This window comes from Oncorhynchus gorbuscha, linkage group LG01 (genome assembly GCF_021184085.1).
Source record: "Oncorhynchus gorbuscha isolate QuinsamMale2020 ecotype Even-year linkage group LG01, OgorEven_v1.0, whole genome shotgun sequence".
Taxonomy (NCBI): domain Eukaryota; kingdom Metazoa; phylum Chordata; class Actinopteri; order Salmoniformes; family Salmonidae; genus Oncorhynchus; species Oncorhynchus gorbuscha.
In genome coordinates, this window is record NC_060173.1 from 63,110,967 (window position 1) to 63,255,145 (window position 144,179).

The 144,179-nt window shown below is 42.4% G+C and overlaps 2 protein-coding genes across 5 annotated transcripts; both read left to right on the top strand.

Annotated features, from left to right (window-relative positions):
• The first annotated feature begins 19,166 nt into the window (after positions 1–19,166).
• LOC124040994 (ankyrin repeat domain-containing protein 7-like) lies at positions 19,167–48,546 on the top strand. Of its 4 annotated transcripts, none has more exons than XM_046358145.1 (13): positions 19,167–19,225; positions 20,533–20,847; positions 22,525–22,639; positions 37,515–37,688; positions 38,435–38,541; positions 40,701–40,838; positions 43,640–43,791; positions 44,006–44,032; positions 44,535–44,571; positions 44,744–44,816; positions 44,905–44,965; positions 45,048–45,249; positions 48,410–48,546. In XM_046358145.1, exons 2-12 carry the CDS (start codon positions 20,645–20,647, stop codon positions 45,218–45,220), a joined length of 1,260 nt encoding a protein of 419 aa, XP_046214101.1. In that variant the 5' UTR covers positions 19,167–19,225; positions 20,533–20,644; the 3' UTR covers positions 45,221–45,249; positions 48,410–48,546. The 4 variants fall into 4 exon arrangements, with proteins under 4 accessions (XP_046214101.1, XP_046214124.1, XP_046214116.1 ...); XM_046358153.1 differs by lacking the exon at positions 19,167–19,225 and adding an exon at positions 19,240–20,096; XM_046358168.1 differs by lacking the exon at positions 44,006–44,032.
• LOC124045689 lies at positions 45,253–113,979 on the top strand. Its single transcript, XM_046365253.1, has 35 exons — positions 45,253–45,257; positions 45,424–46,315; positions 47,489–48,241; positions 48,410–48,602; positions 59,511–59,560; positions 59,650–59,728; positions 59,847–59,891; positions 67,404–67,689; positions 67,900–67,961; positions 68,070–68,146; positions 69,733–70,743; positions 72,788–73,032; positions 73,652–73,852; positions 74,166–74,196; positions 75,044–75,185; positions 75,561–75,774; positions 76,010–76,193; positions 79,405–79,551; positions 81,001–81,784; positions 83,917–84,101; positions 84,892–85,044; positions 85,661–85,836; positions 87,672–87,765; positions 88,183–88,209; positions 88,733–88,810; positions 89,293–89,427; positions 90,052–90,164; positions 92,302–92,455; positions 93,021–93,176; positions 93,360–93,494; positions 93,973–94,208; positions 94,646–94,657; positions 102,278–102,521; positions 105,523–105,568; positions 113,198–113,979. Exons 1-35 carry the CDS (start codon positions 45,253–45,255, stop codon positions 113,353–113,355), a joined length of 7,503 nt encoding a protein of 2,500 aa, XP_046221209.1. The 3' UTR covers positions 113,356–113,979.
• Positions 113,980–144,179: the final 30,200 nt, after the last annotated feature.

Genomic DNA, 144,179 nt, shown 5'->3' on the forward strand with positions numbered 1-144,179 from the left:
ACCTGGTTTCAAACACCCCCATGCAGACACACACCCTCGAAAAATACCATTGTTTTTGAAACACACACACACGCCCGCACACGCACACACGCAAGCACATGCACACACACCTGTCTTTCCTGAAAGCCTTTTTTTCTGAGAGGGAGCGTGATATTCCAGGAGTTAAAGGTGAGATGCAATTTTGAAACCATTTATTTAATTCTAAATAATTAGTACAGACTTTTTAAAACATGCTATAATTAGTACAAACAATTTTACTATTCCTTTCCTGACATCCATCCGTTTCCAATTCACCATCGTCAAGACAGGCTCTCTTGCTTGCTAGATATCCAACACCTTCCACGTTCCGTAAGTTTTAATTTCATGGATAGATCAAACATGGTGCACGTAGACCCTATGTATGTCTTAAGGATAGAAGTGCCCAGTGGCGTAATCGTTCACAATTTTGGTAATGATTTCCTGCTTTTTCATCATGGCCAGAAATATATGATAATCGGCCCACTTAAAGCTAAAGACAGGCATAAAATAGTTCACATCCTTGCAGGCTTTGGAAAATACATATGAACTAACTGATTTTGTAGCATTTGAACTATCATATTGTTCACAAGCTAAAAATGGTCACTTTGGAGTAGGGGCAATACGCCATTGAATAGATTCTTATGGCTTTCAAATCAACGTGCCCACACACCACCTCTTCCAACGTGTAGCCGGGCAGGGATCTACCACTCAGGGTGTCATGTTTTGTCATTGGTTATCATGTCTTGTCTCTGTGCTTCCCTTCTATTCGTTTCCCTCTGCTGGTCTTATTAGGTTCTTTCCCTCTTTCTATCCCTCTCTCCCCCTCCCTCTCTCCCTCTCTCTCTCTCTATCGTTCCGTTCCTGCTCCCAGCTGTTCCTCATTCTCCAAACTACCTCATTTACTCTTTTCACACCTGTCCCCTATTTTGCCCTCTGATTAGAGCCCCTATTTCTCCCTCTGTTTTCCGCTTCTGTCCTTGTCGGATCCTTGTATGATGTTCGCTGTTCTGTGTCCTTGTTTCGCCCTGTCGTGTTTTACCTTCTTCAGATGCTGCGTGTGAGCAGCTGTCGATGTCAGCTACGGCCGGTGCCTTTCCGAAACGACCTGCAGTCTGTGGTCGAGTCTCCAGTCATTCCTCTCTACTGACGAGTGGATTTCAGTTTTCTTGTTTTGCTTTCACCTAGATAATATCCAGGATTATCACTTTTGTCTAAAACTGGAATAAAGACTCTGTTTTCGTTAAGTCGCTTTTGGGTCCTCATTCACCTGCATAACAGAAGGATCCGACCAAGAATGGACCCAGCGACTACGTATTCTCGCAACACTGCAGTCGAGATCCAGGGAGCAATGCTCGGCAGACACGAGCAGGAATTGTCTGCTGCTCGTCATGCCGTTGAGACCCTGGCCGCTCAGGTTTCCGACCTCTCAGGACAGTTTCAGAGTCTTCGTCTCGTGCCACCAGCTACTTCCTGGTCTTCCGAGTCTCCGGAACCTAGGCTTAATAACCCACCATGTTACTCTGGGCAGCCCACTGAGTGCCGCTCCTTTCTCACCCAGTGTGATATTGTGTTCTCTCTCCAACCCAACACATACTCAAGAGAGAGAGCTCGGATTGCTTACGTCATTTCACTCCTTACTGGTCGGGCTCGGGAGTGGGGCATAGCTATCTGGGAGGCAAGGGCTGAGTGTTCTAACAATTATCTGAACTTTAAAGAGGAGATGATACGGGTTTTTGATCGTTCAGTTTTTGGTAAGGAGGCTTCTAGGGCCCTGGCTTCCCTATGTCAAGGGGATCGATCCATAACGGATTACTCTATAGAGTTTCGCACTCTTGCTGCCTCTAGTGACTGGAACGAGCCGGCGTTGCTCGCTCGTTTTCTGGAGGGACTCCACGCTGAGGTTAAAGATGAGATTCTCTCCCGGGAGGTTCCTTCCAGCGTGGACTCTTTGATTGCACTCGCCATCCGCATAGAACGACGGGTAGATCTTCGTCACCGAGCTCGTGGAAGAGAGCTCGCGTTAACGGTGTTCCCCCTCTCCGCATCTCAACCATCTCCTCCCTTCGGCTCAGAGACTGAGCCCATGCAGCTGGGAGGTATTCGCATCTCGACTAAGGAGAGGGAACGGAGGATCACCAACCGCCTTTGCCTCTATTGCGGTTCTGCTGGACATTTTGTCATTTCATGTCCAGTAAAAGCCAGAGCTCATCAGTAAGCGGAGGGCTACTGGTGAGCGCTACTACTCAGGTCTCTCCATCAAGATCCTGTACTACCTTGTCGGCCCATCTACGCTGGACCGGTTCGGCTGCTTCCTGCAGTGCCTTGATAGACTCTGGGGCTGAGGGTTGTTTTATGGACGAAGCATGGGCTCGGAAACATGACATTCCTCTCAGACAGTTAGGGAAGCCCACGCCCATGTTCGCCTTAGATGGTAGTCTTCTCCCCAGTATCAGATGTGAGACACTACCTTTAACCCTCACAGTATCTGGTAACCACAGTGAGACCATTTCCTTTTTGATTTTTCGTTCACCTTTTACACCTGTTGTTTTGGGGCACCCCTGGCTAGTATGTCATAATCCTTCTATTAATTGGTCTAGTAATTCTATCCTATCCTGGAACGTTTCTTGTCATGTGAAGTGTTTAATGTCTGCTATCCCTCCTGTTTCTTCTGTCCCCGCTTCTCAGGAGGAACCTGGTGATTTGACAGGAGTGCCGGAGGAATATCATGATCTGCGCACGGTCTTCAGTCGGTCCAGAGCCAACTCCCTTCCTCCTCACCGGTCGTATGATTGTTGTATTGATCTCCTTCCGCGGACCACTCCCCCTCGGGGTAGACTATACTCTCTGTCGGCTCCCGAACGTAAGGCTCTCGAGGATTATTTGTCTGTTTCTCTCGACGCCGGTACCGTGGTGCCTTCTTCCTCTCCCGCCGGAGCGGGGTTTTTTTTGTTAAGAAGAAGGACGGTACTCTGCGCCCCTGTGTGGATTATCGAGGGTTGAATGACATAACGGTTAAGAATCGTTATCCGCTTCCCCTTATGTCGTCAGCCTTCGAAATTCTGCAGGGAGCCAGGTTCTTTACTAAGTTGGACCTTCGTAACGCTTACCATCTCGTGCGCATCAGAGAGGGGGACGAGTGGAAAACGGCGTTTAACACTCCGTTAGGGCATTTTGAATACCGGGTTCTGCCGTTCGGTCTCGCTAATGCTCCAGCTGTCTTTCAGGCATTAGTTAATGATGTACTGAGAGACATGCTGAACATCTTTGTTTTCGTCTACCTTGACGACATCCTGATTTTTTCACTGTCACTCGAGATTCATGTTCAGCACGTTCGACGTGTACTCCAGCGCCTTTTAGAGAATTGTCTCTACGTGAAGGCTGAGAAGTGCGCCTTTCATGTCTCCTCTGTCACATTTCTCGGTCTGTTATTTCCGCTGAAGGCATTCAGATGGATCCCGCTAAGGTCCAGGCTGTCAGTGATTGGCCCGTTCCAAGGTCACGTGTCGAGTTGCAGCGCTTTCTAGGTTTCGCTAATTTCTATCGGCGTTTCATTCGTAATTTTGGTCAAGTTGCTGCCCCTCTCACAGCTCTTACTTCTGTCAAGACGTGCTTTAAGTGGTCCGGTTCCGCCCAGGGAGCTTTTGATCCCCTCAAGAAGCGTTTTACATCCGCTCCTATCCTTGTTACTCCTGACGTCACTAAACAATTCATTGTCGAGGTTGACGCTTCAGAGGTGGGCGTGGGAGCCATTCTATCCCAGCGCTTCCATTCTGACGATAAGGTCCATCCTTGCGCTTATTTTTCTCATCGCCTGTCGCCATCGAACGCAACTATGATGTGGGTAACCGCGAACTGCTCGCCATCCGCTTAGCCCTAGGCGAATGGCGACAGTGGTTGGAGGGGGCGACCGTTCCTTTTGTCGTTTGGACTGACCATAAGAACCTTGAGTACATCCGTTCTGCCAAACGACTCAATGCACGTCAAGCTCGTTGTGCGTTGTTTTTCGCTCGTTTCGAGTTCGTGATTTCTTATCGCCCGGGTAATAAGAACACCAAGCCTGATGCCTTATCCCGTCTCTTTAGTTCTTCTGTGGCTTCTACCGACCCCGAGGGGATTCTCCCTGAAGGGCGTGTTGTCGGGTTGACTGTCTGGGGAATTGAGAGACAGGTAAAGCAAGCACTCACTCACACTGCGTCGCCGCGCGCTTGTCCTAGTAACCTTCTTTTCGTTCCTGTCTCTACTCGTCTGGCTGTTCTTCAGTGGGCTCACTCTGCCAAGTTAGCTGGCCACCCCGGCGTTCGGGGTACGCTAGCTTCTATTCGCCAGCGGTTTTGGTGGCCTACTCAGGAGCGTGACACGCGCCGTTTCGTGGCTGCTTGTTCGGACTGCGCGCAGACTAAGTCAGGTAACTCTCCTCCTGCCGGTCGTCTCAGACCGCTTCCCATTCCTTCTCGACCTTGGTCTCACATCGCCTTAGACTTTATTACCGGTCTGCCTTCGTCTGCGGGGAAGACTGTGATTCTTACGGTTGTCGATAGGTTCTCTAAAGCGGCACATTTAATTCCCCTCGCTAAGCTTCCTTCCGCTAAGGAGACGGCACAAATCATCATTGAGAATGTGTTCAGAATTCATGGCCTTCCGTTAGACGCCGTTTCAGACAGAGGTCCGCAATTCACGTCACAGTTTTGGAGGGAGTTCTGTCGTTTGATTGGTGCTTCCGTCAGTCTCTCTTCCGGTTTTCATCCCCAGTCTAACGGTCAAGCAGAAAGGGCCAATCAGACGATTGGTCGCATATTACGCAGCCTTTCTTTTAGAAACCCTGCGTCTTGGGCAGAACAGCTCCCCTGGGCAGAATACGCTCACAACTCGCTTCCTTCGTCTGCTACCGGGCTATCTCCGTTTCAGAGTAGTCTTGGGTACCAGCCTCCTCTGTTCTCGTCCCAGCTCGCCGAGTCCAGCGTTCCCTCCGCTCAGGCTTTTGTCCAACGTTGTGAGCGCACCTGGAGGAGGGTCAGGTCTGCACTTTGCCGTTACAGGGCGCAGACTGTGAGAGCCGCCAATAAACGTAGGATTAAGAGTCCTAGGTACTGTCGCGGTCAGAGAGTGTGGCTTTCCACTCGTAACCTTCCCCTTACGACAGCTTCTCGCAAGTTGACTCCGCGGTTCATTGGTCCGTTCCGTGTCTCTCAGGTCGTCAATCCTGTCGCTGTGCGACTGCTTCTTCCGCGACATCTTCGTCGCGTCCACCCTGTCTTCCATGTCTCCTGTGTTAAGCCTTTTCTTCGCGCCCCCGTTCGTCCCCCCCCCCCGTCCTTGTCGAGGGCGCACCTATTTACAAGGTACGGAAGATCATGGACATGCGTTCTCGGGGACGTGGTCACCAGTACTTAGTGGATTGGGAGGGTTACGGTCCTGAGGAGAGGAGTTGGGTTCCATCTCGGGACGTGCTGGACCGTTCGTTGATTGATGATTTCCTCCGTTGCCGCCAGGGTTCCTCCTCGAGTGCGCCAGGAGGCGCTCGGTGAGTGGGGGGGGTACTGTCATGTTTTGTCATTGGTTATCATGTCTTGTCTCTGTGCTTCCCTTCTATTCGTTTCCCTCTGCTGGTCTTATTAGGTTCTTTCCCTCTTTCTATCCCTCTCTCCCCTCCCTCTCTCCCTCTCTCGCTCTCTCTCTCTATCGTTCCGTTCCTGCTCCCAGCTGTTCCTCATTCTCCTAACTACCTCATTTACTCTTTTCACACCTGTCCCCTATTTTGCCCTCTGATTAGAGCCCCTATTTCTCCCTCTGTTTTCCGCTTCTGTCCTTGTCGGATCCTTGTATGATGTTCGCTGTTCTGTGTCCTTGTTTCGCCCTGTCGTGTTTTACCTTCTTCAGATGCTGCGTGTGAGCAGCTGTCGATGTCAGCTACGGCCGGTGCCTTTCCGAAACGACCTGCAGTCTGTGGTCGAGTCTCCAGTCATTCCTCTCTACTGACGAGTGGATTTCAGTTTTCTTGTTTTGCTTTCACCTAGATAATATCCAGGATTATCACTTTTGTCTAAAACTGGAATAAAGACTGTTTTCGTTAAGTCGCTTTTGGGTCCTCATTCACCTGCATAACACAGGGCGTGTTCGATCAGACATATAGCGCTAGCCGTATCTTAAGCCATTCTCTCATACGCAGCGCAGGAGAAAAACTCCTGGATTTTGCTTGATAAAGGGGACTGGGGCCGCGGTCTGTGAAAATCTTCACAGTTGAATACTCGGGTTGGAATATGTTAGCCATATGTCCATCACTCATATCCAAAACTCCTTTAAAACATTCAGGGGCCTCACATAAACTGTCCTTGATGCTTTTGTCATTGGGTTCTTGACATGAGGCACAAAGTACACCCAGAATTGGCCTAGGAGACATGTTTAATTTTCGGTTTAATGTTCTGGGTTTATTTTTAATTTCTTTTTTTGTGTTCTGGGGCGCTTGTGGTGTTCTGGGGCTTATTTATGCCCCACCAATACCCCCGGACATTCCTGTTTCATAGACAACAGCCCTAATGTCACTAAAACAGGGTGTGGGCCATACTCTTTAAAATGTTCAAACACATCCCCCAGTTCAACGAGGTCCCTGCACATCAATCATCATGACAGCTTCAAAGGAACAGATGAAATATATGCATAAATCAACACTCCCTCGAAAGTGTGAGAACGGGAACGACAGGATGCCCATATATGGGAACTCCCTATGAACTCCCGTGATAACTTCCTGCCAGGATGCCCATATATGGGCATACACACGTGACCCATGACAAAGGGTCATAAATCATAAATCATTGACGTGTGCCCTCTACTGTATTCTCTCTCGTGTCAAACCCTTTGGATAAATCTAAAAGCATGCCAGGAGCATATGCATTGTTGTTCAGGGCTATAAAGATTTAATCCACAAGTTGCAAAAGATCCATATCTGTGGGATAGTTTTTACGAAAACCATATTGGTGCTCATATAGAATACAGTGTTGATTTAAACGTTTCGACATTCTCTTATACACCAATTATTCTAGGATTTTAGAAAAAATATGGTATTACAGATATTGGGTGATAATTTATAAAAGATCTGGGGATCCCAGATCTGCAGATGGGATAACTTTGGCAATTTTCACATTTTAGGAACAATACCAGTTGATATTGATTTGGTGAAGATATACGTTAGAGACTCAGTAATCAAGGAAGAAACACTGCTTTCACCAAAGAGGCACCAATCTCATCATAACCTGCTGGTGATATCTTTAACTTACCAAATACCTCCATCACCTCCATTACATCAGGAAGATCAAACTGAAACAGAAAAGGGAAATGTCCCTTAATGTAATTTCCACAAAATTTCTATAGGATTGAGGTCAGGGCGTTGTGATGGCCACTCCAAGACCTTAATTTTGTTGTCCTTAAGCCATTTTGACAAAACTTAGGGAATATGCTTGGGGTCATTATTAATTTGGAAGACCCATTTGCGACCATGCTTTAACTGATGTCTTGAGATGTTGCTTCAATATATCCACATAATTTTCCTTTCTCATGAAGGCATCTATTTTGTGAAGTGCACCAGTCCCTCCTGCAGCAAAGCACCCCCACAACATGATGCTGCCACCGCCGAGCTTCACGGTTGGGATGGTGTTCTTCGGCTTGCAAGCCTCCCCTTTTTTCCTCCAAACATAACAATGGTCATTATGGCCAAACAGTTCTATATTTGTTTCATCAAATCAGAGGACATTTCTCCAAAAAGTACGATCTTTGTCCACATGTGCAGTTGCAAACTGTAGTCTAGCTTATTTATGGCGGTTTGGAGCAGTGGCTTCTTCCTTGCTGAGCGGCTTTTCAGTTTATGCCGATATAGCTGGAGGCAGGACTTTCTCCTATAGAGCTCAATTTTTATGGAATGGTCTACCTACCCATGTCAGAGACGCAAACTCGGTCTCAACCTTTAAGTCTTTACTGAAGACTCATCTCTTCAGTGGGTCATATGATTGAGTGTAGTCTGGCCCAGGAGTGGGAAGGTGAACGGAAAGGCTCTGGAGCAACGAACCGCCCTTGCTGTCTCTGCCTGGCTGGTTCCCCTCTTTCCACTGGGATTCTCTGCCTCTAACCCTATTACAGAGGCTGAGTCACTGGCTTACTGGGGCTCTCTCATGCCATCCCTGGAAGCGGTGCGTCACCTGAGTGGGTTGATTCACTGATGTGGTCATCCTGTCTGGGTTGGCGCCCCCCCCTTGGGTTGTGCCATGGCGGAGATCTTTGTGGGCTATACTCAGCCTTGTCTCAGGATGGTAAGTTGGTGGTTGAAGATATCCCTCTAGTGGTGTGGGGGCTGTGCTTTGGCAAAGTGGGTGGGGTTATATCCTTCCTGTTTGGCCCTGTCCGGGGGTGTCCTCGGATGGGGCCACAGTGTCTCCTGACCCCTCCTGTCTCAGCCGCCAGTATTTATGCTGCAGTAGTTTATGTGTCGGGGGGCTAGCGTCAGTTTGTTATATCTGGAGTACTTCTGTCCTATTCGGTGTCCTGTGTGAATCTAAGTGTGCGTTCTCTAATTCTCTCCTTCTCTCTTTCTTTCTCTCTCTCGGAGGACCTGAGTCCTAGGACCATGCCCCAGGACTACCTGACATGATGACTCCTGTCCCCAATCCACCTGGCCGTGTTGCTGCTCCAGTTTCAACTGTTCTGCCTTATTATTATTCGACCATGCTGGTAATTTATGAACATTTTAACATCTTGGCCATGTTCTGTTATAATCTCCACCCGGCACAGCCAGAAGAGGACTGGCCACCCCACATAGCCTGGTTCCTCTCTAGGTTTCTTCCTAGGTTTTGGCCTTTCTAGGGAGTTTTTCCTAGCCACCGTGCTTCTACACCTGCATTGCTTGCTGTTTGGGGTTTTAGGCTGGGTTTCTGTACAGCACTTTGAGATATCAGCTGATGTACAAAGGGCTATATAAATACATTTGATTTGATATAGGACTCGTTTCACTGTGGATATAGATACTTTTTACCTGTTTCCTCCATCATCTTCACAGGGTTGTTTACTGTTGTTCTGGGATCAATTTGCACTTTTCGCACTAAAGTATGTTCATCTCTAGGAGACAGAACGTGTCTCCTTCCTGAGTGGTATGCCGGCTGCATGGTCCCATGGTGTTTATACTTGTGTACTACTGTTTGTACAGATGAACGTGGTACCTTCAGGCGTTTGGTAATTGCTCCCAAGGATGAACCATACTTGTGGAGGTCCACAATTTATTTTCTGAGGTCTTGGCTGATTTCTTTAGATTTTCCCATGATGTCAAGCAAATAGGCACTGAGTTTGAAGGTAGGTCTTGAAATACATCCACAGGTACACCTCCAATTGACTCAATTTATGTCAATTAGCCTATCAGAAGCTTCTAAAGCCATGACATCATTTTCTGTCATTTTCCAAGCAGTTTAAAGACACAGTCAACTTAGTGTATGTAAACTTCTGACCCCCTTGGGGCGGCAGGGTAGCCTAGTGGTTAGAGCATTGGACTAGTAACCGAAAGGTTCAAATCCCCGAGCTGACAAGGTACAAAATCTGTCGTTCTGCCCCTGAACAGGCAGTTAACCCATTGTTCCTAGGCTGTCATTGAAAATAAGAATTTGTTCTTAACTGACTTGCCTAGAAAAATAAAGGTAAAAAAATAAATAAAAAAGAATAATAATAATAAGTGAAATAATCTGTCTGTAAACAATTGTTGGAAAAATGACTTGTGTCATGCACAAAGTAGATGTCCTTACCAACTTGCCAAAACTATACCACTTGTGGTGGTTGAAAAACGAGTTTTAATGAATCCAACCTAAGTGTATGTGAACTTCCGACTTCTTTTTTTCAACAATAAATTGAGATGGGATGGTTGTAGAAGTATTTTTCATTATTCAACAGTTGATTTTACAAGTTTACTTTATATTATTTGAGGATTCATGGAATTTGTTATTAAAATATATTGTTGGGGATATCAAAAGTGAGTTTGTTCTTATACTTTTTTGTAATTTACAGAATTCAGAGGAGAGTGATTTGTGAGAATCTTTTTATACAACTAGTTTTTTTTACTGAGTTTTTTTATTTTTTTACAACCGATCTGCTGCTTATGGGGTTTAACGAAGGGAAAGTAGTGGTGAAATACAGAATTGAAAGATGTGAGAAAAGTCTGGTATCCAGACTCCACATCAGCCTGATTTTAAACATTTTCCCATGAAATAGCATCAATAAACATCTTAAAGCGCTCACAATTACTTTTGTTAAATATTCTACCCTTAATGCTACTAATCATTCCCATCTGTTAATTTCCAGCTGCCAAGGAAAGTTGGAAAATTGAAAACTGGTCAAATGTCAGTATAAAGTATAACTGTATTAGCCACATTATTCAAATCATTTGTACAAATATTATCAGTAAGGGTGGCAGATGAACTGGTCACTCTTGTTTGTCTCTTCAGTCAACCATGTTTCTGAAAGAGCAACAATGGAAAATTCATGATTGAGAGAAGACAGATAATGAACAAGGTTGTAATGGTTTTTTAGGAAGACTGAATGTTCAAATGAAAGGAAGAAAATAAGCTTGTCTTGGAATTAGATAAGCTGCTATACAGGTCGTTAAATTGCTTAACATTATAGTTATCTCTGGTAAATCTCAGGAAATTTGAATTTGGATCAACACAATCATTATATTTATAATTCGCTTCATTAATATCTAATGGGTTAAAGACCATGTTATCAGGGTTGATCCTGCTCAACGAAGAGAGATACACAGTGGAACGGAAACATAGAAGTAAAGGCCTCACGTGTCCAATGCAACCATATATTTGTGTTGGTTTTATCAATAGGGGTACACTTCCTATTGAATGCACATTGACACAGTCCACGTAATACCACTGAAGACTTCAGAGGGTTATGACATTTAGAGCAATGTTTTTGGTCATGAGGTTATGTGAAATGCATGAGCAGCATAGAATAAATCTGTGTTTCAAATCATTTGACTATAGCGGAGTCACTTGCCATAGGGCTATGAGAGGGGGGTGAACGACCAGCTGATCATACTTCAGGGATGCAATGTTCCCTTTTTTTCATTCTTCATTTTAGTCGTGGCAGCAGTTCTTTTATTTTGAGGCGTACCTTTTTGGAGAAATATTCATTGATTAAGATTTTGGTTACCTTCAGGCGTTTGGCTTTCCTGAGAATCTCCTCCTTGTCTTTGAACCTGAACAGTTTTACCGTGTCTTTCTTCAAAACCAGAAGGGCGTTCTACAATACTTTGAGCGCTCTCCAAGTCCGGAAGTGAATATCACGTAGCGCAAAATTTTTGTCACTGATTAATAACAGTTGCCCTTGTATTTCAAGATTGAAAAATATAATAACATAATGTCGTGGACCGAGCTAGCCATTATAACGTCCCTTAACGCTCAAGGACAGATTCAACGGCTGGAGCATAGAGTTTTCGACTGAATGATTAAATAAAAAATATTTGACAAATTATGAATAATAAGTAAATGCTTTTATCTGATAATAGACTACTAATGATAATATAACAACTTCAAATACGGTGCTAGTGATGTTAAGTAGCCTAGGTTAACTTACCTGACCTTCAATTGAGGGAATTCAGCAGGCAAATGTTACCAAACATGATAATAATAAGCCGGCATTAAGATAGGCAGCTAGTTGTTAAATTACACTTTCCATCCTTGCATCTTTCTTTTTTACCAACGCAGTTATGACAAAACATTTACATCCTTACCTTGGAAGGTCACTGTCTTTGCGCTGATCGCCTGTGAGTGAGACAACACTAGAAGGCCAATGGGAGAGTAGTAGAACGCCCCTCTGAATAACGGGGTGTAGTTTTGGCGTAACTGCGTTGGGAAAAAGAAAGATGCAGTTTTACCGCTATAGATCTGGGCCGTCCATCAGAAAGATGCAGTTTTACCGCTATAGATCTGGGCCGTCCATCAGAAAGATGCAGTTTTACCGCTATAGATCTGAGCCGTCCATCAGAAAGATGCAGTTTTTACCGCTATAGATCTGGGCCGTCCATCAGAAAGATGCAGTTTTACCGCTATAGATCTGGGCCGTCCATCACAAAGAAGCAGTTTTACCGCTATAGATCCGGGCCGTCCATCGAGGAAGAATGTGCCATTCCCATAAGCCATTACTATGAGCCTTCTCCATCTCGATGAGTTTAGGGTCCAGTTTGAATTGATCTGCCAGGAGTTTCTTGGCCTTGGCTTCTGTGACAAGTTTCAGTCTTTCATTCCCAATTCCATCTCCCCAATTCCATGCGAAATCCTCAGACATGGTTTTGAATGCGGTCTGGCTGGTGACTTTCGGGCATTTTTGCTCCTCCTCCTCAGACTGCTCAAATTCCATTACAGCCTTAAACAGATCATCAACCATTCTGTTGGTAGAATCTATAAAGAGTTTCAGGACTTAAAGTAATTTTCCTGCAGATCTAATAAATCTTTATGTAACTATTTGTTGAGTAGTTCATGGAGTGTAGTGCTTGATAAGTATTCTTCGTCCTCATTGAGCTTTGCAGTTTTTGTTGTTGTCTAGTAGCCATTCTACATGCTTATTGTGAGCTAAAATTAGTTCACACCCACCTCCAGAACACAAGCTCCGCCAGCGGCAAACATACACAAACAACACACACTTGATGACACATGCACCAGTACGATAAACAGAGAGAAAGTGGAGAACTTGCTCACTGTATGGGGATCCTGGCGGCACATTACTAAACTAGTGGGAGATTACCAACTCCCAAGTTAGTGCTGTGTATACAAGCAATATGCGGGGGCAGTAAGTCAAAACACCAGTCAAAGATGCTTGAGAGACAGTGGTAGGAGCATTCGCTTACCCATGGAACGAGCACTATGTGTGAGCGTGTTGTGATCACCACCACCTCATACATGTCAAGAAAATGTTTTTTAAATTTAAAATCCATTGGTGACCTATGGTGTGGTGCTACATAATGTGGACTTTACTCAGGGTAGATTCAGGGTTTTTGGAGTCAAACCCAAGGTCATGCTCCTATTCTACCGGACTGTTATAGAGAGCTTTCTATTATATGGCATTTTAGCCTGGTTTGTGAAATTATCAGTTAGTTTACAATTACTGTCCAGACATCAATGAATATGATGGGTGTGAACAATCATGGGACAGCCAAATAAAATCATCTCAGACCCTTCCTATGTACTCCACCCAAAGTTTCAACTTCTTTTCTCAGGCTGATGCAACAGTTTCTCAATGTAAGCTGGACAGATAGTTAGTAATACTCCTAAACAGCAATTAAGTAGGGAGAGACAATGTGCAATGCGATAAGGACATGTGCAGTATATACTTAAGCAATAAGGCATGAGGGGGTGTGGTGTATGGCCAAAGTCTTAGGTATGTTCTGATGGATACAGCCCTTAGCCGTGGTATATTGGCCATATACCACAAACCCCCGAGGTGCATAATTGCGATTATAAACTGGTTACCAATGCAATTAGAGCAGTAAAAATGAATGTTTTGTCATACGCGTGCTATGTCAGTCAATCAGCATTCAGGGCTTGAACCACCCAGTTTATAAACATGCATATATGATATAAATCATGATTTGGTGGGCTATATATATGTTAAGGACATATCTGGTGCAAAGCATCACTTCTCACATTCTACTTTTTTGAGATTGTCCTTGCCAACTAAACTTAATATCACCTATTCCGTTAAGCTAAAGAAAGGTAAACAATCCTGAAGCACAGGTATTACATAAAAAAAGTAAAAATAATAGTAGAGGGAGTCAAAAACACACAAATATTTATCCCGCTCCGATGGTGTGGTCATGTGATGTATAACCAGGACTCCCAAAACAGTGCTTGCAGTTGAAATAATCAGGTTTTATTCCCTATTCTTTGCTATTATAAACTTTGGTGAAAGGTGAATTGGAACAATAATCAAAATGAAAATACCATTTGCCTTTAGGGCTTGAATATCAGCTATATGAGACATCACCCTCTCATTGGGGAGGCCCGACAGCCTCCTCTACCAAATCCTACTTCTGCCTCTGAATCCTCACCATGTTGTCCTCTACTATATAAACTTAATGATGACAATGTCCCTCTTCTGTCCAAAGTGGTTACAGCTGTCCTCTGTTGTTAAGTTCCAGGCTGGGTCCATGAGGAAAGATGAGAGGCAAATGTGAGGTTGACTTTAGGCCCACCTCCCAAGTTATAAATGAAAGCTGCTTGTTCAATGGGCTGGTGGGTGTGTCTCTCTGAAACTCCTTTCTCTTCTTTCTTATACTGCCATCAAGACGTACAAACTTGAAATCATCTTCCCCGGAGACCAACCAGACACAGAGAGGGAGAGTTTACAGACAGTGGAAGGAAGTGAGAGAAAAAAAAGACGAGCTATGTCCATATACAATAATTTAAATGTGTTTTATGTGTATGTTACCGAAGTGGGACCTCCGGTAGAGTGAGGAAGGGAACTGAGAGACACGCAGACTTGAGGGTGCCGTCCTCATGGTGTAGTCTGAGTTTCATGTGGCTCAGTTGGTAGAGTGTTGCACTTGTAACACAAGGATTGCGGGTTTGATTCCCACGGGGTGATGCGGTAGCACAAAAAAGGACTCTGATGACACCTCCTTTGCTGGATCAGCACACACTGTCCCCACCAGCTCCGCCTCTTGAGTGGGAGCCGGATAGCTGGCTCTATGAGATGCCTTGCATTTGGGCACCGCCCCAAGAAGGGGGAGAGAGCGGGCCATCAACGGAAGGAAGAAAAGCTAAACTAGCAGTAGAATTTGAATGGGTTAAACTGATGCGAGAGTTGGGGATAGAGGATGCATCTGTCATTAGTAATGTTTCACAGTAACATGTCAAACTGACCCTTTACAGAAATAGCTCGCCACAAGGTTAGAATATGACTCAGTGCTAAAACTGACCTGGTCCCGAAAAGAGCATAAAAGGCGAATGCCTTCCTTAAGAGGGCATGATAGTGCTACTTGACTTGCAGACAGCTCGTGATACTTCAACTATCATCAACCTAAAAGGTAATATCTGACTTTCATACTCCAGAACAATTGTATCTCTTCTGAATTCTGAATGAGACATACTGAGACAACTACCCTCCACACTCCTTGTGCTGAGTACATCCACCTCCTAACCGGAGTGGATAAATAGCATCAGTGGTATTGGGTCTTGATCTCGAACCGTTCTCTTCACTAATCAGTAAATCATAGTACAACTTCTAGTAGGAGAAACAGATACACTTGTTCTAGAGTACGAAAGTCAGATATGTATCTCTTGACTTCTGATTTCTGAACGAGACATACTGAGACAACTACCCTCCACGCTCCTCGTGCTGAATACATCCACCTCCTAACCAGAGTGGATAAATAGCATCAGTGGTGTTATAATTTTTTTTTTGTCTCGAACCGTTCTCTTCACTAATCAGTAAATCATAGTTGTAATGGCATTCTTCCTCCTCTTCTGAGGAGGAGTAGTGAGAAGGATCGGAGGACCAATGCGCAGCGTGGTAAGTGTCCATAATGTTTATTTTAAGACATAAACTGAACACTATGAAATACAAAACAATAAACGTGAACATGAACGAAACCGAAACAGTACCGTGTGGCAACAAACACTCACACAGAAACAAACACCCACCAACCAAATGTGAAACCCAGGCTACCTAAGTATGATTCTCAATCAGAGACAACTAACGACACCTGCCTCTGATTGAAAACCATACCAGGCTGAACTCAAAACCCCAACATAGAAAAACACACATAGACTGCCCACCCCAACTCACGCCCTGACCATACTAAATAAAGACAAAACAAAGGAAATAAAGGTCAGAACGTGACAATAGTACAAACTTCTAGTAGGAGAAACAGATACTGAGTGATTGGATAAACCTCTAGAGCAATTGTAAGTGGAAGAACATACTCTTTGGGAACCAACCAGGTCAGCCTACGCTAAGTTAATTAACCGCTTGTTGTCATACGGAATTAATAGTAGTAAGTGTTTTGATGATTGTTGATGTTATATATTAAGGACTAAAAAGAAACTGTAATAACGTGTACAACTGTGTGAATTGCAAACATTAAATAAAAATGAGAAACTAGACCCAAAACCCTAGGGGAGAGAACACCTCTGACACTCCCAGTCTAGGGGAACAAGTATTTTTTCTACGCTAAAGACAATATGATGGTTTGGACAGAATAATCATGTTATTGTAACAGGTATCCTCTATATTAATACTCAAGTAGTATTAGTCGACGGACATAGACTGTAAATCATAACCAAGGTATAGCTTGCGTGAGTCTAGATATGAGCATACAAAGGGAAAGAGAAAGTAAAACAAGAGGTACTCTAAGTCTGATTGATATTATCTAAGATCCCGAAACACGCCTAACGGCATCACATAAGGCTAATCTCCAAATAAAAGGGCAGGATACATAACCAGGTCAGTCTGGCGGACCTGTGAGTAACCAGTTAGCCGGGTGTGATAAGAACTTGAGTGAGACGACGTGTATCCCTCTCGACGGGGGTACCTTAACGGTCCTATAGCAAAATGCCCTACCGCGACAGGGGGACCAGTATGAAAATGTATGCATTCCCTGCTATAAGTTGCTCTGAAAAGAGTGTTATATCGGCATTGTCTCCAGATGACTATTCATGAATGAGCCTAATAGCATAGCATCTTTTTTATCTTTTTTTTCTTATGTAATGTCAAATTAAAGTACAAATACAGTTCAATAACAAAAACATAGGACATCACTACAATTATATTTTCTCTCTAGAAATATAAAATAGCATTAATGTAAAGCAAATGAACAAAAACACTAACTAAAAATCATTACACACAGTATTACCAGTGACAAAGTACCTCAAATAAGTACCTCAAATAAAATAAAAAGAAAAATGTCAGGAGAGTAGCAGAGCATCTCTCTTGAATACAGGAGGTTGATGTCAACAACGATGATCAAATATTCAAAAAAAAGATAACAATAATGAGATTAATACAATGGTGGGTCTAATCCTGAATGTTGTTTGGTTAAAACCGCATTCCAGCCAGTGTCTATTCCACAAGTTACCGCCTGCTAAATTTAGGACGTTAAAATGTCTATTTACTTTATTCCATCTGATCCACTGTCTCATCAGCCCAGTCAGGCATTTAAAAAAAACTTGATCTCCACTATAAAAATCATCTAGAAATTATCTCACATTTCTTTTAGACTAACATTTAGTATTCAACAGTGGAGTTTTGTATTAAACTTGCTGTCCAGCTCTCCGACATTTGCAACATTGTTTCAATATTCAAATTCGATCTCCAGCTGTCCCATAGTAATGAACTTGTTGGAAGAGACAGGCAGGCAGCTTTCTCATCCAATTGAAATCACGAATCAGCTGGCATAGTTTTGATGGATATATACAAAGAAATGTCAATTGAAAAAAAGATAAAAATGAAACGAAATGCAGCTAGTTTGCAGTCTTTCCAGCTTCAGTATGAAATTATTGTGTTACAGTAGATGTGTTGTTGGCTAGCTGTTAGATTTGCGTCAATTCGAATCTGGTATCAGGATAAATATGACAATGAGTCACCGATTGTATACTATGTATTTTTTATTAGCCTAGCAATAAGTGGTAAATGCAATTTTCGTATATACGGGCACTCTGTCCCACCTCGCAGGGCAAACAGAGAACTGACTTGTTCTTGACAAAGATATTATAAATATACCCTGACAGAAATAGTTCCTGCTTCCGAGCCGGCCTGTCAGAGTAGAGACTGGGCGTGGTTTAAACTCACCCAGCCTATCGTTGATTGTTGGCGCAGAAGCTGGTCCCAGCCCCCTAAGCGCTTCAGTTGATAGATGTAACTGTTGCTGTGAAGAATATCTATGTGCTCATGCTCGATACCGTTATCTCGCACCTGGCTCCTGTTATCTAACAAAATACAGTTTGTTCTCGCAACACTACGTTCTGAATATGCCCCCCCAACTCATTGCACAGTTCCTGTCTTCATGGTATTCTGTATTTTTCCATCATGAGAAAGGCCCATGGCCCTGAAACTGTTAACAATGTTTCAAGTCAGCTATGTTGCAAAACACATACATACATACATCCACACAAGCCAACAGCAGATAATATTCAATCACATATATGGTAACGGGCTATAGTGCATAACTCAGAATCCTCATATAGCTCATCTGAACAAAGGTGTTCTGACAAGAGAGCACATTTTCTATGCCTAGCGAAATTGCGCCTCAATTAGCTCATTATTATAGATGTATCCAAATAAATGTCCCTAGAAAACAGTTTAAACAAATTCAGCTATTTTGTTGTTATTCTGGCTGCACTTGTTTGACGTGACAGTAAATTAGTCATAGTTGGCTCGTTATGGTAATGGTACGTTTTGATTGAACGACTGAGTCGCATCCATATTCTCAGAACGACTGGCAACTGGCAACTGAACCCATAAAACGATAGACCAGCCGAGTTCAGTAATAAAACCCCAGATTTTCATCGGGAATATACTGTAAGGAAACAGGCAGGGTGTAGGTCTCAAACCCTCGACCTTCTAGACCTAAATCCAGCGCGCTATCGAATGTGCCGCAATAGCATGCTCGAGCGGCAGAGTCGATATCCGCGTTTATAAACCCAGGGTCGATACAATATATTGTGGAAGGATTAAATAGTATGAATAAATGAATCAAAATAAAGTTTTTAATTAAAATATGTGAATCATTATTTCAATATGTTGGTAACCCGTTGTATAAAAGTGATAATGCCCTCGAAGCCGGTGTTTGGAGGATATATTGGCACGGTAAGGACACGGGCATTATCAACCGAACAGAAAGAAAGGCGGGATCTAGAAAGCCATCCGTGCCGCTTTGTGGACGAGGACTCTCATTGTTTAGGGCGGAGAGACACGTAAATGTTGTCAGTTTATCCATAATCTTTGGTGTTTCTGCTCATTTAGGCGGCACGATCTCGATAAACAGGCGCCTTGGTAGAGCTTCTATCTGACATCACACAATCACGAATGCTCAACCAATCACCTGACGAGAAACTATGTCAAGAAACATGGGTATTCATGATTTTGTACAGTAGGTGGCGTTGTATACAACTTTCAGTTGGCTGCGGTCCGCCAACCCGATCCCGAAGAAGAAGCAGCTGGCAGCAGGAGCGATCAACAGGTCATTTTGTTTCTATCAGCTAGCTAACTATCTAAATTAGACCTATTTTCTGCATGTACATTTTGTAGTCAAATTAATTATAGCTACCATGCGACAGCCAAGATAGTGCGCAGGGCAGTCTGCTAACTAAATACACATTAGCTAACCAGAAACTAGCTAGCTACTGTAGACATAACATTTACATTTTTACAATCGTTACATTGTTACAATCGCTTCTCTGTCGGAACTAGCTAACGTTAGCTTGTTAATTGTAGGTTGTTTATCTACCTTATTAGCGCAAAACAATAATGTAATTTAGTGATTTAGTTTGGGACCAACTACCGGATTAATCTAACATGTTTTGCTTTGCCTGTGCTGACTGTTACAAATTTAAAAGTCGCGGTTGCTTCACGTTTGGGAGGTGACGACGTTGGCTGCAATTACGGTTTACTAACACGTTAATGATAGTTTGCAAAGTTAACTAGTGTAACTAGCCAGCTGAATTGCTTCTTTAGACTCCAGGAAAAAAAATGTGAATCGGTTTTTACTTGATTGAATATGTTATTATGGGTTAACTGTATGAATCGACTTGAAATGGCTAGATATGTAATATTTGCTCATATGAAATGAACAATAATATTAGAATTTGAACGTAACGTTATTTGTTTTTCTGATACTTGTTACTGATATTTGTGGGTATCCGCCTTGGTAACAGACTGGATCAACGTTTCTTCCTGACTACTGACAGTGAGCGAGTGAGCCATCCAAAATAACATCAGTTCTAGTGAATTATCTTCCTGCAAGCCATGCTCTGTTAATATGGCTTAATGCCGGTTGAAACATGTTATATTAATATTGGTGTTTTGGCATTCTACTAAAGTTACTAGTCAAGGTAAGCACGGATCTATATGCTTGATCTGTCAACGTGTGTAACCACAATCTTATAGCCAGCTGTTAGCTAACGTTAGCTAGCTAGCCTTGGTTATAGAATATATCAACTGTGTTGTTGTGCATGATGCCATTATGGTATTATTTTAGCAGTACATTATTTGTCATGGCCAATGTGTACTACGATCTCCTGTCAATCGTATGCAGCATACGAATAAGCATAATCTGAAGACCAATATGGTGACCTATTAATGATAACCCATGCACCAAAAATCGCCATGGCTTTTTAGCTGCTAATTGATCCGAAATGTACTGTAGCTATATACACAGTACGTTTGATGCGAGTTGCTCGTCTCAGTCTTTGCAACCGCGATGGTGCAGCAGCAACCTTCTCTCGACTTTGACATGACTTAATCCGATTTGCTGTGCTTTATTTTTAGGGATGGGAAAGACGCATGCTGTGGTGATCCTCCGGCGGCACCTCAGTGTCAGGTAGTGAAGGCCAAAGGCAATGCAGTCTGCTAACTGTCATCTGGGCATCCACCATATACAATGAAGAAGATATTCAACTTCACCAAGAAAAAGAAAGGATTCTCACCTAACACCTCAGACACTGGGAGTGTGCTGTCTGTGGGCTATGACTTGAAGGAGAAGGACCTTGGAAAGGTACACAAGGCTGCTTATGGGGGTGACTTGGCCAAACTGAAGCATCTGGCCAAGAAGAATGACATCAATCAGCTTGATAAGGAGAACAGGTATGAAAGATGAGACTATTACCAGTTAGTAGCTGGTATTGCCACTGTTAGTTTCTGAGGTCTGTACTTAGACAGTCCTTGTGTAATGTACTGTATGTGTGACAAGTGTTGGAGTATGACTTCTCCAGTCTCTACCAACCTGTGATAGACTACCGTTCTTTCCAGGGCAGGGGGTGCACTTGTGGTTCAAGGTACTTTGCGCCACAGATACCGGATGAGGCTACTTAGACTACTTACTCATACTGCCACCCTATTTTAGTTGGCTAGCTTTAGAAAACCCTTTCTGTCACTGTCCTTAAACTTTAGGATACTTCTATCCATGTCCCTGTGCTTGCAGCACAGTTTATCCTTTATATGCTATTTTTGACCTTTTAAAGGCCATGAACAGTCAAAATCATGTTTTTCATGAAATTGGATGATATTTGAATAAAACCAAATCAAAGTATGATGGCCAAAATATGAAAATGTACTGTTGCTTCTACATTGAGTGTGCAAAGCTGTCATCAAGGCAAAGGGTGGCTACTTTAAAGAATCTCAAATATAAAAACATCAAAAGTGAATAGGCGACTCCGGGATGCTGGCCTTCTAGGCAGAGTTGCAAAGATAAAGCTGTATCTCAGACTGGCCAATAAAAATAACGTTGACAACGGGCAAAAGAACACACACTGGACAGAGGAACTCTGCCTACAAGCCCAGCATCCCGGAGTCGCCTCTTCACTGTTGACGTTGAGACTGGTGTTTTGCGGGTACTATTTAATGGCGCTGCCAGTTGAGGACTTGAGGCGTCTGTTTCTCAAACTAAACACTAACGTACTTGGGCTCCAGAATTTTCAGATTTCTTTGGTTAAATATATTTATTTTCCTTCATCTTTATGGGCACTAATAATATTTATAGGCCTAATTCAATTGGTGCTAATTCACCACTTTAGGAAGTGGAAACAACACATTAGCTAGATTGTTTACTCTAAATATAATACTTACTCTTACTACTCTCTTTATGTAGTGTTGTGGTGTCTCTTGTCGAGATGTGTGTTTTGTCCTATATTTTTATGACATTTTTATTTTTAATCCCAGTCCCCGTCCACGCAGGAGACCTTTTGCCTTCTGGTAGGCTGTCATTGTAAATAATAATTTGTTCTTACTTGCCTAGTTTAAATTAGAAAATTATAAACTGCTAGTAGCAATGTAATATCCTAAAAAAAACTTTGCAATAAGACCTAGTACACTCGCGATTGCCGATGTGCAATTTTGTATTTGAAAGTCATATCAAATATCTCGATTGTAAATCAGTGTGGTTTGAGCTCAATATATTTGTACCTACACAAAGCTGAGACCCTCCTTTTTAATATGGACTTTTAGTTGCTTCCAAAGTAGTTTTCCCCCTTGGAATTACATTTTGAAATGTTATGCAATCACGAGGGGGGGAGAGAGTGTGAGGGACAACGAAACAGGCATGCACAGTGGCAGGACAGACACTTTTATTACAGGAATCATAATGCACTTTACTGTTGAACAAATTCAAGGTTTTATCCTCTTAATAATACGTTGTTTTGATTTGATGGGGACCAGGTAGAATGTGCAGCTCGCATCAGTGCAACTGGAAATTGTGATGCAATGACTTGAAATGGAGGGCCAAAGGACTGTTTGCCACTTATGTCACCCTTGTTCACATTTCAGAACAGCACTTCACATTGCCTGTGCCAATGGACATACAGACGTGGTCCAGTTCCTGGTTGAGAGCAAAGCCAAGCTCAACCTATGCGACAATCAAAACAGATCCCCGTTGATGAAGGTACTGTGTCCTATTTTTGCTTTGTCAGTGGGTGGAATTATCCATCATTTTCAAAAAGATTTGAGGGTGGAATATGATAGTTGATTGGCCATCTCAATTTAGAAATGTTGCTGAGATGATAGGCTTATGTGTAGCCTAATTCTTATGTATTACCTGTGAGTCTTCCATATACATTTACACCTGGGTGGTATTCATTAGGTCAGACTGGGAAGTGAATCTTTCCTTTCAAGCACAATTTGATATGCATTTAGATACAGTGCGCTCAGAAAGTATTCACACCTGTTGACTTGTTCCACATTTTGTTTAATTTAAAATTGAGTCACTACAAATAATATATATAATATATGCCATTTAGCAGACGCTTTTATCCAAAGCGACTTACAGTCATGTGTGCATACATTCTACGTATGGGTGGTCCCGGGGATCGAAGATACAGGTGTCCTTCCTAACTCAGTTGCCGGAGAGTAAGGAAACCTCCCATGAATTTCACCATGAGGCCAATGGTGACTTTTTAAAACAGTTAGAGTTTAATGGCTGTGGTTGGAGAGAACTGAGGATGGATCAACAACATTATAGTTACTCCACAATGCTAACTAATTGACAGAGTGAAAAGGAAGCCTGTACAGAATACAAATATCCCAAAACATGCATCCTGTTTGCAGCAAGGCAAAAAAAATGTGGCAAAGCAATTCACTTTTTGTCCTAGATACAGTGTAATGTTTGGGGCAAATCCAATAAAGCACATTAATGAGTACCGCTCTCGATATTTTCAAAGTGGTGGCAACATCATTTTGTGCGTGTTCTTGTAATTGTTCAGGTCTATAGAGTTTTTCAGGACAAAAAAGAAACTGAATGGAACTATGCACAGGCAAAATCCTACAGGAAAACCTGAATGCCTGCTTTCCAACAGACTGGGAGATGAGTTCACCTTTCAGCAGGACAATAACCTAAAAAGCCAAGTCTACACTGGAGCTGCTTACCAAGAAGACATCAAATTTACATCAAATTTTATTTGTCACATACGCATATTTAGCAGATGTAATTGCAGGTGTAGTGAAATACTTGTGTTCCGAGCTCCAAAAGTGCAGTAGTATCTAACAAAACACAACAATACCGAAATTTAGATGTAAAATAATGGAATTTAGAAATATATAAATAAATATATAAATATTAGGGTGATCAATGTTGGAGTGGCATTGACTAAATACTGTAGAAAAGAATACGGTATATACAGTTGAAGTCGGAAGTTTAGCAAAATGCATTTAAACTCAGTTTTTCACAATTCCTGACTTTTAATCCTAGTAAAAATTCCCTTTCTTAGGTCAGTTCGGATCACCACTTTATTTTAAGAATATGAAATGTCAAAATAATAGTAGAGATTTATTTGAGCTTTTATTTCTTTCATCACATTCCCAGTGGGTCAGAAGTTTACTCAGTATTTGGTAGCGTTGCCTTTAAATTGTTTAACTTGGGTCAAAAGTTTCGGGTAATCTTCCACACGCTTCCCACAATAACTTTAGTGAATTTTGGCCCATTCCTCCTGATATAGCTGGTGTAACTGAGTTAGGTTGTAGGCCTCCTTGCTCGCACACAATTTTTCAGTTCTGCCCACAAATTTTCTATAGGATTCAGGTCAGGGCTTTGTGATGGCCACTCCAATACCTTGACTTTGATGTCCTTAAGCCATTTTGCCACAACTTTGGAAGAATTGTATTTATTTATTTTTATTTCACCTTTATTTAACCAGGTAGGCAAGTTGAGAACAAGTTCAAGAATGCTTGGGGTCATTGTCCATTTGGAAGACCCATTTGCGACCAAGCTTTAACTTCCTGACTGATGTTGCTTCATTATATCCACATAATTTTCCTTCCTCATGACGCCTTCTTTTTTTTGTGAAGTGCACCAGTGCCTCCTGCAGAAAAGCACCCCCACAATATGATGCTGCCACCCTCGTGCTTCACGGTTGGGATGGTGTTCTTCGGCTTGCAAGCCTCCCCCTTTTCGCTCCAAACATAACGATGGTCATTATGCCCAAACAGTTGTATTTTTGTTTCATCAGACCAGAGGATACTTCTCAAAAAGTACCACCTTTGTCCCCATGTGCAGTTGCAAACTTTAGACTGGATTTTTAATGGCGGTTTTGGAGCTGTGGCTTCTTCTTTGCTGAGCGGCTTTTCAGGTTATGTTGATCTAGGACTCGTTTTACTGTGGATATAGATAATTTTGTACCTGTTTCCTCCAGAATCTTCACAAGGTTGTTTGCTGTTGTTCTGGGATTGATTTGCACTTTTCACACTAAAGTACATTCATCTCTAGGAGACAGACCCACTTGAATTGTGATGCAGTGATATTTGTAACTTATTTTGTACGTAATGTTTCTGCAACCGTAACTTACGGCAAAAAATAGCTTCTGGATATCAGAATAGCGATCACTCACCTCGGATTAGACAAAGATTTTTTTCTTCAACAAGCAGGACGCACAGGGCATTCTCCGAACACCCAACAAGGCCAACATCCCAGTTATTTGCAAGAGGAAGAGACGCAGGTACAGAAGACACAGAGCGGGGTGCCTCGTTATAGGACCCGCAGAAAGTGAGTGGGAAAGCTGCCATTACTGTCAATATTACTCTCCAACGTGCAATCATTGGACAATAAATCAGACGAGATACGATCATGAATATTCTACCAAAGGCACATCAAAAACTGTAATATCTTATGTTTCATGGAATCGTGGCTGAATTATGACATGGATATTCAGCTAGTGGGATATTGTCTTACCGGAGTGTGCCGTTCTATCTTGCCGGTGCAGACCACACTACTTGCCTAGAGAGTTTTCAGCTTTACTTTTCGTGGCTGTTTAATTACCACCACAGACGGATGCTGGCACAAAGACCGCACTCAGTCAGTTGTTTAAGGAAATAAGAAAACAGGAAACCGCTCACCCAGAGGCTGCGCTCCTAGTGTCTGGAGACTTTTTAATGCAGGGAAACTTAAATCAGTTCTACCTCATTTCTTTCAACATGTTAATAAATGTGCAACCAGAGAGCGAGAAATTCTAGGTCTCATGTACTCCACACACAGAAGCGTACAAAGCTCTCCCTCGCCCTCCATTTGGTAAATCCGACCACAAATCTATCCTCCTGATTCCTGCTTACAAGCAACAATTAAAGTAGGACGCACCAGGTACTCGTGAGAAGCACCAGTGAGTCTATAAAAAAGTGGTCAGGTTAAGCAGATGCTAAACTGCAGGACTGTTTTGCTATCACAGACTGGAACATGTTCCGGGATTCTTCCGATGGCATTGAGGAGTACACCACATTAGTCACTGGCTTTATCAATAAGTGCATTGAGGATGTCGTCCCCACAGCGACTGTACGTACATACCAGAAGCCATGGACAACAGGCAACATTCGCACTGTGCTGAAGGGTAGAACTGCCGCTTTCAAGGTGCAGGACTCTAACCCGGAAGCTTATAAGAAATAGTGCTATGCCCTCTGACGAACCATCAAACAGGCAAAGCATCAATACAGGGCTCCGATTGAATCGTACTACACAAGCTCCGACGCTCGTCTTATGTGGCAGGGCTTGCTAACTATTACAGACTACAAAGTGAAGCACAGCCGTGAGCTGCCCAGTGACACGAGCCTACCAGATGAGCTAAATCACTTCTATGCTCTCTTCGAGGCAAGCAACATTGAGGCATGCATGAGAGCATCAGCTGTTCTGGAAGACTGTGTGATCATTCTCTTTGTAGCTGACGTGAGTAAGACTTTTAAACAGGTCAACATACTCAAGGCTGCGGGGCCAGTTGGATTACCATGACGTGCTCCGGGCATGTGCTGACCAACTGGCAGGTGTCTTCACTGACATTTGTGACCTGTCCCTGACAGAGACTAATACCAACATGTTTCAAGCAGACTACCATAGTCCCTGTGCCCACGAACACAACCTGCCTAAATGACTACAGACCCGTAGTACTCACGTCTATAGCCATGAAGTGTTTTGAAATGTGAGAGTGGTAATTCATTGACAACAGCTCAGCGTTCAATACCATAGTACCCTCATAGCTCATCACCTAGCTAAGGATCCTGGGACTTAACACCTCCCTCTGCAACTGGATCCTGGACTTCCTGACGGGCCGCCTCCAGGTGGTAAGGGTAGGCAACTACACATCTACAACACTGATCCTCAACACTGAAGCCCCCCAGGGGTGCGTTTTTCAGTCCCCTCCTGTACTCCCTGTTCACCCACGACTGCATGGCCAGGCACGACTCCAACACCATCATTATTTTTTCCGACAACACAATGGTGGTAGGCCTAATCACCAACAATAATGAAACAGCCTACATGGAGGTGGTCAGAGATTTTGCAGTGTGGTGTCAGGACTATGACCTCTCCAACAACGTGAGCAAGACTAAAGAGCTTATTGTGGACTACAGGAAAAGGGGGGCCAAGCACGCCACCATTCACATTGATGGGGCGGTAGTTGGAACGGGTCGAGAGCTTAACGTTCCTTGCCGTCCACATAACTAACAAACTATCATGGTCCAAACACACCAAGACAGTTGAAAAGGGCACGACAACTCCTATTCTACTTCAAGAGACTGATATGATCTGGCATGGGTCCCCAGATCCTCAAAAAGTTCTTCAGCTGTGCCATTGAGAGCATCCTGACTGGTTGCATTACCTCTTGGTATGGCAACTGTTCGGCTTCCGACCGCAAGGTTCTACAGAGGGTAGTGCGTACGGCCCAGTACATCACTAGGGCCAATCTTGCTGCATCCAGGACCTCTATACATGACAGTGTCAGAAGGCCAAATCGGAATGGCCTATTTCAAGATTTCATAACAATCGATAATCAGCATTTCTGGATGCCGATTATGGCCGATTATATTGCAATCCAAGAGGAGACTGCATGGCAGGCTTGACCACCTGTTACGTGAGTGCAGGCAGCAAGGAGCCATGGTAAGTTGCAAGCTAGCATTGAACTTATCTTATAAAAAAACTATCAATCTTAACATAATCACTAGTTAACTACACATTAGTTTAACTAGCTTCTCCTGCGTTGCATATAATCAATGCGGTGCCTGAAACTGTGTCCATTCTATTGCGTTCAGTGTAAGCAGAGTCAGGGTATTTGCAGCAGTTTGGGTCGCCTAGCTCATTGCGAACTGTGTGAAGACCATTTCTTCTTAACAAAGACCGTAATTAATTTGCAAGATTTTTTACATAATTATGATATAACATTGAAGGTTTAGTTTAGTTTATTTTATTTTTACAGGGACAGTGCACATTAATCAACGTTTCAGTAAAAGTGCCGGTTTTAGCCAGCCGGCTAATTTTCAACCGCAGTCCCTGGGCAGGTTATTAAAAACAATTACAATATAGACAATAGCACCATAGAACAAGCAAGACATAGCAACATAGGACAAGCAAGACATAGCATACAGACAGAGCAACATAGAACAAAAAGCAGCAAAACAAAATTCATAAAAGCAACAAAGTGTTTCCACACCTCACAAGCTACAGACAACAGACAACATGGAAAGCGGCAACACACAGCTAGGGACCATGTTCACAATTCTGATTGACCTTTAGCCAGGTCTTCAAGCATTTTGTGAAAGTGTGATATGTGGTGCAGTTATGTGTGTCTGATGGCAGTGTATTCCAGACATGGGAAGCTCTCACAGAGAATGCAGATTTACTAAAGGTGCTTTTCCTTAGGGGGAACTATACAGTCACCTCTCATGGCAGACCTTGTGGATCTGCTGCCATATGTCTGGGTTTTCTGTTTAACAAAAATATTGAGTGGAGGGGGAGCCAGGCCATTAAGGATCTTGAATACAAGACATGCGTCGGTGTATTGCACAAGATTTTCCCAACTCAAGAGCTCATGCTTTCTAGGGATGTGACTGATGATGGCTATTGGGCTTCCTATCAAGCACTTTGAGAGCCTGTTTGTAGACAGACTGAATAGGTTTTAATGTTGTACAGCAAGCTTGGGCCCAACTAGTCAAGCAGTATGTTAAGTGGGGGAGTATCATAGAATTGAAGTACAGTTTTACTACCTCTGTAGTCAAACAATTTCGTATAAATCGGAAATTAACTAGGTTGAATTTGGTTATTTGAATTACCTTTTTCACATGCTTTTTAAAAGAGAGGTTGGAATCAAGTATGATGCCAAGGTATTTAAAATCGGATACCACCTGGAGCTTCTCCCCTGACACATAGACATCTGGCGCAGTAGCATCTGTTGCCCTCTTTGTGAAGAACATGCAAACAGTTTTTTTCACATTGAGATGCAAACACGAGTCACTGAGCCACTTTGTAACCTGGACCATTACAGTAGTGAGTTCTTATGCAGCTTGTTGTTTGCTCTTTGCATGCACATATATCACTGTATCATCTGCATACATTTGAACTTCAGACCCAGTACAGACAGAAGGCAGATCATTAATGTACAGGCTGAACAGGAGGGGCCCCAGTATTGACCCTTGGGGCACGCCCACATCATAGCTATGAGTGGGCGACAGCTCATTGCTCACTCTGACACACTGAGTTCTGCCTTCAAGGTATGATTTCATCCATCTCAAGGCATCAGGGGAAAAGTTGAACTTGGACAATTTTGTGATGAGAATCTCATGGTTAACAGTATCAAAAGCCTTCCTTAGGTCCAGAAACACAGCCCCAACAGCACCCCCTTTGTCCATCTTGGACTTCACATTTTCAGAAGAAAGCAGTTGGCCGTTTCTGTGGAGTGTTTCGCTCTGAAGCCAAACTGCATGGAGTGTAATGTGAAGGGGCTGTTGTTGAGGTGGGCAATCAGTTGTTCTGCTACACACTTTTCAACAACCTTTGACACCACAGGTAGTATACTAATGGGCCTGTAGTTACTCACGTCAGCAGGGTCGCCTGATTTAAAGATGGCCGTTATTATGGCCGACTTCCATACCCTTGGAAACACACCGAGACCAATAGATGTGTTGGTGACCTTAGTAATGGGGCCAATGAGTGACTCTTTGTAGTTTTTAAGAAAGGTAGAGTCCATCCCAAACACATCTTTGGCTTTAGAGTTCTTTAGTGAGCTAATCACCTTGTTCACCTTTGACTCAGAAACCTCCCTTATGATGAAGACAGGTTGAGTGTCATTCACTAGCACTGAGCCCAAGAAATCAGTGGAGGGGTTCTGTGTCAGTAACCTGACAGAGTCAATAAAGTAGGAATTGAAGGCTGTTGTAATTTCAACTGCATCCTGTGTTAGATTGTTATTCACCATGATTTCTAGTCTTTTTGCAGTGTTACTATGGTCTTTCCCTGTTAACTTTTTTAGATTCTCCCATATCAATTTAGAATTTCCCTTTGCTTCACCAATTATGTTAATAAAAAAGTTTGCCTTGGCCTGTCTGATTCCTTTTATTTTAAGACGGAGCTGCTCTTCCTCCCGGGGAAGGACTGCCCGTTCCATGATCTCGCCATCACGGTTGACAACTCCATTGTGTCCTCCTCCCAGAGCGCTAAGAACCTTGGCGTGATCCTGGACAACACCCTGTCGTTCTCAACCAACATCAAGGCGGTGGCCCGTTCCTGTAGGTTCATGCTCTACAACATCCGCAGAGTACGACCCTGCCTCACACAGGAAGCGGCGCAGGTCCTAATCCAGGCACTTGTCATCTCCCGTCTGAATTACTGCAACTCGCTGTTGGCTGGGCTCCCTGCCTGTGCCATTAAACCCCTACAACTCATCCAGAACGCCGCAGCCCGTCTAGTGTTCAACCTTCCCAAGTTCTCTCACGTCACCCCGCTCCTCCGCTCTCTCCACTGGCTTCCAGTTGAAGCTCGCATCCGCTACAAGACCATGGTGCTTGCCTACGGAGCTGTGAGGGGAACGGCACCTCAGTACCTCCAGGCTCTGATCAGGCCCTACACCCAAATAAGGGCACTGCGTTCATCCACCTCTGGCCTGCTCGCCTCCCTACCACTGAGGAAGTACAGTTCCTGCTCAGCCCAGTCAAAACTGTTCGCTGCTCTGGCTCCCCAATGGTGGAACAAACTCCCTCACGACGCCAGGACAGCGGAGTCAATCACCACCTTCCGGAGACACCTGAAACCCCACCTCTTTAAGGAATACTTAGGATAGGATAAAGTAATCCTTCTCACTCACCCCCCCCCCTTAAAATATTTAGATGCACTATTGTAAAGTGGCTGTTCCACTGGATGTCATAAGGTGAATGCACCAATTTGTAAGTCGCTCTGGATAAGAGCGTCTGCTAAATGACTTAAATGTAAATGTAAAATTTTATCACCTTATTTCTCAACATGGTAAACCTACGTCTGTCATGCTCTAATTTAGATTTTAGGGCTATTTTTAGAGCATAATCTCGTTCTTTCATCAATTTCCAGATTTCTCCATTTAGCCAAGGAAGAGTGCTCTTTTGGCCAGGTTTGGATTTGATTTTCTTTAGGAAGCCATTTATTGTAGTCTGGATTGTGGATATAAAAACCTGACTATCAGCTTCCACGTCTGTATAGGACAAGAGATCATTCCAGTTTATTCCCTTAATTGCTTTTTCAAAATAGTTTAATTCACTCTTAGGTATTCTGAGTTGATACGGCTTTCTAACAGTAGAGAGGTTAAACCTGCTCTTAGACAGCTTTCTGGCTATAAGTGTCAGATTATGATCAGACAGCCCAGTAACCATATTGAATGATTTAGTCACTCTCTCTGGTTTTATTACTGAACACCAAATCAATCTGTGTTTTAGAGCAACAAGTCACCCTGGTTGGCCCTTTAACTAGCTGTGTAAGGTCAAAGGTATTAGTGATCCGTTTGAGCGTTTTCCTACAACACTTGTCTTCATAATTAATGTTAAAATCTCCCATTAAGATGACCTCTTTCCCAAAATCACATTCCCTAAGCATGTTATTAAACTGATAAAAAAACACACTTTTGGTGGAAGGTGGCCTATACATTCCAATGAGGGTAAAAGACATTTGGGGAGACAGTGTAACGTTCAGGCCGATACATTCTAGTTCATTATCACATGACCACTCAATTTGTTTACATCGGATATGTTCTTTAATGTAAATCATCACACCCCCTCTTCCTTCAATCCTGTCTCTCCTGAAAACATTGTAGCCAGGCACAATCAAAGCAGCATATGGAGAGTGTTTATGGAGCCATGTCTCTGAGTGGCAGAGAAAGTCAAGGTTGGAGTCTGTGAGTAGATGTTGAATTTGATCACTTTTTGGAATGACACTACGAATGTTCAAGTGCCCCCCTAGTAGTCCCTTGGGCTTAGCTCGTGGGTCCCAGATGACTCGAGAGTGATTGACACATTGAAAAAAGTTAAATTTTCGGTGTTTTCTGACGGCTGGGTTTAGGCCGTTTTGTTTTGATTAGGGGCAGTTCCGTAGCGCAATTAACAATCCCTCCCGCCTGCACTGGATGCGGGGAACTAATTAAAATAGCTTGCGTACCAGAAGCAGAGTCAGGGATCGCATATAGCGACTCTGGTATGTTTGAAGAGTCAAAATCTATCCTGGAGCCGGGTGAGTCGAGAGAAACCATAGGACCATAGCACTCGCCCACTTCCACAGCGGCGACGACCAGTGGACGAGGCCTTCCACCGCTCTCCACTCCGGTGCGTATCACTGGCTCGGTGATATTGGGCCCAGGATTGAGTTGTACAGCCCCGGAGAGCAGGAGGGTAGTGAATAGGTAGTTTAACAGTTTCCGATAAATGTTGGGCTTGTGTTTGTTATGCCTAAGCGGTTCAGTAGAATAAGGAGCGAGGTAGACTTGGCCATTATTCAGAACATTATGGTATGCTGTGTACTGTCCGCTCCCGTGGAACGGTGAACCAATGTGTTTGGTGTTGATATTCTCCGGTAGTAGACTGATTGTGTCATCCCAGCAAGGACGCACTGAGATTATCTGGATAAGCTCTGGATAAGAGCGTCTGCTAAATGACTTAAAATGTAATGTAATGTAAATGTAAATTATCAGTAGAGCAGCTACATAACTGACAATCATGGCAGAGTACTGGAGATAAAACACATAATTGCGCTTTAACTCTTTGCATGAGTTACTTAGCTGGGGTCGGCGTACACCTGATGGTTTAGATAAAATTACAGCATTCGAATGAGAAGCAGCACCTGCCGCACCACCACCTGCCGCACCACCCTGTCTTCCGTCCGCCATTTTTGTGCAATGTAACAGCAATATTTAGACTTAGAGTTACCACCTGTTCGATAGAATACGGAACGGCTCTGTATTTCACTGAAAGAATGAACATTTTGTTTTCTAAATGATAGTTTCCGGATATGACCATATTAATTACCTAAGGCTCGTATTTCTGTGTGTTTATTATAATTAAGTCTGATATTTGATATTTAATAGAGCAGTCTGACTGAGCGGTGGTAGGCAGCAGCAGGCTCGTAAGCATTCATTCAAACCGCACTTTCCTCCATTTGCCAGCAGCTTTACGCAATGCTTGAAGTACAGCGCTGTTTATGACTTCAAGCCTATCAACTCCAGAGATTAGGCTGGCAATACTAGAGTGCTTATACGAACATCCAATAGTCAAAGGTATATGAAATACAAATGGTATAGAGAGAGTCCTATAATAACTATCATTTATCTTCTTACCTGGGAATATTGAAGACTCATGTTAAAAGGAACCACCAGCTTTCATATGTTCTCATGTTCTGAGCAAGGAACTTAAACGTTAGCTTTCTTACTTTCTTTTACTTTCTTCTCCAACACTTTGTTTTTGCATTATTTAAACCAAATTGAACATGTTTCATTATTTAAGACAAATATAAATCTATTTAATGTATTATATTAAGTTAAAATAAGTGTTCATTGAGTATTGTTGTAATGGTCATTAATTACAAATATACATATATATAAACAAAAATAGACCGATTTTAACGATTTAAGACTCTTAGAGCTGGCCGCCTGGTCAAACTGCGCAATCAGGGGAGAGGGAGGTGACCAAGAACACGTTGGTCACTCTGACAAAGCTCTAGAGTTCTTCTGTGGAGATGGGAGAACCTTCCAGAAGGACAACCATCTCTGCAGAACTCCACTAATCAGACCTTTATGGTAGAGTTGCCAGACGGAAGCCACTCCTCAGTAAAAGTCACATGACAGCCCGTTGGGAGTTTGCCAAAAGGCACCTAAAGACTCTCAGACCATGAGAAACAAGTTTCTCTGGTCTGATGAAATCGAGATTGAAATCTTTGGCCTGAATTCCAAGCATCAAGTCTGGAGGAGACCTGTCACCATCCCTACAGTGAAGCATGGTGGTGGCAGCATCATTCTGTGGGAATGTACACTACCGTTCAAATGTTTGAGGTCACTTAGAAATGTTCTTGTTTTTGAAAGAGAAACACATTTTTTTTGTCAATTAAAATAACATGAAAGCGATCAGACATACGGTGGAGACTTTGCTAATGTTGTAATTGACTTGTTGCTGGAAACTGCATTTTTAATGGAATATCTACGTAGGCGTGGAGAGGCCCATTTATCAGCAACCATCACACCTGTGTTCCAATGGCATGTTGGGTTAGTTAATCCAAGTTTATCATTTTACCCACAAAGCACCAGTCTCAATGTCAACAGTGAAGAGGCGACTCCGGGATGCTGGCCTTCTAGGCAGATTTGCAAAAAAGAGCCATATCTCAGACTGGCCAATAAAAATAAAATATTAAGATGGGCAAAAGAACACAGACACATGACAGAGGAACATCCCGGAGTCGCTTCTTCACTCTTCACTGTTGACTTTGAGACTGGTGTTTTACGTGTACTATTTAACCACTTGCTCCTACCTGGCACGCAGGCGTCCCATCTAGAGCTCTGGAAATGCAAATGCGCTACGCTAAATGCTAATAGTATTAGTTAAAACTCAAACGTTCATTAAAATACACATGCAGGGTATTGAATTACAGCTACACTCGTTGTGAATCCAGGCAACAAGTCAGATTTTTAAAATGCTTTTCGGCGAAAGCATGAGAAGCTATTATCTGATAGCATGTAACACCACAAAAGACCCGCAGGGGACGTAAACAAAATAATTAGCATATTCGGCGCTACACAAACCGCACAATAAAATATAAAACATTCATTACCTTTGACCATCTTCTTTGTTGGGACTCCTAGATGTCCCATAATCACTATTGGGTCTTTTTTTCAATTAAATCTGTCCATATATAGCCTAGATATCGTTCTATGTAGACTGTGTGATGAAGAAAAAAAAAAGAGCGTTTCATAACGTAACGTCATTTTTTTTAATTCAAAAAGTCGACGATAAACTTTCACAAAACACTTAAATACTTTTGTAATGCAACTTTAGGTATTAGTACACGTTAATAAGCGATACAATTCATCAGGAGGCGATGTAACTTCTATAGGTGTCGTTTGGAAAAAAACATGGCCGAGAGAGCTCGACCAAAACATCCGGTCGGAGAACGGAGGTGAAGGAGTTCCCTTGAACCGGTTAGACCAAGAATCAATTGCGAATCAAATGACAAGACTCTAGACAACGTGTGGTAGCTGTAGGCGCTGAAACCTCGGTCTCATGTAATTCGGTTCACTTTGAACAATTCCTGGAAGTAAGCGCAAGGATATTTATTTCCATTGTCAGTGATCAGGTTTTCCTGCGCTATTCGATGAAACTCACGCTCTGTTAAAGTCACAGCCGTGATTTAACCAGTTTTAGAAACGTCAGAGTGTTTGCTATCCACACATACTAATAATATGCATATACTATATTCCTGGCATGAGTAGCAGGGCGCTGAAATGTTGCGCGATTTTTAACAGAATGTTCGAAAAAGTAGAGGGTCGACTTAACAGGTTAATGGAGCTACCAGTTGAGGACTTGTGAGGCATCTGTTTCTCAAACTAGACACTCTAATATACTTGTCCTCTTGTTCAGTTGTGCACTGGGGCCTCCCACTCCTCTTTCTATTCTGGTTAGAGCCAGTTTGCTCTGTAACAGAGCGTTATATGAGGTCTTCAGTTTCTTGGCAATTTCTTGCATGGAATAGCCTTAATTTCTCAGAACAGGAATAGACTAATGAGTTTCAGAACAAAGGTCTTTGTTTCTGGCCATTTTGAGCCTGTAATCGAACCCACAAATGCTGATGCTCAACTAGTCTAAAGAAGGCCAGTTTTATTGCTTCTTTAATCAGGACAACAGTTTTCAGCTGTGCTAACATAATTGCAAAAGGGTTTTCTAATGATCTATTAGCCTATCAAAATGATAAACTTGGATTAACTAACACAACGTGCCATTGGAACACAGGAGGGATGGTGGCTGATAATGGGCCTCTGTACGCCCATGTAGATATTCCATAAGAAAATCTGCTGTTTCCAGCTACAATAGTAATTTACAGCATTAGCAATGTCTACACTGTATTTCTGATCTGTTATTTTAATGGACAAAAAAGGGAGGTGGTCAGAGACCTGACCGTGTGGTGCCAGGACAACAACCTTTCCCTCAACGTGATCAAGATAAAGGAGATGATTGTGGACTACAGGAAAAGGAGGCCCGTGCACGCCCCCATTCTCATTGACAGGGCTGTAGTAGTGCAGATTGAGAGCTTCAAGTTCCTTAGGGTCCACATCACCAGCAAACTATCATGGTCCAAGCACACCAAGACAGTCGTGAAGAGGGCACAAAACCTATTCGCCCTCAGGAGACTGAAAAGATTTGGCATGGGTTCTCAGATCCTCAAAAGGTGCACCAGCTGCACCATCGAGAGCATCCTGACTGGTTGCATCACTGCCTGCTATGGCACCTGCTTGGCCTCTGACCTCAAGGCACTACAGAGGGTAGTGCGTACTGCCCAGTACATCACTGGGGCCAAGCTTCCTGCCATCCAGGACCTCTATACCAGGCGGTGTCGGAGGAAGGCCTTAAAATTTGCCAAAGACTCCAGCCGCCCTAGTCTCTGCTACTGCACGGCAAGCGGCACCGGAGCGCCAAGTCTAGGTCCGAGAGGTTTCTAAAAGGCTTCTACCACCAAGCCATAAGACTCCTGAACAGCTAAGCAAATGGCTACCTAGACTACCCCCCCCTTACGCTGCTGCTACTCTCTGTTATTATGTATCTATGCGTATATCTATGTATCTTCCTAAATTGTAAAGTGTTCTAGCCTGTATGGACGTTGTTTTTTGAACAGTTTCAACATTTTTACATGCTGTGTCACAAGTGTATTAGCCTCCCACTCATGCTACAAAGAAGTTAACATGATGCAGCCCAGACTCCTATTGCAAGCTAGCAATGATTAAGTGGAGCAGGCACGGTGCTTACTATAATAAAGGGTCGGCTGAGCTGATAGACAGGCTTGATCTGTGAGACACATTTGACTGAAGTAACAAATTCTAGTACCGAACAGTTTTTAATATCCTGGTATCGAAAAAGTACCAACGTTTCGGTATACTGAGCAGCACTATTTGTTAGGTAATTTGTTTGTCAATTTATTTATAATTAGATCCATGCAGCTTCTCTTCTGTCCTTACTTGATGCGCTACAATACTGATAAAGCCTTGCTCACCAGAATGTCATATCCATAGAGCGAATGCATCATCAACAATATAGTTAACATCTGTAAAGTTCTCTTTAATTTCTGCTTCCCACGAAGAGTGGTAGTGGCAGCTGCAATTTGATGAATTAGTATCACTATAATCAACTTGTCCATCTACCTTTACATTTTGTAAAACTCTTGCAATGGCAAACGTTGTGGATTGTTGCAGATAGAAATGTCATGAATGGAACTGATGTGATTCCTAATTCTATATGACAGAGTGACGTTTTTTGTGCATAACATATTTCTATCTTAATGTTCCTCTCCTCCGTACCCCTGGCAGGCAGTGCAGTGCCAGCAGGAACGATGCGTGGCCACGCTGCTGGAGCATGATGCCGAACCTAATCTCGTGGACATCAACGGCAACACGGCCCTGCACCTGGCCTCCTGCATACCTGCCTTCTCCACCGCTATGCTGCTGCTGGAGCACGAGGCCAATGTCAACGCCCAGAACAAGGTGAGCCGTGGGTCCATAAGTGACAATATGGTGGTAGCTCCAACTTGTAGTAGGAGCAATATGGTGGTAGCTCCAACTTGTAGTAGGAGCAATATGGTGGTAGCTCCAACTTGTAGTAGGAGCAATATGGTGGTAGCTCCAACTTGTAGTAGGAGCAATATGGTGGTAGCTCCAACTTGTAGTAGGAGCAATATGGTGGTAGCTCCAACTTGTAGTAGGAGCAATATGGTGGTAGCTCCATCTTGCACTATGATAGGCCAGGTTGAATTGTCTCCCTATTGGTTACACCAGAAGTGCCAAACTCAATTATTTTAGGGCTGAGCATCTGCGGGTTTTCGTGCCTCCCTTGAACTTAATCTACTAGTTAGGAATTCCCCGCATCTGGTTGTCTAGATCTTAATTTTGGACACATTTTAAAGGAAATAATAAAAACCAGAAGACACACAGGAACGGCCCTGCAGGATTTGAGTTTGACACCCCTGGCTTACACCAACCCAATCCTACAGATGAGTCAATTTGTTGCTCACAGATCCTCTAGCACAACTCAGGACTGTCACTGCTCAGGCACTGGTCCGAGAGAGAGATCTTAACAAGGCCCCAGATTGCTGAAGAGTAATCCTGACTCATAGGTTGATAGAGAAAGAGGATGAAGCTGAGGGTAGGAGAGCTGTTACTGTGGTACAAACATGACTAAGCGATGTGGATATACAAGCTATTTGACAATGCATGTTTGGATGATCTTGCAGGAGGGATACTCCCCTCTGACTATGGCAGTGAAGGAGAATCATGCTGAGATGGCAGAGTTCCTCCTCAAGGAGGGGGCTGACGTCAACACGAAGGACCAGGGACACAGGTGGGTTTGTGTGATGCTTTTAAAGAACAAGTCCATTTTCCTGAGATGGAGAGATCTGGTTGAATAGTAAACAAATACATTATATAAAATAAATTCATTATTTGACCCATTTTTAAAAACACAACCACAATGTGGATACAATGCATTTAAGCATTTGTTGAGGATGACCCAAAGAAGTTAAATGTAAAAGTAGGTGGACACCTGCTCGTCGAACATCTCATTCCAAAGATCAATGTCATTAATATGGAGTTGGTCCCCCCTTTTGCTGCTATAACAGCCTCTTCTTCTGGGAAGGCTTTCCACTAGATGTTGGAACATTGCTGTGGTGCCTTGCTTCCATTCAGCCACAAGCATTAGCGAGGTCTGGCACTGATGTTGGGCCATTAGGCCTGGCTCGCAGTCGCTGTTCCAATTAATCCCGAAGGTGTTCGATGGGGTTGACGTTAGGGCTTTGTGCAGGCCAGTCAAGTTCTTCCACACTGATCTCAACAAACCATTTCTGTATGGACCTCTCTTGTGAACGAACGGGCGCATCCTGAAGCAGGAAGGGGCCTTCCCCAAACTGTTGCCAAAGAGTTGGAAGCACAGATTTGTCTAGAATGTTATTGTATGCTGTAGCGTTAAGATTCGCCTTCACTGGCACAATGAAAAACAGCCCCAGACAATTATTCCTCCTCCACCAAACTTTACTGTTGGCATTATGCATTTGGGCAGGTAGCTTTCTCCTAACATCCACCAAACCAAGATTTGTCTGTCGGACTGCCAGATGGTGATGCGTGATTCATCACTCCAGAAAACGCGTTTCCACTGCGTGGTGAGCTTTACACTCCTCCAGCCGAGGCTTGGCATTGCCCATGGTGATCTTATGCATGGAAACCAATTTCATCAAGTTTTCGTCAAACAGTTATTGTGCTTACACAGCTTCCAGAGGCAGTTTGGAACTCGGTAGTGAGTGTTGCAGCCCGAGGACAGTCAATTTCTAAAAGCTACGCGCTTCTGCATTCGGCAGTCCTGTTCTGTGAGCTTGTGTGGCCTACCACTTCGTGGCTTAGCTGTTGTTGCTCCTAGACCTTTCCACTTCACAATAACACTTACAGCTGACCGGGGCAGCACTAACAAGGCAGAAATTTGACAAACTGACTTGTTGGAAAGGTGCTGTACAATGACGGTGCCACGTTGAAAGTCAGAGCTCTTCAGTAAGGCCATTCTACTGCCAATGTTTCTCTATGGAGATTGCATGGCTGTGTGCTCGATTTTAAAGACTTGTCAGCAACCTAAATACATTTGGCCAAACTTCAAACATGTTACACATTCACAGCTAAAAGCTAAATTGCAGTAAAAGTCACAGCCAAAATAATTTAACTGCAAAACATAACACATTTGTTTAGTCCTCCAGATGACAATGGTTGCTGTCCTTGGGAATAGATGGCAGAACTAGCCAGCCAGCATCATTCACTGTCCAATCCGTTTTGGTTGCAACGACTTGCAAGTAGCCTGGCTCCGCCTTGCCTTGCACATTTTGTCATTGTCTCGCCATCCTCGCTGAGTCGAGTCGGATCAGTCATTACTCTAAACCTTCCCAAGTGATCTCCAGTGGCTGAATGGTCTCCCAGTCCCGGTGTAGCATGCTTCCATTACAGCGCTTCAGCACGAGTCCAGTCTGTCCAAGCCTCCGACACCTCGGGAGAAATCCCCGGCATGAGCTCCCCAAAGACAGTATGTTCAAATGAAAACCGCTTTGGCAAAGCTAGCAGCTATCTTAGCAGTCCAATAGCTCTAATACATTTCCTGCTGCTATTGAAAATAACAGATCCCAGATTTACTTGATCTCTATCTGTCTACCAATAGCTTGCAGAAAAATAATTGAACATAAAAACACTAAATATAATAACATTTGCTAGCTCTTAACAGCCCAGCTAGGCTGCCCCCTAGGGCACCATGGCAACTCTTCCTTCTTTCTTCCCTGCCTTGGTGTAATCTGTGGTCTGACACACATTATTAGGTGATGGCAAGGGTTCCATTACTTAGCTTTTGTCATATCTGTGAGTAGGTTACTTCAAGAAAGGGAATGGAATTTTGGAATGCTTGATTCTGATATTGGAGAATGCACAAACCGATATGTGCACGTTTATTTAACCTTCATCTTATGCTACCTTTAGGTCCCCATTGATGATCGCTGCTTGCAATGGACAAATCAGTATGGTGCGGCTACTCCTGCAGTACGACGCAGACATCACCTTAAAGGACAATAATGGATGGTCGTCCGATGACTATGCTGTGATGAATGGACACCACGCGTAAGTACTCAAACTGTCAATTCCGTAGACATGGAATCATGTAGTAACCAAAAAAAGTCAACAAATCAAAATATATTTTATATTTGAGATTCTAAAAAGTAGCCACCCTTTGCCTTGATGACAGCTTTGCACACTCTTGGCATTTACCTGGCATTTAACTTCAACAGTCTTTAAGTTCCCACATGCTGAGCACTTGTTGGCTGCTTTTCCTTCACTCCGTGGTCCCACTCATCCCAAACCATCACAATTGAGTTAAGGTCGGGTGATTGTAGAGGCCAGGTCATCTGATCCATCACTCTCCTTGGTCAAATAGCCCTTACACAGCCTGGAGGTGTGTTGGGTCATTGTCCTGTTGAAAAACAAAAGATAAACCAGATGGGATGGTGTATCGCTGCAGAATTCTGTGTTAGCCGTGCTGGTTAAGTGTGCCTTGAATTAAAAAAAATCAGACCGTGTTACCAGCAAAGCACCATCACACCACTTCCTCCATGCTTCACGGTGGGAACCACACATGCAGAAGTCATGCATTCACCTATCCTGCGTCACAAAGACAGCGGTTGGAAGCAAAAATCTAAGATTAGGATTCGTCAGACCAAAGGACAGATTTCCACCGGACTAATATACCAAGCGTCACGTCTGGAGGAAACCTGGCACCATCCCTACGGTGAAGCATGGTGGTGGCAGCATAATGCTGTGGGGATGTTTTTCAGAGGCAGGGACTAAGAGACTAGTTAGAATCGAGGCGAAGATGAACGGAACAATGTACAGAGGGATCCTTGATGAAAACCTGCTCCAGAGCGCTCAGACTGGGGCGGAGGTTCACCTACCAACAGGAACAACGACCCTAAGCACACAGCCAAGACACTGCAGAATGGCTTCGGAATAAGTCTCTGAATGTCCTTGAGTGGCCCAGCCAGAGCCTGTACTTGAACCAGATCGAACATCTCTGTAGACACCTGAATATAGCTGTGCAGCGACACTCCCCATCCAACCTGATAGAGCTTGATTAGATCTGCAGAGAAGAATAGGAGAAACTCCCCGAATACAGGTGTGCCAAGCTTGTTGCGTCATACCCAAGATGACTCCAGACTCTTCGCTGCCAAAGGTGCTTCAACAAAGTACAGAGTAAAGGGTCTGAATACTTATGTCAAAGTGATATAAGTTTTTTATATTTAATCAATTTTCTAAAATGGCTTAACCTGTTTTTGCTTTGTCATTGTGGGAGATTGTGTGTAAATTGAGGGGGGAATAATTTGATAATTTTTGGAATAAGTCAAGGAATATTGTGTAAAAAGTCAAGGGGTCTGAATACTTTCCAAATGCACTATGTACTCTACATGGTCAGCAGTATGTGGATCCCTGCTTGTCAAACATCTTGTTCCAAAATCATGGGCATTTATATGGAGTTGGTCCCCCCCTTTGCTGCTTTAAAACTTCCTAAGGTTAGGGGGCACTATTTTCTCATCCGGATGACAAGTGTGCCCAAAGTAAACTGCCTGTTACTCAGGCCCAGAAGCTAGGATATGCATATAATTGGTAGATTTGGATAGAAAACACTAAAGTATTATGTCTGAATATACTCCCTGTTCACCCATGATTGCGTGGCCAAGCACGACTCCAAGACCATCATTAAGTTTACTGACAACACAACAGTGGTAGGCCTGATCACCGACAACGATGAGATGGCCTATAGGGAGAAGGTCAGAGACCTGGCCGGATGATGCCAGGACAACAACCTATCCCTCAATGTGAGCAACACAAAGGAGCTGAAGGTGGACTATAGGAAAAGGAGGGCGGAACAGGCCCCCATTCTCATCGACAGGGCTGAATTGGAGCAGGTCGATAGTTTCAAGTTCCTTGGTGTCCACATCACCAACAAACTGTCATGGTCCAAACACACAAAGACAATTGTGAAGATGGCACAACAACACCTTTTCCCCACCAGGAGACTGACATGATTTGGCATGGGTCCCCAGATCCTCAAAAAGTTTGACAGCTGCACCATCAAGAGCATCACCGCCTGGTATGGCAAGTTCTCGGCATCTGACCATAAGGCGCTACAGAGGGTAGTGCGTACGGCCCAGTACATCACTTGGACCAAGCTTTCTGACATCCAGGACCTATATATTAGGTGGTGTCGGAGGAAGGCCCTAAAATTTGCCAAAGACTCCAGCCACCCTAGTCATAGACTGTTCTCTCTACTACCGCTCGGCAAGCGGTACCAGAGCGCCAAGTCTAGGACCAAAAGGCTCCTCAACAGCTTCTACCCCCAAGTAATAAGACAGCTAAACAATTAATCAAATGGCCGCCCGGACTATTTACATTGACACCCCCCCTTAGTTTTTACACTGCACCTACTCTGGTTAGTCGTGGTCATTTTTAAAGTGACTATGCATAGATAATAAATACCACTTGGCCCGCACTAACTTTTTATAGAGGCTCATTATTGATATGTAAGTTTGTTACTTTTAGATTATTTATTTTTTACTTTAGTTTATTTAGTTAATGTAACTGTTTCTTGAACTGCATTGTTGGTTAAAGCCTTGTAAGTATTCATTGCATGTGGCAAATAACATTTTACTTTATTGTCCGTTGTCTTTTCTTAGTTGTTTAGCACAGTTAACAGATTTTCTATTCTTGTTCCACCAGCCATATTTTCTCCTTGTTCTGATGTATGACTGTGATTATGTCTTGTTCTTTTTGTGACTTATGCTGGTGACGAATCCAATTTCCTCTTTGGGGATCAATAAAGTTTATTTAACAGCAGATGCATTTCCAATCCTGTGTCATCCTTGTTTCAGTTGTTCCCATCTCATTATTGAGCATGGCACCAAGAGGAAGTCCATGCCGTCTCCCGCCCACGCCCCTGCCAAAAAGAAGCGAGCTTCCATGTTGTGCAGCCCTTCCGAAGAAGCAGGCTTCTCTCTGGGGGGACCAGCAACTGACAAAGATGGTACATAAAGGATTCCATTTCATCTCATAATGTTACATTGATTTGTGTGGTGTTTACTAATGACTATAATGCAAATGTAAGTTACTGTATGTATTGTCTTCTGTAACAGGTTAAGGCAATGTGCAATTTTTCATGTTCATTTCCATGTTAATATTATTCATTCACCTCGATTGTTTCATTTACCCCTCATGCAATACCACTTGGCTGGATCTAGAGCAAGGAGCGAGTGAAGGAGGGAGAGGTATTGCCAGCAGTGAAAATAGCACAACAAGATCAGACAAACTTGTAAAGCATTGTGTAATTTCAGAGATGATAGGAACGTGTTTGTGGCATTTAGACTAAGTAGCGAAAAGCACAAGCATTTCGCTACACTCGCATTAACATCTGCATGTGACAAATAAAATTTGATTTGATTTCTATCTAAGGTCTAATTTTGGTATTTAACTGACTAATTTGTGTTCAGCTAGTGTTGACCTTCTTGATCCCAACGAGGATAGACATCTGAGCTTGTTGTTCTATACACTTGATTGCAGTGTTTTGTAGTGAGCTTTTCTCCCGGTGGCTTTTTCCATTTAAGATAGTTAGGGTGTGAACATCTGCAGTGTAAGATGAATCATTTCATGGTGAAGCTGTAGATGTATGTCTTTTGTTATTTGTGATCATCAGCTGATTTTAAATGTTATCACACCTAGAACTGTTGAAAGTGATCCTTGACAATACTAATTTGGCTTACCGTGTTGCAGATGTTGAAGACAATTCGCAAACTGAGTCAATAAGCCGGTAAGCAATGATCATCTTTGCCTCGTTCGACCATCCTTATCTCGTGAGCTTACATTCTGTATCAAGCGCAGTGGTCAGGATGGGGGAACAGGCTACATCTTTGATATAGTAAGTAAATTTGCACAACCATGAACCTCATTACTTCTCTACATCAAATTGACTGACATTTTAGGGCGTCAAAAAGTGCGGCAGACGATTCCTGGCCATCCTCAGATGAAGAGGATGAATTGGATATAACCCAAAAGGTCTTTATGATGAATCCATTATTTGCACAACCATCTGTTGATTCATTTTGAGTTTGACTAGCTGTATGATTTTCCTTGCAACTTACAGAAACATCCAAAGCTAAACCTAAAGAATCTGATGAATGCCTCCAAAAAGGGAAAGAATGACGGTAATAATTTAAGTTTGTTAACTTATTAGTAACCCTCTGTTAGTCTGTGGCTGTGTAGTAACTTATCACCCCTGCCCTGTAGCTGTAACCGATCTCAAAAAGCCATGGAGCGGCCCTGAGGCCAAGCATGAGAGCGAGAACCAAGTCCAGAGAAACCCATCCCTACCCAAGGCTTTCCCACCCAGCAGTGCCCCCCCAGCACCTAGTCTCCCCCCCCACCCTCTGCCTCCTTTACCTCCAAACCTGCCCAGATGATCTCTACCTGTCTCCAGAGTTCCAGAAAGGTAATGTAGTGTAGCTAACACTGTTAACTTGAGCTTCTGTGTGACACCCTTCTCTCTATCCTCTCCCTTTTCTCCTTTTACTCATCCATTAACACATTTACAAGCAGAAGGCGGCGGAACGGAGCTGGAGGAGACTCAGGGGAGTGAGCTGCTCTCTGAGCAGCCGTCTGGTAGTCAGGCGAGAGGTAGAGACTCACCTGAGGAAAGCCCTGAGGGAGATGAGGATGATGATGAAGAGGAGGACGAAGATGACGAAGACGATGAAGATTACGAGGAGGAAGATGATTATGACAATGAGGATGAGGAGGAAGATGAGGATGATGAAGATGACTATGAAGAAGAGCAGGAAGGCGAAGAGGAGGAAGAGTGTGACGTTGCTGCAACTCTGGTCAAGGCAGAAGGAATTGGAGCAGAGGAAGTGCCCAAAACGTCCAGTGCTGAAGCTGTTGATATTGTTGATGAGGATGATCAAACTATTCCCGGTATTAAGGTCTCTGATACTGTAGTAGCTGATTCAGAACATGTCGATACAGCTGGAGAGATGGGGGCTCCTAAGAATGGTTTCAATGCGGAGCACCAAGCCAATGAGAGAATTGTTCCTGAGATTCTATTTGGAACATCAAACTATGGTATCCCAGCAACTCTAGATGTAGAGGAGGACTGTGTGGTGTCAGCCATCAGGGTAGAGTCCAGGTTTTCAGATGAAGAGGACAGTTTAGGTTATGAGCTAAATGGGACATCAGATCATAAGTTTGTTCCAGAGCCAGGTTTTCCGGCAGTGCCCAAGACTCCCCCACACAGCACAGGAGTTCTTCCATCACAGAGAAACTTAGATGATTTTGATGATGATGAAGAAGGGATTGGTGATGAAGATGCACCTGCAGACTACTGGAGTGATGAAGCAAAGCTTATTGCTGATGAAGATATCAGAGAAGCTTTAGATCATACCTCAACTCTTGGGGAGCCAAAAAACACGAGCACAGTTTCTCATGGTGAAACGCATAGGCCAAGTTCTTCAGACAATTCCTTTGATTCCAAAGATGATGATGACATTGATAAACCAAAGGTAGATAAATGCAAATCCTCATGGTATTCCCATTCAGATGAAAATGACGAAGACAATGGCCCCTCATCCACTAAAGATGATTATGATGAGCTAAATGAGGATTGCGTTCAATCAAAGGTAGATAAATGCAAATCCTCATGGGATTCCACATCAGATGAAAATGATAAAGTCGATGGTGCCTCAACAACTAGAGAAGATGAGATAATTGATGAGATTCCCCATCTTGAAGGAGAAGATCTAATATCAGATTTCCAACTAGAACCATCGACCTCCCCCGTGCAAAGCATATCACCAAAGTGCATCTCACTAAAACCAAAGGAAGATGAACCCAAGTCCTTCTGGAATTCTTCATCAGATGACAATGTCAAAAAAGGTGCCTCACACATTAGAGATGGATGTTTAGAGGTTCATCTTTCAGTAGAGGCAGGTAAGTTGTCACCAAGCCTGAGTGTCGCATCACCAAGAATCCGGGCCGAGGACCAACAGTGTTCTGATGATTCATGGGAAGACGAAGATGTGGTAGATGAAGTTGAGGAGATGCCAAATGACGATACCTCTCCAGCAGAGTCTCCAGAACCAAGAGAGAAAAAGGCTTACATTAAAGAATCATTTGATGATGATTTACCAGGAACTGATGAACAAGTTGAGGATAAAAATATGTATGATGATGGTTCGGATGATGATTACTATGTGAATAGGGATGTAGCAGCTACAGGGTCTCCTGAACCCGAAGAAGCCATTGCTCCCAATCAACACAAGACAGATGAGAACTCTCCTCGTAAATGGACAAGCCCTCCATGGTCCCCCAGAAGAGAGATAAAGGACATGGACAATTTGGAGAGAGGGCCTTCAACTCCAAGAGATTTGCTATCACTAATATCCAGGCCTCCGAGTGCAAATGAGCAGAGGTTGACATCAAGAGACTTGCTATCACCAATATCAAGGCCTACGAGTAAAGTATCTAGGCCTGCCATTACAAATGAGTGGAAGTTGACATCAAGAGATTCACGATCACCTATATCCAGGCCTGAGAGTGCAGATGAGCAGAAGTTGAAGCCAAGAGACTCGCGATCACCAGTATCCAGGTCTACAAGTGCATTATCCAGACCTACTACTGCAAACGAGATGTTAAGTAAAGGGGCTGATGAACTGGATCTCTCTCAACCCCAAAAGGATGTTGAGTCAGATGAGTCAGTTCCTGTGTCAATGATTGATGATTGGCAGGATGAAAAAGAGATGGCATTATCCTGTCCCTTGTCGTGTGCCATGAGTGACAAAGACAAAGAGAGAAGCGAAGACCCTGACAGCCAATACCAAAAACTGCAATATGATTTTGCCAGTGGTACTATCAAAGTTCCTGATGAGGGAAACGATTCTGAAGAAATTCTAGGAGAAGAGGACATTGAGGGCATTGGTGAGAACTATGATGTGAAATCCGGTAGACTTCCAGTGACACCAATAAAACATAGTCTTGAGACTCGTAGAATGTTTGGAAATACTTCAAGTGAAGACAAGGCTGCCTCAGACCTTGATTCCGAGGATGACCCAACGCCTGATGCCATGAATGCTGCTCACACTCCAATAGAGGATATAGATGAAATCTCTGACGGACAAGGTGGACTTGACCAGGAGACTATTGACCAGAATGACCCTGGTGAAACTCATGAGGACAAACCTGAGAAGGATGATGTGGAGCAACAGAGTACCCACAGCAAAGACCGTACTTATATCGCTGCTGTTCAGCAGCATGAGTCTGACATGAGCGATGGATTTTCAGATCAAGAGGAAGAATTGCCTCAAACAGACATTGATGATGTTGATGTTGATTCGCCCTTCGAGGACGAGCCAGAGTACATTGAAAGGGCAACGTTAGAGGTTAGAGACAATGAAGACCCAGTCAAAGGCATCAATCTGCCTATCAAATGGGTAAGAGTTATAGGTGGTGAGTTATAGAACAACAACTAGGCTTTAGGCATGTAGTTCAATGTTTTCTTTTGATTCCTTCAAACACAAACCAATATTATAAACTAATCATCATTGAAGAGGTGCTTGTTGCAGTTAACAGAGCCTGAACAAATTATTTTCTCCACTCAGGAAAAAGATTCCACAGAGGATGAAGAAGATTATGATGAAGACAGAGGTGGTGATGAAGAAGATGAGGAAGAGAAAAGCTTCAAGGAGGTGATGGGAAAGACAAAATATCAGACAGAAGATGAGAAATATGATTCCCTTGTTGATGATTCACCAGTCCCTGGAAGTCAAGACACCTCCAAAGAAAAACAAAGAGGTAACTTGCTAAATCTAGAGATAAAAATCTCTCTGTCCAGAGAGTACTTTACTTGAAATATACAGTGGGGAGAACAAGTATTTGATACACTGCCGATTTTGCAGGTATTCCTACTTACAAAGCATGTAGAGGCCTGTAATTTTTATCACAGATACACTTTTACTGTGAGAGACTGAATCTAAAACAAAAATCCAGAAAATCACATTGTATGATTTTTAAGTAATTAATTAGCATTTTATTGCAAGATAAGTATTTGATACATCAGAAAAGCAGAACTTACTATTTGGTACAGAAACCTTTGTTTGCAATTACAGAGATCATACGTTTCCTGTAGTTCTTGACCAGGTTTCCAAACACTGAAGCAGGGATTTTGGCCCACTCCTCCATACAGACCTTCTCCAGATCCTTCAGGTTTCGGGACTGTCGCTGGGCAATACAGACTTTCAGCTCCCTCCAAAGATTTTCTATTGGGTTCAGGTCTGGAGACTGGCTAGGCTACTCCAGGACCTTGAGATGCTTCTTACGGAGCCACTTCTTAGTTGCCCTGGCTGTGTGTTTTGGGTCGTTGTCATGCTGGAAGACCTAGCCACGACCCATCTTCAATGCTCTTATTGGGGGAAGGAGGTTGTTGGCCAAGATATCGCGATACATGGCCCCGTCCATCCTCCCCTCAAGTCTGTTTGATTGAGTGTGTGGACAGGTGTCTTTTATACAAGTAATGAGTTCAAACAGGTGCAGTTAATACAGGTAATGAGAGGAGAACAGGAGGGCTTCTTAAAGAAAAACTAACATGTCTGTATGAGCCGGAATTCTTACTGGTTGGTAGGTTATCAAATACTTATGTCATGCTAATTAAAATGCTGATTAATTACTTAAAAATCATACAATGTGATTTTCTGGATTTTTGTTTTAGATTCCGTCTCAGTTGAAGTATACCTATGATATAAAAATTACAGACCTCTACATGCTTTGTAAGTAGGAAAACCTGCAAAATCGGCAGTGTATCAAATACTTATTCTCCCCACTGTATATATGTTTTTAAATGCAACATTTGAAAATAATTCCTTCTTAGATTTCCTTTCTGAGTTGGGTTTGGAGAAGGGAGATGATGAGGAAGACTCATGGGACACTGAGGTACTGTAAAAAAAACAAGGATTTTTTTTGGACTCCCTGGTAGCATTGGCCAATGGCCATACTGTCAGATTTACTAACAGACAAACTCCTCTTCCAGTCTGGCTCTGTCAGTCCCAGAAAACATCATGGCCGAGATCCTGCAAAGGTGCCACATGTTTCCAATATTTCAGGGGAGAACAAAGAAGGTAATTCTCATTCCCACATTTATCTGTAAAATGTTTAACCCCATCAGCACTTGATGATCTCTCAGCAAATGAATGGATGACTGCCGTTATAGCTTTGCAAGCATTCTAGCTATAATTTGACGCTCCAATTATGACTATCCTGCAAACAATATACACTTTTTTGTCGACCAGCCACCGTGGCAGGTACATTAAAAAAATTACCAGTCACTCATTTTTTTTACCAGACAAAATATTTTTTGTTGCATTAATTACACCAAAAAAACACACAACAAAACGGATGATCATGTTTAGTAATGTTTCTAAAACAAGGAATGTCTTTCTATTAAGAACTGATGTGGTATATTGTTACATTTATTTTAATATTTTGTGACCTGAGTCTTTTAACCAAAATATCACAGATGAGACCAAACATTTCAGCTGCCCCTTTATGGTTACTGTGGTAACAGGGCCACTCGAGTCTTTAGTTGTGCCTGTGCGAATCTGACTAGTAGAGGCCTACGATGTCTCTTTTCTTCGCTAGCAGTGGTAGCAGACTCCAACAATGAAAAACATTTACAAATAATGTAAATACCCAAGAAACACGAGGATAAAGTCTCACTTTAGTAGTTAGTCCAATGTTTATGCCTGTGCCCATAGAGCCCCACAGTGGAGGTGTCATATTACCCATATTAAACATGGAAATGGTTCCTATCGTTTTTCCACCATTCATTTTTTTCTGTAGGGAATTTTAGAATACGGGCTGTGTTTTGTGTAGGCTTACCCTCGGGTGACGTTTTAATAACCATGTCAATCTCCGACAAGTTGACTTCTATCAATGTATTTGGCCCTATATACTCTTCAGATTTGAAAATGCTCAATAGCATCAAAGTAGACATGCAAGACTACAAATCCCTGCAAGCTCCTGCACGTCATCTCTATCTAACATCTTTGCTAACAGGTATTGTGTCAATTTAGGGGTAAATACAGGTAAATATATTGCCGTCATTTCCTGTCACAAACTCTGATACCTCCTGCTCCTCTACCTGTTACTTCCAAAGTTTTTTTTACTTGGTTTAATTTTAATTTTTATAAGTGTTTGTGTCAACACCTGCTACCAACTAGCCAGCTAGCTAGCTAGGTTGCAATGTAGCCCGCTTCACCTGGAATATCTAACAAACATTTTCAGCGCTGTAGAAGCTGTGTTTATTATGCGCTGCTCCGGGACAGTAATGACAATTCAGAGTGCCAATGTGGCAATTGTTTGCTCGTGGAGGATTACAGGAATGAGGTGGATATGCTTAGCAAGCAAATCTCAATTTTGCATGAATTTATGAGGAAAACGCAAATTAGAAAGTTTTCGTTCTCAACTCCTATGGCTTAACGCCACTCGGGCCTGACTTGTCATCTGTCCCTATGCAAATGGTCTGTGCTGCCTGGAATTTGTGTGCCAAAGAAGTCGTCTCCATTTGCTTCTCCTCCTCAATCTTGTAATGAAGACTGTTCCAATCAGCGCTGGTCCAATGTCCCAAGTTGTGGAAACCAAACGCAGCGGCATGCTGCTAAGTGGACGAGATTGACTGCAATAGGTTCGGAGCAGATTGACATAAGAAGTTGTGTCGCTGCACTGGTGCCTGATCTACCTGCACCTTCATTGCTGGGATTGCCCGTGTCTGCAACGACGGTGCTGACTCCAAGTACACTGACTCCAGCAGAGGCTTCGTCATCGCCAACTAGTCCAACGCAATAACGACCTGCCTCTCGTTGCACTCCACAAGGAGACTGCCTGTTACGCGAATGCAGTAAGCCAAGCTAGCATTAAACTTATCTTATAAAAAAACAATCAATCATAATCACGACTTAACTACACATGGTTGATGATATTTCTAGATATTATCTAGCGTGTCCTGCGTTGCATATAATCTGACTGAGCATACAAGTATTTAAGTATCTGACTGAGCGGTGGTAGGCAGAAGCAGGCGCGTAAACATTAATTCAAACAGCACTTTTGTGCGTTTTGCCAGCAGCACTTCGGTGTGTGTCAAGCATTGCGCTGTTTATGACTTCAAGCCTATCGACTCCCGAGATGAGGCTGGTTGGTGTAACCGAAGTGAAATGGCTAGCTAGTTAGCACGCGCTAATAGCGTTTCAAACTTCACTTGCTCTGAGCCTTGGGGTGGTTGTTTCCCTTGCCTTGCATGGTTAACGATGCTTCGATGGTGGCTGTTGTCGTTGTGTTGCTGGTTCGAGCCCAGGGAAGACGGAGGAGAGGGACGGAAGCTATACTGTTACACTGGCAATACTAAAGTGCCTATAAGAACATCCAATAGTCAAAGGTTAATGAAATACAAATGTATAGAGGGACATAGTCCTATAATTCCTATAATAACTACAACCTAAAACTTCTTACCTGGGAATATTGAAGACTCATGTTAAAAGGAACCACCAGCTTTCATATGTTCTCATGTTCTGAGCAAGGAACTGAAACGTTAGCTTTCTTACCTAGCACATATTGCACTTTTACTTTCTTGTCCAACACTTTGTTTTTGCATTATTTAAACCAAATTGAACATGTTTCATTATATATTTAAGTTAAAATACGTGTTCATTTAGTATTGTTGTAATTGCGGTTACTGGCCCAATGCTCAAACCACTAGGCTCCCTGCCACCCCATCTGCTTCACATAAAGCCCATTCTTGTGGGACGCTGCTATAGACCACCAAGTGCTAACGGTCATTATCTGGATATTATGTGTGAATTTCTTGATAATTCATGTGATATCAAGAGTTATATTTTCTAGGTGATTTCCAATATTGATTGGTTTCATCAGGCTGCCCACTCAAGAGAGAGCCTCAATCTGTAACCAGTGCCTGCAGCCTGGTTCAGGATTTACATTTACATTTAAGTCATTTAGCAGACGCTCTTATCCAGAGCGACTTACAAATTGGTGCATTCACCTTATGACATCGAGTGGAACAGTCACTTTACAATAGTGCATCTAAATCTTAAAGGGGGGTGAGAGGGATTACTTATCCTATCCTAGGTATTCCTTAAAGAGGTGGGGTTTCAGGTGTCTCCGGGAGGTGGTGATTGACTCCGCTGTCTTGGCGTCGTGAGGGAGTTTGTTCCACCATTGGGAGGCTAGAGCAGCGAACAGTTTTGACTGGGCTGAGCGGGAGCTGTACTTCCTCAGTGGTAGGGAGGCGAGCAGGCCAGAGGTGGATGAACGCAGTGCCCTTGTTTGTGTGTAGGGCCTGATCAGAGCCTGGAGGTACTGAGGTGCCGTTCCCCTCACAGCTCCGTAGGCAAGCACCATGGTCTTGTAGCGGATGCGAGCTTCAACTGGAAGCCAGTGGAGAGAACGGAGGAGCGGGGTGACGTGAGAGAACTTGGGAAGGTTGAACACCAGACGGGCTGCGGCGTTCTGGATGAGTTGAAGGGGTTTAATGGCACAGGCAGGGAGCCCAGCCAACAGCGAGTTGCAGTAATCCAGACGGGAGATGACAAGTGCCTGGATTAGGACCTGCGCCGCTTCTCTGTATTAGAGTTTTTATGTATGTTTTGTTTCTGTACTGAGTGGTAAACAGGGTTCCATTTGATTTCTCAATCCACATACCAAGGTAATGACCACGTTTAGTGTCACGTTCAACAGTGAATTTGAGATGGGGGTCAATGTCATTGAGTAGTGCCATAAAGTCTGACAGCTCTTCTTCTGTAACTTCCCATATGCAAAACATGTCGTCAATATATCAATACCACTTCAGGACTTTATTCAAAAATGGATTTTCATTTTCATTATTAACAAAACGTTCTTCAAAAAGACCCAAATAAAGGTTTGCATATCTCAGAGCGAATGTGGAGCCCATTGATGTTCCATTCGTTTGGAGGTAGTATTCATCATCAAACCTGAAATAGTTATACAGCAAAACATATTCAGCCAGCTCCAGAATGAAGTTTGTTGGTCGGTATTTGTTAGTATCTCTGTCTCTCAAATAGTGAGCTAGTGCTGCCAGCCCCCCACATGGGGAATGCTGGTATGTAGACTCTCAACATCTAATGTGACCAAAATACAGTCTTCTGTTAAACCCCTTATTGGTGAAATCCTGTTTATGAAGTCTGTAGTCTTTCACATATGATGGCAATGATTGCACGTGAGATTTAATAAAAGAGTCAACAAAGTTCAGCAATGGCTCTAACATTGGGATTATTCCTGCAACCACTGGTCTGCCTGGATAAATCACTGATTTAGGCTAAATGTACAGGCATGGACGTATGGCACATTTGTAGCAAAGGTATTCATATTCAAGTTGTGAGATGAGGTTGTTTAATCGGGCTCCAGATTAGAGCGAATGTCCCTTTGGAACACCTGATCAACACAAATGTTCATTACTGAGTTGTCTCTGTCTTTCTAAAACAACCACAGCACCCCCCTTGTCTGCAGGTTTGATAACCAAACATGTCCTTCTGTCCTGGTGAGGTTCTTCTGAATATGGTTTGTTTGTCTCGTATATACTGACATGGCTTCTTCTTGTTCGACTAACCTACAATAGGTATTAATCGATGAGTTGTTAACCATAAATCACCATTTTCTTTTGGGTTTAAAATGGGTAACAGTTCTTTGTTGGGTTTCTATGCCAGAAATAGTGTTTTGGGAAAACAGATGTTTAAATTGAATTTTGCGAAAGAATTTAAACAGATCTACTTTCGTATCAAATGGTTTGTCTGTACATGTGGGTACAAAAGAGACGCCCTTAGATAATACTTTTTTAATACGAAGGCCTTGAGGCCGGTATGTAAAAATAGCAGGGATACCAGCGAGAGCAGTGTGCAGGTTTCTTATCCCCTCCCAACTGTTGTTCGTTACCTTAAAAATCCATCATCACACTATACGATTTATAAGACTGAACAGACAGAATCCACCAGGAAATACTTATGATTGTAAGAAAAATAGACATCACATCAATTCCTTTGTCTGTTCATTACTAGGATATCAGTCAACCTACCTGGGTTGTTCCAAACAGCACAGGAATGAAATCATCAACATGTATTGATAACATATTTACTAATGCAGCAGAAATGTGCTTTAAAGCAGTATCCAAATCCATCTGATGTAGTGATCACAATATAGTAGCCATATCTAGGAAAATACTGGGCTGAATATGGTTATGTTTTTTTGTGATTTTTATGTTGATGATTAAAGAATATTTGCTGGTCTGTGGTGTGTAATGAGGAGCAGCCAGACACTGCATTTGACACATTTATGAAATTGCTTATTCCAGTTACTAAATAAGCATGCCGTCATTAAGAAAATGACTAAAAGCTGTTCAATCCCCTTGGATTGATGAGGAACCTATTGGCAAATGCACTGAAAATGTAGAAATCATGTGACTAAACGGAATAAAAAGAAGAAACTACACTATGAAACAAAGATAAATCATATAAAGAATGATAGTAAAACGTTTTGGAGCACCTTAAATGAAAATTTGGGTAAAAAGACAAACTCGGTTCCATCATTCATTGAATCAGATCACAAAACCCACTGATATTGCCAACTATTTGTTTAGATTTTTTAGTTGACAAGATTAGCAAATTTAGGCAGAACATGCCAGTAAACAAAAGCTGACACTACACATCCAAGTATATCTGACCAAATTATGAAAGACAAGCATTGTAATTTTAGAATTCTGTATAGTATGTGTGGTGGAGGTTAAGAAATTATTGTTGCCTATCAACAGTGACAACCAACCGGGATCGCCTACTAGAAAGTGTGTGCCCTCAGGCCTGGAGGGAGGCAAAAGTCATTCCGCTACCTAAGAATAGTAAAGCCCCCTTTACTGGCTCAAATAGCCGACCAATCAGACTGTTACCAAACCTTAGGAAACTTTTTGAAAAAATGGTTGTTTGATCAGATACAATGCTATTTCACAGGAAACACATTGACAACAGACTTTCAGCATGCTTATAGGGAAGGACATTCAACAAGCACAGTACTTACACAAATGATTGATGACTGGCTGAGAGAAATTGATGAAAAAAATATTGTGGGGGCTGTTTTGTTTGACCTCAGTGCGACTTTTGACGTTATTGATCATAGTCTGCTGCTGTAAAAATGTATGTGTAATGGCTTTACATCCCCTGCTATATTGTGGATAAAGAGTTACATGTCTTAACATAACATAGAGGTTATTCTTTAATGGAAGCCTCTCCGACATAACTGCGAACTGTTATTCAGGTCCTGGACCTCTCCGGATAGGTCGTCTATTCTTTTATTCGTGGAATCCAGAAGTATTTGGACAAAACACTTTAAGCTATTTTCTTGTTCTAACAACTGCTTGCGGGTCTCTTTTTGTTCGTTTAAAAGATCCTTCAAGTGTGATACAGAGACACCACTGTCCTCAATGGTACTCCCCCCGACTTTGGTCTTTGTCATGGTAGCTAGTAACGTAGGTTACGCTGTTACTCCTCGCAGTTCCAGACAAGGCAGGTCACAGAGAAGATTGAAAACAACAAACAGCAGAGATCTAGACAGCCACAAACCTGGTACAATCCGCAGACCCAGCCACAATGGCTAACTGCGTCTCGGTCTGCGTTCAAGATAAACCCGCTGGCTTGATATGCAGCTAGGCTTGCTGTGACAGCAAATAGCTTCTCAGACCCGTCCTTGGTCGGCAGGATCACTGGACAGAGACTAGCAGTCCCAGCAACAAATCCCAACTGCGTCATGGTACAAACTAAGAAGTTGTACCCTACCAAGAACTTTCAATACACTTTGTAACAACAAACTTTTCAAAACCGAGCTCTTCCTCATTCCGTGTTCAACAGGAAGTGATGATTTTTGAATCAATCTCTCCACTTTGAGCTAGGAGAGATTGACATGCATTTTATTCATGTTAGCGCTCTACGTACATTAAAGGGCCAGTTGTGCTGCCCTGTTCTGAGCCAATTGCTTTGTGGCACCTGACCACGACTGAACAGTAGTCCAGGTGTTACAAAATTAGGGCCTGTAGGACCTGCATTGTTGATAGTGCTGTTAAGGTAGAGAAGCACTTTATCATGTACAGACTTCTCCCCATCTTAGCTACTGTTGTCAATGTTTTTGACCATGACAGTTTACAATCCAGGGTTAGTCCAAGCAGTTTAGTCACCTCAACATGCTCATTTTCCACATGATTTGTTGCAAGATTTAGTTGAGGTTTAGGGTTTAGTGAGTGTTTTGTCCCAAATTCAATGCTTTTAGTTTTAGAAATATTTAGGACTAACTTATTCCTTGCCATCCATTCTGAAACTAACTGTAGCTCTTTGTTAAATATTGAAGTCATTTCAGTTGCTGTAGTAGCTGACGTGTTGAGTAATCCGTATACATACACACATCGTCTTTACTCAAAGCCTAGACAGCTGCCCTGGGGAATTCCTGATTCTACCTGGATTATGTTGTGTTAAAGAACACCCTTTGTGACCTGTTAGACAGGTAACTCTTTATTCTCAATATAGCAGGGAATGTAAAGCCATAACACGTACGTTTTTCCAGCAGCAGACTATGATCGATAATGTCAAAAGCTGCACTAAAGTCTAACAAAACAGCCCCCACAATCTTTTTAGCATCAATTTATCTCAGCCAATCATCAGTCATTTGTATAAGTGCTGTGCTTGTTGAATGGCCTGCCCTATAAGCGTGCTGAAGTTCTTGTCAATTTGTTTGCTGTAAAATAGCATTGTATGTGGTCAAACAATTTTTTCCCCAAAGGTTTCCTACGGGTTGGTAACAGGCTGATTGGTCGGCTATTTGAGCCAGTTAAGGAGGCTTTACTATTCTTAGGTAGCAAAATGACTTTTGCTTCCCTTTCTACTAGGCTGAAATTGAAGATGTGGCAATATCGTCTACTATTATCCTCAGTAGTTTTCCATCCAAGTTGTCAGTCCCAGGTGGCTTGTCATTGTTGATAGACAATAATCATTTTCATGAGCTGTTCTAACCAGTTAAGATTTACCAGCAGATGTCTTGATAATAGAAAAATGCAACGAGTCAGTGGTTCCTGCACCACATGCAGTTGCTTTGGAGTATATTTATATATGTTCAACCCATAAATATTCTAGACCTACATGTAAGGGATAAACGCCAAAGTTCTGTACCTTACAGTGAAAATAATGGACAAGGCTGAGCCGAGTCTCTCAGCTGAGTTCATTAGATCCAAGGTAATGTACATAACAGAGACGTTTATCATGCTTATACCACAGTTGCCAAGGAAAACAATACGAAAGCACACCTTTATCGTTAGAAATGAGGTTATACATTATATTTTCATTTTAAAGTCAATTCTTAATTTTTCATACTCCTTGTTGTTAGTTCTATTGGTTTGGTTGCCAGAGAAGCAGTTGGTTATATTTTTTATTCTCTCTCTATGGACACTACCCAGTCTTTCGTTCTTTTTGTTCCGTTGCCATTGCAGGCTGGAAAAGTTCTTATCCCTTGCATGCTAACGATCAGGTCAAACAGTGCAGGCATAATGACGGCAAAATAGCTGCATTTGCGTTTGTTTATGCTGTTTTCTAGTGACATTTATTGGTATACACTACCGTCCAAAAGTTTGGAGTCACTTAGAAATGTCATTGTTTATGAAAGAAAAGCACATTTTTGTCCATTTTAAAATAGCATCAAATTGTTCAGAAATACAGTGTAGACATTGTTAATGTTGTAAATGACTATTGTAGCTGGAGTATTTACATAGGCTTACAGAGGCCCGTTATCAGCTAATTGATTGTTAGAAAACCCTTTTGCAATTATGTTAGCACAGCTGCAAACTGTTGTGCTGATTTAAAGCAGCAATAAAACTGGCCTTCTTTAGACTTAGTTGAGTTTCTGGAGCATCAGCATTTGTGGGTTCGATTACAGGCTCAAAATGGCCAGAAAGTAAGCACTTTATTCTGAAACTCGTCAGTCTATTCTTTTTCTGAGAAATAAAGGCTATTCTATGCGAGAAATTGCCAAGAAACTGAAGATCTCGTACGCTGTGTACTACTCCATTCACAGAACAGGGCAAACTGGCACTAACCAGAATAGAGAAAGGAGTGAGAGGCTTCGGTGCACAACTGAGCAAGAGGACAAGTCAATTAGTGTCTAGTTTAAGAAACAAAGTCCTCAACTAGCAGCTAAATAGTTTGTAGGAAATCTGCCAATATGACTGAAAGTGGCTGAAAACAGTGGCTGAAAACAGCTGGTCGTACTAGAAACACCTGGGAGGATTTGACAACCTAGCTCCACTTGTCATGATTGCAACATTGAAGGACATGATAAATTCATGTTCATCACTCACCACATTGTCATAAAAAAATATAAAAGTCTTAAAACAACAGGAATCCTAGGACCTTTCGTGAGACTGTGGATACGGACCCAGATCCGTTTTATTATGATCGACCATTCCCCTAACCACCTACTGTCTCTCAGTGTATTAACCATGATCTCATCTGCATGAGAGACAAAACTGTTCTGGCTTCATTTAGCATGGCCAAGCCAGCTCATCCAACTGGCCTTGTGCTGTCCTCCTGACTGTTGAGGCTGAGAGAGCACAGGAGCCAATCACAATGTTTCACCACATTCCCATTTGTTCTCTTGCAGTTTTAAGAAATGATCATAATGATGCCGACAATGACAATGTCCCAGAAAAGGTGAGTACAGATGTCGGGAAAACACTCAAAGTTAAGGGCCACTATTATTTGTGGTAAATGTAACAATGTTTTCCTCTCGGTCTCAACAGCCAGAGAAAATCAAAAGGGAAACTCTGTCCATCTTGACCAAGCTTGAACTGTCCAAAAAAGATGCTGACAAAAAGACTGGTAAGAATGATTTTTATTGTGTGCTTTAGTATTTATTTATTTGTCAATTTTATGTATTATATACTTTAAAAATAAGCCCTTCTATTTGTGCAACGTTTTCCCATATTCTCTTCCACAGACATAATGGAGGAGCTTGGGTTGGTTGATGTTGATGATCTTGAAGGTAATTTCACAACTAAATTAGTTAATTTACCACGTTCAATACCTTGAATCTACCATATAATTAATGTTAACCATTTCTTTCTTTCATTTAAACACTTTTTTTAAGAAGCTAAAAAAAATCTTGCAGGTCAGTGCATACCTCCAGTAGGAATAGATTCAATGTTTTGTGATTCTATATAGTTTGTAGTGCTACTTCATCGTCTGAAATGATTGACACTTGATGAAGATGAGCAATAATGACTGTATCAAATAAATGATTCAAATACTGAGCTATGTGGTGTGCAAAAAAAAGGTGCAATTATATTAATGTGGATGCTACTATGATTATGATAAAACGAACTGCAAATGCATCCAACAAGTTAACAACCTCTTTAGGATCGGACCCTTTTTAAAAATGTTTGCTTAAAATGACATACCCAAATCTACGGTTCAAGTCGGAAGTTTACATGCACCTTAGCCAAATACATTTAAACTCAATCTTTCACAATTCCTGACATTTTAATCCTCGTAAGAATTCCATTTTAGGTCAGTTACGATCACCACTTTATTTTAAGAATGTGAAATGTCAGAATAATAGTAGAGAGAATGATTTATTTCAGCTTTTATTTCTTTAATCACATTCCAAGTGGGTCAGAAGTTTACATACACTCAATTAGTATTTGGTAGGATTGTCTTTAAATTGTTTAACTTGGGTCAAATGTTTTTGGTAGCCTTCCACAAGCTCCCAAAAATAATTGTGGTGAGTTTCAGCCCATTCCTCCTGACAGAGCTGGTGTAACTGAGTCAGGTTTATAGGCCTCCTTGCTCGCACACACTTTTTCATTTCTGCCCACACATTTTCTATTGGTTTGAGGTCAGGGCTTTGTGATGCCCACTCCAATACCTTGACTTTGTAGCCCTTCAGCCATTTTGCCACTACTTTGGAAGTATGCTTGGGGTCATTGTCCATTTGGAAGACCCATTTCCGACCAAGCTTTAACTGATGTCTTGAGACATTGCTTCAGTATATCCACATCATTTTCCTTTCCTCATGATGCTATCTATTTTGTCAAGTGCACCAGTCCCTTTGCAGTAACGCACCCCCACAACATGATGCTGCCATCCTCGTGTTTCACGGGTGGGATGGTGTTCTTTGGCTTGCAAGCCTCCCTTTTCCCTCCAAACATAACGATGGTCATTATGGCCAAACAGTTTCATCAGACAAGAGGACATTTCTCCAAAAAGTACGATCTTTGTCCCCATGTGCAGTTGCAAACCATAATCTGGCTTTTTTTATGGTAGTTTTGGAGCAGTGGCTTCTTCCTTGCTGAGTGCCCTTTCAGGTTATGTTGATATAGGACTCGTTTTACTGTGAATATAGATGCCTGTACCTTTTCCCTCCAGCATCTTCACAAGGTCCTTTGCTGTTGTTCTGTGATTGATTTTCACTTTTTGCACAAATGTATGTTCATCTCTAGGAGACAGAACGCATCTCCTTCCTGCGCGGTATGACGGCTGTGTGGTCCCATGGTGTTTATACTTGTGTACTATTGTTTGTCCAGATGAACGTGGTACCTTCAGGCGTTTTAGAAATTGCTCCCAAGGATGAACCAGACTTGGCTGATTTATTTGGATTTTGCCATGATGTCAAGCAAAGAGGCACTGAGTTTGAAGGTAGGCCTTGAAATACATCCACAGGTATACCTCCAATTGACTCAAATTATGTCAATTAGCCTATCAGAAGCTTCTAAAGCCATGACATAATTTTCTGAAATTGTCCAAGCTGTTTAAAATCACAGTCAACTTAGTGTATGTAAACTTCTGACCCATTGAAATTGTGATACAGTCAATTATAAGTGAAATAATCATCCTGTAAACAATTGTTGGAAAAATTACTTGCACAAGGTAGATGTCCTAACCGACTTGCCAAAACTATAGTGTGTTAACAAGAAATTTGTGGAATGGTTGAAAAATGAGTTTTAATGACTCAAACCTGAAGTGTATGTTAGCTTCCGACTGTATTTGCTTGTAGCTCAGGACCTGAAGCAAGGATATTCATATTGTTGATACCAAAGGAAACACCTTGAAGTTTGTGGAAATGTGAAATAAATGTAGGATAATTTAAGACATTAGGTCTGGTAAAAGATAAAACAAAGAAAAAAAACATGTGTCGCGCCCATCTTTGAAATGCAAGAGAAAGGTTGCAATGTACTGTTCCAGGTTAGGTGCGTTTTCGATTTTGGTCACTAAAATTTTGGCAGCGAAGTTCTGCACAGGTTTAGTCTGATCCAATGAACCACTGCATTTCTGTTCAAAATGTTTTATCAAGTCTACCCAAATGTGCCTAGTTTGGTTTATTGATATATTTTCAAGTTCATAACTGTGCACTCTCATCAAACAATAGCATGGTAGGTATTCTTTCATTTTAGTAGCTACTGTAAATTGAACATTGCAGTTTGATTAAGAAGAATTGAAGCTTTCTGCCCATATCAGATATGTCTATGTCCTGGGAAATGTTCTTGTTGTTTACAACCTCATGCTAATCACATTAGCCTACGTTAGCTCAACCGTCCCGTGGGGGGGGGGCACTGATCCTGTAGAGATTTTAAGAGCCACAATGTTATTCTAGTCATTGCGTGCAAGAAATATGGATCCAAATACTAAACCTTTGACTGCTTTATAAGAATCGGGGGGTGTCAATAAATTTGACTTTTGCCTTTTTGACTGAAAAAAGGTACGACTTGTTAATTTATGGATTAAATCCCGTTAATGGGATCGATTTGACAACAGTCAGTGAAAGTGCAGGGCGCCAAATTCAAAACAGAATTAAAATTCCTCAAACATACAAGTATTATGCACCATTTTAAAGAAACGTGTTGTTAACCTCTCTGGGTTAACAACAAGCAAGGGAAAATGCAGAGCGCCAAATTCAAATAAATTACTATAAAAATCTAACTTTCATTAAATCACTCATACAAGATAGCAAAATAAAGCTACACTTGTTGTGAATCCAGCCAACATGTCAGATTTCAAAAAGGCTTTTCTGTGAAAGCAAATGATGCTATTATCTGAGGATAGCACCTCCGTAAACAAAGAGAGAAACCATATTTCAACCCTGCAGGCGCGACACAAAAGGCAGAAATAAAAATATAATTCATGCTTTACCTTTGACGAGCTTCTTTTGTTGGCACTCCAATATGTCCCATAAACATCACAAATGGTCCTTTTGTTCGATTAATTCCGTCGATATATATCCAAAATGTCCATTTATTTGGCGCGTTTGATCCAGAAAAACACCGGTTCCAACTTGCGCAACGTGACTACAAAATATCTCAAAAGTTACCTGGAAACTTTGCCAAAACATTTCAAATTACTTTTGTAATACAACTTTAGGTATGTTTTAACGTAAATAATTTTTTATTTTTTATTTTATTTATTTATTTTTTATTTCACCTTTATTTAACCAGGTAGGCTAGTTGAGAACAAGTTCTCATTTGCAACTGCGACCTGGCCAAGATAAAGCATAGCAGTGTGAACAGACAACACAGAGTTACACATGGAATTAACAAGTCAATAACACAGTAGAAAAAATGGGCAGTCTATATACAATGTGTGCAAAAGGCATGAGGAGGTAGGCGAATAATACAATTTTGCAGATTAACACTGGAGTGATAAATGATCAGATGGTCATGTACAGGTAGAGATATTGGTGTGCAAAAGAGCAGAAAAATAAATAAATAAAAACAGTATAAAAACAGTATGGGAATGAGGTAGGTGAAAATGGGTGGGCTATTTTCCTATAGACTATGTACAGCTGCAGCGATCGGTTAGCTGCTCGGATAGCTGATGTTTGAAGTTGGTGAGGGAGATAAAAGTCTCCAACTTCAGCGATTTTTGCAATTCGTTCCAGTCACAGGCAGCAGAGTACTGGAACGAAAGGCGGCCAAATGATGTGTTGGCTTTAGGGATAATCAGTGAGATACACCTGCTGGAGCGCGTGCTACGGATGGGTGTTGCCATCGTGACCAGTGAACTGAGATAAGGCGGAGCTTTACCTAGCATGGACTTGTAGATGACCTGGAGCCAGTGGGTCTGGCGACGAATATGTAGCGAGGGCCAGCCGACTACATACAGGTCGCAGTGGTGGGTGGTATAAGGTGCTTTAGTGACAAAACGGATGGCACTGTGATAGACTGCATCCAGTTTGCTGAGTAGAGTGTTGGAAGCCATTTTGTAGATGACATCGCCGAAGTCGAGGATCGGTAGGATAGTCAGTTTTACTAGGGTAAGCTTGGCGGCGTGAGTGAAGGAGGCTTTGTTGCGGAATAGAAAGCCGACTCTTGATTTGATTTTCGATTGGAGATGTTTGATGTGGGTCTGGAAGGAGAGTTTGCAGTCTGGCCAGACACCTGGGTACTTATAGATGTCCACATATTCAAGGTCGGAACCATCCAGGGTGGTGATGCTAGTCGGGCATGCGGGTGCAGGCAGCGATCGGTTGAAAAGCATGCATTTGGTTTTACTCGCGTTTAAGAGCAGTTGGAGGCCACGGAAGGAGTGCTGTATGGCATTGAAGCTCGTTTGGAGGTTAGATAGCACAGTGTCCAATGACGGGCCGAAAGTATATAGAATGGTGTCGTCTGCGTAGAGGTGGATCAGGGAATCGCCCGCAGCAAGAGCAACATCATTGATATATACAGAGAAAAGAGTCGGCCCGAGAATTGAACCCTGTGGCACCCCCATAGAGACTGCCAGAGGACCGGACAGCATGCCCTCCGATTTGACACACTGAACTCTGTCTGCAAAGTAATTGGTGAACCAGGCAAGGCAGTCATCCGAAAAACCGAGGCTGTTGAGTCTGCCGATAAGAATATGGTGATTGACAGAGTCGAAAGCCTTGGCGAGGTCGATGAAGACTGCTGCACAGTACTGTCTTTTATCGATGGCGGTTATGATATCGTTTAGTACCTTGAGTGTGGCTGAGGTGCACCCGTGACCGGCTCGGAAACCAGATTGCACAGCGGAGAAGGTACGGTGGGATTCGAGATGGTCAGTGACCTGTTTGTTGACTTGGCTTTCGAAGACCTTAGATAGGCAGGGCAGGATGGATATAGGTCTGTAACAGTTTGGGTCCAGGGTGTCTCCCCCTTTGAAGAGGGGGATGACTGCGGCAGCTTTCCAATCCTTGGGGATCTCAGACGATATGAAAGAGAGGTTGAACAGGCTGGTAATAGGGGTTGCGACAATGGCGGCAGATAGTTTCAGAAATAGCGGGTCCAGATTGTCAAGCCCAGCTGATTTGTACGGGTCCAGGTTTTGCAGCTCTTTCAGAACATCTGCTATCTGGATTTGGGTAAAGGAGAACCTGGAGAGGCTTGGGTGAGGAGCTACGGGGGGGCGGAGCTGTTGGCCGAGGTTGGAGTAGCCAGGCGGAAGGCATGGCCAGCCGTTGAGAAGTGCTTATTGAAGTTAAATAATTTCTAAAAATGAAGATGGGATGATCTGTGTTCAATACAGGAGGAAAACAAACTGTAGTTGGCTTTCTGGTCATGCGCCTCTATCTAACAGTACACTTCAAGTGACCCTCGTTCAAAATGGCCGTACTTCTTCATTACACAAAGGATAAACCTCAACCAATTTCTAAACTGTGGACATCCAGTGGAAGCGATAGGAACTACAAGAAGGTCACTTAGAAATCTGGATTCCCAATGAAAACCCATTGAAAAGAGTGACCTCAAAAAACAACATCTGAATGGTTTGTCCTCGCCTGCTAAAAAAGTTCTGTTATACTCAGACACGATTCAAACATTTTTAGAAACTTGAGTGTTTTCTATCCAAATCTACTAATACTATGCATATCTTATCTTCTGGGGGTGAGTAGCAGGCAGTTGAATTTGGGCATGCATTTCATCCGGACATGAAAATACTGCCCCGTCACCAAGAAGTTAATCCAGCCACAGTGTCCCATTTCAAAAAGGCTTTACGACGAAAGCATACCATGCGATTATGTTTGGTTCGCACCTCATCACAGAAAAACACAGCCATTTTTCTAGCCAAAGGAGTCACAAAAAGCAGAAATGGAGATAAAATGAATCACTAACCTTTGAGGATCTTCATCATATGGCACTCATAGGACTTCATGTTACACAATACATGTATGTTTTGTTTGATAAAGTTCATATTTATATCCAAAAATCTCAGTTTACATTAGCGTGTTATGTTCAGAACATGCAGTGATTTTGCAGAGAGCCACATCAATTTACAGAAATACTCATCATAAATGTTGATGAAAATACATCTGTTATACATGGAATTAAAGATATACTTCTCAATGCAACCTCTGTGTCAGATTTAAAAAAAGCTTTACGGAAAAAGCACACCATGCAATAATCTGAGTACAGCGCTCAGACACCAAAACAAGCCATACAGATACCCTCCATGTTGTGGAGTCAAAAGAAGTCAGAAATAGCATTATAAATATTCACTTACCCTTGATCTTCATCAGACTACACACCCATGAATCCCAGTTCCACAATAAATGTTTGTTTTGCTCGATAAAGTCCATCATTTATGTCCAACTACCTCCTTTTTGTTCGCACGTTTAGTTCACACATCCAAATTCATGAGGCGCAGGCACACTTAGTCCAGACCAAAAGTCAAAAAAGTTATTTTGCAGTTCGTAGAAACATGTCAGTTGATGTATAGAATCAATCTTTAGGATGTTTTTAACATAAATCTTCAATAGTATTTCAACTAGACAATTCCTTTGTCTTTAGAAATGAAAAGGAACGCAAGCTAGCTCTTACGGCAGCGCGCATGACTTAGCTCATGGCATTCTGCTAGAACCCTGACTCAAACAGCTCTTATTCGCTCCCCCTTCACAGTAGGATCCTGAAACAAGGTTCTAAAGACTGTTGACAGTTGTTGGAAGCCGTAGGAAGTGCAATCTGACCAAATCTCCACTGAATATTGGATAGGCAAAGACTTGAAAACCTTTTCTCGGGTTTTTGCCTGCCATGTGATTTCTGTTATACTCATAGACATCATTCAAACAGTTTTAGAATCTTCAGGGTGTTTTCTATCAAATTCTACTAATAATATGCATATCTTAACTGCCTGCTACTCAGGCCCAGAAGCTAACTCTGGGCACCTTATTCATCCAAGCTACTCCATAAGAAGTTAAACAAAATATCTTTCTCTGAGCATTTGTATTAGAATTAAAATAATTGGTGTACAATATAGCTAAGTATTTGAATTATTTATTTTATACAGTCATTATTGCTTATCTTTATCAAGGGTGTCAATAATTTCAGACCCCACTTTAGATTTGGGGTAAGGCCCTGTGTTAGACTAGCGTCCTGTCCAGGGGGTGTACATAAAGCTGCCTCACGCTACAGAAACTGGAGATAGGCTCTTGCTATGAGCTGTTCTGGCTCAAACAAGCCAAGGCTCGTGTAAGGCTACTTACTTTGCTAAAATTGATCCCCTCAGACATGCTGATTGTCTGACTGTTGTCTCCGTGTTGCTGGTGCAGATGCCTCTGATTGGGACACGGCCAGCACCGCCAGCAGGAGAACCCTCCCCGGCCACGGAGTGCCTTCCCCCGGTGGCGAGGAGCTGAGGGAGGAGGCCTCTTCTCGATCCCCCGTCCCTCTGCCGGCTGTCCAGGAGCAGGAGCCAGATGCATTAATAGCGGAGAGGAGTGGTCTTGAGGAGAAGAGACCCGGAGAGACCCCTCCCATTGGCCAGCCCGCGCTCCCTTACACCTCAAACCCAACCCCAGCCCTGTGCTCGGAAGATGCTGCTCCAGAGAACAGAGAGTGAGGAAGGTAAGGGAGTAAGGAGATTATAGATACTGCATGTACTTTTGAGTGGCTTTCTGGCTAACTTCAAAACAGAAGTTCTGTAACTTTAGATGGGCTTTTTGTCCATTGGTGCCAAGGATGTAAAGCAGTGCATAAATGTACTTCTTCTTCCTTGTTCTTAGACTTTAATTGGGATTCCAACCACGTGAATACCTCCACCCCCAGCCCAGTCAGGACTGGGAAGCAACTACCAAACGTAACAGAGAACGTCGCAGTGTTGAAACCTAGTGAGTAACCTAAAGTTTACCTAATTAATTAGCGTTGATTTAAGACTGACTATTTGCAGACGTACATCCACTGCTGCTCTTGTTAAAACAGGTTCTATCTCCCTGCAGATAACCCTCTGCATGAGCCCTCGCCAGTGAAGCAAGAGAGCGAAAGCAGTCCAGAGCCCGAGGAGCAGGCACAGGAGGTGGGGGCCTTAGTCAGGGAAAACCTTCTCCAGCTTACCTCATCTCATCCTTCCGCCAAATCACTACATATTCCCTGCTTTAAAATATATCTAACGTTTTTACTTTACCACCTCTAACCTACCTCGTCATATTTTCTACTTCACAGTAGTGTATAATCCCCATCTTACAATATAGCCTATCATACCCACGGCATGGTTACAAATAATCTACATCACCTCTACAGCATCTCGTCTCTCATGACCCACTACACCACAAACTGCCTTATGAACACCCTATGTAGCCCCTAACTGACACAGTAGGCTAAACTATACTGAACACAAATATAAACGCAACATGACCTGACTGCAGTTCGGCGTCGTAACGGTATTCAGTGGGAAGATTTTGACATTCGATGGCCACTGGCAAGCTGGAGATGTATGATGAAGATGAAGCTCGGTTTCAACTGTAACGGGCAGATGGTAGACGGCGTGTATGGTGTCATGTGGGCGAGTGGTTTGCTGATGCTAACATTGTGAACAGTGTCCCATGTTGGAGGTGAGGTTATGGTATGTGCAGGCATAAGTGATACTGTGACGAGATCCTGAGGTCCATTGTGACTATATGCGTAGGCCCTCACCGGTGAAGCAAGAGAGTGAGAGCAGTCCAGAGCCTGAGGAGCAGCCACAAGAGGTGGAGGCATTAGTCAGAGAATACCATCTCCAGTTTACCTAATCTCCTACCCCCACAAATCACTACATTCCCCTACTTTAAATTGATCTAGTCTTTCTTATTTTACCACCTCAACCCTGGAGAGGAGTAGAATGGGCTCAACCAATATGTGACGAGGTGCAACCCAAAAATAATATAAACATTTTGGAAGGAATAGCCGAAACTCACACTAATTAAAATCTAGATATTAAAATCATGAACGTTTGGCCATGACTACCTCCACACCCCCTCATCACATTATGTACATCATATTACTGTAGTGTACAGCATTCCCCTACCTTACAATAAAGCCCATCATTCACCAGGCATAGCTACATTTCATCCACATCACCCATCTCATCTGCCATCATCCCCTTCACAACAGACTGGCTTATGAACCACCAATGTAGTCCCTCTCTCAACCAGTAGGCAAAACTAATTGCAATGACATTGAGTTCATTGCTTGTATAAGGACATTTTGTGGATGTCTTTTTAGCATCCAAAAAATACATATTTATCTGGTGTAAACTGATTATCTGAACAGATAATAACCAAAATATCTATGTTCTCTCTGGTTGTAACAACGGCTATATGACTTCCCATCTTTTCAACCAGAACCCGTTTAAAATCAGAAAATGTATATCATGAGTACATAATGTTCCAAATTTTGACTGCCGGCCACTGACTATTTTATGAAATGTATGAAATATTAGTCTTGTTATTGTGGCAAAGTGGTACAAGTTTGAATGTTGCCTGCATGCCCCTACACACAATTTTTTTTAAATGTTGGAGTTTTCAGTGTTTTTGTGAACATTCATGCTTTGTATACCCTAATTGTAGATCCCATTGTAGGCGTCTGTGTTAACACCATTTCCTTTGTCTACTCATGCCATCAAAGGAGAAAGACGTTGCATCAGAGTTAGACGTAAGTAACCCGTGCCACCTTGTCCCTGTCGGGTCCCAAACTGGGGAGGAGCAGGAGGAGGACAAAGAGAAAGAAGGGAGATATGTGGTTAGAGAAAGAGAGGGAGACGGTAAAGAGGAAGAGCCAGGCTGGGAGAAACGTTATGGGAAGATCTGGGTGGAGTTAGAGAAGAGGGAGGTTAAGTCCTCCTACAGGAACGTGGCGGCCGAACTGAAGCAGATATTTGGAAAACTTCCAGCTGAATCCGCCTCTGACGAAACTACAGAAGAAGAAAAACAGGAGGAGAACGTAGAGATAGTTGAATCTCCCGCCAGAACCACTGAGGAAGATTCGAGCAACGAAGAGGTGGGGGAGCCTAATGTCTGTCTGTTGAGCAGGGCAAGGAGGAGTAGCAGCAATGCAGTCCTGCTGACCATTCTTGAGCAGAGGGGGTCCGGGCTGGAGGACTCTCTGACCGAGTCGGCTGACAACTCCCTATGTGAAGACAGGACTCAGCATGGTGACACCCCCGGGAGTCCCGACCTCTCCCCCAGTGCCGAGGACAGTGAGATGGGGGACATGGACCTCCTCTGTGGCATTGAGCCAGAGAACATTTCTGCTTTGCCTCAACTGTTTGGGGAAATCGACAGAGAGCGAGAAGTAGACTACAATGTCGATGATGTCACCAAGACTTTCACAGATTGCAATGCAGCCGCAGTGGAACTCAAATCAGACAATGTTCATATGGATTTGTCCTTGAACAAAGGAGAGTCCAACCCTAGCCGAGACAAAGATGCCACTACCAAACCAAAGCCTGCCGCAGAGGAACGTTGGCCAGGGCAAGTCCAACAGGGCGATGAGACGAGCCCCTCCATGTACGAAGAAGAACCCGAAGTGTGTCCCTCCCAGTCTCAGCCCTCCTCATTGAGCAATGTGTGTCCCCCAGCTCCTTTACTTCCCTCAGACGAAGAGCTGGAAAAGGACCTACAGCGGTTCAAGCACGAGGTAGGGATGCTGAAGGTTGTGTTCCTGGATTTGGAGAAAGAGAAGGCCCTGCTCTGGAAAGAGGTAGAGGATTATGATTGCCCTCGCTCCCGTTATAGTCCCCCCCAACTCTTTCTTGTTTTGTCTCTTTTTCTTTCTCCGCTTTTTCCATTCCATCACCTCAGCTGAGTCTGTGTGAAAAGAAAAAAAACAATGCCAGGGAAATACCTCTTGTAAACAACCTGTTTCACTCTTTTTTTCTTTTTTTTCTACTTCCTGCCATTCCTCTTTTATTTAATTGGAAATTGTTGACATTTAATCATTTTTTTCATGAAGCAAAGTGAGCGTTATTTTTCTCATTGTCCGCGCCAGTTCTTCACTTCATCGACCACTCCCTCACCTAATGAGGTGCAGAGTGACATTTAACACCTCATTGGCCTCGTTTAAATCTCCTCTCTCCTACTTTAAGCTGATTGACATTAAAGATCAGCACTATAAATGTCAGTCACACACAGGCCTCAGGAAGCTTTTTCTTTTTTCTCTTCTTTCTTTTTCTTTCTTTCTTTTTCTCTCTCTCTCAGCTGTAGTAGCGTGTGCTCCCATCATCCACACTCGATGGGGCATCGTCCATCCATCTTCTCTTGTAGTGATTTGTTTTGTTTATTGTTGGGTCTTTTTCTCCATCGGTGTGCTTTGCATGCAGCCACATGTTGAGAAAACAGTTGTTTGCTACTCTGGTCATTTCTCATTTGCTCATTTTCCCTAGCTGGTGTGAATTGAAGTGGTAAAAGTTTACCTATAGAAACACCTTTCTTTTCTATGAAAAGAAGCCAAGTTGGACTGATGTGTTGGTGTAGCGGTTGTTTCATTTGTGCAGTGTTTTGTGCATGTTTTTGTGATGACATTAAAGCGTTAGTTCAGCCAAATCTGCAAATACTAGCTAATGTTAGCATTTTCGAACAAAGCCCAATGTAAGACAATGTCCCCGAGAAGGCATGCTCCAATCATCTCAAAGTATCTTCAAACCAAGTTGTTGAGTTAATAAATCATAAAAAAAATCAAAAATAATGTTTGATTTGGGCATGCTAACTGAAGGACATTGACTTACATTGGTCAAATGCTAATATTAGCGTTTGGGGCAGTGGCTAGTTTAACAAAACCAAAGCATGGATTGCTTTCTGTCCTTATCCGTTTGTTTTTGTATGAAAATGCTGATGATTTCTAGGTAAGGAAGTTTACACAAGTACATATATTTATACCCTCCTTCGAGGCTGAGTGTCCTCCTTGCACATCTGGACAGCCAATACATCCGTTGCTAGGCAGGACTTTAGTGGTGATTGTTCTTTCTCACTTCATCTGACCTCGGACCGAATTCCTCTCTCCCCCCTAACTCATTGCTGTTCTACCTTATCCGTGACTGAAACTAGACCGTTCTGCACACCCCTTTCTCACTCAGTAGATGCAATAAATCAATTAATCAAATGTAAATAAGGATTTATAAATACATCAGCCGATGTCACAAAGTGCTGTACAGAAATCCAGCCTTAAACCTCAAGCAGCAAGCAGTACCATCCACTCAGTTCTAATAGTGTAAGGTATTTCAAGTTAGAATTTCAAATCCAACTAAATTAATTTGAAAACACCCTTAACTATAACATTTTGGCCAGCCTTTTGAGTGTGTATTTCCAGGCATTTTGGATAATGTCTGCTCTGAAAGGTTAACGTAGCTGTATAGTATTGCATAGGAATGGAGCTGCCTGTAAAGCTGTGGCATCCCTGTAATTAAGCCTAACTAATAGTTGCATCCAAATGGAACCCTATTCCCTACGGTGCACTACTTTTGGTCTAAATTAGTGTACTATCTAGGGTATATGGTGCTCTTTGGATCATATTACATGGAGGTGTTAGGTCTCTCAGGAGAGGGGTGACAGACTCAATTATGTATGGTAGTATACCTGCTCCAAAACACATTTTAAAGGCCTGCTTAAACTTACCATTCACAAATAGTATGTGTTATGTTAATTCTGCAGCTTTGATCATTTAAACATTTACCCTGTCTTTTCAGGTGGGCGAAGACCAGACAAAGGCCAACATGGAGGTGCTGCAAAAATCAAGTGCCTCACGGGTTGCTGGAGGATCAATGAGCAGGCGATGTGAACGTGAACGAGACAAAGAAGAAGAGGAGAAACCTGAGACCAGTTTAGGACACCCTAAAGTGTCACGCAGTGGAAATGGAGCAACAGACAGTGAACATCAGCTCAGAGCAACTGACCGTATTACCCAAAGACATGGGTTCAAAAGTCCAAAGAGGTATGCGTCTTTGTTTAGATTTAGCCCCACCCCAATTAATACCCTTTGCTTTATTATTGTGCATTGATTTAGGAGCCAGGCAATAAGGTTCCTGAAGGACAGAGGACAATCAAAACATGACTGACAGAATCAAGAGGCCTATAAGGCTTGGAGCAGTTATTTGCAAGAGTGGGATCAAATGAGCTCAGATATTAGTTGTAATTATCACCTAAAGACCAGCAGTCCAAAGGCAACCAAAGACATTCGGTTACAATTATCTCCCTTACCGCTCACCATTGGCCCAACCCATTTCGATAAATGCAGCTCTGTAAGGGGAAAGCAATATAGTGGAAACACTGCCACTTCCTTGCTTATACTCATCCAAGGGTTGAATTTATACCAGCTGGCAGACGGGCATCTTCCATTATCATACCCTGGTCCACTCTAAGACAATCCCTTGTTACAGCTGTACTTTGGTTTAGTTTTGATTCCATCCCCTGTCCTTTCCCTTGCTGCCACTGCTTAAATGACACCTCCCACTCCAGAGCAATCAACCATATTCCCAGCTATTGGCTACGGCTACATGTCATGGGGCATGACGTTCACCGCTAGGTCTATGCTCTCCCTAATGCGCTGACAGGGCCCTGGAGGACCAACTACATCAGCAGCAGAAGAAGGAGGAGGGGAGAGCTGTATCTAACGAGGCCACCTTACAGTGTCCCTTTCTGGGGGGAGCCAGGCATGGCCGAGCCCCCCAGGCAGCTAACCATGTTAACGCAGGAGACCCCCTCTCAGTGTTTGACGATAGTACTTTAAGTGAAGTGTCGGACGATGATGGAAGGTATATATGCAGTATGCCATTTTACATAACTGACGATGTCACTAACTCTGACAGTTTAATGATTGGTGGTGGGATATGATCTGGACTTTTCTTTTGACTTAATCTGTTATATCTCTCTATCTTCTGCTTTCAAATATGTTGCATGTCAAACTCTTAAACTGATCATTTTGAAAGGTTTACTGTGTTATTCCATCGCGCTTCTACAAAATATGTCGTGCTGCTCGTCGGAGAGCTTGAGGAGTGAGCATTCGTGACATTTTCCAAAATAATCTTTCCAACTCTTGTTCTGTTTGTGTTTGGTGGTCGTTGTCAGGGCTCTATCTGCATGGCATCAGAAAGACAAGGTAAACTTCTGGCATCGTCATTTTTCTTTTGGTCTTTTTTCCCCTCCACTTTTTTTAAGGTACATCACACTCCAAAATCAAAGCCTAGACATGAATTCACAACCTATCTGTTTTGTAGATCTACCACAGTACAAAATTAATGGAAATGATAAACACTTAGTTCACTAGAGCTGGGACGATTAACCAAAAATTACTGACACCGACACTGCCTTCCTCTTACCAAATCATTTTGCTTATGTCGGTAATGTTCAGTGATTTTTCTACAGAACGTTCCTGTAGACTGTTTAAAACCATTATTTGGTCAACAGTAATAGCCTATGCATGATGTTGATTCCTACTATAAAAGTATCAGCCTGTCCCCGTTTCCCTTTTGACTGCTGTGTGTTCGAGGCACTCTCACTCCCTCTAATTTTGCACGGCCAATTTTTCAGTTTTTGATTTATTAAAAAAGTTTGAAATATCCAATAAATGTCGTTCCACTTCATGATTGTGTCCCACTTGTTGTTGATTCTTCACAAAAAAAATAGTTTTATATCTTTATGTTTGAAGCCTGAAATGTGGCAAAAGGTCGCAAAGTTCAAGAGGGCCGAATACTTTCGCAAGGCACTGTACTTGAGAGTTTAATTTCAAACCCCTCAGTTCTAAACTGATGACTTGGGATGTGGACTTTTGAGGTCTGAAAAAATCTGACAAATGTTGATTTTGGAGTGCAGTGTCCCTTAAAGAAAATATCATGAGTTTAGTAAAAAATTAACAAATTACATTCAAACATACACTATATCCATGTGTAAAAGTTAGAATGTAGTGTAAATCTTTGATCTGTTTTATGTTGCGTCCCCAACCTCAGACTGCTGGCGAGATTGAGATGGCGGAGGACTTTGATGAGCTCACACAGTCATCGGACACGGCCACATCTGACCTCGAAGACCCCACCTCTGGCTACCGTCACGCCTCTTTTCTCATCAAACAGCTCGATTCTGCCACTTTAGGTACACATGCCCCAAAATCTACCACTTTAACCAAGTCTTTTTTGTGATGATTGGGGACTAAAGTTTATGTTTGGGGGTAGTGCAGTGCCTAAATTGCTGTAACACATGTATGTCTAAATTCATCTCTGTAGATAATATCAGCTGATATGTTATAAGCACAATGTAGACTTTGTATCCTAGGCTCTATCTCAAACTGTCTTTCCATGATTCCTCGCATTCTATCTCCTTGCCTCCTTCATATTTGAGGAGAAGATCCAAGGTCCCTCCCCTTTGACATTTATCTCCAATGCATTTTGAGAAGGAGGCGAGAAATCTAGGAAAGATGAATTGAGGAAGACCCCAAGGCTCTAACCCTAGGCCCCTCTGTCCCCTCAGACTCTGTGAGCATCGTGAAGCTCCAGAACATGTTCCACGAGTATGAGCGCACGATCCAGAGGGAGCGGGGCCGCCATGGGCACCTCTCTGACAAGGTGAGCCAGCTGGAGGTCGAGAAGCGCGAGCTGATGGCCTCACTGGAGGAAAGCCGGGACAGCAAGCAGGCCCTGGATCACCGGCAGCTTGAGCTGGACACGGACCTCAACAACTTTAAGTAAGTGGTTGAGTAAGTTGAGTTGAGGTCTTTTTTTGACGTTCTGTGAGACAATTTGTTTTTTTTCTCTCCCTCTCAATGAACCTTTTTCATATTTTTATGCTCTTTCAAATATTTCTCTCTCACCTTTTGATTTTTATCATCTCTCCTCTCACTCTGTCTCTGCTAACACACTAAGTGTAGATGTGACCCACTGCTTTCTCTGTGTTCCATCTCTCTGCCCTATGTGCTGTAGGTTCCAGCTGAAGCAGGAGCAGGAGAAGCACCGGAACGCCTCCATGCTGTATGACAAGAACCGGGAGATGCTGCGGAGGAAGGAGGAGGAGCTACGGGCCGAGGCAGAGGAGAAGCACAAGGTGGAACTGGCCATGAGGAACCTGGAGCTGGAGATGAGGGCCATCCTTAACAACATGAAACAGGTAGAATGCACTCTGACTCTTTTTCTCTCTTTCTCTAAGCCCTCCTCTTCCTATTTAAATTATGAGAATAACATAATTGTTTTATACCTTGATTACACTATGTTGTACTTTGTAGATAACCCCTGACCTAGCGCTTTATATTGGTCAGTGGTAAAACGTCAATAAGGACTGGTCTACAACATCTAGTAGTGTACAACCTTCTGTATTACTTTGTTGGTTACCACGAGCAAAGACGACCATCACCATCAATCATAGTTAACGAGTTTTTAATGTTATTCTGCCATTGCCACACATACCACAGGTTAGAGGTCGGCCGACTATGATTTTTCAACGCCAATACCGATTATTGGAGGACCAAAAAAAGCCGATACCTATTAATCGGACAATTTTTATTTTTTATTTGTAATAATGACAATTACAACAATACTGAATGAACACTTATTTTAACTATTTATATTATATTTAACTTAATATAATACATTAACAAAAATCTATTTAGTCTCAAATAAATAATGAAACATGTTCAATTTGGTTTAAATAATGCAAAAAGAAAGTGTTGGAGAAGAAAGTAGAAGTGCAAAATGTGCCATGTAAAAAAGCTAACATTTAATTTCCTTGCTCGGAACATGAGAACATATGAAAGCTGGTGGTTCCTTTTAACATGAGTCTTCAATATTCCCAGGTAAGAAGTTTTAGGTTGTAGGTATTTTAAGAATTATATGACTTTTTCTCTCTATACCATTTGTATTTCATATTCCTTTGACTATTGGATGTTCTTATAGGTACTTTAGTATTGCCAGCCTAATCTCGGGAGTTGATAGGCTTGAAGTCATAAACAGTGCAATGTTTAAAGCACAGCGAAGAGCTGCTGGCAAATGCAGGAACGGCTGTTTGAATGAGTTCTTACGAGGCTGCTGCTTGCTACCACCGCTCAGTCAGACTGCTCTATCAAATATCAAATCATAGACTTAATTATAATATTATAACACAGAAATACAAGCCTTAGGTCATTAATATGGTCAAAACCAGAAACTATCATTTCAAAAACATTTATTCTTTCAGTGAAATACAGAGCCGTTCCATATTTTATCTAATGGGTGACATTCCTAAGTGTAAATATTGCTGTTACATTATACAACCTTCAATGTTATGTCATAATTGTGTACAATTCTGGCAAATTAATTACAGTCTTTGTTAGGAAGAAATGGTCTTCACACAGTTCACAAGCCAGGCAGCCCAAACTGCTGCACAGAACGCAACAGAAGTGCCACAATTTTTCCTCGTTAAACTAAATTCATGTTAGCAGACAATATTAACTAAGTATGCAGGTTTAAAAATACATACTTGTGTGTTGATTTTAAGAAAGGCATTGATGTTTATGGTTAGGTATACATTGGTGCAACGACGGTGCTTTTTGTCGTGAATGCGCTTGTTAAATCATCAACACCACCCATTTGGCGAAGTAGGCTGTGATTCGATGATAAATTAACAGGCACCGCATCGATTATATGCATCGCAAGACAAGCTAGATAAACTAGTAATATCATCAACCATGTGTGGTTAACTAGTGATTGTTTGATTGTTTTTTAAGATACGTTTAATGCTAGCTAGCACCTTTCCTTAGCTCCTTGCTGCACTCGTGTAACAGGTAGTCAGCCTGCCACGCAGTCTCCTCGTGGAGTGCATTGTAATCGGCCGTAATCGGTGTCCAAAAATACCGATTATGAAAACTTGAAATCGGCCATTCCGATTAATCGCTCAAGCTCTAATTTGAAGCATCCAATTTTCAGAAATAGTGTGCACCCGCCATTTCACACACTGTCCTCCCTCTTAGGTATCTGAACATGTTACTTTTTGATACATTTATGAAGGTCCTTGGGGTCCATACAGACTCTCAGATCTCCGTTCCTTTTCCGAACACACAGCATGGAATTGACCCCGTCTATTGGCTCCTCTGTTTTCACGAGCACATTGAGTTTCACTATTCTTCCCGATCTCCATCTTTAAACCCTTCCGTATTGGCACTGGAACTCTGCGTGGTGCAGGAATCACTGGCTTGGCATTCTCTGTGAGAGTAATAGAGTAAATGAGAGGCATTGCTCCAAATCCTGTGAACACATCAGAATATATTTATGCAATCTCACCATTTTGATTACTTGTTGAACACTGTGCAGCCAGTCAGAAATTAATGGTGTACACTCGCTTACCCACTCCCAACGACCCACATGCTTTATCCCCCAAAAGAGAATCATGCCCCTCTGGTACAATCAAACATAAGTGTGTGGCTTCTTGTTTTCCCTCTATACAGTTAGCCGACACAAACCTTTAGTCTCAATTGCTTGGCCAGAGAGACATCCTTTTGCATGATTGCTGGTTTGTGCTTTCATTGATCAGGTTGGCTTTAGCCCCTGCATCCAGCTTTAAGGTCAAAATTGTACCATTGACCACGAGTGGTACAACCAAGTGGTCACTAGCTACAGTATGGACCTGTGATGGTTCTTGCACATCCTCCATGCAATCCACAGTGCCCACAAAGTCCCATACTTGTCCTTTGCTAAACACATTTTTCCAAAAATTACTTTCCCTTGCACTGGTTGCAAAATTTTCCAACAGCAGGGCACTTCATGGCCTGGTGCCACACCTATTACAATCATATTGCTTGTGGCTCCTTTGCTCATTGTGCCCCCTCATTTCCTTGTCTACAAAATCCACTGCTCTGCTTTCTACCTCCATAGCAGTGTTTGCTGGTGTAGAGCAAAAGGTGTTAATATGTATTTGTGCCAGCTCATTTGCCTGACATTTTTCCTGCACTGTCCAAATGTAACTTACTTTCCCGCAGAAATCTTTCTCTAACTCTGGAGTAATTTATATCAAACGCAATCTGATCTCGACATAAAGATGATGTTAGGTCCACAAAATTAAATTAAACTCCAACATTCACAGAAAAAACACGGTTTCCACTCCTGTTACCATGTATTATTTTGTTGGTTACAGCGAGTAAAAATGACTATCATATTTAGCGAGTTTTTAATGTTATTCCGTCATTGCCAAACACATACCACAGGTGTCATAAAGTGTTATAAACAATCACTCAGAACCACATCAATACACCTTTCTCCAGATCTTCTCTTTAATAGTCTGTTATTGAGCACACAGCATTTATGACGTGAATGAGTATGAATGTAGCCTGTGTGTATGTGTCATCCCCTAGTCGGAGGAGGACCGCAGCGAGACCCAGAGGCTGTTGACCCAGGAGCGAGGTGCCCGAGCTTTGTCGGAGACCCTCCTCAACAATCATCTCCGCAAGCAGCAGCAGATCGAGGAGGAGAACAGGAGGACCATCAGTAAGAGCAACGAGGTAACATACTGTAATGAAACGGGCAGGAAGCAGGCCTCGACCCCTTGACCTTCTAGCCCGAAGCCCAGCGCGCTATCGACTGTGCCCCAAAAGCATGCTCGAGCGGCAGAGTCAATATCCGCACTTATAAACCCAGGGTCGGACTGGGGGGGGGGGGGGGGGGGAATAACGAGCTGTTATTTGGATCTCTCTTTGGTGTTAGTCTATTAACCATTTTCTATTTTTTTTTTTTACTAGGCAAGTCACTTAAGAAGAAATTCTTATTTACCCCGGCCAAACCCTAACCTGGTTTACGCTGGGCCAATTGTTCACCGCCCTATGGGACTCCCAATCACAGCCGGTTGTGATACAGCCTGGAATCGAACCAGGGTCTGTAGTGACGCCTCTAGCACTGCGATGCAGTGCCTTAGACTGCTGCGTCACCCAGGAGCACAATTCACTGCATGGTAATGTCACCATTGAAAGCCGAAACTGCCGCCCATGCAGACCTGCTGATTAGAAGGTCCTGTGTAGATTGTATTTTCAACCAGCAACTATCAGGAAATAAAAATATGACACAATACACAGCAAAACATTTATTCTGACTGCACTGGGCCCTTAACTACATATTCAAATTAACATAATTTAAGAACATTTACATGATAACCACCAAAAATATAAAAGTTAATACAAAACACCAAGTTCTACCTAAGAAGGTAATCTAAACTAAAAATGTTTTCATCTATGGCAGTGGATTAGATTTATGTGGAAATGTTTGATCAAACACAAGCACACTAATTAACAAGAATGGGGAGTCTGCTGGCTGAATGAATTAAACTTAGTCTTAAAGTAAATCTGAAACGGCATTGTTCACAATCTATCTGTATTGCAGTAACATGCAATAGTCATTTACAACATTAACAATGTCGACTTTATTTCGAATCAATTTGATATTATTTTAATGGACAAAAAAATTTGCTTTTCTTTCAAAAACAAGGACATTTCTAAGTCACCCCAAACTTTTGAACGGTAATGTACGTCAATGTTATTCTCGGTGGCAACCCAGAACATATCCCAGTCTGGCTGATCAATACAATCTTGAAGCAGAGATTCCGGTCCGGCTCTAATAGCAGAGGTGCATAAAGATGGCGGCCCCATGCAATTTTGCAAAGTTCTCAGTATTGTACATTGCTCTCCATTACACTATTTTTTTTTTTTTGTATGGTCATTAGCAGAGTTTACATGATCCCAATTTTAGCTTCAAGATGACGGCAATTAAATGAAACTAAAGTAGATAGAGATCATTTTATTGGCACATTGAACCATATCATGTGCTTTAGTTTTAAAAACTCAGTGGATAATGCTAGAACAATGATGTCATAACTGAATTTTGCCGTTTTTTTTCATGTTCGCCATTGAAAGTGATGTTTAGTGTGCTGTGTCACCTCTGCTGCTGTTCTCACTTGTCAGGCCCTGTCCCAGTTGACGGAGGCCACTGACCGAGAGAGGGAGCTGCTGCAGCAGAGCTCTGTGCTCCAGGACGAGCTGAGCTCCCTGAGAGCTGAGCTGGAGCGCTCCTGCTCCCACAGTCGCCAGGAGGAGTCCCGCCGCTCCGAGGAGAGCGAGGCTTTGAGGGAGCGCCTAGAGGACGCCCGGCGCGACCTCAAACTCAACGAGGAGGCGCTGGCCCAGACAGTCTACCAGTACACCAGCCAGGTGACCGCCGTCAAGGCCGAACTGGCTGTTGCTTCCACACGGCTGGAGCACGAGCGCCAGGTGAGGGAGCAGCTGGAAGCCGAAGGTGAGTCAGCGAGGACGCGGCTGACTGGGGCTCTTCAGGAGGCAGAGAGATGCCAGGTGGCACGCGCTGACGCCGAAAGAGCTCTTCATCGCGAGCGTGAGGGGCACCAGCGTGCCCAGGACAAGCTTACGGGCGAGGCAGCGAACAAACGCGAGGCGGTGGGTGGGCTGTCGCAGAAACTCGCTAAGGCAGAATCACGTGCAAACGGCCTCGAAAATGAGGTGCACCGTGTCACAATGTCGCTTGCCGAGATGGAGCATGTGGTCGCCACGCTGCAGAGGGACAAGGAGCAAATAGGGGGGCGAGTGAAGGAGCTTGAGGCAACTCTACAGACGGAGAGGGAGCAGGCTGGGAGAGTGTGCGCCCGGCAGGAGACGCTGCAGGAGAGGCTGGCGGCGGCACAGAGCGAGGCTATGCTGCTGAGGCAACAGCTGGAGGAGGCCCAGAACAAAGGTGCATGCAATTGCAGAGTTTTTAACCAATGTATTTTAGGTGTATCCTAAGGTGGGCCATGTCTTTTAGGAGTGGCAAGCAATTTAATTCACCATCCCTTAGCTTAAGACCAACAATTTTGAATAGACTTCAATAGTTATTCCAGTTGTCCATTATTGAAAAACTCCCTGATCTCTCTTGCCTGCCTCAGCCTGTGTCTTGATTTGTGATGGGAGGAGACAGAGGTCCAGACATCATTCTGCCAACCCCTAGCTTCAGCTGACATGACACCACTGACTAGGAAGAATGTGTTGATATTTAATGTGTTGATATTGTATTGTACAGTTCCCTTGCTTTTTAATGCATATTATCCAGGTGGTGCTATAATTATGTACCTGCACTTTTTATCGGTACTGGTTACTTTATATGAGCTGAGGACCCTGATGATTTTCTAATGCATTGATCTAACTTATTCTATTTAATTCATTTGCTTGGAAGTTTATCCTATTGAATCTATTGGCAACATCATGTATTGTTCTTGTTTCATCAGCCGTCAGTGCTAAGTCTTCTGACACTAAGTGCCTTGAGAAACTATTCACACCCCTTGACTTAGCACATTTTGTTGTTACAGGCTGAATTCTAAATTAATTAAATTTAGATTTTGTGTCACTGGCCTACACACAAAACCTGTAATGTCAAAGTGGAATTATGTTCTTCAGAATGTTTACAAATGAAAAACTGAAATGCTGTGAGTCAATAAGTATTCAACCTCTTTGTTATGGCAAGCCTAAATAAGTTCAGGAGTAAAAATGTCCTTCACAAGTCACATAATAAGATGCATGGATTTTAGCATAATTTTTAAACGACTACCTCATCTCTGTACCCCACACATATAATTATCTACAAGGTCCCTCAGTCGAGCAGTTAATTTCAAGCATAGATTCAACCACAAAAACCAGGGAGGTTTTGTGATGCCTCACAAAGGGCACCTAGTGTTAGATGGGTAAATATTAAAAAGCAGACATTGACTATCCCGTTGAGCATGGTGAAGTTAATTACACTTTGGATGGTGTATCTATATACCCAGTCATTACAAAGATATAGGCGTCCTTCCTAACTCAGTTGCCAGAGAGGAAGGAAACCGCTCATGGATTGACTTTAAAACAGTTAGAGTTTAATGGATGTGATAGGAGGGAACTGAGGATGGATCAACAACATTATAGTTACGCCACAATTACCAACCTAATTGACAGAGTGAAAAGAAGGAAGTCTGTACAGAATACGAATATTCCAAAACATGCTTCCTGTTTGCAACAATGCACTAAAGTAATACTGCAAAACAAATGTGGCAAAGCCATTCACTTTTTGTCCTGAATACAAAGTCGTATGTTTGGGGCAAATCCAATACTGGTAACCACTCTCCATATTTTCAAGCATAGTGGTGGCATTAACCTAAAACACAAGACGAAAACTATGCTGGAGTTGCTTACCAAGAAGACCGTGAATGTTCCTGAGTGGCCGAGTTACAGTTTTGACTTAAATCTACTTGAAAAATCTATGGCAAGACCTGGAAATGGTTGTCTAGCAATGATACATTCTGAAAAGAATAATGGGCAAATTTTACACAGTCCAGGTTTGGAAAACTCTTAGAGACTTACCCAGAAAGACTCAGATGTAATCTCTGCCAAAGGTGCTTCTACAAAGTGTTGACTCGGGTGAGAATACTTTTGTAAATGAGAGATTTCTGAATATCATTTTCAATAAATTTGCAAAGATTTCTAAAAATATGTCTTCACTTTGTCATGCTGGTGACGCATCCATGTTCCCATTTGGGGATTTACAATAATGATAATGAAATGGAATAAGTGCTTTTCCACCTAGGTGCTCAAAATTATTGAGATTAACTCGACTCATCCACTACCAATATGTGGCACCCACTTGGGTGATGCATGGCAACCATTTGTGCCAGAACACTCACCACACCGCTAGCATGGTGGAGAGATATATGCCAATTAGGAATGAGGGGGATGATTAGGTGGCCATGATAAAAATGAAGCCAGGTTGGGTTGGAAATTTAGCCAGGGCACCAGTGTAAACGCCCCCTACTCTTACGATGAGTGCCATGGGAGTAATACAGTTTATTAAATTCAAAGGGATGGCGAAGGAGAAGGCGGTGACGGACGCCCAGGAGCGCTTTGGCGACCTGCTGGCTAAGCTGCGCTCGGACGGGGAGGAGCGTGTGCAGCTGGTAGAGGAGAGGAGCAAGGAGCTGGCCACCAAGGCTGCCGACCTCCGCGACCAGGTCTACAAGCTGGAGGAGGAGAAGAACGACAGAGAGGTGTGATATAGGGGTGGGGTGCATTCAGCAAGGCACAACGTTGTGGAACGGTTTAAATCTATAATGTAGAATAAAGGCTCTTTCTCACTTCAACTTTCCTGGGTTCCTCACATTCTCTCTCCTCACATCAAAAAGGTATTGGAGAAGAATAAGGGGATGGACCTCAGACATTCCTCCTACAATACGGTTGAGAAGGAGGCAAGGAGATAGGATTCAAGGAATCACAGAAAAACGCTTTGATGTAGAGCCCTAAAAAATGCATCCTTCCTTCATTGAAATAATCACTGATTAGATATTAGATTGGTGAATGCAAGGCCCCCAAACACATGGTTTCCATCTGTTCAGTCATTTCTAATCAGTGACTACTTCAAAAAGGGAGGAAGGATGCAGCTTGATAGAATTTGAACAGGGCCCAGGATAGAGAACAGGATAGCATTCAGCAGGGCACTACACTGTGGAATGTACAGATATAACTATTTAATGTAGAACAAACATGCCTCAGACATGTAGAATAAGTAAACAACCTCTATAACATCCACTACAAACTGAAGCTAACTTTATCCACTAATAGCTGCAAGTCAAAGAGCACCTTCAACCTACGCTTCTCATGATCTACTAGTGTAGTTTTGTGGCTATTCCCATCCTCCGGTTTTCTACTACATAAGAGGATTAGCTTGTCTTAATCACCCCCCTGCGCTCTCTCTCTCTCTCTCTACCAGCCCGGAAAAGTTCAGTCTCTCTGTTTAACAAAGAAAACGTTATTTTGCTCTTACTTTTTCATGGCCCACAGACCAGTTTGAGGCAGCTGCAGCAAGAACTCGCCGACTCACTGAAGAAGCTGTCGATGAGCGAGGCTTCCCTGGAGGTGAACACACGCTACCGCAATGACCTGGAGGAGGAGAAGGCGCGACTGCTCAAGGACATGGACCGTCTTAAGGGGAAGGTGGGCGAATGCAAATGGTTCAGGTTATGATCAGGTGACGGGAATATGATCCTAGATCTGGGGAAACGTCACCCCGGAGAAGGTTGGAAGCATTGTAGAACCAGACTTAGTAGAACCTACATCCCCATTCAAGTTCAAGTCTAGTAATTATATTTCTAAAGGAGCCATATTGGTAGGAGTAAGACAGTGCCTCCCTGTGGCAGTTTATGGTATCTGCAGTCTCCCATGTAGACTGGCTGGTGGTGGATGCTGTGGCATCAATCAACTTGTCCTAGATTAGACAGCTCACTGATGAAATTGGATTTTTTTGTGTACAGCTGGCTAATGACCGGGTTAGGGTTACTGTAAGAACTATGGTTCAATGTATAGGTTAACAGATGTTCATAGTGATGCTAGTGACCTGAGATTGACCTTCTGAAAGATGGCCGTATGACCGCTTGACCTCGGGCTGGGGCGACATTACAGGATGTTCCGATAGAAAAGTATTGTATAGAATAGATATGACAGATATAATAGCATGATTCCCTATCAGAATATAAATATATTGTGCAGAACAAATGTCATTGTCAAGTAGAATAGGGAATCACGTTAACTCTGTGAACTTGCTACCTCACAGCTGGAGGAGAGCGAGGACCAGTGCGTTCAGGCAGAGCGGCGCATCAAAGCTCTGAAGAGCAGTCTAGATGAGAAGGAGCGAGAGGTGGTCATCGCCTCTCAGAAACTGCAGGAGGTGCTGTCTGCCTTTGCAGGCTCAGACACCACCATTAAACAGCTGGAGGAGGCAGTGCAGAGGTATACACGTGCATGCACAGACACACACACACACACACAACAGCATGCAGGAACACAGGTGCACTTGTACTTACACACACAAGCAAACACTAAAGTACAGTCGTGGCCAAAAGTTGAGAATAACACAAATATACATTTTCACAAAATCTGCTGCCTTAGTTTGTATGATGGCAATTTGCATATACTCCAGAATGTTATGAATAGTGATTAGATTAATTACAATTAATTGCAAAGTCCCTCTTTGCCATGCAAATGAACTGAATCCCCCCAAAAAACATTTCCACTGCATTTCAGTCCTGCCACAAAAGGACCAGCTGACATCATGTCAGTGATTCTCTCGTTAACACAGGTGTGAGTGTTGACGAGGACAAGGCTGGAGATCACTGTCATGCTGAGTTCGAATAACAGATTGGAAGCTTCAAAAGGAGGGTGGTGCTTGGAATCATTGTTCTTCCTCTGTCAACCATGGTTACCTGCAAGGAAACACATGCCGTCATCATTGCTTTGCACAAAAAGGGCTTCACAGGCCTTCCAGTAAGATTGCACCTAAATCGAACATTTATTGGATCATTAACAACTTCAAGGTGAGCGGTTCAATTGTTGTGAAGAAGGATTCAGGGCGCCCAAGAAAGTCCAGCAAGCGCCAGGACTGTCTCCTAAAGTTGATTCAGCTGCGGGATCGGGGCACCACCAGTACAGAGCTTGCTCAGGAATGGCAGCGGGCAGGTAGGTGTGAGTGCATCTGCACGCACAGTGAGGCGAAGACTTTTAGAGGATGGCCTGTTGTCAAGAAGGGCAGCAAAGAAGCCACTTCTCTCCAGGAAAAACATCAGGGACAGACTGATATTCTGCAAAAGGTACAGGGATTGGACTGCTGAGGACTGGGGTGAAGTCATTTTCTCTGAATCCGCTTTCCGATTTTTTGGGGCATCCAGAAAAAGCTTGTCCGGAGAAGACAAGGTGAGCGTTACCATCAGTCCTGTGTCATGCCAACAGTAAAGAATCCCAAGACCATTCATGTGCGGGGTTGCTTCTCAGCCAAGGGAGTGGGCTCACTCACAATTTTGCTTAAGAACACAGCCATGAATAAAGAATGGTACCAACACATCCTCTGAGAGCAACTTCTCCCAACCATCCAGGAACAGTTTGGTAATGAACAATGCTTTTTCCAGCGTGATGGAGCACCTTGCCATAAGGCAAAAGTGATAACTAAGTGGCTCGGGGAACAAAACATCGATATTTTGGTTCCATGGCCAAGAAACCCCCCAGACCTTAAGCCCATTGAGAACTTGTGGTCAATCCTCAAGAGGCGGTGGACAAACAAAACCCCACAAATTCTGACAAACTCCAAGCATCGATTATGCAAGAATGGGCTGCCATCAGTCAGGATGTGGCCCAGAAGTTAATTGACAGCATGCCAGGGCGGATTGCAGAGGTCTTGGAAGAAGAAGGGTCAACACTGCAAATATTTACTCTTTGCATCAACTTCATGTAATTGTCAATAAAATCATTTGACACTTATGAAATGCTTGTAATTATACTTAAGGAATTCCATAGTAACATCTGACAAGAAATATCTGAAGTCACTGATGCAGCTAACTTTGTGGAAATTAATATTTGTGTCATTCTCAAAACTATTTGGCCACGACTGTACTCACACACATATAAAAGCGTGAGCGCACGCACACAAACTCAGTCACCAATTTAGGGTTGTATGAAATTTAATCTGTCATTTTTGGGGGGAAACAAACTGTTATAAAACTGTTTCTGAATATGACTACATACTATAGGAATGTGAACGTTGTGACTGTCGTATTAATGTTGTGTGTCTGCAGATTGGAGATTGAGAATGCCAGGCTGGAGGCAGCAGCAAAGCAGCAGACCAACAAGATCGAGGCACTGCAGAAAGGAGTCCAAGACTCTGCCATGGTGAGTCTAGTCAATCTGCATCCAAACATTTTCATCCTCCCAGTCAGTTTTCCATATTGTATTTGGTTCCCATGCATAGGGTTGGGAAAAAGCACCATGTTTAGATATAATGTGCCATGTTAAAGGGCTATTTCAGAGAATTGATGTATTCATATTGTTTACTTATCTTGAAAGTAGTCTATGGACAAGGGTAGACTGCCTTTCAAGGTAAATAAACATTGAGTAACTTTGCAGAATTATACTTTAGTGCTGATTTGTAATCTTTATCAGCCCTGGCTGTCTTTTTGTGGTCTTACTAATGCTATGACATGAAACTATAATTTACAGTAGACAAGTTACTGTTTTACAGGAGATATAAGGGTAAATTAGTTGTAATTAAATTAATATTGACTTTAAAGGTATTCAATCTCTTCACAGCCATCTGACTCTGCAGCAGGAGGAGGGGTTGGTATTTCAGACATAGTAGCTGTATACATTTCTTTGCGTTTGATTTTATTCTCTGAAGAAAGATGCCCTCAAAAGGAAAAATAAATTAATGATCAAGACTCCCTACACTTTACCCACTGCTTTTAGATTTGATCAGCCGTTTGGGCACTATTTCTACACCAGAAATTCAAAAACATTGCTTGAATGAGTTGTTTTTTATAAATGTCTTTGATTTTTCTTCTGGTTGTGTTGGGTTGTTTTTGATTGGTGGTGGTCTCTTTGCAATTCTGAGGTCTTTTGATCTCTTTTTTCTCCCTATACCGGTATATCATCTTGGTGTGGTCTGAGACCTATTTTTTTGTTTCTCTCTAGAGCTGCATGGTGTTACATGCTTTGGGTGTATTTCTTTATTTTCTCCCTCTTGTGTCTTTTCGGCATTGATTCTTCCTCTGGGACAATTAAGTTGATCCTATCTTATTTGGATGAGGAGCCACATCTCTTGTCCACATGTTGCATCACTCTTCTACTCTTCAACCCTCAGGTCAGGAACCGTCTAGAGGACTTGGTGACTGGCCTGCAGTGCAGCAAGATGACCCTGGAGGACCAGCTCAGTCAGGAGGTTGGTTGATTACTTTACTACTTCCTCGGTTGAAATTTGTATTGTGTCTTCATTGTCTAAAGATGCTTCCACATACCACATCTCTCCGTCATTTGCGCTAATATGTCAACGCTGCAAAAATATGCAAAAATATTCTCTTTTTAAAAAAAATTACCTTTATTTAACCAGGCAAGTCAGTTAAGAACATATTCTTATTTTCAATGACGGCCTGGGAACAGTGGGTTAACTGCCTGTTCAGGGGCAGAACGACAGATTTGTACCTTATCAGCTCGGGGGTTTGAACTCGCAACCTTCCGGTTACTAGTCCAACGCTCTAACCACTAGGCTACGCTGCCGCCCCGCCAGATGCCCCGCAATATATCTTTAAATGTTTAGCCTCACGAATTCAGAGACGGGCAAAGGGTTTTCGTTTTTTAGTCTTGATATGGACCACTAACATTCGGCTCTACATTAGTAGCGTAACCCTACCCCTCTACCCTCAGGTGCAGAAGCAAAGCATGCTGTCCCATAACGCCCAGGACTCCCATGCGCTGTGGGAGGAGGAGCTGAAGAGCCGCTCCAAGCTGGGTCTGCGTCTGGCTGAGCTGGAGAAGGAGAAAGGAGAGCTCAGCAGCCAGGTGACCAATCAAGATGACCACTGGCATACACACAAACGCACAACTGGCCATTAACACCTCACCTGTGAACATAAAAAGCACTTCCTTAAACCAAGGCCCTGTTCAGAAACAATCCCCAACATCGCTTCTATTGAATATTTTATGTCGAACGTCACAATCCTACCGTCTAATTCAACAGGCCATATAGAAAAAAAGCCACAGATAAAGGGATCTACCATAGGGATTCACCGATATGCATTGCTCCCAGGTTCAAATGTTTAAGATATAAGTGATTTTCTACTATTCTACTATTTTAACGCTCAACAGTAAGTTGAGAATCCGACTGAGTTCCAAAAAACTGGATTGATCCGCTGGCCTACAAAAGGGGGCCGGCCCGCGGGCTGCCAGTTGACCAAACTGAATCACACCGAATCGTTTCAAAACTTGTCGTATCAGAGCCCATGTATCTAGATACGTATCGAATCATCTTGAAAAGGAAAGATGCACATCCTTAATCTACCTTATTAAACTGTAGGGGTGTGTGAAGACTTCATTGTTGACAGGTCGAATCTGTTCTTAATTGACTTGGTGAAGATGAAAAATAACACTTCAGTATTTCATCGCTGTTTGTCCTGTGTGTTCCAGATGGAGTTAGAGAAGAAGAAGGCCAAGAAGATAGGGGAGCAGAAAAAGTCAGTGGACACCAGATTGGACCAGGAGATGAAGAGAAACACAGAACTACAGAAAGAAATGTACAGGTAACAGTACAACCTCCCTTCTTCACAGCACCCTCCTCAGGACGGTAGAGCAACCTCTCCATGTCTATTACCACCATAGTACTACTATGGAGCCCAATTATAGTAGACCCAGCGCATTCATCCCCGGCTTTTGTCTGGTGCACCTCTCTGTGGGTGTGTTGTGAAGTTAGCCGATGTGTTTTGCTGTCTATAGGTTTGTGATATGATTTGTGTGTCTGGGTTTGTGAGTTAGATTTGGGGGTTTTTCCCCCATCAGTGGTGTGATGTTTCGGTGTCCGATCAGTCAGACTGATCTAGTGCATCTAGGTCGTTCTATGAAATTAGTGCCTTTTGATCTTTTAAGTACCGTAATTGCTGGACTATTAAGCGCACCTGAATATAAACCGCACCCACTGAATTATTAAAAAATATGTATTTTGTACATAAATAAGCCGCAGGTGCCTACCGGTACATTGAAACAAATGAACTTTACACAGCCTTTAAACGAAACACGGCTTGTAACAAAAATAAATAGGCTTTAACGAAACACGGCTTGTAACAAAAATTAAAACAGTAGCCTACCAAGCCTCCTCCTGTACACTGAAACCACTGAAGTCATTGAATAGCCTCAGAACTGCTTCATCCGATGTTGGATCGTTTTCATTGTCGCTCTCGTCACTTTCATCCGGAGGCAAATACCCCGCTGAGCTCATGCTTGCCCCTTCAACACGCAGCAATCCAGCCTTTCGAAACCCGTTGATGATAGTGAATTTTTTGACAATGCTCCACGCTGTCAGGACCCACTGGCAGACTTGACCATAAATTGCTCTTCGCATGCGGCCCGTTTTAGTGAAAGATTTCTCCCCATTTGTCATCCAAGCCTCCCACTGAACATGGAGCGCCACCTTAAATGCACGATTTACACTGATGTCGAGTGGCTGCAAATACTTTGCGCCATCTGCTTTTCTTCCCTCTGAAAGGTTTGTTGTCTTTTTGCACTGAGTCAGTTCCTCACAGTGCTGTTTACAAAGTCTTATAATCGACTCATTTAGGCCAAGCTCCCATGCAGCAGCTCTATTTCCTTTTCCAACAGCCAGATCGATCGCCTTCAACTTGAAAGCTGCATCATATGCATTTCTCTGTGTTTTTGCCATGATGAGGGTGACAAAATTACTACTGTAATCAGAATGATGGGAAGTTTGAGCGCGCTCGATTTACGTCACATTATGTGACGGTGCTCAGTTTTTTGCCGGAGGCATGAATCTTGTGAATGCGGGAAAAATCCATAAATTAGCCGCGTCATTGTATAAACCGCGAGGTTCAAAGTGTGGGAATAAAGTAGCGGCTTATAGTCCGGAAATTACGGTAGACATTTTAAATGCTTGTTATATTAAATGTAGTGCCCTTTTTAATATAGACCGCATGGAAAATTCAATCAGATTTTTTATATGAATAAAGAATTGCTAAAGTGCAAAAATATAGCATTTTGACATGTCCCTCTGTGTGACTTCTAGGTTTTCACTTTCATTGGAAAGCATTGACAGTCATTTCTGACTATTATTTATTTAATGTAATAAGTGGTAACAAAAAACACCTGTCCCTGATTTTAAGTTTAACCCTCTTACTGAACTCTTGTTTTAATACGATGAAACTATTCCTTAATTATTTTTCAAAAGAATAGTCAAACCTTTGTGTAAAAGCAGGTGAGCTGGTTCTATACTCTTTCACCATTTTCTGGTGTTTTGTGGTGGAACACGGTCGAGCATAATACTGTTGCAGGCAAGAAATGTTTTAACAATATTTTTTTTTTTTACAATTGTGAAGCTTTCGTTCAATTGCCCCTCCATGCTGTTGCAGACAACAAGCTTCTATTCCCCTATCACGAGGATTTATGGCTGATTTTAAGATTAAATCGTCAATCCTGTTTCTTTACTTGGCACTTAATAGTATAGTAATCTTTTTATTTAACCTCTTGAGATGGCATTACATATATTTGTTTTATTACGTTGCGTTCTTTATGACAATGCTAAAATAAAGTGAAACAAAGAAAAAATATTTTTCTCCAAGTTACAGTACTCAAGGAACCAAATTGGTGGAACGACCCATGTGTCATTAATATTATATGTGTGTATCTGTCTCTGTGTGGAATGTTGTACAGGCTGCGGACACTGGTGAAGACGGCTAAGAAGAAGCTGCGGGAGCAGGACGGTGCCGGGGCTGAGTTTGCATCGCCCATGAGCAGCATGAGAGGGGAGATGGGCCACAGACAGACTGAGGCTGACATCAGCAGGATCAGCAGGATGAAGGACAAGGTACTAAGCTAATTGATCCTGAAACCAAGGATGTGTACCGAATGGCACCCTATTCCTTATAAAGTGTGCTACTACTTCACTTCCAAGGGTGCTGGACATAATAAGTAAAGTACTAGTGCACTATATAGTGATTAGGGTGCCATTTGGGACGCATTGACGACTCATGAAGTTAAGTTTAGACCCACACAGATCCTTATCTTCCTCTTATTTGACATCTTATCTATCTTATCTCATGTTCTACCATTTCCTGGGTCGTGTTTATTAGGGCACGCTACGGAAAACCTTTTTAAATGTTTTGCAACTTAAAACAAAAATGTGTCTTATTAGAGAAGTCCAGGTAGTCCTCCCTGTTTCAGGTTATTTTCTTCTGTTTGTTTCCGGATGAACACAACCCTGTACTTCATACAGCTCTGGGTTCAAGTTTCCCCAAGGTATAGATCTAGGATCACCTTCTGCTCCCCCAATCTGGAAAATGCAAAACTGGTCCAAGATCAGCATTTAGGGACAACTTCACCCTACACCACTTCATACACATCCTCTCATCTCAATGACCCTCTGTCCCCAGGTGGATGACCTGTCGGTGCAGCTGGAGAAGGAGGTGTCTCGCTGCAGCCAGCTGGAGAGGGTCAACGGGGAGCTCAAGGAGAAACTGACCTCCTTGAAGAGCCTGAGCCGCAGCAACGAGCGGCTCGAGCGTAGCAAGAGGCACCTGGAGGAGGAGGTGGGTAGCCCCAGAGGTTAGAGACGATCCAGTAGCCAGAAGGTCGGCAGTTCATATCCAGGGGGGTCAACAAAAAAAACTAAAAGGGCTGTGCAATGGAAGTATTTCATTTTAATATGTAAAATATTCAGTAAGTAAAACATTTACAAGATCTATTAGTAAAAGTACTATTCTGTATTGTAGTTGTTGGGCCTGCGGCGGCAGGTGGAGGCGGGGGTGATGGACCAGACCCTGGTGGATCAGTACCGACGAGACGCAGAGGAGAGGGCCCGCCAGGAGATCAGACAGAAACTGGAGGAGGTCAACCTCTTCCTACAGGTGGGGGGGAGGCACAAGATATATTCTAGAACTTGGCCTAGTGGTTAGAGCGTTGGACTAGTAACCGAAAGGTTGCAAGTTTGAATCCCCGAGCTGACAAAGTACAAATCTGTCGTTCTGCCCCTGAACAGGCAGTTAAACCCACTGTTCCTAGGCCGTCATTGAAAATAAGAATTTGTTCTTAACTGACTTGCCTAGTAAAATAAAGGTAAAAAAAATCCTCCTCCCTCCCTCCCTTGAAATAATGACGTGGATAGGTAACAACATGGTTTCTAGCCTGTGACTATCATCAGCCTTACCGTGTTAGATAAGTGATTTCCTCAAGGAAGGAAGTTGTCCTTGAGGGCTGCTAGTCCTGCTGGTTTTCCATTTCTGCCTGGCAGTTAATTAACAGATGAATGGCACTCACTTGGTGAGAGTGTGTATACATGTTTTTACCCATTCCTGTTGCTGCCTGTTGAACACATCCCTCCTTCAGACCCAGGCGGCGTCCCAGGAGGCGTTGGAGCAGATCAAGGCAGCAAACGAGGCCAGCTTGCGCTCCACGCTGGAACAGCGCATCCGGGAGCTGGAGGGCGAGCTGGGCAGAGCGCACTCCACACAGCACGACAGCATGAGTCTGCGAGACTCCACCCGCACAGAGCTGGATCGCTACCGGGAGCTCTACACTGAGGAGCTGCGTCTCCGCAAGGCCCTGGCTGTCAAACTAGAGAGGTGAGACCAAGTACTGGCTGCATATAATCCCAAAATGATGCTACACCCTATGTACTTGTGTCAATCTGACAGGTGTAAGTATCATGGAGAGACTATTTCCTAGCCCATCAGTGAGCAAGTGGCGCTATTACCATATTGCTTACACCTGTCAAATCCTCCCAGATTTCCACAAGTGCGCAGTAACTAGGGGTTTATTTGGTATTCGGGCCTAGATGTTCGGTTAAGAGGGAAAGCAAGGTGATGTAGGTCGTGTTTATTTATACCAGAACAGGGGAGGGACAACCTGGATTTTTTTCACTGTTTTACCAAATGAACACAACCATAGTGTAGCTCTGTGGCAACCAGACAAATAGGACATGTTATCATTTCAAGCTTAAAAGGATAGATTGCCTGAATGAAAGAATGACTTACGTTTCCCTTCCTCTCCTGCCCCGTAGACTACTTTCAAGGTAAGGATATGTGTATTTGTTATTTAGGTGAACTCTCCCTTTAACTCCAGTGTGCTTAGTTTGGGTCTGTCATCTCTTTGGTAACAGTAGAGATGTGATAGATCATGGCTGTGTGCTGTTAGTATGTATGGAGTCACCTGTGCAGTTGGACCTCAGAGATACCAAATGGAGGTCATTGTGACTTTGAAATGGTCTGTATTTTAATTGCGGATAATGTTCATGTCTGACATGATTTGAAGCACATGAACGCAACTGTTATCTGTCTGCAGCCTACAAAAGTTTTGGTAACACTTTACTGGGGTAGCAGGTATTCTCGCTGTGAAGAGCATTGGGCCAGTAACCGAAAGGCTGCTGTTTTGAATCCCCGAGCTAGGTGACAAATATGTCTATGTGCCCCTTGAGCAAGGAACTTTACCTTATTGACTTGATCCAGTGGCTCTGGATATGACTAAAATGTACTGTATGTGTCCTTATACAGGCATTCATAAAGCCTTTATAACAGTTATATAACATAACAGTTTGTCAAAAGCTGTCATTAGTAGTTTTAAATAGTTATGAGTCACGGCATGACGTTATAAAATCGTTTGTAATGGGTGTTAAAATTACTGTTCATCCTATTTTCATATGCTCTGTCAACTGTTACTAACAACTGCTATTATGAAGTCTTCATGACAACTTATGTAACTACATGCTAATTAAGAATCTGCGTACTAGTGATGGCAAGTTCGCCTCCTTTTATTCTCTCAGATCTTTTCAACTTGTTCAGTCAAAACAATGAATCTTTCGACTCATTTTGTTCATTTGATTCGGTAACGCCCAGAGCAAGCAGGGTCCCCTATCGGCGAACAAGTCTCTCAATCGCCATAGAAGGCTTGTTATTGGAGCTGTTCTTTGTGACTGAGACTAATAAAAGTGTTCTTCAAGCATTGTACATTTGTGATTGGTAGGCATACAAATAAGATTATTTGATACCTTTTGAAACGAGGTCTAGTTGTGGCTGCAACCGGACTAGATTTGTGAACGGCTCTATGACACTGCTTGACTGCAGCGAGGCAGATCAGCACAATTTCAGTCGCGAACTGCAGCTGCCCCGGAACGATTCGTTCTCTCGTTCGAGTGTTGAGCAGAGGCAGGCTGTGTTTGTTTTGGTTCTAATAAAAGCTGTGTCCATCGAGTAATATTCAATAATCAATTAATTGCGTTAATTCTTTTACTATGCGATCAACTATCAATTCTAAACATGTATTTTCCTCCTCTCTGCTGCTTACAGTCTGACTATCATCAATGTGATGGCATGCTATTTTATCAAATCGATTATCTAACGTTTAATTATTTACGTCGTTGAATTCAATCATGCAACAATTAACTCATTAATAACCTGGGGCACCACAGACAAGTTTATTTAAGGAGTTCCATCTTCCGAATGAGCTCTTAGAGATCTAAAAATCTTACATTTCAGTCATCAATCAGTCATGAATTTTTCTTTCCCTCTATCAGTCTCATCTGAACGTCGTAAAATTATTGGTTATCTGCACGAACCCAAGTTTCCATAATGAATCAGCAATATAAACATTGGCTTAATTATTTATTTACTAACTAAATAATCACAGAAATACATCACAAACAGTAGATATTGGTTACTAACAGAGATAGAAAAGTCGCTAGTGGGCTATGCCTATATGACAGCTTGGTAGACAAAAGGAGAGTGGTGGGGACAGAGAGCGGTATAGACAAATGGATTCACTACACAGTCTATAATTATATTCATTGAAATGCTAATCCTTTGCACATGAATTGCCACTCATTCAAGAATAATTGCAATATAAACTCAGCAAAAAAATAAATGTCCTCACTGTCAACTGCGTTTATTTTCAGCAAACTTAACATGTTTGTATGAACATAAGATTCAACAACTGAGACAAACTGAACAAGTTCCACAGACATGTGACTAACTAATTATTATGGAATAATTTGTGCCTGAACAAAGAACAAAGGGGGGGGATCAAAATCAAAAGTAACAGTCAGTATCTGGTGTGGCCACCAGCTGCATTAAGTACTGCAGTGCATCTCCTCCTCATGGACTGCACCACATTTGCCAGTTATTGCTGTGAGATGTTACCCCACTCTTCCACCAAGGCACCTGCAAGTTCCTGGACATTTCTGGGGGGTATGGCCCTAGCCCTCACCGTCCGATCCAACAGGTCCCAGAAGTGCTAAATATGATTTAATTCTCCCATTTTGGGGATTTAGCAGTTTGGCCAAGTGAAGTCCTTTGTTCTCTCTCTCTCAATGCTGCATGTCCAAATGGTGAGAGGGTCCTTTCCAGGAATTTACCACCTGTCGTTAAGTCATAAAACGAGAGAGACCTATGATACCCCCCCAGGGCACGTCATGACAACAGCATGATCTATTCCCCTTTGGTGCACATGATAGACTAAATAAGACAGTTGCTGGACTGAGCACGTGCATGGAGCTGCTGAGCCGGTGGAGCATGTATTAATCCTGCTGAAGTATTCATTGTGGTCCGCAGGTCAAACGAACGACTGAATTGAACAAGTCTCTCTTAAAAACGAACCGTGAAACTCAAGTCAGTAAAAAGAGTTGAGTGAATTGTTCATGAACTGCACAACACTACTACATTACAATGCTATAACAAGGTGTAATTTACTAACCTCCTGTGTCACATTATTACATTGAATGGAATGATGAGCATCATAACCATATCATTTGGCTAAGATGACACCGACAGAGGGCCCCTCGCCTCGAGCTCCGATATAACATTGCAGGTTTCTACTTTTTTGTATTTTTTTCTGGTGTTTTTCTCAAATGTTCTTAATCTGATTGTTTTGTGCATTATTACACACACCCGGGTAGAACTTTTGGAATACGAATTGCTGGGTACTCACCGTCAGTTGAAGGCAGTTGAATTTGGGCATGCATTTCATCCAGACGTGAAAATACTGCCCCCTGTCACCAAGAAGTTAAACACCTTTTTACTCAAGATTCGAGTACAATTACCCTAAGCTGCCGAGGAGAGCCCCCGATGGCTACACACTCAGTCTCCACTGAGGATGTGTGTAAGTCATTCAAACGTGTTAACCCTCGCAAGACATTTTAAATCTCTCCTTAGCTCAGGCCTCTATTTCCACCTGCTTCAAGATGTCCACTATCATCCCTGTGCCCAAGGGAAAGTAACTGAAAGACTACCAACCAGTAGCACTTATTTCCATCAGCATGAAGTGCTTCAAGAGGCTAGTCAAAGACCATATCACCTCCTCCCGCCTTGACGCACTCAACCCCCTCCAATTTGCCTACCACCTTACAGATCCATGGATGACACAATCGCCATTGCACTGCACACTACCTCTACCCACCTGGACAAAATAAATGTTTGTGAGGATTCTGTTCATCGACTACAGTTCGTCCTTCAATACCATATAAGCTCATTACAAAGCGCACTCCTCCCCATGCAACTGGGTCCTTTACTTCCTGACAGGTTGCCCCCAGGTGGTGAAGGTAGGCAACATTACCTCCTCGACACTGATCCTCAACACGGGGACCCCACAAGGATGTGTCCTCAGTACCCTCCTGTTTTCTCTGTATACCAATGACAGCGTGGTCTCGCATAGTTCCAACTCTATCAAATTCGCTGACGACACAACAGTAGTAGGCCTGATCACCAACAACGATGAGACAGCCTTCATGGAGGAGGTAGCCACTCTGACGGCTTGGTGCCCGGTAAACAACCTGTCCCTTAATGTTAGCAAAGCAAAAGGGCTGATTGTGGAATTCAGGAGGAACCAGGCTTGGAAACTCCCCCATGCTCATCAACGGCGTTGCCATGGAGATGGTCAATAACTTAAAATTCCTCGGCATACACATCTCAGCGAAGCTGAAATGGTCTAACCAATCGGACACTCGTGAAGAAGGCACGACAGTGACTCTTCAACCTCAGGATAATGAAGAGATTTGGCCTGTCCCAGAGGGCCCTCGCAGTGTTTTACAGGAGCACCATCGAGAGCATACTGTCGGGCTGCATCACGGCCTGGTATGGCAACGGACACCGCCACAGACTGCAAGGTTCTTTAGAGGGTGCACCGTTGGGTGCACACTGCCTGCTCTGCAGGACAACTACAACACCAGGTGTCGCAGGAAGACCAAGAAGGTCATCAGGGACACCAGCCACCCAAGCCCATGCCCTGTTCTCCCCGCTTCAGTGACTCGGATGCAGGCAGTACAGGAGTATCATGGAAAAAAACTAAGACTGGCCAATATTTTCTACCATCAGGCTGCTGAATACCACCCTCCACCCCAACGACATTCATCACTGTTGTGGTTGTTAATATGTATGTTATTATCTTTTTACAAATTCACAAACTTCTTGTTAACCAACTATAGTTTTGGCATGTTGGTTAGGACATCTACTTTGTGCATGACACAAGTAATTTTCCCAATAAATTGTTTACAGAGATTATTTCACTTAATCACAATTCCTGTGGGTCAGAAATTTACATACACTAAGTTGACTCTGCCTTTAAACAGCTTGGAAAATTCCAGAAAATGATGTCATGGCTTTCGAAGCTTCTGGTAGGCGAATTGACATTATTTGAGTCAATTGGAGGTGTACCTCTGGATGTATTTCAAGGCCTACCTTCAAACTCAGTGCCTCTTTGCTTGACATCATGGGAAAATCAAAAGAAATCAGCCAAGACCTCAGAAAATAAATGGTAGACCTCCACAAGTCTGGTTCATCCTTGGGAGCAAGTTCCAAATGCCTGAAGGTACCACATTCATCTGTTCAAACAATAGTATGCAAGTACAGTGGGGCAAAAAGTATTGTCAGCCACCAATTGTGCAAGTTCTCCCACTTAAAAAGATGAGAGGCCTGTAATTTTCAACATACGTACACTTCAACTATGACAGACAAAATGAGAAAAAAAATCCAGAAAATCACATTGTAGGATTTTTAATGAATTTATTTGCAAATGATTTATTTGCACATGTTTGTTTTTGACCAAATACTTATCTCAATACTTTGTTATATACCCTTTGTTGGCAATGACAGAGGTCAAACGTTTTCTGTAAGTCTTCACAAGGTTTTCACACACTGTTGCTGGTATTTTGGCCCATTCCTCCAGGCAGATCTCCTCTAGAGCAGTGATGTTTTGGGGCTGTTGCTGGGCAACGTGGACTTTCAACTCCCTCCGAAGATTTTCTATGGGGTTGAGATCTGGAGACTGGCTAGGCCACTCCAGGACCTTGAAATGCTTCTTACGAAGCCACTCCTTCGTTGCCCGGGCGGTGTGTTTGGGATCATTGTCATGCTGAAAGACCCAGCCACATTTCATCTTCAATGCTTGAGATCCTTGATTCCTTCAATGCTTGAGATCCCAGCATATTTTACCTTGCTGATGGAAGGAGGTTTTCACTCAAAATCTCACAATACATGGCCCCATTCATTCTTTCCTTTACACGGATCAGTCGTCCTGGTCCCTATGCAGAAAAACAGCCCCAAAGCATGATGTTTCCACCCCCATGCTTCACAGTAGGTATGGTGTTCTTTGGATGCAACTCAGCATTCTTTGTCCTCCAAACACGACGAGTTGAGTTTTTACCAAAAAGTTATATTTTGGTTTCATCTGACCATATGACATTCTCCCAATCTTCTTCTGGATCATCCAAATGCTATCTAGCAAACTTCAGACGGGCCTGGACATGTACTGGCTTAAGCAGGGCACATCTCTGGATGAGTAATCTGGCACATCTCAAGGATGAGTAATGGAAACAGGATGCACCTGATCTCAATTTCAAGTCTCATAGCAAAGGGTCTGAATTCATGTCTTTGCAGTTGATGTTTTATAGAAAAAAGACAAATAACAGGGTTTTCCAATGGATGACTTTTAGTAAACCCATCAAAGCTGATCCAAAACCAACTCATAACAGTCGTGTTCAAGTAATATGGTATCTGGAGGAAGCATCAGAGTAGCTGGATTACATGATGTGCCAGGTTGTATGATGATGTTAGGAGCCTCCAGCACAGTTGAACATTTGTTCCAATGAGCAGCTGTGACCCGTGCTGCTCGAATCATTGTCAAGAGTATGAACAGCATGTCGGCAGAATGTTTCTTTTCAACTATACCCATGTCCCATAGATCTTTAATCACTAACTTAGTAGCGGCCATAGCTTCCTTGCTAATAGGATATTGTCTTGTGCAAGGTGGGGCAACACCTGTCAAGCACACTGGTTCCATACCCAAGTCCCACACTCATTGTTCTTCGTAGTCCCAATAGGATGGTTCTGAACTGTAGATCCCTGCAGTTGTCCAATTTGCCACGTCACCTTTCCTTTAGAGATGTTCAGTGTAGAGTCAAGTTGCATAATAACTGCAGGGCCTAAAATAGGTTGTTCAAGTGAGCCTATCCACACCCCTGCATCAATCTTCATTGGACCATTAGAAATTGATAATGGTTTGGTCTGCTTCATATCCATTCCATTTTAGAATAAGGCTGTATCATAACAAAATGTGTAAAAAGTCAAGGTGTCTGAGTACTTTCCGAATGCACCGCACGTTCAGGGAATTATTTTAGAAATACTTAAAATGCCTTTGAAACAAGCATTTTTCTCATCTATTGGTTTTCAAATCAACGTTCTTTTTTTGTACTGCTGCCAAAGGCTTAATCCTAGCCTACACCAATGTGTGCTTTATTGAGCTGATAATATGAATAAATAAAACTTCAATATTTTAAGATAAAGGGTCTGATCTGTTTCATCAGCTTATTGCTTTTCTTAAAAATTTTAATGTGCAGTGGTTGTATGGATTTTGGATCTGTTCTTCCAGAACTGTCCCAGAGTCTGTTTTGAACCGTAGACATACTTTGTATCGCCCGATCGATGGCGGGACGCCCTTAAAAAAAAGATAGTAATGCATTTCATTTTGTAAAGTGGTTCCTTGCATCCTACATTGATGTAAAAATGCTGTTAGAAAACATTTTGTATTTTTGGACAAGTGAGGTGAGATTTTGGAAAAGTAAAAAATCTCTCCTACTTGTCCGAAAGACTGAAATTATCATTATGGGTTAAAACTCATGAACGTCTAAAACAAGATGCCCTTTTTTTGACAAAGAGATCAGTAAAAAAAGTATCTGTACGGCCCTCCGTTGATTTTCTAAATCCCAATGTGGCCCTCAAGCCAAAACGTTTGCTCACCCCTCTTATGTGTTATATAGATGTTATTAAGGCTTTATAAACGCGTGCATAAGTACACCTACAGTAAAGTGTTTCCAAAGTTTTTTGTTGTTGTTGAACAGAATAGGCTTAATGTCCCGGGTTGAACTGCCTATTTGGTTGACCTGTCAGTTCGTTACTCACCCACTCACCCTCTGACACGCTGCGAAACTACAGTTTTTTTCTCTGAGGTTGTACTGTATTCCACAAACTTTCCCCAAATTACAGTTTTTTGGGGAAATCCTGGTTGAAGGTTTCCCTCCTGATTCACAGGAATCCTCCAACCAGGATTTCTGAAAAACCTGGGAATTTTGGGAAGATTTCCGGAATTTTGCAACCCCAAATCTGAAAGCTGAACCCCCAGTCATGGTGCTTCTCTGCGTCATCCCTCCCAGGTCCAATGAGCGGCTGGCGGAGGCCAACACCAAGCTGATGAGCGAGCGCCACCGCAGCAAGTCCCTGATAGCCAGCAGCATTGTCAACGGCAGCCTGGGCGGGCCTCTGGACATGGGCTCCCTGGGGTCGGTGGGGGCCTACGGGGCAACGCTGGGGCCCCTCAACAGGAGCCTGGGTGGGCCTCTCCTTAGCCCCCTGGGGGATGGGGGTCAGAGCAGCAGGGTGGAGGCTTACCTGGCTAAGGTAAGAGGCTGACTGAATGTTGAATGGCAATAGCAAATATACAGGGACTGTTCTCCACATTGCTTAAAGGGATAGTTCACGATTTTTGAGATTTAGTATATTTTTGACTTGACTTAACTAACATTTTTAACTTGCGTGGATGTTGCATTGGGTTTCCATGCATTCAGGTTGCCTTGGTTTACTTTTGACCATTTTTGTAACATATCCCATCTCCATGGTGTCATAATTGTGAGTTAGCAGTGTACTTTTTATGCTGTTTTTATGTAACATGCAGTGTAGTTACATTGTAATTTAAAAAAGGTAGTGTCTGTCGTTAAATGAAGCTGAATGACAAAACTGTTCTAATGCTTTGCTTACATTTTTTTTCCAAATGCTGTCTGTCTTCCTTTTCTCACTAGACCTATATATGACTAAATGTCCATCCTGTATCACCTCTATTCTTCTCTTGCCATCTTTCCTTCCTTCCTTCCTGTTCTTTTAGAGTTTTCTTATAGTGGGACTTTGTGCCTAACCTCTCTATTTCTCAATCCTTCAGCTTCTAGCTCAAAAGTCTGTCTCTCATCTCTCCTCTCTTCAGCCAGACTCATGACCAGGTGTGTAGATGTGTGTTAGCTCATGCTGCTGCTTCACTCTCCTCTGACCCTCCCCTTTCCCCCTCACATTGGGCCTCTCCCCTCACCTTCCCATTGGCCCACGCTTGCAACACTTCACACACAACCGTGGTTTCACAGCATGTGAGAGCGGGTGAATTTGTTTTAGCTTGGCCAGTGCCCCAGGTGGGTGGAGATTTCTCTATATGAGAAATAGAATGGTCAAAAATCTGGGGCACCGGGTGGGTGACAGTGTATGCACCTAGTGCTAGATCAGTTAACTTTAGGGCTACCCATTGCAGCTGCACCAGGGTCCAATCAAGTAATACAGGGTCACGTTCAGTTTGGCAAACGTTACACAGAAATGGCATGTATAGACCAGGTGTAATTCCTTATTCTACATGTCAGAGAGGCATGGTTGCTTTACATCAGGGCTCTCAAGCCTGTTCCTGGAGAGCTATGCTCCTGTAGGTTTTGCTCCAACCCCAGTTGCAACTAACCTGATTCAGCTTATTTATTAGAATCAGGAGCTAAAACCTACAGGATGGTAGCTCTCAAGGAACAGGGTTGGAGACTCTGCTCTACATTATAGGCCTATATTTTAAATCTGAACCTCCCGCAGCGTTGTCCCACTCAACGCAGGCCAGTTGTCACAGATGTCAAAACTACTATTCTTTAGTAACGATTTGATGGTTTGGGATATCATTCATTTGCACACAAATGTTTCAGAAACAATTGACTAGATTTAAATGAAATACAATGTGTTCTGTATCTGTTAAATAAAACTGCAGCAAATGCAGCTACTGTATTGTCTTGCTGAGGTGTTGTGCTTGTTGAAATTATCTAACGAGAGGCTCCTCAGAGACTTTTTATAAAATAGTGAAATATTAGTTATAATTTTTATATAAAACTATACTAAATATATTCATGTCACCAAATCATTTATTAAAACACACTGTTGCACAATTAAAGTATACAGTAGCCTCAACAGCACTCTGTAGGGTAGCACCATGGTGTAGCTGAAGGAAACCAAGTCTCCGTCATCTGGATACATTGACTTCTTTACAAAACCCATGAGGCTCATGGTTCTAACCCCCTTCCATAGACTTACACAGTAATTATGACAGCTTCCGGAGGATGTCTGCCAACCTATCAGAGCTCTTGCAGCATGAACTGACATGTTGTCCACCCAATCGAAGGATCGGAGAATGAATCTAGTACTGAAAGCATAAGCTACAGCTAGTTAGCACAGCAATACATTTCTTTAAAATTGTAGAAGCAAGAGAGTAAGAGAGCTAGCTATATTTAGTTATAAAAAAAACATCTCGCTTAGCTAGCAAATGCAGCTAGCTAGTTTAGCTTATTCAAACACCTGTATCAAATGGAGAGGGATGCTATCATAGCTCGGTGGCTATGGCTATCCAACACTGGAACTCTTACAAGTTAAGGTTTTGGTTGTATTAATTTCTTGCCACCGGGGCCCGCTGTTGCAACTGCAAAACTGCAGTACACTACTGTGTGATTGTAGCGGGTTTACTAACGTGTTAGTTCTAGTAGCTATGTTGACTATGACGTTAGCTTATATGTTTTGGCTTGGAAAGTATGTTTTTCCTGGTCACAGCTGATGGGTTGTGTACTGAAGTCCAAAAGCGAATGGAAAAGGTAAAAGGAGGAGAGCGCTTAGATGCGAGAAGGAATTACACAACGGCAAAATGATCATGCTCTTTGTATGTGGCTGCTATGAAAACTGTTTGTGTGTAATCAGGGGTGTATTCATTCCTCCGATTCTGTTGAAAAGCCTTTCTTAAACTGAAAATATCAGCATCATGTTCATAGCTTAAATCTATCGATGTTACATCGAGCTTGGTGAATGGAATATGAGTGACAGTCATCCAATATGTTGCAATAGAAATAAGGCCATGCTCATAAAAACAATTATCATCTTCCCTCATCTTAAAAGTCACCGACTGCCACTGACATCCCAGTAATAGAATCTAACAGTGAACACTGTTCATTTGGCGTAATTCGATCACTATAGAAACACCATTCGGTTTCCATTTAGGCTGAAGCAGAGCTTTGCTTGCATGCTCTGTTGTGTTGCTAAATTGCAGTGCTTTTTCTCATGCAGTTCTGTATGCCTTTTTTCATCAAGCACAATTTACCAACATTAGCTTATGTTAAGTGGATTTAATACCAACAAGTAAAGCGGGCAATTTCCCTCTTTTTATGGAAAGTGGTCTTCTACTTTTCAGATGGTGCACGTTCTTTTTGTTTTATAAGGATATCCATTATATAAAAAAATATATATTTTAAAAAATTGTGAACTTGTTTCTTGTTTATAAGCCCACAGCAGTGATAAAGATTTTGGTTATACCACAATATCTCAGAATATGCTTCCTCTTCTATTCTAGATGCAGAATGAATTGGAGAGAAACATATCAAAGGAGTTGGACCATGGTAAGTGTTTATGCAGGGACTTAATTAAGTTCATATCATAACACAAAATAACAGGGTTGTATTTTCAGATCTGGAAATTATGTATTTGTTTTTCAATTCTAATACTAGAAGAGCAAGTCCAGATTATTGCAAAAAATATATATTTTACACACTAGCTTAGAATTTAAAGTTCCCGAACAGTCATTCTGATTCCCATGTAAAATAGCCTTTTGAGTGACTAAAACATCACCTATAAATATCAAGTACATTCTCTCATGGCTAAATGCCAGGAAGTTTACAAAGACTGCCTTAGTGGGCGGGGAGCCAATTTGGTGATACACTAAGCAACTCAAACAGCATTGATATAGCATCAATAGCTATGTTTCAATCAAATTGACAACAGAGTTTCATGCAAAAATCCACATTAAAAGAAAATGTGCCTACGCTGGACAACAGCTCGCAGATACGGTGTGTGTAGGATCTACGGGTGGATTGTGGTAAAGAGCAATAATGTTTTTATTTGTCAAAATGGCAGTAAAGCATTGATCATGTCACCAGAATAAGACCCTAAAACAAGCTCCGTTTGGTGCCACTTTCACCACCTTGTGAAGTTCATTATATTTTATTTGATCTGTAGCCTAATTTAAACGCCATGGATTTCCGAGTCGTAGTGGAAGGATCACAGACAGCATGTCATTGCGTGACTCCAAGTTGACTTTGATATGATGGTTATTATATCAATGTCTACACATATTCGGCGTTTCCACCTCCATTTCTTGCATTATACGTTTTACCGACACAAAGATCCCACCATGTCGAACGAACAAATTATCTGTCCGTGTTTTTAAAATTGCACCGAAACTGCCTGTTTCTATCACCGCTGTCGTGATATTTTTTATACTTTTCCTTCACTCTATGGTCCAACTCGTCCCAAACAATCGCAATAGAGTTGAGGTCTGGTGATTGTGGAGACCAGGTCATCTGATGAAGCACTCATCACTCTCCTTCTTGGTCAAATAGCCCTTACACAGCCTGTAGGTGTGTTGTAATTGTCCTGTTGAAAAACAAATGATTGTCCCACTAAGCGCAAACCAGATGGGATGGCGTATCGCTGCAGAATGCTGTGGTAGCCATGCTAGTTAAGTGTGCCTTGAAGTCTTAATCAATCACTGACTGTGTCCCCAGCAAAGCACACCCACACAATCACAACTCCTCCTCCATGCTTAACGGTGGGAACCACACATGCAGAGAACATCCGTTCAAAAAATAATAATCTCAAATTTGGACTCATCAGACCGAAGGACAGATTTCCACCAGTCCCATTGCTTGTGTTTCTTGGCCCAAACAAGTCTCTTCTTCTTATTGGTGTCCTTCAGGATTGACTGACCTTCATGTCTTAAAGTAATGGACTGTCGTTTCTCTTTGCTTAGTTGAGCTGTTCTTGCCATAATATGGATTTAGCCCAATTTGGTAAAATACCATCTTCTGTATACCACCCCTACCTTGTCACAACACATCTGATTGGCTCATTAAGAAGGAGATCAAGTCCACAAAAATAACTTTTAGCAATTGAAATGCATTCCACATTTTTTTCTTTTTTACCAGGTAGGCCAGTAGAGAACAAGTTCTCATTTACAACTGCGACCTGGCCAAGATGAAGCAAGGCAGTGCAACAAAAACAACAACACAGAGTTACACATAAACAAACGTACAGTCAATAACACAATAGATAAATCTATGTACGGTGTGTGCAAATGTGGAAAAGTAGGGAGGTAAAGGCAATAAATAGGCCATAGAGTTAATTACAATTTAGCATTAACACTGGAGTGATCGATGTGCAGATGATGTGCAAGTAGAGGTACTGGGGTGCAAAAGGGTAAGTAATCATTTGGGGATGAGTTAGTTGGGTGTGCTATTTTCAGATTGGCTGTGTCCAGGTACAGTGATCAGTAAGCTGCTTTGACAGCTGATGCTTAAAGTTAGAGAGGGAGATATAAGACTCCAGCTTCAGTGATTTTTGCAATTCATTCCAGTCATTGGCAGCAGAGAACTGGAAGGAAAGGTGGCCAAAGTGAGTGTTGGCTTTGGGCATGATCAGTGAAATATACATGCTGGAGCATGTGCAACGGGTGGGTGTTGCTATGGTGAGCTGAGAAGGTGGGGCTTTACCTAGCAAAGACTTATAGATGACCTGGAGCCAGTGGGTTTGGTGACTACTATGTAGTGGGGCCAGCCAACGAGAGCTTACAGGTCACAGTGGTAGGTAGTATATGAGGCTTTGGTGACAAAACGGATGGCACTGTGATAGACTACATCCTGTTTGCTGGATCTATAAGTCCTCAGAGCAGTGGGCAGCTGGGAGGAGATGCTTTTATTCTCCATGGACTTTAGTGTTCGGAAACTTTTTGGAATTAGTGCTACAGGATGCAAATTTCTGTCTGAAAATGCTAGCCTTAGCTTTCCTAACTGACTAAGTATATTGGTTCCTGACTTCCCTGAAAAGTTGCATATCGCGGGGGCAATTCGATGCTAATGCAGAACGCCACAAGATGTTTATTTATTGAATGGGGCATGCTTATTTAAGATGGTGAGGGAAAACCCTTTGGAAGAGCAACCAGGCATCTTCTACTGACGAGAAGGTCAATATCCTCCCAGAATACCCGGACCAAGTCGATTGGAAAGGCCTGCTCGCTGAAGTATTTTAGGGAGCGTTAGACAGTGATGAGGGGTGGTCGTTTGACCATGAACTCATTACGCACGCAGGCAATGGGGCAGTGATCGCTGAGATCCTGGTTGAAGACAGAGGAATATTTAGAGGGCAAGTTGGTCAGGATGATATCTAAGAGTGTGCCCATGGTTACGGATTCTGGGTTGTACCCAGTAGATTCCTTGATAGTTTTTGTGAGCATAAGGGCATCTAGCTTAGATTGTAGGACGGCCGGCGTGTTAAGCATGTCCCAGTTTAGGTCACCGAACAGTACGAACTCTGAAGATAGATGGGGGGTGATCAATTCACATATGGTGTCCAGGGCACAGCTGGGGGTTGAAGGGGTCTTTAAAACTTCTTATGGCTGGGGGGCAGCATTGAGTAGCTTGGATGAATAATGTGCCCAAAGTAAACGGCCTGCTCCTCAGTCTCAGTTGCTAATATATGCATATTATAATTAGTATTGGATAGAAAACACTCTGAAGTTTCTAAAACTGTTTGAATGATGTCTGTGAGTATAAGCGAAATCATATGGCAGGCAAAAACCTGAGAAATCAAAACAGGAAGTGAGAAATCTGAGGTTGGTATGTATTCAACACAGTTCCCATTGAAATCCCCTTGGGATATTAATGAAGTTGCACTTCCTAGGGCTTCCACTAGATGTCAACCATCTATAGAAATTTGAATGAAGCTTCTATTGTGTTATGGGACTGAATGACAGCAGAATGAATCAGGTGTCTGCCAGTCATCCATTTCCTGGTCATGCGCATTTCACATGATTAGCTACCTGCGTTCCATGGCTCCTCAAGACACAAAGGAATACTCTGGTTGGAACTTTATTGAAGATTAATGATAAAACATTCTAATGATTGTTTCTTCGACCTGTAATATAACTTTTTGAATTTTTTGTCTGAAGTAACGCTGACCAGAACAAGCGTTTGGATATGTATACCAAATGCGCTAACAAAAGTAGCTAATTGGACATAAATAACTGACATTATCGAACAAAACAAGCATTTATTGTGAACCTGGGATTCCTGGGAGTGCATTCTGATGAAGATCATCAAAGGTAAGGGAATTTTAGCATGTAATTTATGGTTTATGTTGACTACAACATGGCACTATTTTCACTTGATTGTTCTGAGCGCCGTCTCAGATTATCGCATGGTTTGCTTTGTTGAATGTGGCTATACAAAATCACTGGATGTTTTTGGAACTAGTGAATGTAACGCGCCAATGTAAATTCAGATTTTTTGATATAAATATGAACTTTATCAAACAAAACATACATGTATTGTGTAACATGAAGTCCTATGAGTGTCATCTGATGAAGATCATCAAAGGTTAGTGATTTATTTTATCTCTATTTTTGCATTTTGTGACTCCTCTCTTTGGCTGGGAAAATGGCTGTGTTTTTCTGTGGCTTGGTGGTGACCGAACATAATCGTTTGTGCTGCTTTCGCCGTAAAGCCTATTTGAAATCGGACACTGTGGTGGGATTAACAACAAGACTACCTTTTAAAACAGTATAAAATACATGTATGTTTTGAGGAATTTTTATTATGAGATTTCTGTTTTGAATTTGCGCCCTGCACTCTCACTGGCTGTTGTCATATCATCCCGTTAACGGGGTTGCATCCCAAAAAGGTTTTAACCAGCGGCAACGGTGAGCGACTTGTTTCTGGAAAGGTGTATTTTTAAAAGTAGAAGCTTGAATTGTTTGGGCACAGACCTGAATAATAATGACAGAACTCTGCAGGCTATCTCTGCAGTAGATTGCAATTCCGCTCCCATTGGCAGCTCTATCTTGACGGAAAATGTTATAGTTAGGGTTGGAAATGTCAGGAATGCCAGGTAGACTAGGCATATTGACATTAGGGAGAGGCGTGTGTAGCCGAGTGATCATAGGGTCCAGTGAGTAGCTAGGCGAGCTGGAGACACAGCGATTCAGACAGCTAACAGGCTGGGGCTAGCAGACGGGCCTGCGGGGGACGTCACAAGGGAAGAGCCTGTAGAAACCCTCTCGGACGGTTACGTCGGCAGACGAGTCATGATGGATCGTGACGGTAGTAAAGGTTCCAGGCCAATTGGCAAGAGAGGTATTGTAGCCCAGGAATTGTCTGATGGAATCTCTTCGGCTATCTGGGAGATGGGTCTAGCTTGAGGCTAACTCCAGGCTAACTGGTGTATGCTTCAGGACAGAGGCGTTAGCCAGGAGTAGCTTGCTAGCTGCGATGACCCGGTGCTAAGGTTCAGAGCTTGCGGTATGAATCTGGAGATGTGGTAGAGAAAATCAGTCCGATATGCTCTAGGTTGATATCACGCTTTGCAGACTGGCAGGAATTGACGGGCTGAGGCTGGCTGATGTCAGAGTTAACGGTGATGACCGCTAGCAGTGGCTAACTGACTACTAGCTAGTAGATCCGTACCACATTGGGTGAGGCGGGTTGCCGGAGAGTATATTCAGTCCGTAGATGGAAGCTGAGATCAAAAATATATGCAAAATATTTTGGAAGAAAACGATATATACACGGGACGGGACGACAATAACAGACGTCCGACTGCTATGCCATCTTGGAACACAAGATGACTATCTTATGAAGCTGGTTGAGAGAATGTCAAGTGTGCAAACATGTCATCAAGTCAAAGGGTGGCAACTTCAAAGAATCTCAAATATAAAATATATTTGGATTTGTTTAACACTTTTTTGGTTTCTACATGACTCCATGTGTGTTATTTCATTTTTTTGATGTCTTCATTATTATTCTACAATGTAAAATAAAGAAAAACCCTTGAATGAGAAGGTGTGTCCAAACCTTTGACTGGTACTGTTTAATTATACTTGCTGACTCCCTACAGTAAAATTTTGGCACCAGTAGAGTAGCTACAGCTAAAGTCGGAAGTTTACATACATACATACACAAATACATTTAAACTCAGTTTTTCACAATTCCTGACATTTAATCCTTGTAAAATTCCCTGTTTTAGGTCAGTTAGGATCACCACTTTATTTTAAGAATGTGAAATGTCAGAAGAATAGTGGAGAATTATTTATTTCATCTTTGTTCTTTCTTCACATTCACAGTGGGTCAGAAGTTTACGTACACTCAATTAGTATTTGGTAGCATTGCCTTAATTGTTTAACTTGTATCAAATGTTTCGGGTAGCCTTCCACAAGCTTCCCACAATAAGTTGGGTGAATTTTGGCCCATTCCTCCTGACAGAGATGGTATGGTGTACCTGAGCCAGGTTTGTAGGCCGCCTTGCTCGTGCACGCTTTTTCAGTTCTGCCCACAAATGTTCTATAGGACTGAGGTCAGGGCTTGACTTTGTTGTTCTTAAGCCATTTTGCCACAACTTTGGAAGTATGTTTGGGGTCATTGTCCATTTGGAAGACCCATTTGCGACCAAGCTTTAACTTCCTGACTGATGTCTTGAGATGTTGCTTCAATATATCCACATAATTTTCCTCCCTCATGTTGTCATCTATTTTGTGAAGTGCACCAGTCCCTCCTGCAGCAAAGCACCCCCACATGATGCTGTTGCTGTTCTTGGATTGATTTGCACTTTTCGCACCAGAGAACATTCATCTCCAAGAGACAGAACGCGTCTCCTACCTGAGCGGTATGACAGCTGTGTGGTCCCATGGTGTTTATACTTGCATACCAACATGATGCTGCCACCCCCCTGTTTCATGGTTGGGATGGTGTTCTTCGGTTTGCAAGCCTCCCCATTTTTCCTCCAAACATAACGATGGTCATTATGGCCAAACAGTTATATTTTTGTTTCATCAGCCCAGAGGACATTTCTCCAAAAAGTACAGTCTTTGTCCCCATGTGCAGTTGCAAACCGTAGTCTGGCTTTTTTATATCGGTTTTGGAGCAGTGGCTTCTTCCTTGCTGAGCGGCCTTTTAGGTGGTCCAACATCTTCACAAGGTCATATTCTTTTGTTCTGGGATTGATTTGCACTTTTCACACCGAAGTACATCTCAAGGAAACAGAACAAGTCTCCTTCCTGAGCGGTATGACGGCTGCGTGGTTCCATGGTGTTTATACTTACTATTGTTTGTACAGATGAACATGGTACCTTCGGGCATTTGGAAATTGCACCCAAGGATGACCCAGACTTGTGGAGGTCTACATTTTTTTTATGAGGTCTTTGCTGATTTCTTTTGCTTTTCCCATGATGTCAAGCAAAGAGGCACTGATTTGAAGGTAGGCCTTGAAACACATCCACAGGTACACCTCCAATTGACTCAGGCTAATTGACATCCTTTATCAGAAGCTTCTAAAGCCATGACATAATTTTCTGGAATTTTCCAAGCTGTTTAAAGGCACAGTCAACATAGTGTATGTAAACTTCTGACCCACTGCAATTGTGATACAGTGAATTTTATGTGAAATAATCTGTTAGCGATTGTTGGAAAAATTACTTGTCATGGACAAGGTAGATGTCCTAACCGACGTGCCACTAACCGACGTGCCAAAAATATAGTTTAACAAGACATTTGTGGAGTGGTTGAAAACGAGTTTTAATGACTCCAACCGAAGTGTATGTCAACTTCCGACTTCAACTGTATCTAGCTTTATAAACCACTCCCCTCTGAAAACACACCTTCGATGTTGGTTACATCTTTATTTAAATTAGGTAATAGAATATGATGTTACCGTTGGTGTATTTAAACAAGCATTAGGGTGATGCCACTCTATCCCCTTAATAATCCCAACTCCTGAATCCAAGTGTTTGACATGGGGGAGGGGACCAGTAACTTTATGATCAGACTTTAGTCATGTAGAAATAGTCAATTTTCATACTTTGATCTGGTTTCATCCAATATCATCCAATTCCATGAAAAACATGATTTTGACATTTCATTACCTTTAATAATTTATTTCTCTCCTTGTCTCTCTCTCTCTCCCCTCATTGCCTTCTCTCTCTTCAGCGACAGCAGAGCTTGAGTGCTCTGCCCGGATGTCTCCGGTGGGCTCTGCCTCAGGCTCCCCTACTAGCCTGGGTTGGGGTCTCAGTGTGGTGGAGGACCCGGTCAGCAGGGCCACACAGCAGTACCTGGAAGTGCTCAAGAAAAACTATATGATTTGACCAACCCATAGCAGGGCCAGGCAGCACTGGGCTACCCAAAGGGAGCCACAACTGTCCACTTTACCATAACCTGGGTGGTGTTTATTAGGGCACGCGGTGGGAAACGTTTTGCAATGGAAGGCAAAAAATGACGTTTTTAAGTCCAGGTATTCCTTCCGTTTCATTCTGTTTTCTCCCGTTTGGTGCTCTAATGAACATCATCCTGGGCCTCATCAATGCATGCTTATATAAAAAGAACATGCACATTGAGAAAAACACTAAAGGGTAAAGCCACTCCGCTATAACACATTCCCCCCCAAAAATGTTTACTCTTTATTCTACGTCTTTTAAGAACGGAAACAGACGTGATGCACATTAGACTTACAGTGCATTCGAAAAGTATTCAGACCACTTGACTTTTTCTACATTTTGTTAAATTACAGGCTTATTCTAAAAATGGATTACATCGACCCCCCCCCCCCCCCACAATGCCCCATCATGACAAACCAACAACAGTTTTTTTAGATATGTATTAAAAATGTAAAACTGAAATATCACATTTACATAAGTATTCAGACCCTTTAGTCAGTACTTTGTTGAAGCACCTTTAGCAGCGATTATGGCCTCGAACGCTACAAGCTTGGCATACCTGTATTTGGGGAGTTTCTTCCATTCTTCTCTGCAGAACCTCTGAAGCTCTGTCAGGTTGGATGGGGAGTGTCGCTGCACAGTTATTTTCAGGTTTCACCAGAGATGTTAGATCGGATTCAAGTCCGGGCTCTGGCTGGGCCACTCAATGATATATCTAGAGAATTGTCCCGAAGCCAGTCCTGCGTTGTCGTTGTACTGTTGGAAGGTGAACCTTCGCCCCAGTCTGAGGTCCTGAGCGCTCTGGACCAGGTTTTCATCAAGGATCTCGCTGCACTTTGCTCCATTTGTCTTTCCCTCGATCCTGACTAGTCTACCAGCCCCTGCCACTAAAAAAACATCCCCACTGCATGATGCTGCCACCACCATGCTTCACCATAGGGATGTTGCCAGGTTTCTTCCAGACATGACACTTGGTATTCAGGCCAAAGATTTAAATCTTGGTTTCATCAAGCTAGATATTCTTGTTTCCTTTCAGTGCCTTTCGGCAAACTCCATGCGGGCTGTCATGTGCATTTTTCTGAGGAGTGGCTTCCGTCTGGCCACTCTACCATTAAAAACCTGATTGGTGGAACGGTGCAAAGATGGTTGTCCTTCTGGAAGATTTTCCTACCTCCACAGAGGAACACTGTCAGAGTGACCATCAGGTTCTTGGTCACCTCCCTGACCAAGGCCCTTCTCGCCTGATTCCTCAATTTGGTTGGACGACCAGCTCCAGGAAGAGTCTTGGTGGTTTCAAACTTCTTCCATTTAAGAATGATGGGGGTCACTGTGTTCTTGGGCTTGGTCAATGCTGCAGAAATGTTTTGGTAACCTTCCCCAGATCTGTGCCTTGACACAATCCTGCCTCGGAGCTCAACTGACAATTCGACCTCATGACTTGTTTTTTGCTCTGACATGCACTGTCAACTGTGGGACTTATATAGACAGGTGTGTGCCTTTACAAATCATGTCCAATCAATTTAATTTACCACAGGTGGACTCCAATCAAGTTGTAGAATCATCTCAAGGATGGTCAATGGAAACAGGATGCACCTGAACTCAATTTCGAGTCTCATAGCAAAGGGTCTGAATACTTACGTAAATAAGGTATTTCAGTTTTTTATTTTTCATACATTTGCAAACATTTCTCGACTTGTTTTCGCTTTGTCATTATGGGGTATTGTGTGTAGATTGAGATGTTTTATTTAATCCATTTTAGAAGGCTATAACCTAACAAAATGTTAGTCAAGTGGTCTGAATACTTTCGGAATGTACTGTATACACGAGAAAGATGGCATGATATTTTTTTAATCATATTTATTTTTTCAAAGCCATATTATTTTTTACATATTTGTTTATTAACCTCCTGGAGACAATGTCCTCGCCCCCTTGGACATATAATCTAAACATCTTCATAAAAATCTCTAAGCAAGAGATATCTGTTTTTTTGCATGGGCTACGTCTCAATCCAACACATTCACCGATGTCAGCCTTCATCATCTACGGTGAAAGATGGCAGCACTACAGCTGTGTTTGTCAAACCATGAGACATCCCTATTATGACCCCTCTATGGAAAGATGAGACTCTAACGAAAACATACATGATTTGCTCTGAGATGCCCACATACCTCACAAGACTCGTCTGAAGACTCTCCCGGTTGCAGTTTAAAAAATGAATCGAAGTGTACACTCACCAGACAGTTTACACTACCCCGTTCACTAAAATGTATCACTTCTACAGACAGTGGGTCATGTGGCCAGGGCTTGGTATTTTAAGCAGGCAGACAGGCATTGGGGTATTCCGTTACTGTTCGATTGAATGCTAAAATTGGCATAATGAGTGACCTAAGTGACTTTGAGCGTGGTATGATCGTCGGTGCGATGCGCACCGGATCCAATATCTCAGAAGTGGCTGCCCTCCTGGGCTTTTCACGCACTACAATGTCTCGGGCTCTGTGGGCGAAAACAGCTAATTGAAAGAGGTCGAAGGAGAGTGGCAAGAATCGTGCAAGCTAACAGGCGGGCCACAAACAGACAAATAACGTTGCAGTACAACAGTGGTGTGCAGAATGGCATCTCAGAACACACAACTTGTCGATTCTTGTCACGGACAGGCTATTGCAGCATTCGACCACACTGAGTTCCACTCTTATAAGTTAAAAATAAGAACAAGCAGTACCAGGGGACACGCCTTCTACACCACTTGACAATTGAGGAGTGGAAAAACATTGCATGGAACATGACAGTGAGTAGAGTTTACTTGAGTGGCCTGGCTCAGTCCCCAGAGAGAGCATCTTTCGGATGAGATGGAACAGGCTGTTGGCAATGTGAATGTATCGCCGTCCAATCTGCAGCTACTACGTGATTCCGTCGCGTCAGCATGGACCAACATCCCTTTCAAGAATACCCTAAAGAATTCGGTCTGTTCTGGAGGCAAAGGGCGGTCCGACCCGGTACTAGATGGGTGTACCTAATAAACTGTCCGGTGAGTAAATGGAAGTAGTTTAGTGCGTAAAAAAAGGGGTTAAATATTTGCTGAAAAATATAATAATCTTCTCATATATAGGACAGACACTTCAAAACAAGCTTCCTTTCAATTTTTTTTAACCTTTTTCCATATACAAATCTGTTATTCAATGCGTTTCAATGGGCTAGTAGCAGACGTGTGTGTATATATAGACATGTACACATACATATAAGTTCTTACGTATTGTTACTCTTGTATGATCTGTTTTTTTTCTATGGTTCAGTCCTTTTCAGTACAGTGTGTATACACTATAGGTTCCTGCGTACAGATTGTCTTAAATGGTTTGCCATTTACTTTATGGTATTGATTTATTGGATATTTTATAGTATTGGATGTATGTACCATGAGTAACATTACCAAGATATCACTTTTTTTGGAATGTGCCGTGTAATGGTTCAATATGTTTTTTTCCTGTTTTGTCCTGTTTTTGTTGTTGTTGTAATGCACAACATATACTTGAATGAGACAAACGAGGATATTCTGAAGTTAAACAGGGTACCCATATTTTGTAGTACCTCGTTACATTAGTTTTTGTTTGATCTTAGTTACAAAAAAATATTACATGGGAGAAAAAAAATTACATTTCAGTATTTTTTTAAGGTCAACAGTTGCTGTAAAAAAAAGATTTAAGGAAAAAGAGAATAGCCATCTGAACCCGTGTACAGTACATTACAGAAGATCTGTAAATTTATTAATAAAAGTCTACAAACATTTGTTTGTTTTTCATGTATAGATTGTACACACATTTGTGATCCCAACTTTCATTAGCTCATTTGACATATTTTACACCCTCCCCACTCCTAACATACACACCACAAATCATTCATGTCTGAAACTTGATGTTATACACTTTTAAAACCGCATTCCCCTCTACTTCTTAAAATTAGGGTCTGTAGTGTGTTTATGATGCCCCCATCCCTTGTGTCTCTCTCCTTTGATCAGTCCTCTGTCATCTTCTGATGTTGCTATATTCAAATTTGGTTACATTTACTTGTTTCCTTTACAGTTCGATGGGCACATCTGACAGAATGACTGCTTTATAATTATTTTTTCATTCTTTTATAGACACAACTTCAAACATTATTATCAAGTTGTAGAACAGGGAGCCATACAAATAGAGACGGAATGTGATTAAGACATGTTGGAGAGATTGTTTTGAAAATAAATGCATGCATAAAACAAATCATTTCCACAGTGGGTCATTCTGTTTCTATAATGCTGTTCTGTTGATTGCCACTCTGTTCTCTCCGCTTGCCAGTCAAACCAATAATAGACTTTGGGAAAACTAAAAGAGATCTCTTTCCCACCCAATGGCCCCATAACGAGCTAGCAAGTCAATAGGCAAAAGTCACACTTGTTAATCAAAACAAACAAAAAAATCATCTTCAACTGGTCTACCTCAATACTGTGCAAATATATATATATTTTTTAACATTGATAGACATTACCCTATCTTGTTGGTAAATTAATAATGTGGCCTCAAATTAGTCAAACCTGGACTAATTAAACACTATTTTACAACTAAAAAAATGTGGCAGTGCTACTGTACATAATTCATAGTGTCTGCTATAGACAGCTTCAGACATGGCCGGCACTGCCTACACAGTTCAAGAATATGTAATGCTTACTGGGACTGAACATGATAGAAAATAATTTACTTCCTCAGTAGTCTGTTTTTTTTTCTCCACATCAGTGGTTCCTCCTGTATTATTGTATGACAGACAAGCAATGCATTGCAGTCAGCTCCAGGGGGTTTGATAGTAGTGCTGTCACAATAATGTACCATACTCTATTTTCCATCTCAAAAGAAAAAGGAAACCTCACACAGCTCTTGATAGTAATCACTGATATTTAATAAGCTTTACGTATCGGCCTCACGGCCTTCTTCAGAGCTTTTGTGATAAAAAACAACAACATTTGCAACCTTATGTAGACCTAGCCCCACCCACATCCGATCCACACATCGAAAGGGGTTGGAGGCAAAGGACAAACAAATAAGTGCTGCTAAATATAACAATATGCATTTCATAAATATTACAAAAGTGTATCAATAAGACTTATTAAACTCGTCTGTAAAACCACAATGAGGACATAGCAAGTTTTCATTAATCATTGGGTACATCATATGAAAAAAATCTGAGTGATCTTAAATAGGGACATAATTCATGTTCAAATTCACAACATAACATACATAGACATTTCATCATTAAGTCCTTTAGTAAATAATGTCTGCTGGGTGAAAATCCCCAAAACATTCTATTTTACTCAATATTATGCCACAAAATCTAATCCCTGTCGTTTCTCCTGATTTTAAATTTTATGTTCACTAATTCTCAAACAGAATAATTGAACATAAAAGTTCCATCAGGAGAAACGACAGGGATTAACCAGTCACCGTACATTTTAATATCCTAAAACATTAGATTTCTAACTTTTTAGATTCTGTGGCATAGAGAAAGTTAAGATATCAGACAGGGGAGGTGATATTAATAATACTCCTAGTAAAAGATAATGTTTTGGGATTTTCACCATCCAGACATTATTTCCTAAAGGACTTAATGACGAAATGCCTTTGTATGTTATGTTGTGAATTTGAACATGAATTATGTCCCTGTTTAAGATTACTCTGTTTTTCGTACGATGTTCCCAATTATGAATTAAAACTTGCTATGTCCTCATTGTGGACACTTATTTGTTTTTCCTTTGCCTCCAACACCTTTCGATGTGTGGAACCGATTTGATAAAATCACAAAAGCTCCGACGAAGGCCGTGTGGCCGATACATAAGCTTATTAAATATCAGTGATACTATAAAGAGCAGTGTGCGGTTTCCTTTTTCCTTCATCTTTTTGAACTGTTGCCATGCACCTGCAAAAAAATTGCTCAGATGTGCAAGTGCCTTTTGAATTTTGTTTTTTCATGTCAAAAGAAAGAAAACGGAAGAATATGGTACTTTAACACTGTAGGGTGTGAACTTAGTCTATACCCTACAGCCTTCTCTTCAAAACCAGACAAGGGGGTCTTTACTCTGTTGTGAAAAGTGTTATGAAATGTAATGTCACCTTCTCTGGAGTAATGAATCACGCTTCACCATCTGGCAATCCGAGGGATGAATCTGGTTTTGGCAGATCCCAGGAGAACACTACTTTGCTCCAAAGCAAAGTGCCAACTGTAAAGTTTGGTGGAGGAGGTATAATATCCTGGGGCTGTTTTTCATGGTTGGCCCGTTAGTTTCAGTGAAGTGAGATCTTAACTCTACAGCATACAATTCCATTTTAGACGGTTCTGTGCATTTGGGGACAGTTTGGAGAAGGGCCTTTCCTGTTTCAGCATGACAGTGCCCCTGTGCACAAAGCGAGGTCCATACAGAAATGGTTTGTTGAGATCGGTGTGACAGAACTTGACTGGCCTGCACAGAGCTCTGACCTCAACTCCATCGAACACGTTTGGGATGAATTGGAACGCCAACTGCGAGCCAGGCCTAATCATTCAAAATTAGTGCCCGGCCTCACTTATGCCCTTCTGTTAGGCCTCATTTACATGCTGCCCAGACCGGACACGTCGTGTGCGCAAGCGTTACAAAATAAATTCCTGACTTTTAATCCAAGTAATAATTCCCTGTATTAGGTCAGTTAGGATCACCACTTTATTTTAAGAATGGGAAATGTCAGAATAATAGTAGAGAATTATTTATTTCAGCTTTTATTTCTTTCATCACATTCCAGTGGGTCAGAAGTTTACTCAATTAATATTTGGTAGCATCGCCTTTAAATAGTTTAACTTGGGTCAAACATTTCAGGTAGCCTTCCACAAGCTTCCCACAATAAGTTGGGTGAATTTTGGCCCATTCCTCCTGACAGAGCTAGTGTAACTGTGTCAGGTTAGTAAGGCCTCCTTGCTCGTACATGCTTTTTCAGTTCTGCCCACAAAATTTCTAAAGGACTGCGGTCAGGGCTTTGTGATGGCCACTCCAATACCTTGACTTTGTTGCCCTTAAGCCATTTTGCCGCAACATTTGAAGTATGCTTGGGGTCATTGTCCATTTGGAAGACCCATTTGCGACCAAGCATTAACTTCCTGACTGATGTCTTGACATGTTGCTTCAATATATCCACATAGTTTTCCTTTCTCATGAAGTCATCTATTTTGTGAAGTGCACCAGTCCCTCCTGAAGTGAAGCACCCCCACAACATGATGCTGCCACCCCAGTTCTTCATGGTTGCGATGGTGTTCTTCGTTTTTTTCCCCCAAACATAAAGATGGTCATTATGGCCAAACAGTTTCATCAGACGAGAGGACATTTCTCCAAAAAGTACTAGCTTTGTCCCCATGTGCAGTTGCAAACTGTAGTCTGGCTTTTTTATGGAGGTTTTGGAGCAGTGGCTTCTTCCTTGCTGAGTGCCCTTTCAGGTTATGTCGACCCCTTCTGAAAAAACCTACACTCGATCCCTCCGATGTCAACAATTACAGACCAGTATCCCTTCTTTCTTTTCTCTCCAAAACTCTTGAACGTGCCGTCCTTGGCCAGCTCTCCCGCTATCTCTCTCTGAATGACCTTCTTGATCCAAATCAGTCAGGTTTCAAGACTAGTCATTCAACTGAGACTGCTCTCCTCTGTATCACGGAGGCGCTCCGCACTGCTAAAGCTAACTCTCTCTCCTCTGCTCTCATCCTTCTAGATCTATCGGCTGCCTTCGATACTGTGAACCATCAGATCCTCCTCTCCACCCTCTCCGAGTTGGGCATCTCCGGCGCGGCCCACGCTTGGATTGCGTCCTACCTGACAGGTCACTCCTACCAGGTGGCGTGGCGAGAATCTGTCTCCTCACCACGCGCTCTCACCACTGGTGTCCCCCAGGGCTCTGTTCTAGGCCCTCTCCTATTCTCGCTATACACCAAGTCACTTGGCTCTGTCATAACCTCACATGGTCTCTCCTATCATTGCTATGCAGACGACACACAACTAATCTTCTCCTTTCCCCTTTCTGATGACCAGGTGGCGAATCGCATCTCTGCATGTCTGGCAGACATATCAGTGTGGATGACGGATCACCACCTCAAGCTGAACCTCGGCAAGACGGAGCTGCTCTTCCTCCCGGGGAAGGACTGCCCGTTCCATGATCTCGCCATCACGGTTGACAACTCCATTGTGTCCTCCTCCCAGAGCGCTAAGAACCTTGGTGTGATCCTGGACAACACCCTGTCGTTCTCAACCAACATCAAGGCGGTGGCCCGTTCCTGTAGGTTCATGCTCTACAACATCCGCAGAGTACGACCCTGCCTCACACAGGAAGCGGCGCAGGTCCTAATCCAGGCACTTGTCATCTCCCGTCTGGATTACTGCAACTCGCTGTTGGCTGGGCTCCCTGCCTGTGCCATTAAACCCCTTCAACTCATCCAGAACGCCGCAGCCCGTCTGGTGTTCAACCTTCCCAAGTTCTCTCACGTCACCCCGCTCCTCCGTTCTCTCCACTGGCTTCCAGTTGAAGCTCGCATCCGCTACAAGACCATGGTGCTTGCCTACGGAGCTGTGAGGGGAACGGCACCTCAGTACCTCCAGGCTCTGATCAGGCCCTACACCCAAACAAGGGCACTGCGTTCATCCACCTCTGGCCTGCTCGCCTCCCTACCACTGAGGAAGTACAGCTCCCGCTCAGCCCAGTCAAAACTGTTCGCTGCTCTGGCCCCCCAATGGTGGAACAAACTCCCTCACGACGCCAGGACAGCGGAGTCAATCACCACCTTCCGGAGACACCTGAAACCCCACCTCTTTAAGGAATACCTAGGATAGGATAAGTATTCCCTCTCACCCCCCCCTTTTAAGATTTAGATGCACTATTGTAAAGTGACTGTTCCACTGGATGTCATAAGGTGAATGCACCAATTTGTAAGTCGCTCTGGATAAGAGCGTCTGCTAAATGACTTAAATGTAAATGTTAAATGATATAGATACTTTTGTACCTGTTTCCTCCAGCATCTTCGCATGGTCCTTTGCTGTTGTTCTGGGATTGATTTGCACTTTTCACACCAAAGTACGTTCATCTCTAGGAGACAGAACGCGTCTCCTTCCTGAGCAGAATGACGGCTGCGTGGTCCCATGGTGTTTATACTTGCGTACTATTGTTTGTACAGATGAACGTGGTACCTTCAGGTGTTTGGAAATTGCTCCCAAGGATGAACCAGACTGGTGGAGGTCTACAGTATTTTTCTGAGGTCTTGGCTGATTTCTTTTGATTTTCTCATGATGTCAAGCAAAGAGGCACTGACTTTGAAATACATCCACAGGTACACCTCCAATTGACTCAAATGATGTCAATTAGCTCAGAAGTTTCTAAAGCCATGACATCTTCTGGAATTTTCCCAGCTGTTTAAAAGGCACAGTCAACGTAGTGTATGTACATTTCTGACCCAACTAGAATTGTGATACAGTGAATTATAAGGGAAATATTCTGCCTGTAAACAATTGTTGGAAAAATGACTTGTGTCATGCACAAGGTAGATGTCCTAACCGACTATAGTTTGTTAACAAGAAGTTTGTGGAGTTTTTGAAAAACAAGTTTTAATGACTCCAACCTAATGGTATGTAAACTTCAGACTTCAACTGTAGATATGTAGTGACGTTTTCCACATTTTGTGACTTTACAGCCTTATTTTAAAACAAATTAATATTCCTTATTAATCTACATACTACCCCATAATGACCAAGCGAAAAACAGGTTATTAGAAATTGAAATAAATCATTTACATAAGTATTCAGACCCTTTGCTATGAGACTCGAAATTGAGCTCAGGTTCATCCTGTTTCCATTGATCACCCTTGTGATCAATGTTTCTACAACTTGATTGGAGTCCACCTGTGGTAAATTCAGTTGATTGGTCATGATTTGGAAAGGCACACACCTGTCTATATAATGTCCCACAGTTGATGGTGCATGTCAGAGCAACAACCAAGCCATGAGGTCGAAATAATTGTCCGTAGAGCTCCGAGGCAGGATTGTGTCAAGGCACAGATCTGGGGGAGTGTACCAAAACATTTCTGCAGCATTTGTAGGTCACCAAGAACACAGTGGCCTCCATCATTCTTAAATGGAATAAGTTTGGAAATATGAAGCCTCTTTCTAGAGTTGGCTGCTTGGCCAAACTAAGCAATCGGGGAGAAGGGCCTTGGTCATGGAGGTGACCAAGAACCCGATGGTCACTCTGACGGAACTCAAGAGTTCCTCTGTGGAGATGGGAGGACCTTCCGGAAGGACAACCATCTCTGCAGAACTCCACTAATCAGACCTTTATGGTAGAGTTGCCAGACGGAAGCCACTCCTCAGTAAAAGTCACATGACAGCCCGCTTGGAGTTTGCCAAAAGGCACCTAAAGGACTCCCAGACCATGAGATACACGATTCTCTGGTCTGATGAAACTGAGATTGAACTCCTTGTCCTGAATACCAAGCGTCACAGCTGGAGGAAACCTGGCACCATCCCTACTGTAAAGCTTGGTGGTGGCAGCATCATGCTGTGGGGATGTTTTTCAGCGGCAGGGACTGGTAGACTAGTCAGGATCGAGATAAAGCTGAACGGAGCAAGTACAGTGAGATCCTTGATGAAATCCTGCTCAGGACCTCAGACTGGGGCGAAGGGTCATCTTCCAACAGGACAAGGACCCTATGCACACAGCCAAGACAACACAGGAGTGGCCCAACCAGAGCCCATACTTGAACTCGATCAAACATCTCTGGAGAGACCTGAAAATAGCTGTGCAGCGACGCTCCCCATGTAACCTGACAGAGCTTGAGAGGATCTGCAGAGAAGAATGGGAGATACTCCCCAAATACAGGTGTGACAGGCTTGTAGCGTCATACTTAAGACATGAGGCTGTAAACGCTGCCAACGGTGCTTAAGAAAGTATTGATTAAAGGCTCTGAATACTTATGTAAATGTAATATTTTATTAGTTTTTTGTATACATTTGCAAACCATTTTTGCTTTGTCATTATGGGGTATTGTGTGTAGATTGAGGGGGGGGGGTTAATCTATTTTTCAATACCGCTGTAAAGTAACAAAATGTGGAAAATGTCAAAGGGTCTGAATACTTTCCGAATGCACTATAGTGTAATTGTTATTTATTGATGTATTCATCAGGGCTCATCTGTGGAAGAGACTGTAGTCTCAGCATGACTCTTCTTAAATGAAGGTTAGATAAAATAAATGTTCAAAATGCACTTTTCTTTCTTCTTACATTCATGTATGTGGTTTATGATGTTTTGTTTTCCCACCAACAGCCAGCCCTTTTCTGTTTGAAGATGTCCAGTGAGCTATAAATATCATAAGCTAACTTAACTAAGATTCATCATTTAGTCCACTTAACCTGTGCAGTACTGTTTGTGATGCTGTGACCTGTCGTGATTCTAATGATGAAATCATCCACATTTTGTTTCTAACCCATGAAAAGCTCTAGTCTTTATTATGATAATGACAGTGGTTTATCAACAGGAAGACTGACATTACAGAAATAAGTATATCATCATTTTTTTATGAAAAGTTTGTAGGTGTTGATTGTTATTGCAAGTATCTTTCCATTTGTGTTCAACTGTTTGCGATTCTCTGGAGAGGTGAGTGAGGTTGGGTGGGTTGAGTGAGGGTTTGGGCGCTCTTGCTCTACTTATAAGACCATGGGGTATAAGTCTGCATTGTGTTAGATGACTTAAAGCAGAACGGTGAAGGCATTATGGTTGGTCATACATACAGTTGTACCTTCGCTGAACTCCCTATTCCAGGAACAAGCTGTTCTGTTATTGGGGCCCAAATGAAGTTCACTGATTGTAACTACAAATACTTCACAGCCTTTTGTAATCATATCAGTAATGTTAATTAATAATTTCAGAGCTGTAGCTCCGCCCACTGGTGAAGTGTAGCACAGCATGCTGAGCGATCTCCAGCTCAGAGAAGATCAGCTCGAGAGAAGTCAAGTGAGAGAAAGTGTTTTCTCACCAGGTAACTTTCATTGTTAGACAAGGCCAGTGTGCGTCCTTGTTGATATTTGCCAGACCACTAAGTGCCTTAGCCCATCCATACAACATACACTGTGCGGTGCTGTTCCGTGCCTGTGCATAGTCAGCGTTATTAAACCACCTCAACAGGAATCCTACCTTTCTGTCATCTGTGCCCTTACCAGCACACAGGAGCGAACACATACAGTAAAACCTAACCTAAAGAATATACAGTCTTCAGTTACACTGATCATTTACTAAATAGTAACCATAGGCATGTTACCCCAGTGTCTGTGAAAAGTGACAGACACGTATAGAAGTCATACACACGCACACGGGGCAGTTCAGTTATGAAGTGGACGTGACAGTTGAAATACCTTCAATGGAGGAACACCAGGAACACGGTAAGAATATATTATAAATGTGTACATTTACAAATGAACAAATAGTGTCAAATTCAATACGACGATGTTATGGTAACATGGTAATTATATTTTTACGGAAAACATAGCTCTATGAATTAGAATGGTGTTATGAAGTCATTTACTAGCCAAAGTGACAGTTTATTCCTGCTTTAGTAAAATGATTTGTCGCTGTCTTGGTGAGATGGCAATATAGCGTTGTAATACAGAAACAGTCCAGCACCCAGATTGATATTTTGCAAAATGGAAACAAATGTGTTCACGGACAATGGATAGTGAACTTATCAAATATCCATAATTGTGTACTCATTGTACTGTCCATACATTTTTAAACATTTTTTTTGTTGGCTCTCCTTCAAGTTAACACACTTCCGATCCCACTGCAGAGGAAAATTCCAGCACAAGGTCGCATGACCAGGGAAAACACCACCAACAATAACCTCATCACAAGTAAGTGATGACCCTGACTGGACATATTGGCAGTAGGCATGTAGACAAACCAACTGCACTTTCAATGAATAAATCTCCATTGTATGCTTTTAGACTAGGTCTAGCACTAGCCTTAATCGACTGTTAAAATAATGATGTTTCAGAAATCATATCGATGTTAGACTGGTTAATATTAAAAGTGGCCTTTCACCCTGGGCTGATGTTGATTGAAAGGGAAGTAATTATCATCAGTGTGTCAGCTCAGTCAATCAGTGAGAAAAATGTGAGGGAGGCTTCCAATTCATTCATATTCTAAAACTGCTCAGAGATTTAGTCATTAACAAGACTGAGTAGTGACTCAACTCATACCATTCAGATCTAATGGAAGACCCATAGGAAAAGGCTGTTTTGACCATATGGATGGTTAACTTAACTCTGCAGCTTGGGGAACCATATGTCTCCTTCCTGTCTTACTCCACTAAATCTGCCATAAAAACAAATGAAAAAGGCATGTTTCTTATTGTAATGTGTCAGATCTCTCCAGCCCAGCCTCAGGCCTTGGCTCTACTGGCTGTAACCTCCACTCTGGGGTCCTCTGGAGGAGAGAGGCGTTATCACCAGGAGCCACAGTGATCTCCATACAGACTTCCACACTGGGCCTGCACCCTCCGCTCTGGGGCTCCCGGAGGCAGAGACCCGGAGAGGTACGGACCACAGGATGTCCCTCCTCTCCCTGGCCATGAGCAGAGTGCATGGGTGAACAAGCATTATAACTTTGCCTGAAAGATGCCCATCATTCACCTTTCATGGTGACAATTAACACCCTTATTTGCTGTGGAACTGACAGCGTTTTAACTACTTTGCAGATATGAAACAAACAGACCATCATAATATATGTCAAAAATATAAAATTCCTAGTTTATGCTACAAAACCAACCTTATAAGAGGTTTTAAAAATAGGTTATATTTGATTCCATTTCATGACATAAAGTAAGGCATTGTTGACAGAATAGATTGATGCAGTTCAATGGGGCGGCAGGGTAGCCTAGTGGTTAGAGCGTTGGTCTAGTAACCGGAAGGTTGCAAGTTCAAACCCCCGAGCTGACAAGGTCGTTCTGCCACTGAACAGGCAGTTAACCCACTGTTCCTAAGCCGTCATTGAAAATAAGAATTTGTTCTTAACTGACTTGCCTAGTTAAATAAAGGTAAAATAAATCAAAATAAAAATGCATGAGTAATACCAATACATTTCTTGGTAGTCACAAAAATATTGCTATCAGGTCGTAAATCACAGCTGGCTTGGTGCATAGTTTGCTACCTCCACCCATTCGTACTGTATCCGTTTCAATTACTCAATATTTTGGACAAAAACAGACACATGTAACTAATGCTGGGAATGTCACTACGATCAAACTAGCAAGGGCAATGGTCACAAGTCAGTCATGCTACTCATTTATCAGTGCAAATCTGACGGCCAACTACAAACTGAAAAAGTTAGAGGGTTTATCTACTCCTCGTTCGATTTGAACTAATCTGGCTCTGGCAAACATTTTAAATGTTGATCTTAAGGAGGGAGAAAAGACCTACTCGCCCTTCATATAGCCCCCAGTTTCCTCAATCATCAGGCAGTATTGGTTTTCATTTCATTCAGTATGCATCTCCTATTTTGTAACAACTTCAGGTAAAAAAAAATATTAAAACCTTCTGCACCTGCTGCCAGACTTGCCTGCTTATACGTCACACACATCCCCTGTGCCACAATGAAGATGCCAGATACACACTAATCATTTGAAACAATAATTCTTACATAACTATGAAAAAGTCTGTTGTAGTCAAGGTCTTTTTTACCACTGTGTTCATGTTGTTGTTTTTATAGAGTTATGTACTAACAAGTCTTTTGTACTAAATCAAAACTGTAGCCTCATACATGAGCCCTTTTCATGTTCATAAGCATCATTACCATAACTTTGTGCGTGTGTGTGTGCGTGCGTGTGCGTGTGTGTGTGCGTGTGCGTGTGCGTGTGTGTGTGTGTGTGTGTGTGTGTGTGTGTGTGTGTGTGTGTGTGTGTGTGTGTGTGTGTGTGTGAAGCAGTGACGAGCTGAACTCTCTCTCCCAGGGGTGATCTATTATCATTTCATTTATTCACTTGAGTAAACAGTATAAAATGCCTTCATTTGCATAACCCCGCTCCTTGTAGGGATAAAATAGCAATACACCAACAATACAGTGGATTTGCCAAAAAAACGGACGCACTATTATGATAATTACAGAGGTTAATATATGCGGTTTCATATGTACTTAGTTTAAATTTTGTAGCAATTATTCCATGACAGCACCAGTGGCTCATTACCAGTGCACTTTTATTTTTTTATTCTCCCTGTGGACTGTAATCAAGCACTGAATTTATGTAAACACAATCACACTCCGGTAAAATCTCTCTTAAGTTCTGGATGGCATATATATTGTTAATATAATATCATATTAATTGGGAATAATGCAGTTGTTAACCCCAGTACTAACATTTATGCATGTCGGTGGATTTCAAATGATTCTATTGTAGTTTTGTATGATTATATTGCAATTTTGTATGAACACAGAATATGACCTGTTCTACATTGGATTCTACTTTAGATTATATTGTAGATTTGTATGCATGCACTCAATCTGACCTGATCTACTTTGGCTCTCCCACTGGATGTACTGTATGTCACTAAATCAAAGCCTTTTCTATCTCCCGCCCATTCTCTCTCTCCCTCGCTGCCTGCCTGTAGGCTGCTGCCTGCCCCTGGTACTGGCCTGTCTGTCCTGCCAGTGCTCCACACTGATCCTGGGCCTGTTGGAGGCCTGCTCCTCCTGCCTCCACACCTTCTGCTCATCCTGCATCCGCTGCTGTTCCTGCTGCTGTGCTGCCCTCCGCTGTTCCTGCTGCTGTGCTGCCCTCCAGGAAGCACCCGTGTAAGGACTTACACTGCCTCACCCACTGCCACCAGATCCTGTTCGAGTCCTGCTGCGAGCCCACCGGGTGTCTGGAGTTCTTTCTGGAATGTTGTGAGCTCTGCCACAAGAGTTAGTTAGTCTTCATTTCCGGCTTTCTCACGTGACATAATGTAGACTTGGAACTAGTTATTAGCTAGCTACGTACAATCATACACCCAGTTCAACCAATTCACTATGACTTCACTTAATTTCAAGAGGTCAGATCAACAAAAACTTAAATGGTCAGAATCTATTATTAGTGGCACTGGTCAACGTGTGGGTAGAGATTTAACTCTACAGCTAAAGTGAACGTACAGCCAATATATTGAACTATAAGTAATTGCTATAGGTAATTGAGTCAGTGGACAAATGTACTTAGAAAATGGTCTATATGTCCTCATCACAGAGACATTGGTTATTACAGTGACACAGACCTACTGGTGGGGTACATGACAGGGCTTCCCAACATCTACAACTTTTGAGTCAGTTTATGTATGTCAGCAAGGTAATTCCCTCTCATTAATGTTCTCTGCCATTTGTTAAGGTCACTTGATATACACTACATCACCAACAGTTTGTGAATACCCCTTCAAATGAGTGGATTTGGCTATTTCAGCCATACCCATTGCTGACAGGTGTATAAAATCATGCACACAGCCATACAATCGCCATAGACAAACATTGGCAGTACAATGGCCTTACAGAGCTCAGTGACCTTCAAGGTGGCAACAAGTCAGTTTATCACATTTCTGTCCTGCTTGAGCTGCCCCGGTCATCTGTAAGTGCTGTTATTGTGAATGTCTAGGAGTGGCAATGGCTCAGCCGCGATGTGGTAGGCCACACAAGCTCACAGAACGGGACCGCCGAGTAAGTAGCGTGTAAAAATGGTCTGTCCTCCGTTGCAACCCTCACTACCAAGTTCCAAACTGCCTCTGGAAGCAACGTCAGCACAATAACTGTTCATCGGGAGCTTCATGAAATGGCTATTCATGGCCAAGCAGCCACACACAAGTCTAAGATCACCATGCGCAATGTCAAGCGTCGGCTGGAGTGGTGTAAAGCTCGCAGCCGTTGGACTCTGGAGCAGTGCAAATGCATTCTCTGGAGTGATGAATCACGCTTCACCATCTGGCAGTTCGACGGACAAATCTGGATTTGGTGGTTTCCAGGAGACCTGCCCGAATTGACAATGCCCCCGTGCACAAAGTGCGGTCCATACAGAAATGGTTTGTCGATATCGGTATGGAAAAACTTGGCCTGCACAGAGCCCTGAACTCAACCCCATCAAACACCTTTGGGATGAATTGGAATGCCAACTGCGAGCCAGGCCCAACAATCAGTGACCTCACTAATTCTCGTGTCTGGATGGAAGGAAGTCCCCGGAGCGATGTTCCAACATCTAGTGGAAAGCCTTCCCAGAAGAGTGGAGAATGTTATAGCAGCAAAGGGGGACCAATTCCATTTTAATGCCCATGAATTGTGAATGAGATATTCGACGAGCAGGCGTCCACATACTTTTGGTCATGTAGTGTATATGTCAATACCTGTAAAATCAAATCAAATCACATTTTATTTGTCACATACACATGGTTAGCAGATGTTAATGCGGGTGTAGCGAAATGCTTGTGCTTCTAGTTCCGACAATGCAGTAATAACCAACAAGTAATCTAACTAACAATTCTAAAACTACTGTCTTATACACAGTGTAAGGGGATAAAGAATATGTACATAAGGATATATGAATGAGTGATGGTACAGAGCAGCATAGGCAAGATACAGTAGATGGTATCGAGTACAGTATATACATACGAGATGAGTATGTAAACAAAGTGGCATAGTTAAAGTGGCTAGTGATACATGTATTACATAAGGATGCAGTCGATGATATAGAGTACAGTATATACGTATGCATATGAGATGAATAATGTAGGGTAAGTAACATTATATAAGGTAGCAAGGTAGTATTCTCTATGGGTAAAATGGAGTATAAATACTATCAATCAAACATACCGTGTGACTTTGTGGAAAGTTATTGTGAATAATGTTATTTACCTCCCATGTACATCAGCCACTGGAATGTTCTAACTGTTGTGGGATCAACTGAACGTCAAGAAATATGCATCTTGTAATGCTGATTAAATAATGTTGGGGCAAATTAGCAATTAAAATATTGTAATGATTCTGACCCCAATGTACCCCAGTAGAAAGAAAGGGCTCCCTTCACTGTGGTTCAGTCTGGGTTCTCTCCATATACGATACCTGCTTTGACTCCTACCTTCACAATCCTTAACAGCTATGGGATGGAGCAATGTCGAACGTGTCAGCTCAGTTTTTAATTCCTTTTCATGTGTCAGATAAAGCACTTAAAACATGAAAGGACGCCTTGCGTCAACGCAAAAGGCTGACAAGAAGCAGCAATACATGTAATATTTATCCTGTGTGTGATTTTGGGGAGATAAATTCCTAAACATCAAGGGGTCTTTTGAAAATGTGAAAGCTTGAAGATCGATGTCGGCTCCTTTAAGCTCTTTGCAAACAATGACAGCCAAGAGGCAGGTGTAAATAGTCAAAAATACAACAAAGCCCAACCAAAAGACAACACTGTCAAGCTGTCCCAGGCTAGCTGAAAGAGGCTCATTTAAAGGCACGTTAGAGCAAAAATATTGAATCAAAGCATCCCTTTTACACACAACACATCTTAATTCTGCTTTCTGCCAATGACAAATAACAGTGATGCCATTTAATTTAGAGCTTGGTAACCATATACAAGAAAATAAACACTCATGTTTGTTTCACTTGTCCCCTTCAATTTGTCTCACCCATGGTCCAATGGTTTATGAGAGAGAATAAAGTAGACTGCACGGGTCAACGTTTTGATTTATGGCCCTGTGTCCAGATGACGCGTACATGTCCAAATATGGGCATCCGGCAAGGACATCCGGTTCCTGTTGTCACGTCTTAGAGGGTGTGTTATTTTATATCTATATTGCATCTATTCCTTTGAAGTTGTCATGCAGATTGATGTCTAGGGACCTGGTTGAACTGGGGGGGTTCTGTGTTTGAACTTTTGAAAGAGTATGGCCCCACACCCCCAGTTGTATTGCCCTTATGGTTGCTATCTATGAAGCAGGAATATCTGGGAAGGTGATTGTGTGGGTGGGTGGGTGGGTGTGTCTAAAATATATATCTAATATTTTAAAGACATTGTACAAAAAGGCCAACTAACATACCGAACATGCCGCCCCAGGTGTGGAAAGCTCTTTATCCAGAAAGACTCACAGCTGTAATCGCTGCCAAAGGTGCTTCTACAAAGTTTTGACTCAGGGGTGTGAATACTTACTTAATTAGATAGTTCTGTATTTCATTTTCAATAAAATTGCAAAAAAAAAAAAAAGTTTTCACTTTGTCATTATGGGGCATTGTGTGTAGATGGGTGAGAGAGAAATATTTAATCCATTTTGAATTCAGGCTGTAATGCAACAACATGTGGAATAAGTCGAGGTGTATGAATACTTTCTGAAGGCAAGTTGTTACTCCTTGTGTATCATTACTTTTATTATTTTGTGTTAATTTTTCTCTATTTTCTTTCTCTTAATTGATGGGAAGGGCTCGTATGTAAGCATTTCCCTGTTCGTCCACACCTGTTTACAAAGCATGTGACAAAGAAACATAAAGTCCATAGCTTTCTGTAAGCATGATTTTGAGGCCACTGTCCAATATGATGTTTTACAATAAGGTGGACACTTTAGGCTACTTTCATGTTTACACGTACACTTTATTCCTTTATAAAGCCATGGTTTTTGTTTTACATGCATGCACCTTTGACCTTTTTATCCATTGCCCCTTTTATACATTTTCATAACCTATCGCAAGACGCATGGTTATTATCATATTAGAGATTCTTTGAAAAACAAACTTTTGGTATGCCTTTTCTTAAGACATGCCTGAACACAACCAATGCACCTAGGCCTTGTGATGGAAAATGTTATCCTTTGAAAAGGCAGCCTTCAAAATTATCCTTGGTTCCTGCCTGTGCTTGGTAAAGATATGGGGGGGGGGTGACATGACCCCCTACATAGGACCATCTGGCAGAACGCCCAGAATATGTTCTTTAATTTAAGATAGGAGACGGTGCCGGACACATGCCGGAACCAACCCTATGAACTATGTCATGTGTCTGAGCAGTATATAAGAAAACTAATGAGACAGACTCCAGACCAGTACTTTATGCATCTAAGTTTCACTCTGACCCCTCCAGCGTGCTGATAATAAACAATAATTCATTTAAGATTGACTTTGTGGGTCCCATGTGTAGAATTTCCACATCAATTTGGCGTCACCAACTTGTGATTCCACCTGTGGATCATCTCAGTGAAGGTCTGTGAGGGAGACTATGGTGCGGCATTCTCTAGTGGGAAAGCATAAGGGAATATGCAATTTGACCAAAGACAACGTGGACCAGACTTTTACTGAGAGCTGCCTGGGGGAAGATACCTGATCAGCGAACCTCTGAGGAACATGTATTCAGTAAATTTAATTGAATTCGTATTAAAAACAAATATATATATTGGTTTTATATATATAAAACCAATAACATTAAGGCGAGTAATGCATAAAAAGGTACCCATAGTCTTCTAGGAGGAGCCTTTTCACTAGTCTTATGAGAAGACTAGAGCGAGGGTGTAACATGGAAAGCCCCACTGACAGTTGTCTGTAGGCATTTGTGGGAGAAGTGTCTACTTGGTCTGAGAACCACTGATGATAGCATGAGTTCTTATTCTAGGCATTTATGAGAAGTGTCTACATTGTTGAAGAATGACTGGGCTAGTCTTATGAGAATGTTGGAGTGAGGGAAGGAGAGGCCCCACTGACAATTCTCTGTAGGACTTAAGAGAAGTTTGGATATTTTTGAAATTAGGATAATAATCGATTGAAATTCAGCTATTAAGTACTGAGTGAATGAGAGCCATAGGGGGACTAGCTCTCAATAAATACCCCAACCAGTTCTGTATGAGCTGAGTTTTCCAGTTCTGTGTGAGTTAAGTTCTGCGAGCTATACCGTCATCACCTGCCATCGTAGTCTAGGACTACTACCACGTGGTGTTATTGAGCACAGGGTTCTGGTGGGAAGCTTCGATAGACCAAGTGCTAACAGTTAGTATCTGGGTAACGTGTGAAATGCTTGACAATGTATGTGATATCAATAGAGAGGTGTACTTTAAAAAAAAAAGATATTGACTGGCTTTCATCGGGCTGGCCACTGAAGAAAAAGCTTTAAACTTTAACTAGAGCCTGAAATCTGGTTCAGGTTATTAATCAAACTACCAGGGTAGTTACAAACAGTACAGGAACGAAATCATCAACATGTATTGATCATATCTTTGCTAATGCTGCAGACATTTTTTGAAAGCAGTATCCAAATCTATTGGATGTAGTGATCACAGCCATTTCAAGGAAAACCAAAGTTCCAAAGGCTGGGCCTAATATTGTGTATAAGAGGTCATACAATCATTTTTGTAATGATTCCTATGTTGTTGAATATTTTTTGCTCCGTGGAGTGTAATGACGAGCAACCAGATGCTACACTTGACACATTTATGAAATTGCTTAACCCAGTTACTAATAAGCATGCATCCATTAAGAAAATTACTGTATGGTTGTGAGGGATGAGGCAAAAGAGATGGTAAATAGGTCTGGCTGTACAACCGATTGGCAAAAATACTGAAAATTGAGCAGCTAATGGCATCAACTAATGGGGATCCATTATAAATGCAAATATGTATAGAAAGTAGCATCAACAAAATACATATAGTACATAGGATGTAACTATAGAAAGGTCTATGTGGTCTGAACTACTGATAATAGCACAAGTATTACTGTAGGCATTTAGAATTGTTGAAGATGCACATGGGGTGGTGTGGATGTAAATACCTAAGTCCACTACCGCCCATCGGATCTACAGATAAAGGATAACATAATGTCTCAGGATCTCATTTGAGGGTGACATGTCTCAGAGCAGTGGTCACCAACCGGTCAATCACAATTGACTTGTCGATCTCCAAGTCATTTCTAGTCGATCGCCAAACATTTCTGTAAAAAACCCAACGATAAAGACTTCTGTTCCCAATTTTTTTGTTGTCTCGGGCTGTTGATGGTAGGTGCAGCCAATTCAGCTGCCTTGCGCGCCGGGTAGGCAAACTGTTACCATTTCATATGTCTGAAGGTACAAACTCTGTCTTCCAGGTGGGCCTGGAGAGGAAATCAAGAAAGTGCACAAAGAGCTGCTGTTTTTAACGAGTGAGTTCATGTTAAAGTTCTTACTCAGCACTGTCAACACTTAGTATTCAACGCTTCTATAAGACATAAAATGCCAGTTCTTCCTATTTCCACTCAGCGCTACAACAAGCAGTGCAGCAGTAATGAATGAGTAGGAAAGTGTATCTATAGGCTTGGGTTGTTGTTATTATTAGCGGCTTGGGTCTTTTTTAATATCAAGGAATATTTCACTTTCTCTGTTCATAGGAGTAGCAACATAAATTTGTGCGTGAGGCAGAAATAATGCGGTGCGACTTGAGTTTCACCATCAGCTGGAAGACGGTGTCCCTTTTTGGTCAGTGTCAGTGGAGGAAAGGGAGAGCGGAGGGATGTTGAGAGACGGACCCTCAGTCTGCTGCTCTCTCCCTCTGAGACTGACCATCAGATGAAGGCACCATCAGCCCAGTAAAATAAAAAGCAAATTATTTAAATTAATGCTCACTCAGCTGTGCCTCACAAGTATAAGGTGAATGCACCAATTTGTAAGTCGCTCTGGATAAGAGCGTCTGCTAAATGACTTAAATGTAAATGTAAATGTAATACAACAATAGATCTATTACCGGTGTGATCATATAGCCTACCACAAATGTTTAAATATATATATTTTTAAATTCCCGAACATCAATGCATTGGAAGTAAAAAAATAAGAGAGGTAGATCTCGGCATGCATTTTGACTCAGAAAGGGATCTTGACTCAGAAAAGGTTGGTGACCACTGTCTGAGGATAACATGTCTCCTTAGTAACGAGGATAACATGTCTCAGAGGGTCACATGTCTCGTTAGAGATAAGGATAACCCGTCTCATCAGTGGAGTTTGATGGTATAACGCTATCATGTATGTGGAGATGAGAAAGTACTATTCCCGAATATGCTGTTACTGGAGCTAAAGTAACATATGTCTGTAGGTATTTATAAGAGGTGTATATTACCTTGTTTATTACCATGTGTAGACAAAACAAATCTCAATTAGATAGTGATTGGATCATCTTGATCGGAGGACGACAACCACATATTAATACAAGGGGTAACCACGGCTATAGATAAGCATACATTCTTGATATAGGAATGAAAAGATGGAAAAATAAAGGCGAAATATTCAGTACCAGTTAAGGGTTTGAACACACCTACTCATTCAAGTTTTTTTTTCTACTATTTTCTACATTGAACAATAATAGTAAAGACATCCAAACTATGAAATATCACATATGGAATCATGTAGGAACCAAAAAAGTGTTAAACAAATCTAAATATATTTTATATTCTTCAAAGTAGCCACCATTTGCTTTGATGACAGCTGTGCACACTTTTGGCATTTTCTCAACCAGATTCATGAGGAATGCTTTTCAGTATTGAAGGAGTTCCCACATATGCTGAGCACTTGTTGGCTGCTTTTTCTTCACTCTGCAGTCCTACTCATTCCAAACCATCTCAATTGGGTTGAGGTAAGGTGATTGTGGAGGCCAGGTCATCTGATGCACTCTCCCTGGTCAAATATCCCTTAAACAGCCTGGAGGTGTGTTTTGGGTCATTGTCCTGTTGAAACACAAATGATACTCCCGTGAATCACAGACCGTGTCACGACCAAAGCATCATCACACCTCCTCCATGCTTTACGGTGGAAACCACTCATGAGGAGATCATCTGTTCAGCTACTCTGTGTCTCACAAAGACATGGCAGTTGCAAGCAAAAATCTCAAATTTGGACTCATCAGACCAAAGGACAGATTTCCACTACTGGTGTTTCTTGGCCCAAGCAAGTCTCTTATTATTGGTGTCCTTTAGTAGTGGTTTCTTTGCAGCAATGTGACCATGAAGGCCTGATTCATGCATTCTCCTCTGAGCAGTTGATGTTGAGAAAGGGTGGCTACTTTGAAGAATCTCAAATATCAACTTTATTTTTTGGTTTATGTAACACTTTTTTGATTATTAGATGATTCCATATGCGTTATTTCACAGTCTTGATGTCTTCATTATTATTCTACAATGTGTAGAATAGTAAAAATAAAGAAAAACCCTTGAATTAGTAGGTGTGTTCAAACTTTTGACTGGTACTGTATATAACAATCACTATAATTGCCAGATCTGCATACAGTGCTATTTGTCCTTTAGTGTCATGCCCTGACCATTGATAGTCCTTAGTTCTCTATGGTGTAATAGGTCAGGGTGTGACTAGGGGATGATCTAGTATAGATATTTCTATGTGGGTGCTAATATGGTTCCCAATTGGAGGCAGTTGTTTATCGTTGCCTCTGATTGGGGATCATATTTAGGTAGGTGGTTTCCCCACCTGCATTTGTGGGATATTGTTTTGTGTATGTGCACCACGTCGTCACGTTTCGTTATGAGTTGTTGTTTTGTTCTTGCTGAGTTTCTCTTTATAATAAATATGTGGAACTCAACATCCGCTGCGCCTTGGTCCGTCTCTCCTCACGTACGTGACATTTAGGGTCAAGTGCAATTAGAAAATTTGGATTATGTATTATTTTCAAGGGTTTTGTGATGTGTAAATCAGATTCCCATCATCAATTATTGCAGGTTCTTCAAATTATATTTGTAATGCTAGAATATAAGAAGGATAACATGTGGACTTTTTAATTTATAGTTATGTTCTGCCAAATTGGAAATGTGTGAGTAATTCAAGAACTTTTCTTGTTGTTAAAAAAATAAAAAATCTTGTTTTACTGAAATTCTGATCTAAAGAAGTTAACAAATTATTTGACCTCTATTGTGATTGTAGGAATGGGAATAAGTGAGCCTAATGTTTTACTGAACTTTTAAAAAAGAATTGCAAACGGACCTAATGAGCTGAACAAAATGGCCCGACATGCCTTTCTTTTGTTGAATTTGACAACTGACAACTTGCAAATTGAGACAATAATGAGCCGCTGTATATGGATATTTGCACATGACTGTTTTTGCAACAACAAAAAAATCCAGTGATGAGGATGATGATTGGATTGTTGTTATTATTTTTACAATTTATTACTGTTTTTGTAGCTATTAATATGATAGTGTTTATGTTTAATACCAATATAAGTGTCATTATCATAAATATTGTTATTATTACTAATTGGCGAAGATCACAATGGAATAATTGGTAGGATCTTGGTGTCTATGATTGTTATTGTCATTGTCAGTATTGGAATTGATCTATTGGTGAAAACCATAATTGGATGTTGTTGAATATTGGCAAGGTGAGTACTGTTATATTATTGTTGGTATATTTCTTTAATGGCTAATATTGTTAGTATGATTATGACTATTGATACAATTAGTTATTGTCATTAGTATTATGTTCCACTTTTTGCTGATATCTGGTTAACTTGTTGTCCTCAGTACTATCTAATTGATTTATCAATTTCTTATCCATTTATCAATTTCTTTATTTCGTTTCTTTTATTTTTTATTTCCCATTTGTTTTGTAGCTAATTCCAAAAAAATGATACTCCCCTCATGGTCATGCCATGGGCTTACGTTTGATGGGTGGCAGCATTGAAAAAGCTTTTTGGGACAGTCACAATTTCTTACTCGGGCCACGCCAATTGATGGTTGAAGGTGTGCTTTAGGACGCTAAAGGCATGTTACAGGTACATGGGTGGTATGATAGTATCAGGGACAACACCCATATTTGGGATGGGGGAGGCTATGACGGGAGAGATATTGCAATACAATTGGAGGTTTACTAATTTGCAGCTACAGTATGCTTAGTAGTGCATATATTAAGGTACAGCTACATGGATAGATGTCAGACATTGATTCTGGTAGTATTGGTAAGTATGGATACATTCAGGGTGTCTACCAGCTTGATCATCATGGTACTTGTTAGTAGTAATTTTACAGGCATATATTACAGTAAGCATAATTGAAACTCATTATGGTAAGTGGTGAAATAAGTTTAGCTACAGTAGTTATAATTGTAAAGGTTTTTGATCCGAATGGGCAATCTGTCCAAACAGATCCGTAAGGAAGGTGAAACCCTTTAAATATGCTATTGGACTATAAACATATTTGGCCAATTAATCTATATGATCCAAATAATGATGATGCACTCTGATTCGAAAACATATATACTAATCTATTATCGAGCTCACAAGCAGCAAATTACTATTAATGGTGGGAGATTATAATACTCTGTTGGCTGGGCTCCCTGCCTGTGCCATTAAACCCCTTCAACTCATCCAGAACGCCGCAGCCCGTCTGGTGTTCAACCTTCCCAAGTTCTCTCACGTCACCCCGCTCCTCCGCTCTCTCCACTAGCTTCCAGTTGAAGCTTGCATCCGCTACAAGACCATGGTGCTTGCCTACGGAGCTGTGAGGGGAACGGCACCTCAGTACCTCCAGGCTCTGATCAGGCCCTACACCCAAACAAGGGCACTGCGTTCATCCACCTCTGGCCTGCTCGCCTCCCTACCACTGAGGAAGTACAGTTCTCGCTCAGCCCAGTCAAAACTGTTCGCTGCTCTGGCTCCCCAATGGTGGAACAAACTCCCTCACGACGCCAGGACAGCGGAGTCAATCACCACCTTCCGGAGACACCTGAAACCCCACCTCTTTAAGGAATACCTAGGATAGGATAAAGAAATCCTTCTCACCCCCCCCCCCCCCTTAAAAGATTTAGATGCACTATTGTAAAGTGGCTGTTCCACTGGATGTCATAAGGTGAATGCACCAATTTGTAAGTCGCTCTGGATAAGAGCGTCTGCTAAATGACTTAAATGTAAATGTAAATGTAATGTACCTGGTAGGTTCATTGATCATTTGTGTGAGAATGAGGACATCAAGCTTAGATTGTAGGATGGCCGGGGTGTTAAGCATGTCCCAGTTTAGATCACCTAGCAGCATGAGCTCTGAAGATAGATGGGGGGGCAATCAATTCACATATGGTGTCCAGGACACAGCTGGGGGCAGAGGGTGATTACGGTTACAAAAGTCAACAAATGAGAGAACCTGGGGAATAGGAGTGGAGATAGGCACTGCAGGTCCTGGATTAAACTCTACATCACCAGAGGAGGACTAGGATAAGGGTACGGCTAAAGGCTATAAGAACTGGTCATCTAGAACGTTTCGAACACAGAGTAAAAGAAGCAGGTTTCTGGGCGTGATAGAATAGATTCAAGGCATAATGAATGTACAGACAAAGGTATGGTCGGATGTGAGTACATTAGAGGTAGACGTAGGCATTGAGTGATGATGAGAGAGATATTGTCTCTAGAAACATTTAAACCAGGTGATGTCATTGCATATGTGGGAGGTGGAACTAAAATGGTTGGTTAAGGTATATTGAGCAGGGCTAGAGGCACTACAGTGAAATAAAACAATAATCACTAACCAGAACAGTAATGGACAAGGCATATTGACATTAGGGAGAGGCATGCATAGCCGAGTGATCATAAGGGTCCAGTGAATGGTTGGGCTGGCTGGAGACACAGCGATTCAGACAGCTAGCAGGCCAGGGCTAGCAAGCAGAAAGGGCCTTAGAAGGACGTCGCGACGGAGAGAAGTCTGTTTTAAAATCAAATCAAATTTTATTTGTCAAATACACATGGTTAGCAGATGTTAATGCGAGTGTAGCGAAATGCTTGTGCTTCTAGTTCCGACAATGCAGTAATAACCAACAAGTAATCTAGCTAACAATTCCAAAACTACTACCTTATAGACACAAGTGTAAGGGGATAAAGAATATGTACATAAAATATATGAATGAGTGATGGTACAGAGCGGCATAGGCAAGATACAGTAGATGGTATTGAGTGCAGTATATGAGATGAGTATGTAAACAAAGTGGCATAGTTAAAGTGACTAGTGATACATGTATTACATAAGGATGCAGTAGATGATATAGAGTACAGTATATATGTATACATATGAGATTAATAATGTAGGGTATGTAAACATTATATTAGGTAGCATTGTTTAAAGAGGCTAGTGATATATTTTACATCAATTCCCATTATTAAAGTGGCTGGAGTTGAGTCATTGTGTTGGCTGTTTAACAGTCTGGTGGCCTTGAGATAGAAGCTGTTTTTCAGTCTCTCGGTCCCAGCTTTGATGCACCTGTACTGACCTCGCCTTCTGGATGATAGCGGGATGAACAGGCAGTGTCTCGGGTGGTTGTTGTCCTTGATGATCTTTATGGCCTTCCTGTGACATCGGGTGGTGTAGGTGTCCTGGAGGGCAGGTAGTTTGCCCCCGGTAATGCGTTGTGCAGACCTCACTACCCTCTGGAGAGCCTTACGGTTGTGGGCGGAGCAGTTGCCCGTACCAGGCGGTGATACAGCCCGACAGGATGCTCTCGATTGTGCATCTGTAGAAGTTTGTGAGTGCTTTTGGTGACAAGCTGAATTTCTTCAGCCTCCTGAAGTTGAAGAGGCGCTGCTGCACCTTCTTCACGATGCTGTCTGTGTGGTTGGACCAATTCAGTTGGTCTGTGATGTGTACGCCGAGGAACTTAAAACTTACTACCCTCTCCACTACTGTTCCAGCGATTGGGATAGGGGGGTGTTCCCTCTGCTGTTTCCTGAAGTCCACAATCATCTCCTTAGTTTTGTTGACGTTGAGTGTGAGGTTATTTTCCTGTAGGCCGTCTCGTCGTTGTTGTTTAGCCTCCTCGTGCGGTTCCGTCAATAGACCAGTCGTGATGGATTAGTAGTGTTCCATGTAGCAGAGGGGTCCAGTCCAATTGGCAAATGGATCTATTCAGCTAACAGTCCAATATGCTCTAGACAGCTAGCGGCTAGCAGATGGGCATTCAGGGGACGTCGCAAAGAAGGGGCCTGTTGGGAAAGAAAAACCTCAGTTAGATTACGTCAGTAGTCCAGTGGTGATGGATAAGCAGGGCTTTGTGTGGTAAAAGGGGCCCAGGTCGATTGGCAAAATAGAAATAGTGGCACGAGGAATTGGCCGATGGACCTATTAGCTATTAGCTAAAATGCCTCAGCTAGCACCACTACACCCATGAGTCTTCCCAGAGGAGCATTGGCAGCGAGGCCACATAGACTATGCAGGCCCACTGGTATGTTCTTTGTCATAGTTGACTCTCACAGCAAATGGCCTGAGGTCACAATGATGAAGAGCTCCTCATCAGAGAAAACCATCGAAGCACTACGGTCAATCTTCAGTCGCTTCGGATTGCCAACGCAACTCATTAGCGATAACGGCCCCCAACTGGTGTCTGAAGAGTTGTGGTCATTCATGGAGGCAAATGGAATTCAGCACATCGATTCATCGCCGTATCACCCTGCAACGAACGGCCTAGCTGAAAGATTTATTCAGACGACGAAGCAAGCTTTAAAATCATCACAAGGCAACAGGTCCCTCAATGGGTGCCTAAACACCTTCCTGTTGACCTACAGAAACACCCCCCATGCTACAACCAAAGTGACACCTGTGTCAGCCATGATGAAAAGACCGCTTCACACGCGACTCGATGTCCTGAGACTTCAAAAGACTAAACAGGTTGTACAGACACAACAGAGAGCACAGGTGGAGAGACAAAAGACATAAGCTTCAGAGAGAGTTCTTGTTCGGAGCTACTACAAAAGTTCAAAGTGAGTACCAGCAACAGTGGTTGCACAAACAGGGCCTGTGTCCTACACAGTTCCCACACCGGGGAACATAATCTGGAGGAGACATGTGGATCAAATGTTGCCAGGAACCAACCTCAGAGATGACTCATGTCAAGTGGCAAACCAAGATCAGCTACTGGAGACCGACCATGACTACGAGCCATCACCTGAACATCCACAGCAGCAACCTACAAATGTGGAAAGTGCACCTGACTCACCTGAACCAGCCAGTGTGCCTATTCAGGGTACTGTTACACCCCATTCTGGGCATACACCATCACCACTCAGACTCAGAGTCAATGGGACTGTAGACTCACCTGTACGTCGTCATTACCCTGCAAAAGAAAGACGACCCCTGAAACGTGAAAGGTTGAATATTTAGTTCAGACTAACCTCCGAAATTGGGGCAGAATACACCCCAGGGTTAAGTCTGGGAAATGAGGCAGTCTTCCCTCTTTCCCTAGGTCAGAAAATGTTTGTTTGAAAAGTTCCTTTGTGTACATAAAGAGTACAGTTATGTTGAAAAGAAAATAATATGAAAAACAGTGAATATTTACGTTTTCCTTACAAGGTATCAAAAGTAAAGGGGGAGGAATATGTTGTGTATTGATATTCTAGTTGGTCCCTTTATGGATCTCTAACACCCCCCTTTTTTACGTACATTGCAATGCTTAGATTTTTTTGTCCTGTGGAAAGCATTAAACATGCCCACATTAGTTTCTACTCCTGTCTTATGTCCTGTCCTTACATCAGCTGTATAAGTAATAGTGTGCTATACAAATCAAATCAAACTTTATTTGCCACCTGTGCCGAATACAAGTGTAGACTTGACTGTGAAATGTTTACTTACAAGCCCTTAACCAACAGTGCAGTTCAAGAAGATATAAGAAGAATAAATATTTACCAAGTAGGCTAAAATAAAAAGTAACACAATAAGAACAACAACAAGGCTATATATAGGGGGCATCGGTACCAAGTCAGTGTGCAGGGGTACAGGCTA

What these genes read in the sequence shown, in the direction of transcription:
- LOC124045689 (XM_046365253.1), top strand. An exon ending in AGATGCTGACAAAAAGACTG is followed by an intron (nt 59,729 to 59,846) that starts GTAAGAATGATT and finishes TCTCTTCCACAG; the next exon opens with ACATAATGGAGGAGCTTGGG. An exon ending in CCGAGGAGCAGGCACAGGAG is followed by an intron (nt 68,147 to 69,732) that starts GTGGGGGCCTTA and finishes ATGCCATCAAAG; the next exon opens with GAGAAAGACGTTGCATCAGA.
- LOC124040994 (XM_046358145.1), top strand. Translation starts at nt 20,645, where the DNA reads ATGAAGAAGATATTCAACTTCACCAAGAAAAAGAAAGGATTCTCACCT. An exon ending in CAGCTTGATAAGGAGAACAG is followed by an intron (nt 20,848 to 22,524) that starts GTATGAAAGATG and finishes TTCACATTTCAG; the next exon opens with AACAGCACTTCACATTGCCT. An exon ending in AATTGGATATAACCCAAAAG is followed by an intron (nt 44,817 to 44,904) that starts GTCTTTATGATG and finishes TGCAACTTACAG; the next exon opens with AAACATCCAAAGCTAAACCT.